At 45.6% G+C, this 144,179-nt stretch overlaps 1 protein-coding gene, 2 long non-coding RNA genes and 1 pseudogene across 5 annotated transcripts; 2 read left to right on the forward strand and 2 right to left on the reverse strand.

The window, feature by feature from the left end:
• Positions 1–5,231: 5,231 nt before the first annotated feature.
• Positions 5,232–35,011, reverse strand: IRS2 (insulin receptor substrate 2). Its single transcript, XM_030856763.2, has 2 exons — positions 30,839–35,011; positions 5,232–7,660 (listed from the first exon to the last, which is right to left on the reverse strand). The coding sequence occupies exons 1-2, from the start codon at positions 34,887–34,889 to the stop codon at positions 7,656–7,658; spliced, it is 4,056 nt and encodes a 1,351-aa protein (XP_030712623.1). The 5' UTR covers positions 34,890–35,011; the 3' UTR covers positions 5,232–7,655.
• Positions 34,427–75,709, forward strand: LOC132593842 (uncharacterized). Of its 3 annotated transcripts, none has more exons than XR_009559761.1 (3): positions 34,427–34,535; positions 68,296–68,447; positions 75,548–75,709. It is a non-coding gene; the product is annotated as an uncharacterized lncRNA (long non-coding RNA). The 3 variants fall into 3 exon arrangements; XR_011376894.1 differs by lacking the exon at positions 34,427–34,535 and adding an exon at positions 65,327–67,543; XR_011376895.1 differs by lacking the exons at positions 34,427–34,535; positions 75,548–75,709 and adding exons at positions 65,327–67,543; positions 70,447–70,698.
• Positions 68,530–69,396, reverse strand: LOC115853294 (proteasome activator complex subunit 1 pseudogene; annotated as a pseudogene).
• Positions 75,710–129,223: 53,514 nt separating the features above from the next.
• LOC138842415 (uncharacterized) lies at positions 129,224–129,568 on the forward strand. Its single transcript, XR_011376913.1, has 3 exons — positions 129,224–129,236; positions 129,327–129,446; positions 129,551–129,568. It is a non-coding gene; the product is annotated as an uncharacterized lncRNA (long non-coding RNA).
• The last annotated feature ends 14,611 nt before the right edge of the window (positions 129,569–144,179 follow it).

A 144,179-nucleotide genomic window follows, 5' to 3' on the forward strand; every position in this document is an offset into this window, starting at 1 on the left:
AATATAAGGAACCAGTTTCTCTGCCGACTACCTAACACCACGCCTTGGGACATCAAACCCAAGAACGTTGTTCAATTATTTTATCAAACGGTACTTATTTTAGCCTCAGATTTTTCCAGGACAGCTGATTCCATATTCACTCCAGATCCTCTCTTTAGGTCTGGAGAAGTCGTTTCTTGAATAACTCAGCAAAGACTTCAGTACAAGAGGATCTTCTGCTTTTTATACTCAATCTGCTGGTCAGCGTTTCCCTTTGTCAAAAGCAAGTGGGGATTCCATCCTCAAACTGCAGGAGGGCCCTTGGCTAAGAGCAGCTCTGGACCACAGAGCAATGATACTACGGAAGAAAGCCCAGGGGACGTAGTCACAGACGAGGTTCCAGAAGAAGCACGTGCCACGGGCAGTAACTGGTGGACACGTGGCTTGGCTGGGAAACATCTGTAGCAGCAAAAAAGACGCGATCAGCAAAGGATAGCTGTGTGTCCTGGGAGTGGATTCATGGGCAGCACGTTATGAAGGAAATCATGGGATCCTGTTTTTCCTATAAAGGATTCTATCCTTATCCGCTGATTATATCAATCAAAACAAAGTGGGATTAGTTAAAATAGATAATCAACAAGGACCTATTGTATAACACAGGGAACTCTGCTCAATCCTCTGTAATAACCTAAATGGGAAAAGAATTTGAAAAAAGGATAGATACGTGTATGTGTATAACTGAATCACTTTGCTGTACACCTGAAACGAACACAGCATTGTTAATCAACTATACTCCAGTATAAAAGAAAAATTAAAAAAATACAAAACCACAGCAAAGCAGGGCAGGTGGCTGGTGTCACAGGAGTGGCCCATGTGGCTCTAACACTTCCTGACACGAGGCTTCACTCGCTCTCTGGAGATCCTTCATGCTTGTTCACCATGTTGAGGGCACAGCAGGGCTGGGAGGTCTCCCCTCTACCCGTGGCTGCCGAAGGGCTCCAAGCCATCCGTCCAATGCCAAGCGAGACTCGGACCCAGGCTTTGGTCTCTATCCTGGGCCCCGAGACAGCTCCCTGCAATGTCCAAGTGCCAGAGACTGAGAAAAGCAAAAGCATCCTTCTTCGCCGTCTCCTGGCTTTGACTTTGAATTGTGTATCATCCTTTTAGCCATTTTCACATCCTAGGTGGGTGGGTACTTTACAAAAGTCTCAGTCTGTTTGGGCTACGGTAACAAAAGTACCGTAAACTGAGCAGCTTAAACACGGGAGAAACCTATCGCGCATAGCTTTGGAAGCTGGAATTCCGAGGTCCATGTGCCAGCCTGGGCAGGGTCTGGTGAGGGCCTCTTCTGGGTTGCAGACTCCTCATTGTACCCACGTGGTAGAAGGGGGCCATCTCAGGCCTCTTTCATAAGGGCCCTAATCCCACCCATGACCCCCTCACCTCCCAAAGGCCCTGCTTCCCAACACCATCACCCAGGGACGTAGGTTTCAACAAAGGAATCTGGAAGAGACACACAAATCCCGTCTATAGCAACAAACAAAGATGAGAAGTTATTTTCTAGAAAATGACACAGAAACCATTTCAACCTATGTTTTCAACTTCCTGACATGTTCATTTTGGTGCCTTTCAATCACTACAAGTCTCACCTTTCTACCAGACCTTGAATGCCAAGGCATGTCATGAAAAGTCTTATTTTCTTCCCCAAGATACGGGCTCAGCGAGCAGGGTAATGAACCCGTGACGTCCAGAAAGAATGAGGACGTGTGAAACCCTCTTTCCAGAGAACTTAGGGAATCAGCACCCCGGCATCCTTTGCAACAAGCCAGCCACCTGGCCCCTGCATCTCTCCTGAGTCACCAGGTAAACAGCTCAGGTTACTGTGAGCATCGGTGCCCTGCCCAGCTGTCTTGCACGGCTGTTCACTGCCCTCAGGTGTGGCATTTACTCCGGGATGGAGCGTATTTTCAGCCACACCTGGATGCCCCCAGGTAGTCGGGAGAAAACGTTCAGTGGAAGGGAAACAACATCCCTATGACTGATGGGAGTCTGTGCAGAGGAAGGCTAAGTGGAGGGAGGGGTTTACTCACTATCCTTGCAGTGGAACAACTTCGCTTCCTGCTGGAAAAGTATGTGATGAAAAGCTTCCTGCCGTGTTCAGTTACCCTTTGGAGGAGGCCAGAAAGGGGCCATTAGCAGCGCGACTCCAGAATTCAGGCAAGCCCTGGAGGACCACCCCGGGGGCTGCCATCTGGCAAAAATCAAGGTGGCTGAGGGCACGGCTGAGCCGGAGACAGATGTATTATCGACTTTACATCCCGTGACCCAAGTGGGATACACTCCCCTTCACGTGAGTCTTCAAAGGTCAGCCTGGTAAGTAACTCGGAGGGGAGTGAGAAGAAGAGGATTCCCTGGGCCTCTGTGTTTCTGCAAGACCAGTGGTCCTGACCTTGGAGGGCTGCTCTGGCCACTGGCCGGACGTCCTTGGTCCAGGCCAAGCAGATGAAAGCAGGAAGCGATGTCTGTGAGCCAAGAGCTGAGTGTTTTCAAAAAATAGACCGGACGGGAGGAAGCAGCACGGGTTTGCTTTGAGAGCAGTAAACAAAACTTTGGCTGCCTGCCAGGGAGGAGCTGACGTCTCCAGCAGATCCTGGAAAGCCTGGCGGCTGCTGGGGCCTCGTTAGGGCTGGGAATGGGCAGCAGGAGGGCTGCTGGGCAGGGGCGGTGGTGGTGGGGGAGGTGGGGGGGGGGGTCGTCCCTTCTCCTCCCTCCCTTCCCAGGGAGGGCCATGGTCCAGAGGAAGAGGAAGAGCCCAGGCTGGCTTTGGTGGTTGGGATAAACGCCACCAGGGCTCAGCTCCCTGATGGGAAAAGAGGATGGAGGGAAACGGCCAGGCAGCATCTCCCGAACTCTGCCAGCAGGTGCTTCTCGCGGGACAGGAGCTCGTTCACGAGAGGGTCCTGTTACCACGGGGTCCTGCAGGGAGGGCCCGTCTGGGTCTTAGCCCAGGGCTTCCCTTCCTCCCTCACAAGGAGTCTGAGAGGGGCATGACCACATCCACACAGATGAAAGAACTTTGCAAAGACAGACCCTTCCCTGGGGTTTGTCGTCCGGTGCCCTCGCAAATTAACTGGCCTCCCTCGCTCTTTTAGGGGAAAACCTCCACACCCCGCAGGACAGTTATGAACCGAATCTCTAATCTTGCAAAGTCGCCGTGGGCGTGACCACTTCTGGGCATCCTCTGGCCTCGCTGGGTGGTGAAGGTAGGTGGCCCGTGAAAACACTGCCAGAGAGACGGCAACTTCATTAAAACCTTATCTTTGATTATTGTAACAGGAGGTGCCCATCTCCCCTCAGCACACCCGGAAGCGTTCATTCCGTGTGAGGACAAAAGGACCGTGACTCTTGTATGTTTCGCTTTTCTTGGACACAGCATGGCCGTGTATAGCAGACATCACTGATGGTCATACTAACCAAGACCACAATAGTGCTAACAGCAGTTATATCAGTGGATGAAGAAAATACACAGCCCGGCAATTCTGAATCACCCTGACTCATCACATGCCCTATCTTAAAGGTAGGGCAATGGACACAGCGTCATCAAGATCGAAAGAAGCAACGGCTCCCTTTGTCTTTCAACTGGCGGCACTGAAGAGCGGAAATGACAAAGAAGTCGAACACTGCTATAGCTCAGGGATTGGACACACAAAGGAATGAACCGCCTGCCCAAGGAGCCTGCAAACTTGCCAAGTGATCTTTAACCTGGGACTCAGGGGCTTCAAGACGGACTAGCTATGATCCTGCCGGACCCTTGAAGATGGTAACAGCATCACTAGATCACCAGGAGTCAATGTGCATCTTCCAAGCTGACCACTAATGGGTCAGAGTCAAACTCTCCCAAAACAGTGCAGGGGGGCCCTTGAGCCCTCAGCGCGGGGTGCCCTGGAACCTAGCATTCTCCTCCAAGTTTATAAGTTGGTTTCTGGTGAATAGTTCCAGCATCTACGGGACTTTGAAACAACTCCTCGCTTCTTTATTTACAATCAACTTTTCTGGGTAAATACACTCGCCAATTCCTGCCTTGTACGACTCCCTTAGAATGACAGCCCTCTCGTCACTAAAATACCAGATTTCAGGGATTTTAAACCCTGCAGATCATGCCTTCTTCCCGGTGCCGAACAGGAGCCCCCAGGAACAATCAGTCAGGGCACCAACGGGCCGCGCGTCACCGACAAGTTCCCAGATGCCACACAATGCAGGCCAGTCTTGTGGCTTAAACGCCATCATTTAAAAAATCACCTTCCCGGGGCTTCCCTGGTGGCGCAGTGGTTGGGAGTCCGCCTGCCGATGCAGGGGACGCGGGTTCATGCCCCGGTCTGGGAGGATCCCACATGCCGCGGAGCGGCTGGGCCCGCGAGCCACGGCCGCTGAGCCTGCGTGTCCGGAGCCTGTGCTCCGCAGTGGGAGAGGCCACAGCAGTGAGAGGCCCGCGTACCGCAAAAAAAAAAAAAAAAAAAAAAAAAAAAAAAAAATCACCTTCCCCATCGCTCTGATTTTATTTGTTCAAAAGAGACGACACCCATGTTATTGCATTACTATAACGCCCAGGTAAAGCGGAGGTACAGAAAAACGACTTCTAACAAGGAGGTGAAACCATCCTTGATGAAAACCAACAGACACCATTTTCGTATCTTCCACCTCCCGAACTGCACCTCTTGGCTCTGCTGACCTGACTGCCACGTGCTCTGGATGCCATGTGTCCCGTGCCCGTGTCTCGGAAGCAGGATGGCAGCAAGCACACGGGCACAGGTTCCGGGGCTGTGCTTCTGCGTCTGAGTCCTGGTTCCGCGGCTAGTGAGCTCTGTGCCCTCCGGCGAGTCCTTTCACCATTGTGAGCCTCAGTCTCCTCATCTACGAAATGGGAGGGCGAATGCCACCACCGAAGGGTGTGAGGGACGATGAAGGAGTGAGTGTCTGTACAGGACTGAGAACAGCACCCAGCACACAGGCAATGATTCTACGTTGGGTGAAGTGAGTAAAATATTTTTTTAATGAACACATCGACTTTTCATAAATGTTGTGATGTGTGGGGTATTTTCTGGTTTCCAGAATACAAATAATAAGTGAAGAGGTCACACAGTCACCAAGTGTTTTTAAAGAACCAAATATTTACTGAACGACCCCAAACACCAGAAGAGTGGCTTGATGTCAACTTCATTATCCACACAGGAAAAAGCGTTCTCCAGGCTTCCTTCATTTCATAAATAATGTATTTTATTGTATTGCATATGGCTATTAAGGAGAGCATCCATGATCATTACAGACTAAATACAATGCACTAGTCTAGTTCCATTGAGTCTGGTTTCCAGCAGTGCCATATAGGCCCTTATGTACAGCAAGGACAGTGGAAGACAGCAAGAGAAGGTCAGTCTTTTGTCATATCACAATAGCAAGAAATATATTTAACATCTTGATCTCCAGAAACAATACGTACCCCAAAAGAAAACACTGTTTAATAACTGTTAAAGTTTATATAGCAAAAAATATTTTAAATTTAAGGTAAGTCAGGCAAAATGTACAAAGACCCAATATACATTGTGAAGTTTTAACAAACATAACATTTATACATTTTGGTTCCATTCTGTAAACTAAATTAAAAATGTAAATATTGCATATGCCTTTTTTTTTGAAATGTACAGGATAGAAGAAAATTTAGTATATTATCAACTTTTTACTTCGCTTGTTTAAAGTTGCAGGAGGAACATGAACCATGGGAAGGGTGGCAGGACCACGTGAAGGATGGGGAGAGCTACTTAAATACGAGTCAGACACTGCGATCAGCAGCGCCCACGTTCAGTCCTATCTATGGGGGGGTGTGGGGGGGTGGTTTCCATAGCAACTCCATCCATCCCGAGTCCCAAAACTAAACCAAAACTTTAGGACATTTTATACATTTTAATAAAGTCTCTCTATATTACACACTGAAAATGACCATCAAACTAACGTGGTATAGTTTACGCACTGTTGTGCTGTGTGATTCTCTAGAAAAGTGAAACTTGGAAAATGCTCAGGGCGATCACTTTACATTCAACTTTGTCTTGCGGTACAATCCTCTGTTCTAAAAGGTCAGCATGGCAGGAGAAAGACTTTTGCATTGCGATTAAATACATGTTTAAGACATTGAATTTTTTGGTCTTCCTCTAGAAAAGCCTCATTTTATGAATGCATTATTCTATAGTGATATCTATCTATATATTTATATATATTTTTCTCCCACCCCCCCCCCAAAAAAAACAACTCGTATCTCCAATGAATTCGTGTAACCTCTACAGGACTCTCAGAGAAGAGGCACTGGGGACCCAGACACGGGAGGGGGGCTCTAGAGCTCCCCCGACATGTCAAGGCAGCAGAGAGATGCCGTGACATCCTGCAGGTCAAGGGCAGTGGTCTTCCGCGACACCCGCGGTAACTGCCACCACACTGAAAACATGTGCAATAGGGGTAGCCTTGTCGGGAATTGTTTTCACAAGTGACATGTACTGTAAGATTGTTTTTCTTCTTCCTTGTCTATTAATAACATAGGGGTCAGAATGCCTCTTTTATCAGTTCCTTTGTGTGTGTGTGTGTGTGTGTGTGTGTGTCTGTGTGTGTTGTTGTTGTTGAGGGCAGCCTCGTTGCCAGACACAATAGCATCATAGTAAAGATAATACATTTTAAAAGAAATCTGCCAAACCCTTGACCAGCCTTGAACCGCTAGCATGCCTACGTGAATTTTTGGTTAGAGAAATGCAAGCTCAGGATTAAGGATAGCAGAGACGTTTGAGCTTGTAAATAGCATCAAAGGCGTTTGCAATTTGCAGTACCTACATAAACATCTACAGAGAGAAGATTAAACAAGTCTGTTAAAGGTAAAAAGAGATACTCACCCCCTTCCCAGACCCCGCCCCTCCCACCCCCCATCCCCCAATACAGCTGATGGTTTTCCAAAGTAGGTTGCTTCAGTTACATATAATAATTATTATTTATCCATCCATCTTCAAAGTCCAATCTCAAATTTCATCTCCGTTGGGAAACGTCAGTCCCACGCTGGGCTCTGTCTGTGAGTAAACACGCAGGTACCTGGGTTGGAGTCTGACAAGCAGCTGTGTACCGGGCCTGTTCGATGAGGCAGATGACCGCGCTGGGACTCGAGGTACCCAGACGTCCTGCCGGCCCCTGACCACGCCGATCTGGCTTCACCTGGAACTGAGGTAGGACGGTGGTAGTTTTGAGAGGATGCCAGTAAATACCAGACTTTACCACTTTAATGCGAATTGGTGGAATCTCCTAGCATGCTGAGGGATATATCTGCTTTGCCAAAATGAAAGTTAAGGAGAAATTAAGACACTGGCCACAACGGAAAAGGCCGAGGAAAACGTCCAATTTTCTCGTGAATCACTCCTTCCGCTAATTTCGTCGAAAAACAAAACACAACACGACCAGCACAAGGATGAATGCCCCCTGTGGGAACGAGGGACAGAGATGGTTCCACGTCTAATCCAGAGGCGACCACGTGTGGTAATCGCTCAGATTCAAAAGGAAGCTGAGCAGCTTCAGATTTTAAAAAAATGCTGAGCATCTTCTGTTCATGTTTTTCTCTGATGTGTGTCGTCACGGGGATAAAGCCAGGCAGATCTTCACTCTGAAAGAGGAAGGAAAGAAGTCAGCGGGGCCGCTGTGCACACAGAGCCATCCTACTGCGGGAGACGAGGTCCCTCTCAACCCTCCTTTACCATCTGTGTCACTTCCAGGAAATGATCCACTTTGGGAAGCAAACGTTTACTCATTCCGTTTTCCAGAGACGAGTTCAATGGGTAAACTCCCCTTCGGTTTCCCCAGGAGCAGGGCGACTGGGTTTACAGTGAGTTGTGAGATCCATAAAGTGAGGTTCACATTTTCAATGCAAGAAAACCATTCATGATTCTACCCTTGAGAGAGGGGCTGAGCGACCTGGCAACGGCCCCTTAAATGCCCAGGTCTCAGTTCTTCGTGTGGACAGAGCGGGAGAAACCACTGCTTTCCTCACAGGGCTGCGGAGAGAATGAAGACCACGCCACGTGTCACCGCGTGTTCGCAGCTACACGGATAATGCCAATGTGGGTCGCGGTAAGAAAGTGGGAGAAGTAATACATTCACACTTCTGCCCTCGGAAAACCCTTCCCACTGGGTACTCTATCCTGTTGCTAAAACGACCCAAGATTCAAAAATAAGCCCCCGTTACACACCCGCTTCCTCTGCCCTTGGGCGGAGCCAGCAGGACCCTCACCAGCTTCAAGTGCTCCCCTCTTTCTGGGCTGAAAGATCCAACTTCCTTAACTTTTTCCCAGTCCCCAATGTTTTCAGCATATTTTTACTGGATGTGTTTGTCCCTTTAGAGGAGAGACTGGAGAGACTGACTGACATTTCACAGCATACCGCCTTTTTTCTCTTTTTAAGCCACTTGGCTTTTAAACAAAAATGCCAAGTTGTTCATCACTCCCCATGCTGGTAACTACTTGGTCACATGCGTGCCCGGCGGGTCACGCCCCACCGTAAACAGAACAGTGTCTTCCTTTGCAGCTGTAGTTACTTAACCTGCACCTCTGAATATTCCTCTAAAATCACTCAGAATTCTGCGCTCGGCGCTCACCACACTCCTGGATTTGCTTTTTGTGTGTGTCTACTTCTTTTCTGTTCATCTTGAGTTCAGAGGACTAATCCCAGCAAGAGAGAAACTTCCAGTATCCCACAGCCAAGAGTAAGCACCTGCTCTGTAGCCCGGCAGAACCCAAACAAGAGCCTGTGTAGACACGTGCTGTCTACATGCCACACAGATACTGTATCTTTTCATGACGTTTTCAGAAGTTCCCTACAATGTGACATTTTGAGGCAGTGTCACTTCATTGTTTTTAAAAAAGCTTACGTCCTTTAAGAAATGTAACAAGTAAACTGTTCAGCACATGAAACTTAATGGAGAACAGGGTCCCAAAGTTCCTCCGAAGGGAAGATGTGTCTCCGGCTATTTTATTCATTATTGTGATTTCTGGTTCTAAGAGGCTCTGGTGAGAACCTGAAGGTTAGTGTCCCTTAATAAATACAGGCATTTGCTAAAATCCACCTGGACTCACCCTAAATGAGTTTGCATTTTGTCACTCAGGCCCTGACGGTGAAAAGAATCTGACGGCCACCCTGGAGGGAGTACTACCCTGTGGGTCCACTTTCAGAAGGTTTCTATTCAGAGTTTATTTTATTTTTACACTAACGATTAGCTAAATGTACCTAATTGTCTCCTGTTAACGCTAAAACCCCATTACCTTGAAAACAGCTAAGCAAGTAAATTCTTTAATCCCTCAAACTCAAACACACAGAGTTAATTATTGCTGAAAAACTTACATTCCTTTACTGCAAACTCATAGGGCCATGGACATTTTTGCTCTGTTTTTAAGGATGCTTTCTTGCTATGAAATAACTATCATTAGACCGTCATGAGCTCTAATCCAGTTGAATGTGTAACTTCATTTTTTTGAAGTACAAACAACACGATTGTCAAAACCTTAATTTCTAAGCACTAGCATTATGAAAGAAAAGAGCTGCTAAGGAGCAAGGAAATAATTCATGCATTTATTCACACAATGACCTTTCAACATTACTTCCAATTCTGCTCCGGTGCAGGGCCTCTGTGAGGCACGTGGGAGAATGATGAGGTAGAGAATGGGAGTCACATGACAGCTGTTTTCTGGGCAGGGAAGGAAGCAACTCTTTCAAAGGTGCGATGCCCTCTGCAAACACCTGCATTCTGAAGGATGCTCGGCTGCCGTTACCAGCAAAGGGAGAAGAAAGCTCTCCCAAGGGCACAAGAGAGATTCGGGCTGTCGGCCACCCAGTGAGTCAACTTGATGTGGGGACAGTAAGGAACATGGTCCCCTAAGACGCTGAGCCGTGGGCCGAGCAGCCCCAGGCTTCCACGGAAGGGAAGGGCCAGGGATGTGGTCCCACACGTGGCCAGGGAGAGCCACGGATGACTGGGGAGGGAGGCTGAGCATGCGCGCACGTGCACGCACACACAGGTACCATCACAGGGAGGGGGGTTCGTTCACGGCACGTGGGAAGGACGTGAGCAGCCTCAGGCCAAGGAGAGCAGAAAGAGGACGGCCACCAGCTCAGAGACAGATGTCTGGGCGAGAGCTGTGCCGTGCTTCAAACACATATCTCAGCGTATAGATGTGCCCTGGAGCCAACACATCGACCCAACGTGGATGCAATCTGTCTCCTACTGGGTCAGATAACAGTGGCCTTGCACAGACACCTCGAGGCAGAGAGCTTCCGAACTTCAGTCCACGCCACCCAAGTCACCTGCCACTGAACCCTCTTGGGTTCACCCCCAACTCACGGGGAGATCCTCCTGCACGCACCCCAGCAAGAATCCCCACCTAGGATCACCGGGAGGGGGCCACTCGTGGAAGATGCCTGGGATTCGGGGCTCAAGTGCGCCAAGCAAGCAGGCTCTCTGCGGCCAGGCCAGCAGCCAGCCAGCAAAGCCAGACCCGCCTGCCACGAGCCGCCTCTCACTGCTGTCGCTCCGTCCCGCATCCCAGGAAGAAGGGGACGGAGGCAGGAGCGGGGCCCTGGGAATGTGAGTCCACTTTTGCCTTTTATTTAGTTCCTTCTGAAGTAGGTTAAATTACCCCTCCCGCTGAAAATGAGTCTGGTTCAGCCAACTAGAAACAAAAATCTTCCAACACTGCCAGCCCATCACCCTCAACTGTTGCATATGTATGCTTCGTAACGATGAGACTCCAGCAAAATTTTATTTATTTTATGACCTATGTTAATTCTACTAGAGGCAAAGAGCCAGTGATTAATTTCACAATTCCTCCACGGTGAATATCATTAAGATGGGAGACATTCTCTGAACTGTGAGGGTACAGGGGCGACACAGAGAAGAAATAAAGGCCGGAACCATGTGTTGCTGGTGAAGATTACAGAGTAACGTGCACCGGTTCTGAATCTGCTCCTAGATGTAATGCTTCTAAAATAATTTAAATTTATTGATACACATTGCATTTGCGGTATAATTACACACTGTACTGTTCTGTAGCCTAGACATTGCTTCGTAAAGAAACTCATTCATGGAAAGCATCAATCTAGAGTTATTTGATTGAAAAAAAAAAAAACTTTCAGCACAAAGACTGACGTTGTCCCATATGGCATGTCACGCAGCCCAGCTATCCTTTTCCTTTTCACTCGGTGACATATGACAAATGACGTTCATATGAGGGATACAGTCCCTCATGCAGTTATCCTAACTCCCTAGGGACCAGCGCTAATTCTGCCCTTTCTCTTCCATTTAAAAGACCAATCAGAATGCAAATGAGGACGGGTGTTGTCAACAAAGGTCCCACCTCCAATTTGCTCTATTTAAAAAAAAAAAAAAGGAAAGAAAAAGAAAACAATCACTGAAAAACTCTGTCCTTGAGCCCAGTGGGGGAGCTCCCTAGCCACGGAAGGCTCGGATGTCAGAACACGGCCACATCACACCACCGCCGAGCTGGCCTCCGAGATCGCAAACACTTCAGTGGAAAATGCAGTGAGCGTCGGGTCGAGAAGGTTTCAGAAATAAATCGGGTACATGTGCTCTGGCAAACAAACTCAAGCAGCGTTCTGGGAGCGTGTTCTCACTCACGGCTCTTTTTTAAATGATTTCTTACGATTACTTGGGTTTGGATGCAGACAGAGTCCCGTGTGGGGCTCCACGGCACAGCAGGAGGGAACGGGGCCTGGTCTCATGGGCCCTGGGTGAGCAGCAGTGGACAAAACAGACAGCAAACCCACGTAGCAGGTACCAGTGACTTACTATTTTCAGGCAGATCTGAATGAGGACCAGTGCAGACACTTATGTGCGTGACAAGAATGAAACATTAGACTTCTTAAGATTAAAATTTATATTTCTAGTAGTAACTATGATTGAAAAAAAATATATAAACCCTATGGTGAGCCCAAACATGTCCTTCAGGCCCATTGAGACTTTTTATGTTAAACACAGAATGACGGGAGAAAATAAACTTTTCTGTTACATGAGAAATTCCTAGAAAAGTCAACCTGATAATTCAGTATCTCCTCACTTTACTAGAAGCAAAAACACTCTTAGAATATACAAAAAAAAAAGTAAGGTCGGGTGTGATAAGCCAGGGATTCTAAGAAAAACGGTTACTTGAACTTTGCAAGTGGAAAAAAAAAATAACTTAAAAGGAAAATATGGAAGCACAGGGTCCCCGGGACAAACGGGCTCAGTAACTGACTTCACCAACCCGACTCGTGAAAGATTTAGAAGCTTCTTGGAGTTGAGCTCATCATTTCCACTGACAATTAAAATCATTTCATCCGGAATGCTTGTTATTGAAGACATTTCCCAGCATCAAGTTGCTACTTGATGCTAATGACACAACGTGAAACAGGATGAGACAACCAAGTTCTCCCGTGAGGCTGGGGTTAATGAAAGGCATCTCTCCTTCTTTAGCTCTTGCTTAATCCTTCCCATAAGACCTTGTCTTAATCACCAAAGACTAGAGCAATCAGGTGTCCTAGACTGTTATCGCACTTCAAATTTCCCCCCACTGTCCAAGTTTCACCCACAGCAACCAGCATAAACTTTATAGTGAATAGCCTACACCAACTTTATGTTGTAATACGTAAGTATCCATTCCTTTTCTGTTTGTTATTGAAAAGCCTGGTGTGTGGATCCTGGAAGCTACCCTTTTATGGCAAGAGTTTTCTAGCATCATCGGAGAACTATTATCATGCCCTAACGCAAACACCCGAGAAGCAAAAATGTCCTTAAATTGCTGGTGGACCCTTCTCTTAAATTATGAAACGTTAGACCTTTTCTAGGTAAAAACCAGATGAGGGAGCCTTGGTGACTTGCCCGCTGCCTTGGAGCTGATCAGCAGGAAAGGACGATCCTTAACTTCTCCCAGAACTTTCCTCACTGCTGCACTGGGAGCCGACAATGCAGCCCCCATTTTTGCAGATAAAAGACGGGAGGACTCGGGAAGGAGTGAGGGGAGGTCTGGAACTTCCATTTGGGTCCTGGAGTTTAAACCTTTACACGGTACCATCAGCTGTTTATCAACTCCCCAAAGACACCGAACCCTGCAAACTGTGCGTTTCTGCTTCGTGCACCTATCTCTCCTGCTTGGTCAAGGGCCTGGACCACCTCGGTCCCCAGCATACAGCACATGCCTGTTAGGTCCTTCACGAAGCTCTGACGAGCTAAACAGAAAGAAAAACCCATGTGGTTCACGCCATTTCTCATAGGCAGAAAAGCAGAATAAAATCTTCTAAAGGAGCACAGAACTTTAGGACTGTCTGAGGCCCAAGAGAAAAGAAAACCTTTGTCGTCTCATGCGAGAGTGGCCTTCTAAGAGAGAGGTCAGCAGAGTACGGCCAAATCGGGTCCTTGCCTGTTTCTGGAAATAAAGTTTTATTGGAACACAGCCACATTCACTCACTTGGACACGGCTGTTTCTCACTTTAACAGTGGAGCTGAGTGATGGTGACAGAGACATTGTGTCCCAGGACACGAGGAAGACAAGGAGGAGAAAGAAGGGTAAATTTGTGAAAGTTACAACATACATTTCCATCTGCGGGTTACACCTGGAGACTAATTGATACCCCCTCTGAAAATTATCGGCAGGCTTACGTGCTTCAGAGATGCAATCCCATTGACTTAAAAGCCTGCTATCCTGTTACAGACCCTACGGAGGAGGAAGCAAGTCATAAAATCATTTATGAAGCTAGCACACACTTTAGGAATTAGTTTTCCTTACTCTTCCACTTGATATTCCATGCATAACACCATAGTACTGAAGAAATCTCATTATTACTAAATATATCCTACAGTACTACTCTTTCAACTTGAACATGATAAGTAAAGTTAATATATGATAGATCTGCAATTCAGAAAGGGCCCAAATCTCTTCTCTTGCTTGAGTCATTTGAGAACGTGACTAGAAGCATTACGTTCCTACCCTCTGAAACAATATTTGGGCCAAGTGATGGAACCTGCGTTAAAATTGCAAATATCCTATGAACGGTGTAATTCTCCCTCAGGGGTGTATTTTTGTACACTATAAAAATGTTTATATTGTGTCTATCTGAGGTTCTCAAACCTAAATATTATAGTTTTGCTATGAACTTAAGGGAGTGTAGAATAACAGTTTGTTCAAAATATATCCATCCCCAAATATCCTGTTACGTATCATTTCAAATGAGCCGTTCTTTCCTTCGAATATTTAAATATTTAAGAGTTGCTACTGGGTTTTCTTCATTTTATAATTTGATACCTTTTTTGTTTTTATTATTGAAACTGAAATAAGCATTTTCTGGAAGTCTGAAATTATGCCAAATGTAACTCAAATTACCTCTAGGATATCACTAACAGGAAACGTACTTATGAGTACAGTTAAAAAGGTACACCTTCAGGAATCTGAAATTTACTCTGGTTTATACATAATGATAATGCAATAATTTGGAAATGTTCTGAAAACGGGATTTGTGAAGTGCTTGTCTGTCGTCACAGAAAAAGAAAAAAAAAGAAAGGATTAGAAAAAATGGGGGGAAACATATTGTGACCCACCACCAGCCCAGCCAGCGCCCCGAGCTGTCTTGCTGGGCACAGACCCACAGGGCCTGAGCAGCCTCCACCTCCAGACTGCGAGTACATTCCCTCCCGTGGACGACACCTCACTGATACGGACGCCAGCGTCCTGGCTCGGGGGGAAGAACACACCTTGTGCAGACGTACACCTGGCCTTTACATTGAGATGCAGGATCTCCCAGCAATGAGGAGGCTGAGGGCCGTGTCCTTTGCCCTGGCACAGGTGGACACCCATTCCTACCACCGGCCACCTCAGGAGCCTTGCTGGGAGCTCAGGAAGGACTCAGGGCAACCGTCCCCACGGCTCAAGGACACGCGAGTGTGGAGAGCCACTGGCCTCACCAGAGTCGGGGCCCCAGGCCCAGCAGGCAGCGCCCACCAGGGTGCTCCCTGTTAGGAAAAGGGGGACATTATTCTTCTGCCCTAGACTTCTCACTGGGCATGGGGAAACCACCAAAAGAGGCTTTATGCACACACTATATAACTAAGTAGTACAAGCAGAAAAAGTATATATGCACACACAAAAATTGTTTTTTCCACACACAGCAAGCACGTGCTGCTGGCAGGATGTGCACCTTGGGGCCGGGTCCTTCTGCCTTCTTCCCGCACCTTTCAATGATGTACACGGGTAACCACACGCTGTGCTGTGAATGACAAAGCCCTAGGCCTGGCAGCCCTGTGCACTGGGAATCTCTGAGCACATCGATCTGCCGTCACGGCGTCTCCTCCATTCAAAACTACACCCATGAATGACATCACCAGCAAATGCAACTTCAAGCAGTAAGTAAACAAGCCATGAATGCACAAACACGAGGGCGAAGAGCTCTCGGGAGGGAAAAAAAAATGAATAAACTTGTTTTCATTGGCTAGAAGCGGAACAGAAGCAGAATTGTGGTTTTCTTTGGGGGGGGCGGGTAACTCAGGGCCATTTAAAGCTAACAGTTCTCAGACCCTGCCCAGAGCATCCTGCCTGGGTGCTTTCTGCACTCCTCGTGCACAGGCCGCGCGTGTCTCTGCATCACCGGAGAACGCACACATCCCTCTCCGCATCTCAGGGCCCGCGAGCAAGATGCCAGCAGCCGGCGGGGCCCCAACTAGGCGGGGCCACGGGGCACAGGACCTCTATTCTCTCGGGGGTCACACACAGCGGTGCCCCATAACGCAGACAGACATTTAAATTCCTCTGTAAATTCCTCTGTGGCCGAAGAGAGCGATTTACATCCAAATGGAGTACCCCTGATTGAAATTTCAGGAATGGAGAGTGGAACGTGCGAAGTTACAGACCATCTTTATCAAGTGCATTTGCTAAACAGTAAAGTAAGACAGCAGCCACTGACAGCCACGCCTTCCCGTGGTTCCAGGGGGACCCAGGCCCCGGTGCCCCAGGCTGCAGACCACCCCCAGCTTCCCCGGCAGGCAGTGCCTGGACCAGCCAGGTGAAGCCGCCCTGCACGCTCCTTCCGCCCAAATGCTGAAATGTTTTTAATGTCCTTCACAGCTTGAGCCTCAGCTGGGTACACCTGCTGAAGAGAACTTGTGCAGACTTGTCAGAGCCCAGCCTAGACATTCTACCTGCTCGTTTGCTGGGAGGGACCCTGCACACCAGGGGCCTCACACCCGGGACTTTCAACGTGCCATCGGGAGATCCGCAGAAGCCTGTGGTTGGAAACTTTGGCCCCCAGTCCCTCCTGGAGTGCCCAGGGCCACCAGCTGTCAGACACGGAGCAGGGAGGTGTCTGCCGCTGCCCCCAGGTGGGAAGCCTTCATGCCCGGGGCTGGAGGGCACCCAGTCCTGTCCAGACGGTGACACACAGGGGGACACTGCTGGGACACCCCTGATCACAAACCCGTCTCATCCTTCCCTCTTCTCCAGGGAGAAGGCAGAGGGCAGGACCAAAATACCCAGCGACATAAAGTCAGCTTCCCAAACTGCTGAAGGCTTGGAAAGGTGGGAAACGATCCATCATCCGGTGTTAAGACGGCATTTCTTACTGATTGACACGAAAACCTTCCCGGGCTCCAAAGCTGGGCAGGGTTTGTCTATGACTTTTTTTTTTTTTTTTTCCCTGAGGTACGCGGGCCTCTCACTGTTGTGGCCTCTCCCGCTGCGGAGCACAGGCTCCGGACGCGCAGGCTCAGCGGCCATGGCTCACGGGCCCAGCCGCTCCGCGGCACGTGGGATCCTCCCGGACCGGGGCACGAACCCGTGTCCCCTGCATTGTCAGGCGGACTCTCAACCACTGCGCCACCAGGGAAGCCCTCTCTATGACTTTTAAGAATGGATTTAAAGAAGACATGCCTTCCCAACCACCTCTTTAGGAATCAAAAACACAAACTCCAGACTGAGCAGACGACCACTTGATAGACCACAATGACGCCCAATACATCACACACACACAGGCCCCTCCCCTCCAGAAAAGCATCACGCAGACAGGGAAGTCCTGTCCGGAGAGATCACTTCCACCTTTTCACATTTAGCAGCGTTATGATTCTGTGACACTCGGTCTATATGAATTAACATAAAATAACTTATTTTCTCCATTCTCCTTAGAGGGCAGCCGGCCATTCTGCAAAATCTACTCGTTGTATCGAACTGAACACGAATGGGGCGTAGGCTTCAAAGTGACCGAAACAGAAGAAGCAGAATAAACTTGCCCATTCACTGTAACTTTTACTATATTTACAAATCAGTTGTTTCAATATGCTCACATAAAGAAATATTAATATTTAGCCATTGTCATTCTTTGGAGATAAGCTTGAATTGGAGCCTTATTTGACTTGCCCATACTTCACACATTTTGTACAGATCTGACAAGACTATGCGTGAATCAAGTTATTTACAAGTCTATGCTAGCAATCTGCTTGTAGGGCGAGAGTGGCAGACACAGAGGGGGAAGCACAGCCCCCCCGGCCGTGCGTCCCCGCTGAGACCCTGGGTGTGGGTCACAAACCTCCCCCCAACGCGAACACGCAGCCTCCCGCCATCCACCCCTTCCTGCTCTGATTCCTTACACATCAGATTCTGAAAAATGACTTGAAGAGACCCAGGAGCATAAGCGTGTTTCCTAAAATATACACTGGACAGAGAAGATGCAAATTTCACACTTCCGGTCTGGACAAAGTAATAGCAACCCCTACGAGAAGGAACAACTACTAACACAGTAGAAATAAACAATTAGGATGGGATCGTCATTTTTCTCTTGTTCGAATGAATGAGCTGCTTTAAGACACTTCATGCAGGCCATCCCTTTTTTACGTATCTCAGAAAAATTAAGTAAAACCGAGCTTATGTTCTGAAGGTAGACCTAAACCCATGTCAAGTCCTTAAAGTGACATAAGCTACAAATAGCCACAAAGTCCACATACGAAGGGTGCGGTTTCTTCACAGAAAGGCTAGAAGAAGGGGAGGGTCTTTATCCACACGCGGTACTAGCTGTTCTGGACGCCTTACTCCCCTTAACTCCAAGCTCACCCCCACCGGTGCTTCCACGTTGAGGCCCAATCTCCATGAAATACAAGGAATAATGACTTTTCTATCATTTTAGTTTCCCAATCAGCTGATGAAGAAAATCAGTTTGTTGCAGAGCCCGAATTTCACGCGCCTTACCGGAAAGCACACTGTGCGGATGGATGCCCTGGGGAGGGGGAGTTGGGAGTAACTGACCCAGTTTTTCAAAGGAAGCCACTGGGGGTTCTGAGAAGACACAGAACCAGGAAGCAGCGAGCGGACCAGAGCATCGTTCCCTACAGCCCGGCAGAGGCTCCCCTGAGGTCCACTGCTAGACCCCTTCACCCTCGGGTGGTTCCTTTAAAAAATAAGGGTAAGGGCAAGAACGTTCCCTCCTTGGAGGTTCTGAGGATGAGACACCATCTAGACATGTTATAAGGTGCTTTACAAATAACGTCTGTGTAACCGAGCATGTAATTCCACGACCAGACACTTGTGCTTTGATGGCATTGTTTATCTTGTGACAATTTCCCTCTGCCTTCCCCAGTGCAATGACATCTCAGCATATTCCCTCCCCCAGAAACTTTTAGGTCTTTTCACCTTTTACGTCATATTTTTGAGAAAGAAAGTCAGGAGCTGACATATACCACACTAAGTGGAAAAAGACGCTATGGCGAAATGATATGAAAAATTTTTAAACACTTCACATACTGTTCCAAAGAAACTATATTTTCCGTCTTCGCTGTTGAACGTGAACAAAGTCTTTACACTGGTTGCCCAGGCTCTACACGTCACGGTTCATTGTTAGTTCCTTCTCATCACCTACTGCTCTCTCCCTGCTCCCTCTTGGTCAGCTACACGGGTCTCCTTCTGATCCTGGGACACACCAGCAACTTTCTGCCCCAGGGCCTTTGCACAGTTAGTCATTCCCTTTGCTCATATGGACTCTCCCCCTAAATACCTACAGGACTTGCTTCCTCTCCACCTTCTCCCTCTCTCTTCCCTGCCTTGTTTTCTGGAGCACTTGTTACTACCTACACTACTTCATGCTCCGAACACATGTCAACATTACGTTTATTTCCTTGGTTTCAAAGGTAGGTTTGAAGATTCGGTACTTCTGGTTTTGGGTTGTTTTTTGTTTGTTTGTTTTAGCTTGGAAGCCAAACCTCTTTCTTTCTAGCCTGCACTGTAATATTTTTCAAATGGGTGAAATAGTTTTAAAGTATGCAACATGTCACAATTAGCATCTCTGTAATGAAAAAATAAGAAAACGTAACCATTTGGTTAAATCTGAAAGCTGAAGGAAGATCTAACCTTTCCCGCCTCTGTCTCTCCCGCCCCACAGGCCACCTTTCTATCCTCCCAAGGGGCCCTTAAGGGAAGTGCCTGTCATTTCTTTGTTGGCTTTTTTCGGGGAAAAACAGATAAAACACACACTTTTTAAAAAGGCTCAGAGCTGCCTGCACGTGGTTTCAGGTGTGTCTTAAGAAAACAGAACTCTACTTGGAAATTAATAGGACGTCTGAAAATTAAGCAATTTTGAAGCCTACACTATAAATACAACTGTGATCACATGAAATGTCTGTGGATCATTTATGAGGAAAAAAACGAACTAAAATCGAAATGTTGACTTCTCACGGACAGGCAGCAGCACTGAGCACATCTTACGTGTGAGTTTTCTCAGCTTTGCAGCTACGGATGCTTCCCATCACACAGACTACAGGTGAGCATCCTTCTTCGGCAAGAGCTGAGGGTGAGCAGGGAAGCCTCAGAAGGAACGGGAGAGGGAGTCCACTAACCTCGTGAAGTTTCTGGAATCCAAAGGCTAACAGCAAAGACAGAGCACACAGAGAAATACTGGGAGTTCTGAGGCGAGGCTACCCAGAGCTCAGAGAGGCTGACAGCTCGGAGCCGGGGCCCAGCAAGATCAAACCTGTGGTTTCTCGGAGGAGAAAACTGATGTGGAAATTCCACTTCATTGGATGGACCCCAAGTGTGTGTGGGGGACTGGGGGCGCTACACGTTGGAGTGGTTCCACCAGACTTTTCCAGCAAGGACACCTGCAGTCCCAGCAGGGACAGCCCATCCTGTGTCTTTGGCCAAGAACGGCTCAAGAGTAAATTCAGAGATGAATTCTGAACATTCCAGCTGAACGGCACGGACTCCAGACTCGTGAAGATGCGTGCTTGTCGCCCAGAGTTATTCTAGGAACCGAGTTAAACGCTCCACGCGTTTAACTTGCGTTAAACTTGGGTATTTTACTGCGGTGCTTATTTCATTGAGAACTAAATCTACTCATAAACCAGCACTACCCACAAGCTAAACCACAAATAACAGTAAGAAGGAAAACGGAATTAAGATCTGTCCGTGCTACTGCGTCTTTAGTTTTGATTCTCACCCTCCGCACCGAAATGTCATTCTATCAGTGTTTGGAAGCTACTGCAAACTTTCAACTTGAAAAGAAAATGTTCATTTCAAAAACTTGTCAAAATAAATAAAATCGAAAGACTGTTTCAAAATTCATGAATGTTTGTATTTATAGAAGTGGGTCAATATTTCATATCAAGCATTTCCACACGGTTCATTATTAAAAGTTGAAATTTTTTTTGTTTATTCAACCAGTTAAAGTGAGTTTTCTGAAACTGACTGAGATAAATGTCCACTCTGGTTTTATAATATTCTAAAGAAAGAAGAAATACAGATTTTGCAGTTTCGCAACTAAGATATTTTGCGAAAACGCATCTAAATATTTTCAGCTGAACTGTACGTTTCTTATGAGTCTAATTGGTGAAGTAAGAAGAGTTCTCTGTATTAGTTTCACCAAACTTATTTGATATAAATATTTGATCAAGTATTTGTTTAAAAAATTTGATATAAATATAACTGGAAGAGCTTATGAGTAGCTCATGGATTTGTTTTGTTTCATTTGCATAATACCAAAAGTATTAGTTTAGGTCCCTTTCATGCTGGAAAACATTTTTTAAATTACCTGCATCATATAAGAATAAAACAGAAGCATAACACCACCACAAATCACGGTAGCAAATTATCTTTTAAAAAAATGCATCCAGGCTGTGGTATAAGAAACTGACCACTTTCCCTTTCTAGGAATTCTTGTTGCCTTAGCACTTCAGGAGCTCTGGCTGTACGTCCATCTCTGAATTTCAAACAAAATCAATGTGCACAGCACCCTCTAGTCCATGCCCTGTTTAATCCTGCTTACTGCCTGGAGTTTCTAAAATACTATATGCACAGTTTTTAAATTTAGTAAGAACGTCCTGGCCTGTTTCCAAAACTTCTCCCCCAGCTAACAATTCCCTCCATCCATCCGTCCCTCCGTCTATCCATCTATCCATTCATCCACCCACGTTGGGCTCCGGAAGCCCTCCAGGAAGAAAGCAGCAGGGGACCACAGGGGGCCTGAGCCGGGCCTGGCAGGGCAGAAAACGGCTGCGTCACTCACATGACAGGTTGGGGAGGCTTCTACGACCTGGGCATCCACGGGCATCAGACGGTCACTGAGCTCAGCCTCTATTTTCAGTTGCTTTCCATCACTAGCACGGGGCCGGGAAGCCAGAGCTCCGTCCCAGGTCCTCCGAGGAAGACACGTTTTCACAGAAGGGATCCAGACCTCACCCAGGGAAAGACGACCGGGTTTACTTACAAACACTCCCCACATAGCACGTCAGCGTCTTTATTCTCGTCCGCTTTCCACCTAACTGGGAAAGTGCTCCACAGAGCCAGTGCCCCCTGACAGGGTCCTCTGAGCTTTGCTTTCTTCTTATCCTGAGAAGCAGTTCCATCGCTCCATTCATTCCTGACAGGGGGACAAGCATTCCCGTTTTGTTATCCTGCGCCGCTGGCCGCCAGCGATGCTGGGTGGATTACTGGTGCGCGTGGCTTCTAATGGCAGGCGTGTGGCCGTCTGCTAGGAAGGAAGTGCTCTCTCTGCGGATGCTGGAGAGACTGGCAGCTCGTGTAAACACAGCCCTGAACCACTCCCCAGAGCACAAGGCTATAGATTCCCGACCACGGTTTTTCAAACATGGATAGCTGTTGTGTGAGCTGTTATGTTTGTTTATGTCTTCTTTTATGCCTTTCAAAGGGGGGTTAGAATCACATCTTAGGAAGGCAGTGCCTTCTGAAAAACCATTTCTCATCCCATAACAATGAAGTTAAGTAAGTTTTTTCTCGGAAAAAAATAAAAGATCTTAAAAACAAGAAGGGCACCGGTGAGATAATCCACTCCCCAGAAGATCACCACCTAGCAACCACTGATTATTCATGGGTCCTTAGGCAAATTCTAAAATTGTTCGTTTTCAAATAGACTCATCATCAAATAGAGTGATGACTCATCATGAAACAGTTTCTTAGGAGACTGCTAATGGCCTTATTCATAATGACGAGTATAGGATATTTCACTTAGAGAAGAAATGCATCTTAAGGACCCCTCAAGGAATGAATGAAAACACAGCCCCATCAGATGTCAGATCAGGGCCCCAGGATGACCCACTGATAAAGAAAAAGGACTTACATTTTCCCAGATCACAGAGGCCTTTCGATTTGAATTATCCCAAGAATTTTCTTTCTTCCTCTTCTCTTTTTTTTATTTTTAAACACAAGTAAGCACATGATCTTGAATGTCTGCCAGGCCTTCACCCTTCTGCCACATTAGAAAACACTGCCCACATGGGCATCAGCAGCCTATTTCTCTAACTTACAGCATTCTTCCTTATTCAAGTGTCTGCTTTCCTCTAGTTCTGTCCACCAGCATACCTTGTAGTATATGCATGAAGCCATTTCCTGCAAGGCTCCCAAATCAAAAAACAAATAGCACTTCTACAAACAATAAATCATTCTAGAGGGAACAGGCCATATCCTAGGAGAAAGGTATTCATCTCCACACAAAGGCCCACAGAGACAGAGCAAACCTATTCTTTCCTGATAATATTTACTAACATCTCTACCCACTAATTAAATCAGTGACCTTGGAAAAGACGCACGACCTCCCTCGGACTCTGTTTTCACAACCTTAAAATGAGTTACATTAGACGGATGGTTCTCAACTCCTCTCCCTCAAAATGACCTTGTATTTTTTTTCCTGTCACCACTCTGTGTGGAGAGAGTTTTCAAGCATTTAGTGTTGTGGGGGGTGGCGGGGTATCTTATCAAGTACAATCTACAGTTTGCTTTACTAAAACAAAGACAGCTGGAGGAATATAAGTTTTCCAACTCTGCAGACCACTGGAAGTCCAGGAAGAGAGCCTGAGAGGCCCCAGAAGAGACGACCAACCAACATTTTGATTCAGCTCTAAAATTCACCAACATCACAAGAGCTTTGAAAACAATGTCGAATCCTGAGCTCTTCCAACTGGCAGGTGTGGAAAACAGTTTTAAAAATGAGGGGGACTTCCCTGGTGGTCCAGTGGTTGAGATTTTGCCTTCCAATGCAGGGGGTGCGGGTACGAGTCCTGGTCAGGGAGCTAAGATCCCACATGCCTCGCGGCCAAAAAACCCAAACATAAAACAGAAGCAATATTGCAACAAAGTCAATAAAGACTTTAAAAGTGGTCCCCATCCAAAAAAACCAAAACCAAAAAAAAAGGAGAGCTTTCTGAAACTAACATGACCTTGTAAATCAACTGTACTACAATAAAAATTAGAAAATAAAATAAAAAATACATTTTTAAAAAATGACAGAGATTTCCTTTATTGTTCAGTCTTCCTGCTTTTAGCTGTCCCCATCTCACTCTGAATGAATAACGTGTGGAAGAAAAGAGAGAGAAATTAAGTTACTGCCACCAAGTGAAATAAAAACCCAGCTGTTAACTTGAAAGCTGCCTAAGGCCGATCTACAGTAAAATCCCAAGGTCACTATTGTATATGAGCTTCCAAAGTAGACAGTGTGTAGGACTTGGATAAGATGGGATATAAAATAAAGAGTACTGGTACAACAGCGTCTTCGTGTGGTTCAACCCATCACTACCCTTTTCTGTCTCAGGGATTCCCAGGCAAGTCACTGGGACTCTCTAAGTTGCAGGTTCCTCGTTCCAAAAATGGAGATCCAGGCGGCCCTCCTATGACACAGGGCTTTTGGAGTATTACGTGAGACTTTATGTATGAAAATGTCTTAACGCTATAAAGTGAAAAAAAAAATACTTTTTGGATTTTAAACACTTCTTTTGATTGAAAGGGGAGAGGGGGATGCAATTATCTTTCCATATTGATCAGAACAAGGGTTACGTTTTCATCATCTCATCGACTTCAGCAGCATTCTTTCAAAATCATTCACTGCCCACGGAGTTTTGGGGATCGTTAGTTACACTTATAATTTGGAGGCAAAAGATGGGTGGATTTAAGTAAGTACTTTTGAATTTGCATAGAGAAAGCACTGTGTTGCATTCATAAATAGTAAAGATTATGCACTGATTCTATGCAAAAGTGTAAGTCATTCCTGAGCTATACATATGGATTTTAAGGTAATCATTAAAATCACTAATATAATGAACTCTATCAGAATACCTATTTTTTTTCACATTGGAAAGATTGAAATTTAGTACTCTACCATAGTAACTCACTCAAGCAGCTGTACTAACAGTACCATATGGATAGATTAAAGTAACAGTAAAACTATAGTTATACTTAAGGTTATAAAGTTTTAACGCGATTAGAGAACACATTATCATTCAGTATTGGAGCTTCAATTATGAAAATAATATCCAGAGCCAGCCTCTGGGAGCACAACTGGATGCGATATTATGAAGCTACACACATGTACACACACACACACACATCACCCCAAAAGAGTAATTATTTATTTCCCCCAAATTTGGTACTCTTTAAAACTGATACTAAAAAGCCCAGTGTTTACAAAATGCCGTACACGTAATCATTCATCTTTAAGGTCTATCATGGATCACAATATTTGACCAAATATTCCAAATTCAGTAAAAGCACCAGAAGCAAATCGCATCTCTGGGCATAAACATCACCTATGGCATAAGAAAACTGGGCCAAGTCTGAAGACACGTTTGCCTGATGAACTTTCACAAAGTCTCTGGACAGGTAAAAGCGACCTGATACAAAGTTAACATTTCCTAGTCCAATAGAAAAGACATCGAGAGCCGCTAACTTAACCACTGTATCATTTGTAAAAATGCAGCCTGTAAGTCTTAACCCAATTCCATTTCAGCAGAATGCAATGAATTCAGTTCTGATGCAATGAATTCAATTAAATGAGACGGCCAAGCACAGAAGTATCTTGTATTATTCGCACCCACAGAGCAAAATGCTAGTGCCCAACATAGACTCCAGCTCTGTTCACACTTTCTTCTGTGCCCGTTATTTCAGTGCACAGTTCATGGAAGTTTCTGCAGCCACATCTAGAAAGAAATGGAATCATCAGGAGCAATTATCAGCCTCAGCATTTCCTCCATCTTGAGTGATGACTTCACCAGTTCTCTTCAGAAAAAATCTACCGCTGAACTCTGTCTACGATAATCGACCTGGAGTGATTCAGAATAATCACTGCCACCTTGAAGAATACGTTCAAATTAATGAAACGAACACAGAAAGAATCTTCCCATTGAAATGTGGCTATTCTCATAAAACCTACCACCTGATCGATAACATGTTTATACCCGCTGATCTTGGAGGTTCGGAAAATTCCGTTTGGTGGAGAAGAATGCCAGCATTCAAAGGCCTTGCCCAACTTGTACGGAAACGTGCATTCTGCTCATGTCTGCAGCAGATAAAGTCTGCAGAGGATTCACCTATCACAGGAGCCCCAGTGAAGACCGGGCTGTGGGGAAGGGCACGTTGGTCCCCTTCCCTCCGAGCTTCCCCAACTTGGTGTACTTGGCAAAGCAGATAAAGGAGTCAAGGTACATTTTCCCTTAAGTTTCTGAGGTGAAATGGGAACACCTGATTCCGTGCTACCCAAAAAAACAAAACAAAAAACCCTCTCTACTTGCCAAATCTGATACCAAAAGTTAACCGGCTCTTGGGACTCTGCTGCTACAGAAAACGCATTAGTGGGAATTTTAACAGAAAACCCATTATCCCCGTGCTGGTCCTGAAACTTTCGCAAGTTCTTTTCAGAAAGAGATTCATTTTAATACTAAGAGTTCTAAAGAAAATAAAGCATTAATTACCTATGAAAATTCCTCTTCTGGGGGTTAGTGGGCCTGTGGAAGAACAAAAGAAACGCTGGAGGTTTTCCTACCCAGTTTGACAACCAGTCAAATCAAAACAGGGCAGGAGTGATCACCCTCATTAAATCAACCCTGAAGACTGAAGCCCCAGGCCAAACAATGGCCGATTCAGCAACTCACAGTTTAAGGGTTCTGCTTTTCTCATAAGGCACCCCATATTAGGAGCAATACTCTCAATTTTAAAAAACCTATATTCCAGTTACACGTTTTTCATCTTGACACTATCTCTTACAAGCACCTCGCAAAAGGTCATCAGAAAGTACGGTCCTGATGTAGTTTCAGGATCGGAATGCTCTTTTCCTTAATTGTTATTTTACTCTGTAATTTAAAACACTACTTCATGACAATTGATAATTATCTAGGAAAAGAAAAATCTCAAGTGAAACAAAGAGGGGGGAAAAAACAATGGTTCTCGGAGACTGGAGTAAAACCAGCCACCAAAACAGAGACGGCCTGAATTTCTTAGGAAGGTACCGGCCCCACGTTCAGACAACTTTGAGCATCCCGGTTTTTAATTTAAGAACACCCGTTTACAAAAGTGCCTTTCCTGTACATAAACATCGGTAGCATCGCTGGATTTATTAACACGCTTCTTTAGAGGAGCTGAACCGCTCCGGATGTTGACAACCTCCTGGGCCTCCCAGGGGCCCTGAGCACAGGAGGAGAGGGTTATAAGGACCCCATTCTACAGACAGAGAAAGTGAGAAAGAGGGATTAAATGGCTTTCCTCTCTTGCACGTGACTCACGCAGCACGGCAACTAGACACCTGGCTTCCTGATTCCTGGGCTAGTGTTCCACACACCCTGCTTCCTGCTCCGAAGTACTATTTTGGTAAAGGTTTCTCTTTCAATAAAGGAACTAGAACAAGTCATGTGACTTTCATTCAGGAAAGCCTGTGTGTGTTTTCATTAGCACCTTAGTTGTCTGTTCCTGGGAACAGGGTGGGAACAGGGCACGGATTACCTTATTATGACAAGAGCTAGCCAACCAAAGCAGAAAAGCTTGCACGACAGGAAAAATAAAGCGTGTGTGGTTTGTCAAGTCATCTCCTTGGAGTTCTAAAAATATTCAAGCCCCTTGCTTTAAGACTTCAACAGACAATACTTTTAAACGTGCCTTGTGACTCTGCTGCCCCTTCAGAAACAATTGTGTTGCTCTCTCATCCCTGGATTCTTTCACTGTGGGAGGTGAATAAACAGTCCTTTTATGGAACAAATTTAAATACAGATGCTTTCGGGGTAATTCTTATCTGATCTGCCTTGTACCTACAGATAAACCAATTCTAGAACAAAAACCCCACTAAAGAGAAATAGCAAAATAGCACAGTTTATGGTATACACCGATCTATAACCCTAACGACCAAATATATAAAGTTCATTTTAAAAAGTGGCTTTAAAGCACAGTGACTCCAGTAGCATAGTTTCAGTTCCCAAACAACAATACTCTAAAGATTGGTTGTATTTGTTCCCATACACACCCACAAAACAAAGGATAGGTAACCTTCTCCCGGCTCCCAAGTAAGGTGCATAGTTTCGAGGTAAATTTGTACCTGCTCTGCAGGACCTACAGATACATACACACCCATCTGTGTCAATTTAAGGCGTGCTAACTTTTGAATTGGCTCCACCATTGAAACCCCACCGCCATCCCCAATTCTATTGGAAACAACCATCAGACACTGCTGGGACCTTACCTCTTTGTCACCACCTCTCCAAATACCAAACGCTAGCCCCCCAAGGGACCCCGAATGGTTCCACTTCAGCATAACTCGTGAAGTTTTTCCACGCGGAACCCAAGGAGCTGGATGTGGAAACACGGCCACTTCCGAGAGTCAGGGCAGCACACCCAATGACTCAGGAAGTTCATTTTCCATTTTCTCTTCAAAGAAATGCTTTGCAAGTCTTCCTTCCATAAACCGTGCTCTCAAACAACACTTATCTCCTGTGCACTTTTTATCTATCAGCATCACAGACAAATGTCTACGCGTAAACGTGAGTTCAGTAAAAGTGGATGTTCGTTCTGGGTTTCTCCACAGTCCCTTTCTGGCTCCACAAAATGCAATTTAGTTTCCCCGTTAATTAAGATGAGATGCCCGTCTTCCCTACCCTACTGTTCTCTGTGCTCAAATTAGTTTACTAGAAATCCATTTAGCATGTAGTCCTTTTTTCCAAAAAAAAAAAAAAATGTGGTTTGGGCACAATGGACCAATTGTAGTTATCCATTTTGCTTAAAAATAGTCTTTTTTCCTTCTTAAGAGAGTGTTTACATTAACGCCCACAGAGACTCTGGACAACCAGCAAAGCGATCTCTCATCTTTGTTCAGCCACCACCGAACATACAAACTGCTGTTTTGATTTCGGAATCCTGAATCCTATAGGTTGTAAGGAATTTTATACTGGTGGGAAATCTGAAACAAAACAGGCCAAATCAGGCCTCTCATAAACTTATCTCTTGCGGTTTAACATTTTCCCTCATCTGAAAAGGGTATCATATTAGACGTGAATCACGTTTCTGAAAGTATCTACTTTATCGGAAAGGCCTTGAATCCTTTCAGGCCTGGAGGTGCGCGCTCCAGCTCGTTCGCCCTGTGACCGCAAGAAACGCCTCCCAGGGCCCTCCTCAATCCAGTCCAGGTTTTTCCCGCCTACTCCACCAGAAGCAGTGAGAGGTGTTGTGTTCTCAGGCTGTTTTTCTGATTAGAATCAGATTTCAGCAAAATGTACTTTCGCGCTCACGATGGCCTACACCCATTCCTGTGTGCAGAGATTTCTCCTCCACTCAAGCCTAGCTACGCTGGTGTGCATCTTGGACGGCAGCTAATCACCCTGCAAGTCCCAGACACACGCGCAATTTTTCAGATGCACCTGTAGGGCTTCAGTTAACTCCAAGCAAAGTGACCTTCCGCTGAGCATCGTTTATGGGACACATCCTGCCAACTCCCAGGGGGCTTCGTTAGATGCTGAACCACCACACTCTGATAGCTCTCCGTGACTCTTTTTATCTCGTGTTCCACAATTTTAATAAAAAAGCAGGTAGCGTTTCCTCCGTTATATTGGATTTCCAGGGTATCCACTCTACAGCTATAACTTTAAATCCCGTGGATACTAGAAAACACATGCTGGATTCAGATGGCATTAGAGGGCTCTGTTCACGTTTAGAAAAAAAGGTGTACGGATCCCCAAGCTACCTCAGTCGTCACCCTGTAACCCTTGCAGACTGCTGACCTCGGGCCAGCATCTAAGACGTGTTCGCTGCTCTGTGTTCTGCGGTTCCCATAAAGCCTCTATCTTCCTGACAACGCTGCACAGAAGCGGCTACAAAATTAAAGAAGAAACTCTCTTGAGCCCCCCCCCGCCCCCCCCCACCTCTCCTCCACCGCATCATTCAAAGTTTGAGACAGTCAGAACCTCTGAGACAGTCAGGACGCACCTGCAGGTGCAAGGCAAGCACACCTCTCTCCTTTTGGATCTGTGATGAGACTGCAAAGAACAATACTGGACACCATCCCATCCAATGGTTCCTGAGAAGACCAGCATGGTCGTCTTTCACTGTCTCCTCTGAAGCCCAGATTCACATCACCTGGGCGGCCGAAAAATGCTGGGGGCCTGGGCCCCGCCCACTGGCCGCTTCACATGACTGCGCCTGGGCTGCCCCCATAGGCCATTTCTCAAGCCTACTCAGGCGGTCTAACTGGGTCAGGTGCTCCCAGCCATGGTCCCCAAACTGGCAGCACCAGTACAACCTGGGGGCTTCTTAGAAGAAGCACACTGGGAGCCGCATCCCAGACCCACTGCACCGGAATCTCGGGGATTCACCTAGCCCGGCCGTCCGGGGCTCAGCAAACTCTCCAGGTGACTCCCAGGTGGGCTCGAGTTGGACAACCACTGCTTTTGAGCTGTGTTTAAGCAGCGTCACCATTTCAGCTTGCTCGGAGCAAAGGAACGTCTCTGGTGGAAAAGCTCCCACAGGCTGCGTGTAAACTTGAAATGGTTCGCTGTTCCCTGCAGCAGTCACCAAAATGGATGTGCGTTTCCTAAACAACTTTTGGGCCCGTGTTTTATAAACTCTGAGGCTCGGCGAGAGTCAGCCGGGCCTGGCTCCAGGAAAACAAAGAGAAAGGTGAAGGCTGCGGCCTGGGAGCTACCGGAACTTCAAGTCCCCTCCCGGCACCAGTTTCCCGCCTCTCAGATGGAGAAGACCCCCTCTGCCGCCTGCCTCCCCCCGGGGGGCTGACCTGGGGGCACCCGCCAGGTGTGCTCATGGGAAGACAGGGAGTCTGGGCCCAAGAAAACAAATCAAAAGTCTCCCGAGTCCAAAGATTCCCACTCAACTCAAAGATGACCCGAGTGCTCCTGGCAAGGTCTCTGGGGTTCGAGAGCTGACATCGGCCCCACAGTGAAACAGAACAGGAAACCTGCGCCCGCACTCTGGCATTTAGGTCGAGGTACCAAAGAAGGGAAGAGGCTTGAGCCACGGACGCCCTCGCGTGCCCACCCTTCTTCCACCAGCCGCAGGGGTCTCACCTTTCACGACCGTGGCCTCTTTCAGGTGATGCGTCAAGAAGTCGAGGCTGGCGTAGGTGCTGGCGGAGGGCAGGGCGCCAGGGCCGGGCCCCACACACACCCCGCCGGTGCTGCCGGCCCCTACCGCGCCGATGAGGCCCCCGAGGCTCCGGGTCCGGCCCCAGGCGCTCTTGTCTCCCGTCTGAGGATGCTGCTGAGGCTGCTGCGGGGACGGCGACAGCCCCGGCTCGTCCCTCACGTCGATGGCGATGTAGTTGAGGCCGTTCTGGAAGCCAGCAGAAGTCTCCCGGCGCATCGGCGAGCCACTGCCCCCGGGGCAGCCGACCAAGCCCCCGGGCTGGCTCGGCGTCCAGGGCCGCGCCTGCGGGTGTTGCGGCGGTGGCAACTGGCGGGGGGACGTGGGGGGCTCGTCACCGCCACCCAGGACGCTGCCGCCGCCCCCTTCGCCGCTTTTCCTGAGAGACACGTTCTCCACCGAGGCCGAGTTGTGGCGCTTGGGGTTGTGGGCGAAGGACGGGGACACGGGGGTCACAGTGGTGGTCGAGGAGAAGGTCTCCGAGCTGTGGCGGCGGCGGCCCCCTTGCGGGTCCGCACGGATGACCTTGGCCCCGCGGTGCGGGTCTGGGGGCTGGCTGGCTTGCAGGAAGGCCTCGACCCCCGACACCTGGTCCATGAGGCTTAACCTCTTCAGGCCGGACACGGGGCTGCTCACGCGGGCCCCGTCGGGCTTCGGGGGCGCGGCGATCGGTTGCGGCGGCGTGGCAGCCACGCCGAAGGCCATCTCGGTGTAGTCGCCGCTGTCGCCCGCCCCCGAGGATGGAGAGGAGGCCGCGCCAGGGCCCTGGGAGGGTGGTGCCGGAGGCAGGCGGTACAGCTCTCCGGGCGGGGGCGGCGGGGGCGCCGGCTGCAGGGCCGAGGAGGGGGCGGCGGGGCGCGGGGGCAGCGGCGGGTACGCGGAGGCCTCGGGGGACAGGAGGGCGTCCAGAGAGCCCACGGGGTCCCCGGCCTGGCCGCCCGGCTGGGGTGACTTGGGCGAGCTGAAGTCGAGGTTCATGTAGTCGGAGAGCGGGGAGCGCTGCCGGCTGTCGCCGCTCGTGCCCGGGGTGCCCGAGCCCAGCGATGAGGCCGGGCTGCCGGCGGACAGCAGCGACGACGACGAGGCGGCCGAGGCCAGCAGCGGGGGAGCGGGCGGCGACAGGCGCGCGCCCGCCTCGCCGAAGTCGATGTTGATGTACTCGCCCGGGCTCTTGGGCTCGGGCGGCAGGGGGTACTCGTGCATGCGGGGCAGGGTCTGCAGCCCCTCCAGGGACAGGCGCGTGGGCCGCGTGGCACGGCAGCGCTGGCCCAGGAAGCCCTCCAGGCGGCCGCTGCCGCTGCCACCGGGCCTCCCGGGCGAAGGCACCGCCTGGTGGGGTGGCTGCGGGTGGCCGCCGCCGCCCCCTGCCCCGGCCGCGAAGGAGCCGGCTGGCTGCGTGGACCCCGGGCCGGCCGTCGACTCCAGCCGCTCCTCCTCCAGGATGCGCCCCACGGGGGAGCTCATGAGCACGTACTGGTCGTTGTCCCCGTTGCAGGTGTAGGCGGCCTTGTAAGAGCGCGGCAGGGAGCTGTAGCAGTAGCCGGGGACGCCCCGGAGCATCTCCCCGCCGCCGCCGGCGTGCAGGGCGGCCGAGAAGAAGTCGGGCGGGGTGCCCGAGGCTCCCGCGTCGCCGGGGGACATGTTGAGGTAGTCCCCGTTTGGAAGCAGCCTGCCGTCGGCGGCGCTCTCCACGGACAGCTTGGAGCCTCCGCACCACATCCGCATGTACCCGCTGTCCTCCGGGGAGCTCTCGGCCGGGGAGCTGGTCTTGTAGCCGCCCCCGCTCCCCGGGAAGGCCCTGCTGGCGGCAGACGCGGGCGTGGGCCCCGCGGCTCCCGTGGGGGGCAAGGCCGCGACGGCCGCGCGCGGCTGCAGGATCTGCTTCGGGGCGGACACGCTGGTGGGACTCATGGGCATGTAGTCGTCGCTCTTGCAGCTCCCGCCGCCGCCCGCGAGGGCCACGCCGGGGGTCATGGGCATGTAGCCGTCGTCCGTGCCCAGGTTACTGCTGGAGCTCCTGTGCGACCCGATCTCGATGTCGCCGTAGTCCTCGGGGTAGGGGTGGTAGGCCACTTTGGGGGAGGACGCGGGGCACGACGGGCAGAGGCGGCCTGAGCTGCCGGAGAAGGTGGCCCGCATCAGGGTGTATTCATCCAGGGACGCGGAGGAGGGCTGGGGCACTGGCCGCTGCCGGGCAGGCGTGGTCAGGGAGTAGGTCCTCTTCCTCAGCCCCCTGTCCAAGTCCTGGGCCCCGTCCCCGGAGACTCTGCGGTAGGGTCGGCCGCAGTGGCTCAGGGGCCGGTCCATGGTCATGTACCCGTACAGCTCGCCCCCGCTGCCGTCCCTGGCCGGGGGCGTCTCGGCGATGGACTCGGGCGTGTTGCTCCTGAGACTGCAGAAGGCTCTCAGGTCCCCAGGGCTCGAGCCGTACTCGTCCAGGGACATGAAGCCAGGATCGCTGGGGGAGCCCGAGGCCGAGGCGCTGCCGCTGGAGGGTCGCTGGGGGTGCAGGGGGTGCTGCATGTGCGGGTGCGGGCCCGGGGGCGGCGGGTAGGAGCCCGAGCCGTGCCCGCTGCTGGACGACAGGCTGCCGGGGCTGGTGGCGGCCGCCGGGGGCGAGTGCGCCACGGGCATGGACATGGAGCGGCTGTGCTGCAGGGCGCCCCCTGCCGGCGCCAGCGTCACCTTGCTCGCGCGGCCGCCGCAGCCGCCGCTCAGGGTGTGCGAGCGGCTCAGGGGCGCGCGCACCGGCCCCGGGCTCAGGGGGCTCCCCGCCACCGACACCGGCCTGCCGCCCGCCGCCCCGGCCCCCGCCGCCACGCCGCCGTCGCCCTCGCTGGCCGTGCGCACCCGGCACGAGCTGCACTTGGCGGCCGGCGGTGTGGCGGCCAAGCTGTCGGTGCGCGAGCGGCGCACCAGGCCCGTCTGGCTGGGGGGCAGGTTGACCAGGTGGTGGTGGCGACGCGCGCCGGGGACGCTGATGGGGTGCGTGGCCGACGAGCCGGACGACTGGCTCTTGCTGCGCGGCCGGAACTCGAAGAGCTCCTTGAGCGCCTTCATGGCCTCCAGGATGGTCTCGTGGATGTTCTGCGCCACCACCGAGTCGTCTGCCTGCATCCACAGCTCACCGGGGCCCGTCACGGCCGAGCGGCCCACCTCGATGAAGAAGAAGCTGTCCGAGTGGCCGCAGCGGCGAATGTTCATCAGCTGCAGCGTCACCGACGGCTGCTCGCAGTTGAGCTTCACGAAGCCGATGGTGCGCGCCGACAGGCACAGGCGGTACACGCCCGTCAGGTTCTTGCTCTGGCCCAGGCCTTTGGGCTTCAGGTTCACCTGCCACACCTCACGGTAGGCGGCCGTGGCGGGCGCCACCAGCCCGTAGCTGTCATCGGCCGCGGCGGCGGCGGCGACGGCGGCGCCGGCCGAGCCGCCCAGGGCGCCGGGCAGGGAGGCGCTGCAGGACGCGGAGGGGGCGGCGGCGGCGGCGGCGGGGGGCGCGTCGCCGGCGCTCGCTCGGCCCTCGCTGACCAGGTCGGTGAGCGCGCGGTACCAGCCCTCCTGCTCCTGCTCGTTCTCGGCCGCCACTGCGAAGTACTCGTCCTTGGTGTAGAGGGCAATCAGGTACTTGTGCTTGGCGTCGGCGCGCTTGTTGATGTTCAGGCAGCAGTCGAGCGCGATGACCCGCTTCGGGGCGCCCGCTTTGCTCCGCCACTTCTTCTCGCTTTCGTAGTACTCGAGCCGCGGCGGCTGCGGCGCCGGCCCCCCGCCCGCTGTCGCCGCCGCCGCCGCCGCCTCGTCGCCGCCCGCTCCGGGTCCGCGCAGCACGAAGAAGCGCTTGTGGCCGTGCTTCTGCTTGCGCAGGTAGCCGCACTTGCGCACGCCGCTGTTGTTGTTGTTGTTGTTGTGGTTGAGGTTGAGGTTGGGGCCGTCGCCACCCGCCGGCCCGGGGCGCCCGTTCATCGGCGGGCTCGCCATCACCGGCGCTTCAGGCCGCGCCGCCCGGCCCGGCGTGGAGGGGCCGGGGGGAGCGGAGGGGGCGCGGGCGGCTCCCTCCCCCCCTGCTCGCCCGCCGGAGCCCGCGTCCCTCGGGCCCAGGAGGTGGGGAAGGTTCGGGGAGGCCCGCCGGGTGGAGGGCGGGGGGCCGGCACCGCGCGGTGGCGCAGCGCCCTCCGCGCTCCGGGGCCCCAGAGGATGCCCGGCGCGGGCGGCGGCGGCGGCAGCGGCCGCTGCCTCCCGGGCTCTCGGGCGGCGCCTGGGGCTCGCGGGCTGGGCCGAGAGTCGGGGGTCCCCGAGCCTCGGGGCCGAGCCTAAGGCGCGCCCGGCCGCACGGGTCCCGCCGCCGCGCCGCGCTCCGGGGTGCCGGGGTGTGCCCCGGTACTCGGGGTCCGCGCCGCCGCCGCCGGGGCTGCTGCTGCTGGTGCTGCCAACGGCGACCCGGGCTCGTCGCGGTCCCCGCCGCACAGTGAGTAACACATCGCGCACCGAGTGACTGAACTAAGAAGAGCAAAACAACATGTGACTCGGCGTTACGCAGGCACACACGGCGCGGCCCGCCCCGCCCCGCCGCCCGCATTGGCGCCGCGCTCCGCGACGGACGGCTCGCACGGCCAATAGGCGCGGGGCGCGGGGGGGGCGGGGCGGGCCGCGCACCCCGCCCCGCCCCCCTTTCTCCCGGGGCCGCGTTTCCCGCCGTCCCCTCCCCCTCCCGCGGAGGCCAGGGCCCGGGTCGGGTGGGGGCCGGCTCGGGCCTCATTAATCAGAGGCTCGTTGTGGATGCCGGCGGAGGAGATGCCACCCAGGGCGGGAAAAGGGGCGCGCGGGAGGGGCGGGGGCCGGCGGCCGACGCGCGGAGGGCCCTGCCCTCCCGCCTTTGACTCAATTAATTGGGCTGGGAGCTTCCGCCAGGGAGGGGACTGGGGTGGGCGGTGGGGGGGGAGGAATTGGGACTGCAGGGGGCGGGGGCCGGCGGAGATCAAGGGCCGACACCGCCCGCCAGGGTTCGGTGCGTGGGAGGGGACGGTGGCACCGCACTCGGGCCCCGCATCGCCTTGCCGCCGCCCCACTAGCGGGGCCCAAGATAGGGGCAGTGAACTTGGCCGCCCTCTCGGAATCCCCCTCCCCCCAGCACACACTTTGGCTTGCGGATCCGGCGCCCCGGCTTGGGGTGGACGCGCGCCCGCCCGGCTGGGCGGTTTTGCTCCTGGGTGGTTCCCGGGTGCCCGGCCCGCGGCTTGTTTACGAGCATCACGTTAGCACCAGTGAGCTCTGGATCCATAGCAGTTTCGTGCCCCTTCCTGGAAGGAGAGCCGGGGTGCTCCCGGGGTCCCACCCGCTCAGGGGCGCCCTTCCCTCGCACCGGGTCGTGGGCTCTTTCCGGGGCGTCATCAGCGCCATTCACTTGTCAGGGTCTCGGGAAGTTGAAATCGTCTGTTGGATGTAATAGGAGAAAGAGGAGGACGAGCAGGCGTAGAAAACTGCAGTTTCCTTAGTGCTGGGAAGGGGGCGCGCTCCAGCGAGCACACAGCCCTGTGAGCCGGGTCCCCGCGGCGGGTGCCCTCCTCCTGCTAGACCCTCCGCCCCACGCGCGGAGGCGCGGGAGTGGGCGGTTCCAGACCCGCGCGCCCTTAGCCGGCAGCGGCCGCTGCGTGGAAGGCGCCCATGGATGCTTCGAATTTTTACATCTGTGTGCCTTCTGTGACTTTCAAAGTCGATCACAAATAAGGACCCACCATACAATCGCGTCTCCTAAATGACAGTGAGGGCTACTGGTGAGGGTGGGAGTCCCCGAGTTCAGATCAGAGCAGGCTCCGGATCCTGCAGAAACCACGAAGGCTAAAAGCAAGCTTGTGTCTTTGTTTTTTCGTTTTTTGTTTTTTTCAATTGTGTGTCTTCACGAAATGATTTGGAACAATAATGTTGGTTATTTTTTTATTAAGTCCTGGAAGTTTGCCTTTGAATGTCCTCTGTACTTTATAAAAGTCTTTATTTTAAATATAATAAAGTCTTAAATTTAAGAAAAGTAAAAAGATTATAATATTAGGAAGGGTGATATATATTTTAACCTGTTTGTAAAACTGTGACCTAAAAATTCTGCTAATTTTATGGGCCAAGAGATCCTTACTTACAGAAAGATCATAGTAGTTTTGTTTGTTGTGTATACACGTTATGATTATTGATGAGTAACAAACATAAGAATAATCAATGTCACAAAAATCATCATAGAATTTGCCTCAAAGAGGTGTATGTAGGGTTTTCCTGGTGACGCAGTGGTTGAGAGTCCGCCTGCCGATGCAGGGGACACGGGTTCGTGCCCCGGTCCGGGAGGATCCCACATGCCGCGGAGCGGCTGGGCCCGTGAGCCATGGCCGCTGGGCCTGCGCGTCCGGAGCCTGTGCCCCGCAGCGGGAGAGACCACAACAGTGAGAGGCCCGCGTACCGCAAAAAAAAAAAAAGAGGTGTATGTAAAGTTGATCCTTCATTTTAAACCATGCTTTAAAAAGTAATACCTCTGGGAGTGCCCTTTTAAGTGTGCATGTGTATTTCTATGTGTGGGCCTGGGTGTGTATATACATTTGTGTGTGTGTGTGTGTATGATTGTGTATGTGTTGGGGGCACCACCATTATGGACACTGTGCTTCGGTTTTTTATTCTTTTTAGATCTTGCTGCCCCTTTTATGGTAACATGTTGCCTAGCAATCTGCTAAGTAGCTAATATCCATTCATGTTTTCTTCTTCCTTGACCCTTTGAAAAATAAAATTCTTAGGAACTCAAAAAAAAAAAAAGAGAGAGAGAGAGAGATGAAGGGGTTCTTATCTGGGAGCTTGAAGAAAATGTGGCCCAATTTTACTGGCTTTGTGACGAGTTACAGTAAAGCAGTGCTGCCTGTATGTTCAGTAACCCTAATGGGCATAGTGTGATCATGGGGCAACCTGCTTTCAGCATCACGCCATAATAATTTCTTCTGAGAAAGTACCTTTTCTTTTTGATTTTGGCTTTTCATACAAAATTAAGTTTTCAAATATTCATTGAATACTTCTTTGCTGTGCCCTTCAGATGTTAACAAGTCCATCTTGGATTTGTTTGTTTTTTCCCCCTTAGAGGGATTACAATGTTCAATGCCAGTTTCAAGTAAAGGTGTCAGAAGCTCTCCTTTGGCAGTTGACACTTTCCCCATGTAGTACTGCCTCAGTCACTGATTAGGGGCAGACAAGGCAGGGTGAAGAATGATCTCCTCTCTCAGTGGCGTTCTCGTACTATAAGATCACAAAGCTACAGCAAAACTACTTGTCATTCTGAAGTCCTAGAACCTCTCACTACAAGTGTGGGAGCACAGTTTCCATTCTCATTAAGAAGTCAGTCCATGAAACCAGCAGAAAGGAGCTCTGTAATTAGAAGCATCCCAGTCTTCTTCCTCAGCGAAGGAACTGGTTGCCTTTCTCCCTTTCCATTGCCAAATAAGCTATTTATTTATTTAAAGCTTGTGTGACACCTTGTGATTTTCCAACTGCTCTCCCATACTTTTCCAGCAAAAGTCAGCTAAATAACATCTGGCAACCTGCTCTCTGCGCAGGGCTGGGTGCTGCTGTGTGGCCTGTTGCCAGCAAGAGCCTGGATGAAATTTTTTCTCATGGTCCGAAAGCTTTCATCAGAAATTCTCTTTCCTTTCATGGATAGCAAAATGGCCATATCTTTAAACAAGGAGGGATTTTTGTTTGTTTGGTTTTGTTGTTTTGTTTTGTTTTTTAACGTAGAATCTTACACAAGGATTCTTTTACTAAAACCAAAAGTCCTTTCTGGAATAATTTAATTACCTTTCATAAAGTAGTCAATTTCACAAAAGTGTAGACATTAAATACGTACCATAAATCCATAACACAAATAACAGTAACAATAATAGTGACCATCATTCATTTTCTTCTCTGTTTCATATAAGGAAGCATCTGTAACAGGAGAAAAGTAGATAACATGAGAGGGGTTTTTTTTGTATTTTTGGTTTTTTTAATTCTTAACCCTGTAGCTGTTTGACAGTATTTTTGGTCTGGATGAACTCTTATCTGACTGAGTAAGCAGATCACTAAGTGGAATATTACATGACCGGTTTTAAAATGTATTTTAGCCACATAGCACAGGGAGATCAGCTCGGTGCTTTGTGACCACCTAGAGGGGTGGGATAGGGAGGGTGGGAGGGAGACACAAGAGGGAAGAGATATGGGAACATATGTATAGGTACAGCTGATTCACTTTGTTATAAAGCAGAAACTAACACACCATTGTAAAGCAATCATACTCCAATAAAGATGTTAAAAAAATAAAATTAAATTAAGATATACCGTGTAAAAATAAATAAATAAATAAAATGTATTTTAGGAATAGAAATTTTAACATCAGAGGTTTACATTGTAGTCTTTAAAAAGAGTGGCAACATTTCATCAATTTTGCTGTGTTAAATAATGTATAACAGTTGCTCATTTAACACATTTCCCTTTCTGTGATGAATGAACCCTGAGGACAGACTTTTCCTCATCTAGGATTCATATGGGGACTTCCTACACTTTCGCAGCTAGTTTTTTTCTCTCACGAATATATTTGCTAATATGTTTCAACTGAAATTTCACAAGGATTTTGTAACATTCCAGTGCTGTGCAACAGAATGATTTACATGAAGGAATGTAACTGCTGTTTGGATCATTCACTGTCAACGGGTGGCTTTGCAAATGTTTGAAAAAGCAGGATTTGTTCATAGATTGTATCGGTTTCTCGGAAGTTGTAAAGGCTTTCCACTTCACTATTTCTTTCGCTCATTAAAAATCCTGATATATTTTAAATAGTCCTTTCCTTAAATATTCATTTGGGGAAGAGGGATTTTCTAAAATAAATGATTTCTCATGCACATATATGCTAGAGCAAACTAACACTTAAGAATTATTCTGAAAAGTGTATGAATTGAATTAATACTGTTTAGAAAAATGCTCATTTAAGTAGTAGGCACCAGGATAGGCTAATCCAATATTAAAAACATTTTTATTTTAAATAGAATTGTGTTGAAGAAATATTAACACATAAACAACCAATTACATAGTGACTGCTGTCAGTGACTTAAAATTCTTATTCATTAACCCCTGAATTTTGTTGTGTTTAAATTTCGAGAATATATTTCTAGATTAAAAACCAAACAGAACTTTTTTTTTCCCTAAAGACTTCCCATGATTGAAATAAAAATTTCACATTAATGGCTATATAAAATTACTGAATCATTAAAAAAACAATCAAACAAAAAACCTGTTCCTTCTTAAAACATCCCTCTTCCTTGGAATTCTTGGCCCTGAAATACAATATACTAACATTTTGCTTGACTAAACTGATGCTTTGCAATGTTCTGGCTGCAGAGTTAAAGCGTTGTTTATTGTGTTTGTTTGGTTTTTCCTGTCAGAGCAGAACAAAAGTGTCTGCTTCTCAATGTGTCGTTCATGAGCAGATGACATTAAAAAAAAAGGGGGGGGGGCTTTAAAGTGACACGGCTATATTTTCTGGGAAGGGAGGGGGGATGAGCAGTGAGGCCCGCTGGGAGTGCCCTTGAACAGAGCGCAAATGTTAAGGAAGGGGAAAGATCAACCCAAGTTCATTGATCCCACTGTCAGTTCTGGGAACAAGCTTTCGCCCTGTTTTTGCAAACTGCTCAGGACACAAATAGGACACGGCTGCCCCGCTTTTCGCCAAATGCTCTGGTGTTTTGGGCTGTAGTCAGAAACCTTCCACTTTTCTGCAGTCGTTCACGTGCTGTTTCTAGGCTTGCCTTTCAGTCTGTTTTCTAGAGTTGTTTTGAAATCCAACCTAAAGATAAGAGAGGAAATGTGACCCGCTCTTGTGAATGCTGCCACCAACTGGCAACGCTTCTTCCCAAGGCAGGACCAGCTCCCAAGCGAGTTGTCACAGCCAGAGTGGTCCCTGCTTTTGTAGAAAGCTGGTTGCAACCTCACCTACACTTGCTCTGCACAAATCTTTAAATAAATCAATAGAAACTGTTGGAGATAAAACAAAGAAATATCAACAAGTGAACTAAGGGCAAAGTCAGATGACAAATGAGGGATGAGTATATTAGTAAGTTTAAGAATTGTTTTTTTTTTTTGGATTGGGTATCAAGTTAACATGGTCACATTTTCTAATATTCTTTAAATCTCAATTTGCATCTTTAGTTACCAAGAACAGCTGTTGTATAAAAAATGTATACCAATGTCCATTTAAGATTTTAGAAAACTACTTAGCCAACAATTTAAAAACAAGAATCTAAACAAGATTATTCTCGACCATTTCCTGGAGCAAACCTAAGGGTTACAATAGGGATACAAACTTTTGGTTGTTTTCTCCACTGAACCGACCTATCAGTCTCAATTTTTTTTTTTTTTTTTTTTTAGAATAAGCCAAAGTCATCTTGAGAGATAGTGAAAAGCAAAATTTGAAAAGTATGGAGGAAAGAAAATATATTTTAAAAACTATAAATAAGAACATTTTAAAAGCTATAAATGACAAATAGCAGTGAAGTGTCAACCGTGGCCATCTTTCTGATTAATTTGAACTTATGAACTCATGGCTTATTTATCAAAGCTAAATGTATAAATTATACCATCTTTCATAATTGCTCTAGTCTCAGTTTTTAGGCAATGCCAATGACAGAGATAGTCAAGTTAGTGATGGTATTTGAGCTAAGTTACCCAAATAAGGTGAAGGGATCAGAAGATGGGATTTATTTGCTACCAAATTTGTTCTTTTTTTTTTTTTTGGCTACGTTGGGTCTTCATTGCTGCACGCGGGCTTTCTCTAGTTGCGGTGAGCGGGGGCTGCTCTTCATTGCAGCGCCCAGGTGTCTCATTGCGGTGGCTTCTCTTGTTGTGGAGCGCGGGCTCTAGGTGCGCGGGCTTCAGTAGTTGTGGCACGTGGGCTCTAGAGCACAGGCTCATTAGTTGTGGTGCACGGGCTTAGTTGCTCGGCGACGTGTGGGATCTTCCTGGACCGGGAGTCGAACCCGTGTCCCCTGCAGTGGCAAGCAGATTCTTAACCACTGCGCCACCAAGGAAGTCCCCAAATTTGTTCTTCAGTTACCTTTATCCTGGATGAAAGAGGAAAAAAAAAAACCCAATAGCAATAATGATAATAACAACTAACTAGAGTGGTTTATCAGTGTATTTACATGTTACAGCATTTGATTCCCACCAATCTGTGAGTATCAAATCAAATAATGTAATATATATTATTATGTTATTAATTAATATATTATAATTATTATAGTTATAACTATATTATAATAATTAATAACATATTGATATATTATTATAATAGGTATCAATGTAATATAATAAAATACATCATTCTCCCATAATGCCAACATTATAAACATATGATTCTGACACAAGTGAGCGTCCAGCTAGATCTTTAATTCCCATTCTGGGTTATCTTTAGTAACTTGAACTATGAACCCACATACAATGTTTAAGAATGATGAGCTATTTATATGTGTATGCTACTTTTTGCCTTGTTTAACACACTTAGAACACAAATGATATTAACTAAACTGAAGTAACTTGAGGCAAGAGGGATTCCTGAGGTTCACAAGAAAATAATTAGAGCAACAACTTGTGAAATTAAAGCAGATGCCACTATCGCCATTCCCCACTGACTGTTAAATGTTAAACGGAGATTTCAGTTCAGATAAACACATTCTAAGAATCCCTGCTGGGAGCGCACACATCAGCCTGCATTTTCACGTTTGTTAGTTCTTCATTAAAATGTCAGCCTATCGTCTTGCTAGAAGAGAGAAAAAAAATTAGAATTACATATTGAAAATTTCTTGAAATGACATTTGATCCTATAAGAATGTCTTTTTAGGTAGTTAGTAGTAAGGATTAAAAAGCCATACTTTTCTCTGCTGTTAAACAGCACACAGAAAATGAAATATATTTGGTATTTTGAGACTTTATTATTCTGTTTTTATTTTGGCAAGTGTGTCCCTGATTTTAAAACTTCTGCACACTAAAAGTGGATTCCAGTTTCAAAATGGTAACCGTATCCCTCATGGTATCAGTTTAAAAGGAAATTAATATGCAGATTGTCAATGAGCAACATTGTTTAAAGTTACATTATTTTTCAGTTATAGAATGATAGAAAAGTAGGCTTATCCTTTATTATGCAGGTGAATTTTTATCTTTCTCAATTTAAAATATGAAAATCAGGAAATATCAAATTATTAAACATATGTTAAGTATTCATTTAAGCATCAAACATTTTAGGAATTATCTAGAACATAGGTTTTTGCCCCTTTGGTTTTCTATCTAAATAATAAATGATTTACGTTTGAGAAATTTCTTTCATTACAATATTGTCACATATAATTCGGAAACAAAAATTGTTATATGTTATTACAACCGTCATCTGGCATTTTTCTTAATTTTCTTAATGCTGTATTTTGGTTCCTAATGTTGCTATTTTAACCTCTTCTAATTAATAATATATGGTAGAGAAAGTGATTTTCATCTTTAAGCCCAGGAACTTTCACAAAGTATCCCATATCACATTAGATAACATTTAGGAAAATTCCAGGAAAAGGTGATATGAAGATATAATAAGAAAACAAAAGCTGAACTTCATCTTGGTTACATGGAACTATCTTCTGGTTAAAATTCTGTTTGCAATTAGAAGAAAGAAAGAGGATACATGAGAACAAGTAAAAGGTAAATTGAGGCAACTTTAACATTAATCTTGTTTTAAATGGCTTTTTATTTTATTTCATTTTCTTGATGGGAGGTGTTGAGCAGTTAATATTTAAATCAATTTGCAGGTGATCCTGAGCCATGAAAGACCTTCCACCTGGTCTCACAGGAGCATGTGCATGGCTCATCTGCCCTCATTCCATGTTCAGTTAGAGTAACAACCCCATTTTTAATGCTATTGAAGTTCCTGTCATTCATTTCAAAATGTTTCCTAACTGTAATTAAGCTGTTTGTTTTCCACTGGTTCTCTTTTTTTTTTTTCCTCTCTTTAAATTCTTAAGCAAGTTCACTTTACTCTCTTCTCAGTGCTCTTTGCAATCTCCAGCTGATGCCATAGGAGGGAAAACCCGTGTTGTCTTCCCAAGTTTGCTTTCTGGATGCTGTTCCCAATCGTGATTGGACTACAATTTCAAACACAGCCATGCATAATGAAAACATTTTAGTGATAATAACAAAGTGCCCATTTTACAAGCAAGACACATCCATTTCAACGAGATTAAGTGTGCTTAAACCCCGTGCTGCTTCCCAAGCCGAAAACTCCGCAGGGAATGAAAAGTGTTTAAGAAAAAAAAAAAAGTCTCTAACTTTCATTTCATGGAAATTAGTTTTAACTAGTCAAACATTAGTAATTCTGTTTAGACTATTTTTAGGTTAAAGTTTTTAAAGCTAATATTTTAGACAACCGGTCCTGAAGGTCTACAGTAGGGAATACTAGTAGATGGTCCGCAGTTAACGTTATCTGGTGATAAACTCATACTAACCCAATAAAATATTTGATTCTATCAAATTGATCAACATCTTAAGCATCTACTTTGAGCTAAAGTCTGTGTGGTCCTGTTGGCACCAAAATGCAAACCCACAGCAGCCCCTGAGCTGTGCCTGTCGGGAGGGACGGCCTCCCACAGGTGTCTCTGGTCCCCATACCTCTTGCTGGGTAAGTGAGATGTGCAGGTCCCTGGCTCCCCCTTACTCAAGCCATTTCCAGGGACTGCATTTGCAGCAGTCACCCTAAGAGATAGGGTGATGGATGGCTCCCTCCAGGATAAAGAGCAGGCTTGCTTATTTCCTGCTACAAAAGAGGTGGATTTCCCAAGCCCGGTGAACCGCAGCTGTGACAGCCTATCCCCTGCTGCAGGGACATCCTTTGGGACTCCCCATATCACCCCCATGATGCTTGGGGGCATGTGAGGAACAGAAGCAGGTCTTGCTCTTTTCTGTGGCACAAGTCTCTGACCCGAGAAGCCCATGTCCTCTGCCAGTGAGCATGTCACAGTGACAGGCTAAGTGCTCAGCTCATAAGGAAAAAGCACAATGAAATCTCAGCCTGAGATACTGCCTTTCAGGAGGCTCCGTCTGAGGGGACAGAGAGCCTGTACGTACATAGCCAAAGCCAGGGGCCAGAGGCATTCAGTACAGAAACACATCCAGCTTCACAGGGGAAGTTGGTGTACTCTAAAGTTGGCATTTTATTTCGTTTCTGGAGAAGATAGACTCTTTGATAAATGATGTTGGCACAACCGGAAAATATATCTGAAGACACGTTACAGTTGCATCCCTGTCTCCTCCCACTAAAATGTCAGATGAATCAAAGTTCTGCATCTTAAAACATGAAACCATCAAACTTAGGAGAAAAGGAAAGAAATATTGATAAATTTAACTCTCTGAAACAGAATTCTGAGGAGAAAAATACAAAATCAAAGTACAGACAGCAAACTGGGAAGAAATCACAGCCAATATCACAGATGAAGTGCTAATTTTGTGTTTATTTCATACTTTCAAGTCTCCTGTAAGGCAATCATAAAGAGACCACAAACACAACATAAACATGGATGAAAGATCTGAACACAAAGCTCACAATGATGAAAATAAACGCAAGAAAGTCTTAATCCAATTAAACCTTGCTTAACCTTTCTCATAATAAGATAAATGCCAATTAAACCCACAGAGTGGTACAATCGTTCACCTATCAGATTGGCACCAATGAGAAGTTTGATAACACAGTGTGTTTGCCAGAATGTCAGGAAAGGTTCCCATGCAAGGATGCTGGCGGTATAGACTGAAGCAGCATCCATGCAGGGCAATTGGACTCAATCTATCAAAGTGACAAATGCCCACGCTCCTTGACTGACAGTCTAACTTCTGAGAATCACTTGTGCATTCTGGAAATGATTGCTTTGCAAGAGTATTTATTGCATTATTGCTGAGAATGAACCTGATATACATGTGTGAAATAATACGTATTGGAAGACCTTCATTCCAGTCTTGTCTGGAATAGCAAACATTTGGAAGCTAGTTGAGTGCCAACAATTTGGAACTGGTCAAATCATATATGGATGCAATACTCTGCAACTGAGGCATAAACGAGGCAGCTTTATTCGTACGGACCATAATATCTGAAGATGCAGTATAAGGAAAGAAAATATAACACAAGAATCTGTTAAATATTCAGAGGTGTAAAAGTAATGTATGTTAATGGTTAGTGGCTCAGTAGACCTTGCTGATGGTATGTCTGTGAGGGAGGAAGGGAAGAAGCAAGAATAGCTCCTGAGAGAAGGGACCCTCCTGCACTGCTGGCGAGAATGCAAACTGGTGCAGCCACTATGGAGAATAGCATGGAAGGTCCTCAAAAAGCTAACGGTAGAGCTACCATATAATCCGGCAATCCCACTCCTGGGCATATATTCAGAGAAGACTCTAATTCGAAAGGATACATGCACCCCAATGTTCACTGCAGCACTATTTACAATAGCCAGGACATGGCAGCAACCTAAGTGTCCATCGACAGAGGAGTGGATAAAGAAGATGTGGCACATATATACAGTGGAATATTACACAGCCATAAAAAAGAAACGATATTGAGTTATTTGTAGTGAGGTGGATGGACCTGGAGATGATCATACAAAGTGAAGTAAGACAGACAAAGTCAGACAAATATCATATGATATCACCTATATGTAGAATCTAAAAAAAAAAAAAAGATACAAATGAACTTACTTACAAAACAGAAACAGGGGCTTCCCTGGTGGCACAGTGGTTGAGAGTCCGCCTGCCGATGCAGGGGACGCGGGTTCGTGCCCCGGTCTGGGGGGATCCCACGTGCCGCGGAGCGGCTGGGCCGGGCCCGTGAGCCATGGCCGCTGAGCCTGCGCGTCGGGAGCCTGTGCTCCGCAACGGGAGAGGCCACAACAGTGCGAGGCCTGCGTACCGCAAAAAAAAAAAAAAAAAAAAAAAACAAACAGAAACAGACTCACAGACTTCGAAAACAAACTTAATGTTTACCAAATGGGAAAGGTGCGGGGTGGGATATATCAGGGGTTTGGGATTAACAGATACACTCTACTCTATATAAAATAGATAATCAACAAGGACCTACTGTACAGCACAGAGAACTCTACTCAATATTCTGTAATAACCTATATGGGAAAAGAATCTGAAGAAGAATGGATATACGTACCTGTATAACTGAATCACTTTGCTGTACACCTGAAACTAACACAACTTTGTAAATCAACTGTACTGCAATATAAAATAAAAATCAAATTAAAACAACAACAAAGAATGGCTCCTGAAATGTCTTGCATCGGAACTGGGTGGTTGGCAGCATCCTTTCCTGAGGTGGGGAGACTGGCCGTGGAGAGAGGGCTGGGGAGGGAGGTTGACTTGAGATGCCGGAGGGTTTGGACATACCGTCAGGATCCAAGGGAAGATGATGGGTAGACTGTCACAGAAGTTTGGACCGGAGGTATCAGTTTGGTAGTCACAGGCATATAGTGGCATTTAAATCTGTGGGATGGGCTAAAATCGTAGCGAGAGAGACGAGAGCAGGGAGAGCACCCAGGACACTCTCACATTTCAACGTCAGTGACAGGAAGAGGAGCCCTCAGAGCACACTCAGAAGAAGCAGCCTTTGAAGCAGGAGAAAACAGCAGGGCGAGGCATCACAAGAGTGAGCGGAGGACAGCCCTGCAGGGTAAGGATACTGAGTGACTCAGGGAGGTGGATCTGGTGACATGGAAGCCGCTGTGGATCTGGACAGGAGTGGTTTCCTCATGGAGGGTGTTTGTGGAGACAAGGAGGTTGGAAGGAAGCCCAGAGAAGGCATGAAAGATGAGCAGGGTCCGTGAGGATGAAATTGAACAAGGGAAGTACTTCCATTATGGGTTGAAAGTACTGTCCTGGCAGGAGCGGTGGGGACCAAGCAGGACACAGAATTCCGAGGGTAGCTGAGGTGGAGAAATAGCAGTATCCTTGGGGAGCACAGGGCAGCGGGCGTCCTCAGGATGGAAGGAGGGTTCACCTAAGACAGACTCAGGTTTAGAGTCAAATGGAAACTTGAAAGAACCTACGGAGGAGTTTGGGAGATGAGGGAGGAAAACTGCGCTGGTTGGAAGGTGGTTTGGCGATGTCTTACAAAACTAACCATAATCTCACCACGCAATCCAGGAATCATGCTTCCTGGTATTTTTTCAAAGCAGTTGAAAACTCATGTCCATATAAAATGTGAACACAAACGGCTACAGCAGCTTCGGTCCTAACTGCCAAACCTGCAAATAACCAAGATTCACAGTCATAGGTAAATGGATAAACAAACCAGTATACTCACCGGTTCTTTTAAAAACTGAGCTGTCGAGTCATGAAAGATATAAAAGCACATTAGATGCATGTTACCGAGTGAAGGAAGGCAATCTGAGAAAGCTATTCACTGTATGATTCCAACTCTATGACATCCTGGAAAAGGCAAAACTATGGAGACAATAAAAATAAATAAATCAGTGGTTTCTGGGGGAAGGCGAGAGATGAGTGAAAATAAACACTCTGTATGAGGTAATGATGGTTCTGTGTCATTACATCTTTATCCAAGCCCATAGAATAGAGAGCACCCAGAGTTAACCTAAGGTAATCTATGGGCTCTGGGTGATTGTGAGCTGTCAATATATGTTCATCGGTGGTGAAAAATGCACCATTCTGGTGAATGATGTGATAATGAGGGAGGCTGTGAATGGGTGGAGGGGGGCAGGAGGAAATCTCTAAACCTTCCTCTCAATTTTGTCGTAAACCTAAAACTGCTCTAAATAATAAAGTCTTAAATTTTGTTTCAAAAAACATCTCCCGTGAGAAAGTACTAAATGTCACTGAATTATGTATTTTAACATAGTTATTTTATGTTATGTGAATTTCACCTAAAAGAATCCTCCGTGATTAAAGAAAAGCGTTTCACCTCTACGGAGAGGGTTCAAGTCACGCCATGGTTATCCTACTGCAACAGACAAAAAAACCAAAGCATAATCTTTCTTCCAAAAGATGTGCTTATTTCAAAAACAGGAAACAGAAGGAGAGCAGAAATGGATAGAGAAAATTAAGAAAAAAGGGAAGGCAAGGCTAAAACGCAAATGCTGACATTCCCAAATTAAGGAGAAGAGAACCAGGTAGTGCCCTAATCCCACCAGATCAGAAGACAAAAAGTTTCTGATAAACTGACAAGTTTCTCTTAGGGGTTTGTGCTGGAGGTGCTGGGTCCTGACCTTGAATCACCTGGGATGCACTCGAACAGAAGGCATTACGATCCACGATCCTGCATTAACAGTGTCTGAGGGAATGCTCTAATTTGATTGCCCAAAGAGGCTTTTAACCTTCAGCCACATAATTATCGCATAACAAACATACATCCCTCTTCCCCGTTGATTTCCCACAGCACACGCACGGTTTCACAAGCCACCCATCTACCCTCAGTGTCGTAACATGGGTTTGAAGAGGTTGGCAACGATTTCAGTTGCCTTGTAAAATGCCACATCTATAGTCTGATTATTGAAGGAATAATTGCTTAGCGTAGACAAATTTTTGACTATAGAAAAGTGAATAGAGGAGAATTAAAATGAGCCATAAGTGTGCACCCGGAGACAGCCATTGTTACCGCTTTAAGGACATCCTGGCTGTCTTTTCATATGCATATATGTTGTTGTGCAAAATGGAAACCACGCTGCTTTAAAATGTTTCAATGCCACCAATTTCTTAAAACATGATTTTTCTTATGGCTATGTACCATTCCATTTCCTCACTGCAATTACCTGGTCCCTTCGGCCACTTGCACTCATTGCCCACGGGCTGCCAGGCTCAGAACGTTTGGAAGAGCCAGACACGGCCTGTGAGCATCGCCGCCACTGTCTGATGGTCACTGTTCCCGAGGGGCTGCAGACGCAGCAGATGCTGACAGCAGACGTGGATGGCGGTCCGTTCAGTTCACTGAGCATTTGTTGTATTTCTGCATGCAGGAGCCCTGGCTACTGAGGACCCAAAGAGAAAGGACACAAAACGGAGTCAGGGAAATAGAAGATATAGCAAGGATGGTCCTAAATACTGCAGGTGTCATTCTTCCCATTTTATAGATGATGAAACTGAGGCACAGAGTGGTGCTTAAGCTCAAATCACATGGCTGGTGAGGAGCAGAGCCGAGATTCAGGGCTGGCAGCCGAGCTCTGCGGGCCATGCCACCCCCCACCCCGAAGCTGCGTGGTGCCCGAGGCCACAGGTGGGCTCAGCGCCCACACAGCCAGCTGGTGAGGAGGGTTACCAGTAACTTACTTTCTCACATTCCCACCATTAGCTAAGCAAAAAGGTCAGTGGGGACCTGCTGTGCGCAGTGCACTGAGCTGTGTGTCAGGAGGGACGATGAAGCAGCCCCATGGGTCCTGCCCTCAGGATAGGAAACAGACGTAATAGTAACGGTACAGCGATTATGCGATTAAGCTTTGCTTATGTACCACGAGCCCAGGTTAGGGTCCCAGGTTCCCTCCCTCCTTCCTGGTGGAAGGTTGGGTAAGGAAGATCAGGAAGGAGACGGTACGGAAAGGAACAGTGACCGGCCAGCCCGAGACGACCTCTAGCCCTCAGATTCTTTAAGGAACTGAGTTTGGTTTGAAGAATGCTCCGAGTTGCAGAGACTGACCTGTACACCCTTCAGCCAGCAGAGTGACACGCAGAAGCCCCAGGGGACCCCAGAACTTAGCCGGCCTCTCAGAACCTCCGATCCACACGCCGTTTGCTGTTTGGAGGCTTCCAAGCGGCCCCTGGCGAGAGGCGCTCCAGGGAAGCCTGGCTGGTGTCGAGTCCAAATGCAAACCTGGACATAAACAATCCCACGACACATCCCCGAATATGCCCTGGCCCCGAGCCCTGGGCTCAGCGTGGTGTTTCCAGCGTGATGCTTGCTAGGAGGGTTCCTGGAAGTACCTGGCTGAAAATTTATGAAAACTTGGCCCAGGTATAAATGTTTGTAAGCTATTGTTCTTTGTCTGTAAATCTTTGGAACTGTTGTTACGTGTTTTTCCTCCGACAATTTGGCAGAATTGGAAAAAGTTACCATGAGATCCAGGTAGAGCCCCAGAGGAGTTCTGGCCAAGAGGGGAGGAGGGCACTCAACCAGGCAGGAAGTTGGGCTGAAGGAGAAAAGCAAGGACACCAACTCCTTTGCACTGAAACCACCTCAGCTAAAGAAAAGAAAGGGAGCCCAGCAGCGCTGACACCTTGGCACTCCCGTGGGTGGTCCCTGCCTTAGCATGACTGTCCCAGCTGCCCTTCCCAAGCCCTCCGCGAGGCGTCTCTGCCGTCCGATGGGCTGCTCCTGCTTGCTGCCGTTGTTCCCTCCCAGACTTCCTTCCGGAGTAGGTCCTGACGTCTGCGTCGGGATGTGCGTTCTCCCATTCTGCTTCCCTTCGTGGAGATCTTGGGGAAGCACAGGACCACCAGCTGGGCATGCTAAGAGCTTCCCCCTCTCCTCTGGAGCCCGACGTGCATGACTCACGTAGCTCCAGCTGCCAGGACGAGATGGGTGATACATTCTGGACGCGTCCTCCCAGGGAGTGGGCATGTGCTCCTTAGCTTCTGCACCTGTGGAACCACTTTGGACCCAGAGGTAACTAAGACGTGTGTTGACGACAGCAGAGCTGCCTTACCAGTTCTGCACCACCTGCTTCTGGATCGATGCTGAGCCCAGGCCAGGCCCCTGTTTTGGGTGCATCTGTGCAAAGCCTCCCATCCTTCCAGGCTCCTCTCTGATTCTGGCCACGGCGATGGCTGGCGGTTCAGTGAGGCTGCAGCTGGCCTCGTGCTGAAGGCACCTCAACTCAAACGCATGCCGCTCCTCTCTTGCTCTTTCCTTGGGCTTCTGTGATACTAAAGACACAAGGGAATGTCTCCTCAGCACTCAGGCTTACGCTACATGAAAGTCCCACGGCAACCCAATACCACGCGGCAACCCTCAGACAATGGAGGGTGAGAGCAATTGGACATGGGTATCTCCCTTTGATAACACAGCCTAGGTGATGGTGGACTAGGTGGGCTAATCCAATAGGCCTTGTGTCCTTATAGAAGAGAAGAGACACAGAGGCAGACACATGCAGAGGGAGGATGGTGTGAAGACACACAGGGAGAAGCCACCTGATGACAGAGGCAGAGATTGGAGTGTCAGGTCTGCTACGTGCCAAAGAGCAAGGATCGCCAGCAACAGAAACCAAGAGGAAGGTGTGGAACAGATGTCCCCTAGTGCATTCATTAAGAGCACGTCCCTACTAATACCTCGAGTTCAGACTTCTGGTCTCCAGAACTGGAAGAATACCTTTCTGTTGCTTTAAACAATCAGTTTATGGTACTTTGCTACGGAGCCCTAAGAAACTACTACAATTAGCCTAAAACACGTTGTAATTCCAGATAATTATTAAGCGATAGAAGACTACTAGGCTTATTTCAAAAGAACTAGGGAGCCAGCTTGACAAATTTCCCCCTGGTCAAAAGGGCGCAATTTGAGTTTTAAAAAGGGTAGAAATGGCAAAGATTGACCTATATCACATTGGCTTAAATCCTTGTGATTATAATGATATTTTACAAAACCAAATTGGTCACTTCTTGAGAGGCATGAATAATGAGCCCATTATTTTGAAACCCCAGTAAATAAAAGGAAAGGATCAAGCACTTTTTATGCTTATCCTCCATCAACTATAGACATTTAACTCAAGATCAGATGAGGGAAAAGCTCTACTTATAAACTTATTCTAGCTAATAAATGAAAACAAAATGATAAAATTTGAATGCAACTATTTACCAATCTCCAGTGAATCTATGGATCGAGGTGTCGAAAAGGACAAAGAAACAGACATAAAGTACGTTCTGAGGATACATCCCAGTGTGGTCTTGCCAAAGGAATTGAACCCAGATCTGAATGAACCTCTGAATCCAACCACACACAGCGGGTACAGGATAACTGGCTCTAGGGAGTAGGGGACCTTTCTTTTGTCAAAAGGATGAAAGAGTCTTCTAAGCAAAGAAGCAAGCTCTAAGCTAAGGAAACATGGAAGTGTCCTTTGTCCCGAAATGCCTTAACATCTCAACACTGCACTTCTGTACTTTACAGGTAAGTATGGAAAACGCATATTCTGATTTTTAATGTTATCAATTACATCTTTGCAAAAGCTATTCCTGAAATAAATGCATTTTTAACCTCTTTATTGGAGTGTAATTGCTTTACAATGGTGTGTTAGTTTCTGCTTTATAACAAAGTGAATCAGCTATACATATACATATATCCCCATATCCCCTCCCTCTTGTGTATCATGATCTCCCAAAAGGATTTAATATTTAATTGTAAAAAGTAGGCAGCAAATCTGAATTGTGGCATCATTATGATTTTTAGAACAAAAATATACAAAGAATCATTTTTGGTGGCAAACATAATACTTTGGATCAGTAAAACTTTATGTAATTATTGCTGTGTGGTTTGTTCATGATATATGGCAATCAGCAAGATCTAGTCCTTGGGAAACACAACAGGACAAATGGCCCACCTTCTTCAACAGATGAACAGTAAGAAAAAGAATTGGTTGGTGGGAGATGATGTGTGGACTTAAAACTTAATCAAGTTTAAGTACAGCAATAAGGAAGTGTAAAGGAGCGATTAGTGTCAAAACCAGGAGAGGGGTGATTTTGGAAGGGATGAGAGCCCGTGACGGGAAGGGGGACACAGCCAGGGCTTCTGGGGAGGCTGGCATCGTTCAGTGTATGGACCTGGTTGCTGGAACAAATTCACTGGCTTTTAGCAGTTGACTAAGCCCCGCCTTCGTTTCGTGCACCGTGGTACCTGTGTTCCACGGGCTTGCCCAGGGGGTGCGCCTGTTGCCTTCTCATTGTTCGCAAGCTGATGGCAACTCACTGCCCTTTCTTTGAGAGTCTTCATTGTCTTTTATAGCATTTGGTAGGGTTTACCTCTCTAGGTTGGACATGTCTCTACAGAGACAGATGCACACTGTTCGGCGTAGGGGTGGAAAACGGTCTGACTGTTGGCAGTAGCGAACATTGGTCATGCACTTTCACATGGCAAGTTACCGACCTGACACATCAGGACGATGGCAGCGCATCGATCTCTGTACTGACTTGTCTATTTATGCCTTCATCCAGCACTTGTTGCCAAGGAGTGGGAGAGAGAATATTTGGGACCTCTATATCAGCAGAGGGGATTTCCTAGGGGATGCCAACTGGATGACAGGGAATTGAAACAGCAGTAATAAACCTGACATGTATAGGGGCCTTCCAGGGGAGAAGCGAGTTTCTATAAACAGGAGACCCCAAGGCCTCAGGAATGAATAAGAAATAGGAGGTGTGCAGGTCAGGACTCCTTTGCTTGCAATAAAGTCAACCTAAGTTGAAATCACTGTCATGGGATACTACATTAAACTTTCCTCGTGCCTCAGAGGTTCAGGACAGTGGGACAGGATTGTCCTCATTATTGATGGGAAAAGGCACAGCACCTGCAGAAGGTCCTTCTGAGATCCTTTGCCCATCACCCACCGCCAGCCAAGGTGAAAGAAGAGGAGAGAGTCAAGGAGACTGATGGCCGAGCTTGCTCTCCTTGCCGGGACTAGTTTGGATTTTATGGCATTTGTGCTCCCGAGTCAACTGAGGGAAGTCCAGGAGAATCTTTGAGCAACAAGGATGTACTTTCAAGAAGAGGAGACGCCCTCTAGGGCCTCATAAGACCTGCACTGGCTCAAGAAGTGATCGAGAAGTGCACCTCCAGGAGCCCCCGGGGGGCTTACAGGCACCCCTGGAATTGGTGGGCATATTTGAAGGAAGAGACTGTTGACCTGATCTTACTTGCAGAAGCAGGAAGGCTGAAGCAGCCCCCAGTGACAAGACAAAAAGACAGGCAGCAGGGGGAGAAACAAGCTCTTCCCGGATTGGGGAGGCGGGAGGGGCAAGGGTGCCAGGTTTTCCCAGGGACCAGCTGGGTACCAGGAAATGTCACCAGCTCAAAGACTTCTCCCAAGAAGGCGGCGGGGAAAAGGCAGGGTCAGGATGGGGCTCCTGCCTCCAGAAATAGAAACGCCCAACGTCTAGGCATCTGCAAACGAGGATTAAACACTCAGACCATGACACCGTTCAAGCAGGACGCTCTCCCTTCCCTTCTGCGGAAGTCATCGTACCAAGGGGAAAGTCACGACACCAAGAATTGAAGGACAAATGCCAGCTTTCCTCTCTCATGGCTGGTCCCCACATTTCAGGGAATCCCTGAGCTGGAAGGAAGAGCTCTTTGACCAGGAAGAAAGAGTACGGTTTTGATGTGTATGGGAGTGGCATTTGTAATGTCTGAGGAAATGAGGGTGCCGATAACTGAGGGTGACAGAAAAGTCATGGGACCGGTTTGAGTGTCTTTAGGAGGCAGAAAGAGGAAAAGATGTAGAAGGTGTTTGAAGTTCCTGGTGCCCACTGGTTGCACTGACTTAATTAGAAAAGGCTTACTGACCTACAGCACGCAATCTGGATGGAAGGCACATTTGGACCTGAAGCTTAAAGCTTAGATGGTATAATATAACCTGACCTCTCTCTCTCTCTCTGTCTCTCCCTCCCCTCTCCCTTCTCGACTTATTTCTAATATTTAATTTTCCTTGTTGACTCCGTTGTCCCCACCAGCAGGCAGACTCTCTCCCCACGGTTGGAAAGGTGACCATTTCTTTACAGCTAGTGCTCTGAAGCCAGAAAGAACCCCTCTCTCCCGGCATCTAGTATCAGTTGTCACAGAACGACTCAGACTTGTCCTACCTGGGGGTTTCCTATATGCCTTGATGAACCATCACTGCGAAGGGCAAATGGGACGCCAGGGTCACCAGGCTCAGCCAGGTGCCCATTTCGTGGTTGGAGACGGGGGTCTCAGAGTTAACCCTCTAGCTGGAGTCACGTGAGATGGGCGAGGGTACGTTCTCAGTGGTAAGAGAAGTGTTGGGGCCGAGAGAATAAGGAACTGGAGAGTTCAGGAACAGCAGAGGTAGCCCAGGAGCAACCGTGGGAGAACAGACCACAGAGGGCTCTTGACTCTCCTTCAGAAGTGATGGAAGGACTTCTACGTTTCAGCGTCCACTTGGCTGGCATCCTCAGTGGAGCAGAAATGAGGTTCCACCTCCTCTCTAGTCTTTGTTCCTCAGTGTCTGTAGCTTTGAGATGCTGAGTGGAAGGAAGAGAAAGTACTGAGGTTGCACGAACATTTTCAAAACACATAAATTGCTGAGAAAGCAGTGGACTGGAGGCCAGTAACAGACACAGTCAGTCATGCTGGAAATTACACCCCACTCCATCCAAGGAGCTTTACTGAAACACAAAAGCGTGCATGCGAGTGGCCAGTAGCGCCGATTTTCCCACTTATGACTAATATTTTCTTTCAACGTATGACAACCAAGGGAATACGAGGCAATGCATCGTCTGTAAATCCTCACCCAGCATCTAGCATACATTTTCATGCAAATTGCTACACAGACTACAGTTCCTTTTCCCAACACCCGTCGCCCCTCTGAGTAATCGCCAGGTGACTGCATTTGCTTAGGTTGCTAAAAGACACAAAAATAATGGTAGGTTTTTTTTTTTTTTAAAAAAGGTGTAATTTAGTGGGAAAAGCAAGTAAGTTAAAATAGAACAGATATAATAATACAGTTACTTTTTATTCTAATCTTGTTTGATTCTTAAAATGTGTTCCGTAAAGCAAACTGTTCTAAATAACCATTAATAGACACATTAACAGACGCATTAAAAAAATGTATTTCAAAGTCGTTTCCAGCCTGCCAGAGTTGATGGACATTTACGTCAAGTAAGTTGTAGTTGTGGTAGCAGCGCTACACCAACCGACCACCTCAATTCTGCTCCTGCTTCTATGACTTAATAGCCATGAAATTACGGGCAGCGCACTTACCCTAAGTGTTTCCCACCTAAAAACATGTGGGTGTCTGGTTAGATGCCGGCTGAGGCTCCTTTCTGTTCTAAAAAATTACGTTCCTCAACCATGTTTAAACCCAGAGCCCTGATTTTGTAAGCAATACAACCTTAGGGCTGCATTATTTCAGTTTGTCAATTCATTGGACAGGAATTATATAGGAATTAACTACTCCAGCAATTGGAAAATGAAAAACAACTTTAGTGGGAGCCAGAGTTCGGTGCTTTCCCCACTTCTGCATGATTTCTCAGCCGGCCCTCCAGCCCTCGCTTCCCTCGATAGATACCCAACTTCAACTCCAAGGTCAACTTAGTTATGTCACTCCCTGGCAAATACCCTATGCTGCCATGCCTCTCACCCGCTGTAATGAGCCCACCTGTACCTCATGCAATTCTCCACCATCGGGCTGTGAGAGAAAACGAAACTCACTGATGGGTCTCCCGGGAAACTCACAAACACAAGCATCCAATGAACCCAGGACGCTGAACAGCCTCCTGCACCTCCAGATCCAGCACCCCTTCCACTCTCCCTGCCCCGGGCCCTCCTTCCTCAGGCTCCGCCCCCTCCCACCCCATCCTCACTCTCAGCTGATGTGTGAGTTTCCCAGAGCTGCTGTGACAACGTACTATGCACTGGGGGACTTAAAACAACAGAAATGTATTCTCTCGCGCGCTTCGAAGGCTGGAAGTCTGAAATCAAGGTGTTGGCAGGGCCAAGCCCCCTCGAAGGCTCAAGGGGAGGACCTTCCTTGCCTCTTCCAGCTGCTGGGGGTGGCCTTTGATCCTGGGGTGAAGACGCAGTGGTCCAATCTCTGCCTCTGCTTCCCATGGCCTTCTCCCGGCAGGTGTGTCTCTTCTCGCAAGGTCACTGATCACACCCTGATAACTTCATCTTCACCTGATCACATCTGCAAAGATTCTATTTCCAACTAAGATCCCATTCATAGGTACCGGGGGTTAGGGCTTTGACATCTCTTTGGGGAACGCAATTTAACCCACCATGTAAAGGCTGTGCCTGTCTGCTCCCTCTGCACAGAGGGCTTTCTCTCAATCGATACTTGGCTCCCTGTTTCATTCTGGGAGGAAAAAGTCAAGTTCTTTCCAACGGAAGGCGAGGACCTCCAGCACGTGGTGCCTTGAGCTAGCCCTGGATGTCCTCCCATCCCCCGTCTCCTTCAAGGCTTTGCCCACGTGTCACCTTAAGTCTCTCTCCCCTCTTCTACTTTATTTTTCATAACAAAGGTCCATTTGTAACATGCAGAGACTATGTTTATTTATTACTTCTACGGACTGTACTGCATTTCCCACTATTAGCGTATAAAGTCCACATCTGGGGTGCTCATGATGTATAAAGTCCACATCTGGGGTGCTCACTGATGTGCTGTCTGGAACCTGGTGAGTCTTCCTTAACTGTGTAATTTATCAGTGTGCACGACGATTCCTCCCAAACACTTTTTTAGAGTCTGTCAGATATTTTGGAGCATACACCCCCTTGGAAAAAAAAAAATGACTGGTTTCGATTTTTGTTCAAAATGATGTAATGAGCCACAAATTAGGCATAGCAACTAAATATGCCAGTAAAAAAATTAATATAAAACAAATGTGGAGAGGCCAAGCTGGAATACATTATTTTGGTCAAAAGCAAAAGAGTTGATAGATTTTGTTAAGCAGATTTGTACGAAAACTGTGGGGATATTGACAAGTTTCCAAAGTACTCTTTTCGTAGGGAAAGGCGAGGGGCACACAGGGGTAGGCAAGTAAGAGGTACAAACTATTATGTATAAAGTAAGCCACAAGGACATGTTGTACAACTCACGGACTGTAGTCAATATTTTATAATAACTATAAGTGGAGTAGAACCTTTAAAAATTGTGGATCACTATATTATATACCTGTACCTTATATAATATTGTACAGCAACTGTAAGTCAATAAAAACATTTTTTTTAAAGTACGCTTTTTTGTGACTAGAAACAACACGTAAGGTGGAGGGTTTACTGTTGTAGTTGTCACTTCAGTTAGTGAGGTCAACACAGCATGTCCTGGTGTCGGTACTTACTGAAAATGCGTCAAATATTCCTGCATCTCAAAATACTTTCTTGAAGCATTTACTTATTTTTCGGTCTAAGTATCATTGGGACAATATTCCTATTTATTCAAAACATTGCTGAGAAAATTTCTGCAGCTCAGTTAATAATACAAATTAATATAAATACTTGTGGGTCAAACTTCAAATAGCGAATAGAATTTGGAAAAAGGAGAACAGTTGGCATCTGCAAAACGGTTTCACATGAAAATAGCTCCAGCATCAGTGGATTCCTGTTGGGAATGTTGTCTCTTGTGGACTATTTGAAGTAAAGATTCAAGTTAATAAATAAAGGATGTGGTTAAAAAATAATTAGGAATGACAATTTCTTTTAAATAACGTTCCATATGCAAATAACTTTCATAACGAGATTTATATAAATACATTGAGATATTCTAATTTGGAACGATTTAGCATTATTCAACGTGATGATAATGTGTGTGAATGTACATTTCAATCTAGAACACCCTATGAATACACCCTATGGAGTACAGCCTTAGAAAGATGCCGCTTGATTAGAAAAAATGCCAACCTAACATAACAACGAAATCAAATATGTGTACTTGATTCACTTGTGTGTGAAGTTGTGGGGTTGCCCTCACCCTGAGCCCCAAGTGAGTCTTATAGTTAAAACAGTCTTCCTGAACCACACGTGGGATTAATGGAGCACAAAGTTGCCTAAGAGGTTTGATTTGGATGGAGGGAACAGAGCTGGATCTATGACACAAACATTATCAGAGGTCAGTTGGTGTCCCTTTGGTATAAGTTCAAAATCAGGGTCTTATATCTGCCCAATGTTAACAGTGGAAAGTAAGGTTCTTCTAGCAGAGACATTCAAAATGATTTCAGAGGTGCTGAATTATGTAACAGTGAGTATCCTCACAGACAATAGGGCCATACCTGAAAATCTAGGCAGGGAATTTCTTGTTAAATATTAGGGCACTTGTGCTTCCCTGGTGGCGCAGTGGTTGAGAGTCCGCCTGCCGATGCAGGGGACGCGGGTTCGTGCCCCTGTCCGGGAGGATCCCACATGCCGCGAAGCGGCTGGGCCCGTGAGCCATGGCCGCTGAGTCTGCGCGTCTGGAGTCAGTGCTCCGCAACGGGAGAGGCCGCAACAGTGAGAGGCCCGCGTACTGCAAAAAAAAAAAAAAAAAATTTTAGGGCACTTAACAAGACTCGCACGTTGTTTGCCTTGGAAACCTCCTTAAAGGTAGGCATTCACACCATTTGATAAATAATACAGTAGCGTCCATGAAAAGACATTTCAAGTCATTATTTTGTTTATTCACCTGAAGTCAGCTTCTCCAAAAAAAATACATTGCTTCCTACATTTCTTACCTGGGATATCCTACAGTCATAGGGAATCAAGTACGAGCCCATTATTAGCCAATGACGGGGTCGCCAACACAGCTAATGATTTATTCACTGCTTTGTGTGTAGATCCAGACCCGTCACTTCTTCTAACAGAGTAAATCAACGCTGTGCAATAAACAAACAGGTGTGGTCTTCTCAACTGATGCTCTGGGGGCTGGTGAGGAAGAATTTCCTTAGACTCAAGCATCATGATAGAACGACGAAACCTATCGTCATCCCCCCCCCCCCCGCCCCGCCCTGCCCCGCCCCACTGCAGTACCCAACACGAGGTCTGGAACGTGGGCGTTTAGGGTCTGGAGTAATTTGAGAGGGTTCGATAGTCCACATCTTTCCAGCTCTGTGACCTTGAGCAAGTTAATTAACCTCTCAAGGCCTCAGGGCCTCACTTGTAAAATCAGTATACTAATAATGTTCACTTATAATGTCAAGTACATAATTAGCACAATGCTTACTAGCTAAGAGTAATAGCTCTTATGATTTTATAGACTGAGTAAATTAAATAAATATATATACATATTTTTTTTCTTTTCATCGGTGGAGAATGAAGGTAAACCTACTATTTTTATGGTGGTCTGTATAGTTGTTAATGTTACACAAATGGTCCTCATGTGCTCAAAGCTTGAAAATCACAATTCTACAGGACAGTCTAGAACCATGGACTGGGACCCGTAGTCCAGACAGGCTGAATGCTATACTCAAGGCCATGGAGCTCATCAAAAGAAAAGTCAGAATCCCTCTTTTCTGGTATCTTGTTCAACCTCTCGAAACAGAGAAGCTGGTGGGCATCTATCCAGTGTCCTTACCATGGAAAGCCCACCAGTGGGACCAGGGTTATGTCCGTTTTCAGATCAAAACTTGAAAAAATGGTTTTGATCCTATTTCTTGGTTATAAGCACATCATAGGGCTAATGTGACAGTAATATTTTTTCAAGCCTGACAATTAATTGTTAAATTGATATTTTGACAGTTGGGTCCCTATGGATCCAATGAGATTTGTCAGAATAGCAACGCAACTTTACAAATGGATGTTGTTTGGATATAAGGCGGTATTATTGTTTTCGTCTGGTTAAACACTGGAGATGTTTATGTGTATCAGCATTATTTATTTTTTTCAAAACATTTCCCCCCATGACTTCATTCATTGCAGCCTGAGCTTCTAAGGCAGGAGACGAGGTACAATCATGGCCCAAGTCAAACAAATCTCACACACACTTGTCAACAAACAGTTTCATTATTGTCAGAACTCAATTGCTGTAACACTGCTAAAAAGCTCATAAATTACTTAAAACTGTGTGCTCTGCACTTTCCCCGAGAAATCTCCACGGAAAGCGATGTAAATGGTGTGTAACTTCTGATGAATTGCTCTGCTCTCATCCCTAATGTAAGGTTGAGTCTCTCTTTATTGAATGGTGGTCTGCCAAGGTAGTTGGTGTCCTAATGGTCAATTAAGTTCCAAACGGACTTCGAAGACCGGGATTAGCTATTTCCCTTTGCTTTCACTTCTTTAATAATAATTCACTCAAAGCCCGGAGATAATGTTACATATGCTTCATCTGCAGTCAGTGTTTGCGAATTATTAAATACTGTTTTCCAAAAAAATGTTTAACAGCAACCTTTTTAAGAGCAGATCTGATGATCATTACAACGATGGCACAGTGAGAAATGAGCAGTGGCACACTATGGCCCAGGTGAACTTATCTACAGAACAGAAACAGACTCACAGACATAGAGAATAGATTTGAGGTGGCCAAGGGGTTGCCCCACCTGGGTAGGGGAAGAATGGATTGGGAGTTTGGGATTAGTAGATGCAAACTATTATGTATGGAATGGATAAACAGCAAGGTCCTACTGTAGAGCACAGGGAACTATATTCAATACCCTGTGATAAACCATAATGGAAAAGAATATGAAAAAAGGTATATATATATATATATACACACACACTATATATATGTATAACATCAAGTTGCTGTACAGTAGAAATTAACACATTGTATATCAACTATACTTTAATAAAATAAACTTTTTTAAAAAAGAAATTAATGGTGGCTATGACACCATGTCAAGAATACAGCATCTGGGCTTCCCTGGTGGCACAGTGTTTGAGAGTCCGCCTGCCGATGCAGGGGACACGGGTTTGTGCCCCGGTCCGGGAAGATCCCACATGCTGCGGAGCGGCTGGGCCCGTGAGCCAAGGCCGCTGAGCCTGCGTGTCCGGAGCCTGTGCTCCGCAACGGGAGAGGCCACAACAGTGAGAGGCCCGCGTACCGCAAAAAAAAAAAAAAAAAAAAAAAAAAGAACGCAGCATCTTCACTGCACAATTGAAGATGCTTTAATCCTGCTCCGTTGTTCAGATTTACTGTTTGTGTATCTCAGAGGGAAAAGCTCCGTGTACACATTTTATGCCACAGGCGTCATGTCTTATAATAAATGTGACAATGGTGCATAAAAGGTTTTCAAAGGAACATTTGGGAAAATACTTGAAAATTTCTTGTTGGGTTTTCCCAGTATCCTGTGATATTACTCGTTTTACACAGGACTTCAGTGCCAGTGGGGAAAAGTACCTAGATTTCCTACACCTCCAATCAAAGGGACAGAGGAGGAGTCCCAGACTCCCACCCTCAGCCCCGCAGGAGCCCAGAGAGCATCCTCTCATTAGCTCTGTTATCACAACAGGGATTTGTATGAGACACTGAAAAGTACCTAGAAAGCCACATACTTTAATAGAAGTCGAAAAACTGTGAGTTTGTTCTCTAAAGTAATCTTGGTTAAAAAAGAAAAACGTCCATCTCAAGAGGTCTGTCACACAGACCTGTGGATGCCGCTACTGAATGCAAAACAGCAAAAGATGCCTTAAAATTATAGGCATCCTGGTCCTAGGGCTGATGTGCATGGATCTGGGACCCAGCAGAGGGGGAGAAGGAGTGGGGACCTCTCAGCTTTTCCAGGCTCCGTGCTCTTCCCTCATCTCGTTCCCCCAGAGCTTGGGTGACTGCTGCCATCCGGCTGAGATCGTGGAGGTGGGATACCCAGAAAGATGGGGAGAAGGGGCAAGTACCAACTAGGAAAGAGATTCTGGGGTTCCTTCTCTGTACAGGAAGTCCCCTACATATGAACGGGTTCCGTTCCAAGAGCACGTTCATAAGTCCAGCAAAGTTAGCCTAGGTACCTAACTAACACAATCAGCTATGTAGTACTGTACTGTAATAGGCTTATAATACTTTTCACACAAGTAATATCTAAAAACAAACGCTAAAAATAAAGAAACCTTTTTTTTTTTTTTTTTTTGATACGCGGGCCTCTCACTGTTGTGGCCTCTCCCGTTGCGGAGCACAGGCTCTGGACGCACAGGCCCGCGGCCATGGCTCACAGGCCCAGCAGCTCCGTGGCACGTGGGATCCTCCCGGACCGGGGCACGAACCCACGTCCCCTGCATCGGCAGGCGGACTCTCAACCACTGCACCACCAGGGAAGCCCAAGAAACCATTTTTAATCTTACAGAACAGTACCTTGAAAAGTACAGTAGTACAGGACAACAGCTGGCATCCAGGGGCTGGTAGCAGTACCAGCTATATCACCGGTACCTTTACGCTTGTTTCTGGACATCCTCGGCTGGAAATAAAGATATTGTACTACTGTACTCTCTACAGTACTGTAAAGTACACAAAAGCACAACCCCTTGCAGAGGATGCACGGACGTGACAACGTACGCCATACACGTGAACTAGCTTACGTGATGGGACATGAGAACGCAAGTCCGCATCTTTGAAAGTTCACGACTTGAAGGTTTGTATGTAGGGGACTTACTGTACTTTAATTGTAGGTTAACAAGTGGTTACAAAAATTATGTAGAGAGGCCTCTGATACCCACAGGCCAGTTTCCTCTATGGTTAGATATCACATAACCACACTGCAATATCCAAACCAGGAAATGTCCATTGCTGCAGTGTGCAAGGTGCCACGTCATCGTCTGTGTAGATTTCTATATAGGGCTATTCCCTCACTAGACAGATCTCTCACTGCTGTTCCCTTCTGTCACACAAAGGGCTGTGGCAGGAACAGAGATGGAGGGTAGAGGCAAGAAGGGGGCCCAGAAACTTCTCGTCTTCGTGGATACAATAGTTTTCATACAGCATGGTACCTGCTTCTGTAAGCCACAGCCCCGTGACTAAACACGTCCTGCATACTTACCCTATAAGAGAAGGAGAAGAGCCTACAACAGGCTCTTTCTGATCGCCACAGTCAGACAGTGTTACCCTGAGAGAAATGGTGGGAAGAGTGTTGACGTGGATAATGTACCTTGATCAAGAGAAGATTCCAGGGTACCACCAGGAGAGGCAGGTGACGGTGCTGGAGGGGAGGAGATTGGTTAATGAGGCACGTAGTTGTTTTGGGTCCCCAGGCCCTGAAAGGTGTGCATACTAACATAAAACGCAAGACCAAATGACTTGTATTGTTATCTACATGTGCACCAAACCACCCGTTTGTCCAGCACCACTAAGTGAAGTTTCCCCTCGTGAGAATAAGTTGTCTAGACAAGTAAAGGTGAATACACCTTTAACACCTGGTGTATTCATTAAACCGCTTAATGGAAATTTTTCTAAACTGAAATGTGAATCTCTCTGCTTCTTAAACAATACACCTCTTACTGAAATACACGTTTCTTGTCGGCATGCTGTGTGCTGGAAAGAACATCACCCCACTGTGTTTTTCAAAGGAACTAAGTTCTGGTAGCACTTCTGCGTCCATTGAGCTAAGTTGCTAACAGCCACATAGGCTCATCAGTTCCCTTGCTCTTGAGGGTTGCTCTTTTGATCTAGAACCACCTAGAACCATCTAGAACGAACCGCTCTGGGCTCCCCACCCGACCCCTGCCCTCACTAGAGCAGCTCCCCCCTTATCTTACTATTTATTTTGTGGTATTAGAGACCTGCCTGAGATTTTGTTTGAGAATAGGACATGTTGATGAGAAATATTTTGAAAACCAACAGATCAGACAATCTCTTTATGATCCTGAGAATCTCCTTTGCCCTCAGCTAGGGCTCACAGCTGGAATATCGAGGTTCTCTAGGATTTTAAAGATTTTCCCAGTAGACATTGCAGCTGCTCATCACTCTGTCTCTCCCACGTGCTGTTTGTGATTTCTGGAGGGAACAGGATTCCAGCCAAAGACGATGGCCTGGCCCTGCCCCCTCCCCCCAGACCACAGACTTTGCTCTGAGCAGCATTCCAGTTCCCTCTCTCAAGGAAGGTGAAGATCCATCCATAAACATTGAGCTTCAAATCACTGGAGATAAAGTATGAACTGCTTGAACAAACCATCAGGAAGTACCCAAGACTTGATTGTTTTGAAAAATCCCCCCCATTGGCCCAGAGTGGAATGAGGAAACACCATGGTTGATGGATAAGGAAACATAGCTGTCTCTCTGTAAAATTAACAGATTCTCAGGGGACATAGCGCGCCCTCCATGGCTCCCCTCCTCCAGGACGGAGCTCTCGCTCTCTTCCATCTGTGCCTGTTCACCCAACAGCACTGTACACATCGTCGTCTGTCTCTTTATTTAAAAAAAAGATCTCAGGTGAAGCAACTAGCACCTCCTCTGGCAGCTTCATTTCCTCATTTGTTGATGCAACAGAAACAAGGCTCTGAAAGTTATAGTTTAACAGAATCCCAGGCATACATAATATTAAAAATTATATCTTCGATGTTATGAGATTAAAACTCTGGCCCACTCCCTGGATAATGGATCATATAATTATATTTCCTTTGAAACTGTTGTGTAATATTTCAGGTTCTAAATAACACCCTCACCCATGGCCTAAATCAATGGGGAAGTATTAATAGCCAGGAATATCAGTGATGGAACCATCCGTAAAATCATATATAGGCAAGCTTTATTTTTGCTGGGTAAGCCTTTAATTCAGACATAGTCTTTCACTGAAAGTAAAATTATGGTACAAATGGTCAGGAAAACAAATTGTCCATGTGTGCTTTTGCTGGTCCACAGAAGAAATAGGTTAAGGGTGACAGCTTTGGATGCTCTAAGATAATTAACTTTTTAAACTCATAAATTCTTATTTTACGGCTGCCTACAGATTAATCAACATCTGTTTAAAAGCGGAATTTTGCAAACGGGCCTCATTAACATTGTAAGATTGTATATCTTTACCAAAATTCTTTCCATCCACTTTCTAAGCCGATGACAAAACTGTTCTACGGATGGTGGGCCTTGCACTCTGTTCCACTCTTAGGCTATTAAAGGATATTTTTAAAAGTTATGTTTATCTTTTTCCTCCTCCAAAAGAGCACCTTTGGTATTATATGGTGTTATTTCGTATTTATAAATTACAAGATTATTCAGAGTTGCTTGCTGTCTATCAAAGATTAACCATCCAATCAGGGAAGACTGTGACCAAATTGGGGAGAAAAGCGATGACATTGCAATTTGGAGACAGTGGCCGTGAGACTCACCAGGCCCCCTCGCTTGTCATCAGAGCGCACTGCTCCCCGAGGTCTACCCTCTGCCCTGTTCTCCTGCGTGGCCTCCTGGTCAACCAGCTTCTCAGCCGCCTCAGGTCCCAAGGCCTGTGCTAAACCGCAGCGCCAGGCCACTCTCGCTCTCAAGCTTTGCCGGCCCACACGTGACCCCTGTGCAGACCAAGGCAGAGATGGCACCTTGGACCAGCGGTAGATGGAGATACACGTCTATGAATCTGGGGTTCCTGCAAACGCAAGAACCAAGAACAGCCCCCGAGAGAAAATGCAAGTGAGAGTTACTTTCGAGGTTAGAATGAGCTGTTGGCAAGAGCCGTCCAATGACGGACGCTCGAGAAAAAGAGAGAAAAGGCCATGTTGCGAGCCAATCCCAGGAGGGAAGAAGCACCACGGTGGCTGATGCCCGCCCCGGGTCTCCCTCTGAGCGGCGAGGCCTTCCGCGTAAGGCGCCCGTCCCCAGCCCCTCCTCCACGCCCCGGGAGAGGGAGCCCCACCCACACTCCTCTCCCTCTTCGTGGATGCCAACTTTCAGTGGATACCCGGCCTGTACCCGGCCCTGAGCTGGCCTGTCACCTGGGCTGCCACCTGCACAGTCTCCTGCCAGCCTCACCACCATCTCACAGAGAAGCGGAGCCCCTCATCCGCCTTCACAGAGGCAGAGACTCAGAATGTAAGTAACGCGTCTGTGCTCACATGACTCCAAATCCGTGTCAGAACCAGTGAAAACCCAATGGCTGCCTGACAGCAGAACAGCCTGCCCCCTTCTGAGCTCAGAAACTGAGGCTTCCTTGGTCCTCAGGCCGAATCTTCTGGTCGCCAGCTGCCATCAGAGACTTCAGCCACCCCGTGCCCGCCTTTGAACGCAGAGGAAGTCTAAATACCCTTCTTCATAGTGTTTATTCAGATAACCTCTGCGTCTCAACAATTCTCAGCCATTAGTTAAGTTGTATGCCTTCACAGGCATCAAAACATTCATAAAAAATTATGGACTTAATTTCCCACTTTGACCATTGGATAAAAAACATGTGAAATTCTAACATTTTTTGCATTCAAATATACTCTTCTTAGGGGCAGGACAGGAATAAAGACGCAGACGTAGAGAATGGACTTGAGGACACAGGGAGGGGCAAGGGTAAGCTGGGACGAAGTGAGAGAGTGGCATGGACATATATACACTACCAAATGTAAAATAGATAGCTAGTGGGAAGCAGCCGCATAGCACAGGGAGATCAGCTTGGTGCTTTGTGTCCACCTAGAGGGGTGGGATAGGGAGGGTGGGAGGGAGATGTGAGAGGGAGGGGATATGGGGATATATGTATACATATAGCTGATTCACTTTGTTATACAGCAGAAGCTAACACAGCATTGTAAAGCAATTATACTCCAATACAGATGTTATAAAACATGTACTCTTCTTTCTAGATGTTAATGATTACGAGCAGACGAACCTGGGTCCAAGTGTAACCTGAACAACAAAAGACCCGCCGCAGCTCCCTGTGGCTCGTTGTCTGAAGCGCTGAGTCCGTTAACCGGCTTTGATTTGCAGTCACCTTACACACTCAGACCCTTACAAGGTACTGAAAATATTTGTTCTTATGTGCTTGGACAAGTTTCTTCCTTTTTTTTTTTTTTTGTTGCGCAATGGTATGACTATATTTATTGTGCCTGGGAGGCAAGGTGAGGGAGAAATCTCAACAGACAGAAGGTGGGAAAAGTCTGGAGTCCCCTGTAAACGTCAGGAAGGTCCCTGCTGGACCCGTCACAGAATATGAGAGGAGGCCAATAGATCATTCCCTTTGTTTCTCCCCTGGGCTTCCTGAGCTTCTCGAAGTTCTTCAGGATGCTGTCGTAGAACACAGTATAAGCCTCGCAGATCTCCATGACCGTCAGCCGGATATCCCAGGACTCTGCCTCATCCAGCTGGTGCCCCCGTCGCCGATAATCACCCACGTGGGGCTGCTCAGCTGCTGTGGTCACGGCGTCAGAGCGCTCAGAGCAATATTCGGAGGTCTGAGTGTGGAAGCCTTCCGGCTTGCTGTGGAGGGTGGTCATTGCTCAAACACCTCCTCCTGGACAGCCATGCCTAATTTTTCCCATCCTCAATCCGAGGGATCTGCAGCTGCAACCAGGTGGTGACCAGGTTGAGCTTCTCGGTGACATCCTTGCTGTCAGGCTTCAGGCGCTGCAGGAGGACCTTCTTGTTGCAGTTCGCGGGGCCACAAAGAGCACCTCTGTCGTCATCTTCCTCTTTCTTCTTTTCCTCCTCGTATTCCTTCTCCTGCTGTTTCTTCCGCTGCTCCTTTTCTTTCTCCTTGAGTGGATCAGGCCCTGGGATGTCCAGGGGGCCTTCAGATGGTTCAGGTTGGCTTCATTGACAGCTGGTTCCTTTAAAAATGCATCCAACTCAGAAATCTTCTTGGAGAAATAGCTCCCGAGCGGGTCTCTGTCTTACCACATACATGGGTCTTCACGGAACACAGCCACCTTGGCTTGGGCTTCGGGCAAGACCCTGAGCGTGGCCATGGCCGGGGCGGGGGTCTAGCGCCGCCCGCGGAGTCAGGACTGGGCACGGGGAAGGGAAAGCGAAAGCAGCACTCGCTCTCCTTCCCGCGTGGCCCTCCTGGGGAGTCGGGGTTCTGGAGGAGGCCGGGGGGGCGCAGACGGGAGAGAGGCTAGGAGTCGAGAGACCCGTGTCCGGCGCCTTGGCGCCCCGCCTCCCCGGCGCCGCCCGTCTTTCGACTCGGACACGTTTATTTCAATCACAGTGTAGTATTGAAGTAAAGATGGAAGGAATTCCATTTGCCATTTTGGAATCTTGTTTCAAAGACTTGGAGGAAATTAGAATTCCAACATGATGAAAAGTTAACGTGTGTATCCCAAACGGTACATATCGTGTGAAACTTGGAACGGGAGAGAGAGCGCGCTATAACTGCATAATTAAATGTACTCCTCAGAAACTCACTTTCAAACTACAGGCAATGTTTCAATTTCACCAACATTTTGGTCTTGTTCAGGGAGGGGAGCACAGGCCTCTGGAAATGCAATTCTAATCCTAGGCTTTCTGGAATCCTCTATCATCTGAACCTATAACCGGTCTTTACTTTGCTGTGCTTTGCTCATGGGACCACGTGAAGTTAATGCCAAAAGGAATGTAGCGTTTCATTAAAAACTGTGTTAAGCTGTCACTCTAGTATATGAGTAAAATCCTTCAAGAAGCATAAAATGCAAAGGCTAAAGAGACCTCAAAGTCCACTTCACTCACTCACCTCATGTTATAGGCAGAAACTGAAGCTGGGAGACATGGGCTCGTTCAAGGGGGTGCGGCCGACTTATCTCGTTGCTGATGGGGTGCCAGATGGTGGGGAAGCGTGGGATTGGATGGGATCTGGAGACCCAGGTGTAGGTTATAACTCTTGCCACTTCCTGGCTCTTGGGCTATTACCTCCCTGGGTCTCAGCGTTCTCATCTGTGTAATGAAGATGTGATTTATTCTACAGACATTAAACAGAAAGCTGTATGTAAAATGCCTGGTTTATGGAGTAGACACATGGAAGGGTTCTTTTTTCCTTTTAGGAAACGTTATTTCTAAAAGCATCTCGAGCTGGCAGATGTGATGGGACGGTCTACCTCACGTCAGTCTTGCGTCATCCTATTCCACTGATCAGCTGTATCGTTTGGTGCGGCCCTTCCTTGGGCAACCCTAGGTGCTGTTACATAGGGTCACCGCGGAAGGCATGATATTCCACGATAAGACCCAGTGATTGTTCCTGGAGGGCTGATCTCCTAGATGTACCCGAACGTATGAGCTCCCCAAATGACACTCCTTCTGGGCCCATGGGTTGAAGATGTATATGGCTTCTGCTGCTTGTTGAAGACTTATTAGTTTAGAATGCTCTCGTCCTTCCCAGATCCAGCTTCGCAACCTTTAATACCGATGACCTCCCACCTGCCATAAACCTAGAGTTTCAGTGGAGGTTTCCAGTACCCCTGGAGAGTAGCAGAATCTTCTGGTCTTTCTGTGAATTAAGGGCTCCTCATTCTCTAGATATTCAAGGAAATGAAGAGCTTAAGTTTCCAAAATGCCAAAGATTTTTAAAACTTTTCTCCCCCTTGTTACAAGGAAATTTCTGTTCATCACAGAAAACTCCCCAATGCAGAGAAACATACAGAAGAAAATGAAAATCATCCCTATGTACCAACCAGAGATGATTTTCCCAAATTTTTTCACATTTGGGATCATAATGTAATAGAGGTTCTAACACACTTTCTTATTTTATATACGACGTAAGGCCAGCTTTTTCTATTGTCATTAAATATTCTTCTACGATACCTTCCCTTAGTGGCTGTAGCATAACATATCCGTGTTTGGCAGGGCAGACACTAAAATAAAAGACATTTTCATGAGCAATCAAAGGAAAAATGAGTGCCCTGGTCTTGAATGGATTAACTATACTGTGGATCAATTAACCTGAGCAACCAGTTTTTGATATATCATGAAATTTGGGGCAGGGATGACGTGCAATATTTCCGTTAAGTTTCAAATAATATCTGTTACGTAACTTGATAGTACAATAGGCTAATATATAACTCAATCTAAAAAAGGCAGCCTCTTTTTATAATTAAGCAAACCAATAGAACAAAGGCACAGGAAGTACTTTAAAAATATATAATTATGGAAGACAAGAGCCATTTCAGAGAAAACAGGAAGAGTGTGCAGGCATGATTAGCCTAAGCGTGGAGACAAGAAAGCCACCATGATGTGTGAGGTCTACTTCCTGTGGTCCAGGAATTGGTGCTTAGCTGGGGGCGATGGGGTGGTGAGAGCAGGGATGGGGGCCACAAGCTGGAAGTCAGCATCCCCATCCTGCTGAATGACTCCCGGGCTCTTGTTCATCTCAAATACTTTTTTTTTTTAATTGAAGTATAGTTGATTTACAATGTTGTGTTCACAGAGCACCGGGCTGAGCTCCCTGCGCTATACAGCAGGTCCCCACTAGCTTTCTATTTTACACATGGTGGTGTATTTATGTCAAACCTAATCTCCCAGTTCGTCCCACCCTCCCCTTCCCCCCCCCGTGTCCACACGTCCATTCTCTACATCTACGTCTCTATTCCTGCCCTACACATAGGTTCATCTGTACCATTTTTCTAGACCTAGATGGGGGGAGGGTGGTGGAGAGGTCCAAGAGGGAGGGGATATAGGTATACATACAGCTGATTCACTTCATTGTACAGCAGAAACTAACACAACATTGTAAAGCAATTTTACTCCAATAAAAAAAAATAGAAAAAAACAATGTTGTGTTAATTTCTGCTGTACAGCAAAGGGATTCGTCATACATATATATGCATTATTTTTTTAATATTCTTTTCCATTATCACAGGATACTGAATATAGTTTTCTGTGCTACACAGCAGGATCTTGTTGTTTATCCATGTTTGATGAATAGCTGGCATGTGGCAGGCACCTTGCCAGGCTTGGGGACACAGAGTTGCAGGGCTGACCTCTGCTCTCCAGGACTCAGCTGTGGCGGGACAGGCAGGAAACAGACCCCACGTGACATCGCCATCCTGGATGAAGGGTTTGGGACTCGCAGGGGGCTTTCGGGGTAGGGATGTTCTCCCAGAGGTATGATCTGAACTGACACACAGAATGAGCTGCACAGCTGGACGAGCAGGAGGATGGCCAGCACCCATCTGAGTGCCAGAGGAGGATGGAGGACGGCACCAACCCCGAGTCTGGTCGTCAGGATCCCCTTGCCACCCTCCCTGCGGCTCAGCCGTCCTCTTAGCCCCCGTCCTCCCCCAAAACGTTCACAGTCACCATTCAGGAAGGGCTCGCGGAGGCGGAGAATGGGACTCAGCTGACACCTGAGGGCCGATCTGGGTTGCACACACACCTGTTTGCAAATCTGGTCTAAACCCTCTCACTTAGAACAATTGCATGTTCCATTCGCTTCACTCTTTACTCTGAGAAAAGTCCCTGCTGATCTGGGTGGTGACGTCAGTGCTACAGCCACCCTGCAGCTGTAACTTGAGAGGCGCGACTGGCTGGGGCCCCTGCGGCCCCGGAGTCACAGGCGTGTGAGACGCCAGCCCTGCGGCTCCCCACGCTGTGGGATTTCTTTCTGAATGTTGCTATAGAACCAGCACAGATAAAACACCTTCAGCAACAAGAGCCCGCGCAGTTTACAGACAAAATAGTACCTTAGTGACACCAAGACTGGCGCACGAAGACACACAGCAAAATAGAGCTTCTCTTCTTCACAACTTTGAAACCGATTGAAAAGTTTGAAATTGGAAAGCTTGTATTTTAAAATAACAGGGTATTTTTTTGGTTGGTGTTGGTGGTGGCTTTTTTGTCTTGGAGACACTGTTTAGACCTGCCCTCTACTGACACTTTTGCTTGGAGTTGCTGCCAACCATCAACTCACCCCCAGCATCAATGACACATATTCTTTCTCAGCTGTGTTCGCACTCCGGCCACGTGGCAAAGCCACTGACTACCTATCTAGGGCTGCACTGGGAACCACTGATCTGCAGGCTCATTTCTGGGAAATGGGGGGATGTCACGCGCCCCGCAAAGTCTCCGCACCTGTGCTCTTTGCCAGATAACTCAGGAATGGGGGTGGATTCTGAGAACAGTCGGGGTCGTGTATGTACATGGCAATCTACTGGTTTATCTCAGAACAGAGGATTTGTGCCCTTGATGTGATAAATACAATGTTGCTTAGGTCGGAGGCACCCAAATGAGGTGATAGCTCGCCAAGATTCCTCTGCTCTTCTCGCCTTGCTTCCAAGAAATAGCTCTGTGGAGGAGGGAAAGCCCTAACCAGACTTAGCCCTCGGGGCTTCCGTTCCTCAGCTTTAGAAAGGATGAAGGCTTCCAGAGATCCCTCCTGGCTGTGATACTATGTGATGAGATGAGTTAGAGCTGTTAGATGCTATTATGAATGGGTATACTGGTCCACAGGCCTACTCTGCAACGTAACTGCCCCAAAGGGCTTTGGAAATGGTCCCTTGAAGAATAATCCATGGAAGATCCCTGGAGTGACATAAGTACTACCGGCGTGTGAAGCAGGGTCCTCGCCCGCTGTGCCCCCGGGTGCTGCTGAGATGTCCAAGCTTAGCTGGGGACCGGGTGCACTGAGAGAGCGCCACCTGGCGTCCTGAGGGCTGCAGGGGGGCGTCTGCGGGCCGGCCTGGCAGTGTCTGCGGCGGGGAGAGCTTCCCCTCTTCCCCCGCCCCTGGGTCTGGCTACTTCCTGCTGAGCCTTCAGGCGTGGCCGTAGACATCCCTCTTGCAAAACACTTTTTCTGCATAGCACTTACCACGTTGCTGGACTCATCCTTTCTGCCGAGTCTCTTGGGGGTAGATCTGTTCCCCACTACGTCCGTCCCCTGCCTGGTACAGAGTTCGGCCCCTAGAGGACGGCCCGTGGCCTAGGGACCGGTCAGTGTCAGCCCTAGGTTCCGCCCGCTGGGGCGCTGGCTGAGGGGCACAGTCCAGGCACCCCCCCGGCAGGACCCCACGGCCACGGAGGACGCGGGACACACTGTTACCAAACGCCTGTGATTCGCTCTCATCCTGGGACGAGTCATCTCGAGGGAAAGAGAAACAGCCCCTGCTCCACTCGGCCCTGGGAACTGGGCAGAAACTGTTGGTTTTTCACTCCAGTCCCTGAACTCCTGGTGGAGTCGGGGCTGGAAGCTTCCGAAGTGTGCTTGGGTGCCAGCCTGGCGCTCAGATTCCTTGTGGACAGAGGGCCAAGAGAGGAGTCATGGGAACAGAACTGGCATCCACTTCTCGACACTCCTGTCTCCCTGGAGAGGTTTTTCAGGGCTGCGAGGCAGGGACACGCCGAGAAAGTGAAGGGCCCAAGCATGTGGCCTCAAGCTTCCCCGTAGAACACAGTGCAGAGACGCTAAGAAATTCCAGGGCATGTCTTCACTTTAAGGAAAAACATAAATAGACTGTATTTTTAGTACAGTTTTAGAGTTATAGAAAAATTGACTGGAAAATACAGAGTTCCCATAACTGACCACCCACACCCCGGGCAGTGTCCCCTGTTAATAACATCTCGCATTGATGTGGTCCATTTGTGACAATGGACAAGCCAATGTTGAAACCTTATTATTAACTAAAGTCTATAGTTTACCTTAGGGTTCACTCATTGTGTTGTACATCCTATGGGTTTAGACAAATGTATAGTGACATGTATGCGCCATATAGTATCATATGCAGGACAGTCTCACCGCCCTAAACGTCTTCTGTGCCCCTCACATCCATCCCTCCTCCTCCCAAACCCCTGGGGGCCACTGATCTTTCACTGTCTCCATCGTTTTGCCTCTTCCAGGATGTCACGTAGTTGGAATCACACAGTGTGTAGCCTTTTCAGACTGGCTTCTTTCACTTAGTACCATGCATTTAAGATCCCTCCACGGAATTAACATATACACACTACTATGGATGAAATAGATAACCAACAAGGACCTGCTGTATAGCACAGGGAACTCTACTCAATATTATGTAATAACCTGTAAGAGAAAAGAATCTGAAAAAGAATATATATGTATACATATATATATGAAACTGAATTGCTGTGCTGTACACCTGAAACTTACATGATGTTGTAAATCAACTCTACTTCAATAATTTTTTTCTTTTTTTAAAGAAGTAGGGCTTCCCTGGTGGCGCAGTGGTTGAGAGTCCGCCTGCCGATGCGGGGGACGCGGGTTCGTGCCCCGGTCCGGGAAGATCCCACATGCCGCGGAGCGGCTGGGCCCGTGAGCCATGGCCGCTGAGCCTGCGTGTCCGGAGCCTGCGCTCTGCAACAGGAGAGGCCACAGCGGTGAGAAGACCGTGTACCGCAAAAAAAAAAAAAAAAAAAAAAAAAGAAGAAGAAGTAAACATGAGAACTCTGGGAAAAAAAAAAAAAAATCTCTCCATGCCAGCATGCCAGTTTGTGGATTGATAGCTCATTTCTCTTAATCACCGAATAATACTCCATTGACTGAATGGACAGTCTGTTGATCTGTCTTCTCTTTTGAAAGGAAGAAAATGACAGTTTTGGAGGGAGGTAGAAAGAAAATGCGTTCTTCATCCATCAGGTTGTTTTTCTTTTGTTTTTCTTCTCTACTGCCTTGTACCAAAGTAATAAAATGCTTAAATGTAATGAAACTGGAAGTTGGTGAACAGCGGGTCACTAAAGTGTAAGCTTGTACGTCCCTGTTTTGGTGGTAGGGCTGCCCCAAGGGTACATATAAATACTCCGTGACCTCACTTATTAAAAATAGAGCCGTAGGCCAGGTCCCCACTGCCCTCTCACAGGATGGCCTGGAACGCTGCCTCCACTGCTGCATTGCATTCTGCAAAAATGCTCCAGGGTACAAGTTATTCGCTGTGTTTCATTCACCACTCATCTCCCCAACTCTGCTAGACCTAAAGTTAGGCAGACACACTGAGTCCTTGACGGAATCCCCAGCACCAAGGTGTCCGGCCCGAGTCCCGGACCAGGCACACCGGCCAGACGCCTGCTAACTGATACCAAGCTTCCCTGCCTGACCTGCCAACACTGAGCCACTGGCCTTCTCCTGTCAGGTTTTCATTTCAAAATATGCAATTCTTGGTTCTGTAAAAGCCGTTTGAATGCAATGCTTTTAGTGAGTGTTACTCAGATGACTCACAGGAAAACAAAACAGATCTCAAAACACGTGCAAATTCTAGCCTGAGTGTGGTCCCCCGTCCCGTGCTTCGGAAAGAATACAGCCTTTCCCATATTTGGGAAGGATGTGAATTATGTGTGGCGCGCGAGAGAAAACACTGGTGGCTGAGTGCCCGCCCCGGGTGACTGATGGCCGTAAAACCCAAGACAGGACAAGGGAAGCCCAGGGTGGAGAGCAGGCTGGCAGGTGGGGCTCACGACCCCCCGTGGGAACCGTAGGAAGGGGCAGCCCCTCCGATCACCTTGGATCCGCTGGGCAAGCTCACCTGCCCTGTCCCTGCCTCCGGTCCATCCTCTGTCCACCCATCTTCCCTGGGCAGCTGCACTTTCCTGAGCAGGGAGATCCTGGGTCAGCTGATATTTGACCAAAAGTTTATGCACATATGTGAGTCTAGTGCAGCACATTTTATTATTTCTGAAGAAACCACTATGTTCTGGGGCGTTCCAAGGCATGGCAGTGCTTTACACACCATCTGCCCCAAATATTTGCTCATTTGGTTTCCTTGTAACACCCTCTCTGGAAATCCTCTTACTATTATAATACCCTTTCTGGAAAATCGCCCACAGGACTTTAAACTTTGCTTACTTACTAGGTAATAAAATAAATATAACTCTTGATTATTTCTTCTCCATTTTATTTCCAGGATAAGAAAACATTTATTTCCTTAGTTAAGTCCCTTTCTTGGGGAATTCCATACTTAAAACCTTCATCGGATAGTTCAAACTTGTCTCTTTTCTGATCTAAAAGATGGAAAACTATTTTTTCTATCAATTTTCATTGCTTTTAAGAGAATCTATCAAGTTATCCTTACCAATACCTTTATTGTTTACTTTTACACAGAAAGAGCTGACTAAGTGACCAGCTTTGGCGCCAGAGCATTTAGCTGTTTTTAGAAATGCCTAGAATGAACTTTTCGACATCCTCTTTCTTTGTTTTTCACGCCTGAAGAAAATTTGCAATTCTTCATCCAATTGGGTGGGTCCCATGGTCCTATTAGCTTCTTATTTTAAAAGGTTAAAGGAACATCACAAGTGCCAGAGTGAAGGTGGCCGTGACCATGCAATGATAAGAGTTCATTACGAGAATATCAAAATAGCTGTCCCAGGAAAGGAAGGCAGGTCTGAACGTTATTGATTCCCTGAATCCAATGACATTTCCAAACAGGAAGTACATGTCCATTGTATAAGTCAAGGCTTCGGCCCACACAATTTTGTTTTCTTTTAATTAAGGGGGAAAATGACCTTACCCCTCCGCAGGGGTTGCCCTCCGAGCGTCTTAATTTACTACCGTGAGAGCGAAGCTCATCTTTCTTTGCTGGTGCATTTCCTCCCCTGATGGGTCTTTGGATAACAATTTTGGAGCGACCATATGCTCAGTGGACAATATCCACTTACTGCCGTGATTCCTTTTCTGCATGGAGTGTCTGGATAAATTCATTACGTACAGAAAGTGAGTTTTCCCAAGTATAGGAACCACAGTAATGCTATACCTCCACATTTCGAGACTAACTAAAGAGTTTTGAAATTTTCTTTCTCTTCACTGGTTTCTTCTCCACACTGGTGTTTCCGAATCCTAACATTGTTCTCATAAACAGAAACCAAACACGTGTAGAGTCAGGCTCCCTTTCACATAACCCACCTGCCCTGCCCAGGGCGGTTCACCCCGCCCAGGAATGCAGGGTCCCATTTCAGTATGTAGTTTAGGCTTTCCTTTTTATTTCAGGGAAGAGTGATTAAGGTTTAGTTTTTACCCTTTATGTCATTGCTTTCTTCTTTAGGAAATTCTGTTGTACTTATTCTGAAACTTCTTTGCCTATGGTCTAAATTTTTCCACTTTTTCTTGAATGCCTTCTTTTTGATTTTGAAGCGTTCCCTTCTTTTCACCTTCTCTGAAGGCACTGTGTATTTCTCCTGATTTACATCTCATTTTTCTAAGACGATTTTTTCTCTTCATCCCCTACTACTGGCACCGCCTCCCCAAGATGCACTAATTCTGAGTTATGTCATTCTTTACTATCTTCTGTTATTTCCTTCACCTCGTTCGGTTCATGCTGAAGTATCATGGGTTCTGTTTCTCGTAGGTTTTGTGGATGGCTGTGTCTTGCAGGCATTGGCTGTAGGAATGTCATTCTCTTCCTTACTCTGCTTTGTCTGAGGATAACATTGGGTGGAATTATCCTGCGATCCTTTTCTGTGGCTCATTTTCTCCGGAGGTGAGCTCTTCTGTTTTCAGGAGGGAGGAGAGAGGTTCGAAGAGCTTTTCTAGCTTCCTGGCTCTCGAGCGCCCTCTTCAGTGGTTTTCACGACTGATCAGGGGATCAGGTTGTGGCTGGTCCCTGCAGAGACTTCCTGGCTGTGCTCACCAGCCCTATCGTCCCCTCCCCGACTGGCTCTGTCCTGCTCACTTCTGACTGTATCCCCAGCAGCTTCTGTACGTTGGAGTCTGTCCTGGAAGGGAGCCTGGCTGGTGAGTTCGAGGAGGGACCCTTGCACTCATCCACAAGTCAGAGTTTGCAAAGCTTCTCCTGTTTCCACAGCTGGAAACTGACTCCCATGCTTTCCAGTGAGTCGCAGGCTGTTTGCTCTGCTGTCCCCACATCCGTGGGCTGCCTGCTGCCTCGCCCCGCCTCCTGCCAAGCCAGTTATGACTCCCTTCAGGTCTTGTGGCTGTCATGGGTCCCTCTCTGGCATTCTGAAGGCCATGGGGGGTCTTATCACCTAGTTTTTAGCAGATGCTCTTCCTGTAATTTCTGTTGTGCTGTCCTAGTCGTACTGTGTTTACTGGGCAGTAGGTGGAAATTCAAGATGACTCAGAAACGCCACCGCCTCTTCCAAAAGAATCATTTTTAAAAGTTTTGAAATAGCATACCATTGGAATAAAAGGCTGAGAAATATTTTTCAGCCAGCTTCTAGTGTACTGGGGGAAATGGTAATCTATCAAAACAATAATACTCAATATATTTTATTATTTGAAAGAATCAAATCCTAAAACTATGTAGAGAATAGGCTGGAAAATTCAATATGGCATCTTGGCAAATTAAAGAGCTGCTTAAATATGGTGCAAAAGGGCTTCCCTGGTGGCTCAGGGGTTGAGAGTCCGCCTGCCGATGCAGGGGACACGGGTTCGTGCCCCGGTCCGGGAAGATCCCACATGCCGTAGAGCGGCTGGGCCCGTGAGCCATGGCCGCTGAGCCTGTGTGTCCGGAGCCTGTGCTCCGCAAAGGGAGAGACTGCAACAGTGAGAGGCCCGTGTACCGCAAAAAAAAAAAAAAATTTGGTGCAAAACATTTTCTTCCTCTTAACTTGTTTGGGATTTTTTAAATGGTTTTCATCACTATTCAGAATATCAGTAAAGTCTCACTCGCACTGAGGATTTGTAAAGTGCTTAGTTGAAAAATCAGTGAAATCAGGCTTCAGAGGCAAAGTAAGTCTGCAAAAGAGCATTGCAGACCACACAGCCGTACCACTGCACCCATACATACACACACACGAGTATGCTCATGCTTGCACGCACATGCACACACACGAATACACACGCATCACTTTATGAGTTTCTCTTAAATCTAGACAACAAATATCCTTTTATGATACATATGGAGACCACTCTGTTACTTGCCTTCATTCTATCAATAGAGGCCAATTAAGTTAATGCATCCCCTGGCAAGTCTTAATTCCTAGAAGATTATATTTTACTGAACTTCTTACACGCACTTTCATCTTTGCTAAGTTGGAATGAAAGTGAAATCCATTACGGATATTACAAGAGGGGCTGCTTCTGCAAAGGAAAGAATGTTCTCTCATTTTCAGTTTCCCCACAAATAGAGATGGTTCTTTGCTAGGGTAGGGACTTAAGATGCCACCTGCTAGAGACCATGGCGAGTGGTGTGCCCTTGAAGTTCAAGGACTCTTGTCTGCTCCTATTCTAATTTTCACACCACCAGGGTGGGGACCTCATTCCCTGAGTCTTTGATGTATGGCAGGTCTTGGGCATTGATGCTTTGGTGTCTTAAATCTCCGCAGGTGATTCTAATTACAGCCAGGGTTAAGAGTCACTGATATAGAACATAGACCAGGAGGATGAGGCTAAGAAAAATATGATAGGCTTTAAACAGATTAGGAAGGAATGTGAAAGTCTTTCATAGAAATTTGGACCTTGGTCTATAAGGAATAGGGAAACGTTGCATTTTTTTAATTAAGGGAATTATAGGACTACATATTTTTTGAAAGAAAACAGGTCGCAGTGGACTGAGGCTAGGGATAAGAATCCAGTTAAGGCCACTGCAGAGGTGACAGCAGATGAGGACCTGCACTGCATTGGTACCAAAGAGGGAGAGAGAGTGGGTCACGGGGGGAACCCTCCGAAATGATGCAATGTGGCTCTCAGAGAGGGAGGAGGTATGGGAGCTCACTGGGTAGTTCTGACACCATCTGGCTATTAAATAGAATTAATAGGCTTTGGTTACTAAGAGGAATGAGGAAACGAGTAGGAATCAGAGTTGACCTGAGGGTGACTGCGGAGATGGTGATGCCTCCTTCAAAAGCAGAGCGGATCCTGGGGCTGAGCTGGATTCTGCTGTGCTGGGGGCCGTGTGCCCGGCGAGGATGGGAGGCCAAGCTCCACTTGGCAGATAAAATTACAACCTGGAGTTCGAGGGAGAGCTCTAGCTAGACGCAGTCCAGGTTCAAGGATGTGTAAGTGACCACGTCAGGCATGTGGATGAATGAGGACATGCTAGAAGAATGGGTTGAGTTTCAAAAGAAGGGGTCTAAGAAGAGAGCCCTGGGGGATCAAAGTACAAGAAGGGGCGAGGAAGTAAACAAGCAAATACATGAGAACCAACATCCAGGGAGGCAGATGTGGGTCCAGAGGGCCAGCGCTGGAGACGCCCGGAGAAGAGGATGGGTGTCGGTGGGAGCCGTCTGCTCAGACTCGGATGCGCACAGAACACGACCTGGGATCTGCACCAATGCAGGTCTGATCCTACACGTCTGGGGGCTGATCTACATTTCTCACGGGCTCCCCGTGTTGCTTCTGCCACCAGCCCCTGAGCAGCAGGGACCCAGAGACTTGCACTGGCTGGGGGTTGAGAAAGGGAGCCAGAAGGACGTGCCACTAGAGCAGAGGGTTTGAGAAGCATGTTCGGTTGGATTAAACAACAAACTAAAGGCCAATGACTTGAGAATGTGAGGTTGAAAGCAGGGAACGGGGTGCATGGACGTGAAGTCTTGTCCAGGGAAGGTTTGCTCTAAGACCAAGTGCAAGCCCGCATGTTTGCCACCAGAAGGAAAGTAGCCAGGGAAGAGGAAGTGATTGAAGACCCAGAGACCAGGCTGAGTACAATCAAGAAAACGGAACATACAGGTATTGACGGTGATGCAGAGAAATTGGAGCCTTCAGACATTTCTCGTGGGAATGTAAATGGTCCAGCCACTGCGGCAAACAGTCTGGCCGCTCCTCAAAAAGTGAAACAGAGAATTACCACACTATCCAGTTACCGCATCAGAGGGAAGTCCCAAAGGAGGTGAAAGCAGGGACTCAAAGAGATCCTGTCCATCCACGTTTGTAGCAGCATCACTCACACTGAGCATAAGACGGAAGCAGCCCAAGTGTCCATCAATAGATGAACAGATAAACAAAATGTGATCCAACCGTATAGTGAAATAGTATTCAGTCGTAAAAAGGAATGACGTTCTGAGATGCTACAACATAGATGGACCTTGAAAACCTTATGCTAAATCAAGTAAGGCAGACACAAAAGAACAAACACTGTATGATTCCACTTAGGTGAGGTCCCTAGAGTCCTCAAATTCATAGAGACAGAAAGTAGAATGGTGGTTGCCAGGGGCTGGGGCAGGGGTGAGTAGGGAGTTACAGTTTAAAGGGACAGAGGTTTGGTTTTACAAGATAAAAAGGGTCCTGGAAATGGATGTTTGCACAGCAATGTGAGTGTACGTCATGTCACTGAGCTGTATAGTCAAAATGGTTACAATTTCATGTTATATATATTTTACCACAATAAAAAATAGTTTAATAAAAAGAAAAAAATTACCCTCTTTAAAATGAAAAATCAAGAGACCCAGCAAAGTCCCAGAGGACGTGACTGGTAGAGGCGGAGTGAGGGTAAGGAAATCCAGAGCTCAGTTGTGACAGGGTCTTCGGGGGAGAGAGGGAGGGATGGGTGTGTGGAGATCAGCTAGGAGGTGACCTTTCTGGCAGTGAAAGAGGTCAGAGTGTGAGGGTCACGCTTTCTAGCAGAGAAAAAGCCATTTGGATCTTGAGGTGGTAGGTTTGGAGTTAGGCTTTTGGGGTGAGGGAGAGCTGGGAGTCTGAACGGATGAGCCTGGGAGGCACTGGGCTGGACCACATGTCCTGGCCCTAAAGTTAGCGGGCGGTGCGGGGCAGGATGCACAGCCAGAACTGGCCGACCCAGGGTTCCCCGGTTGGGTGTTTGGTATCAGGTGGGATCTTCAGAAGCACGGAAGGCTGGCCCCAGGCTCGCATCCTGAGATGGGCTGTGGGAACAGGGAGGCTCAGAGAAATGGACCGAGCTACCTAAGAGGTTCCCAGCAGGAGCAGCGGCCAACTTACAGCCCAGTTGGCTTACTGGTGAAAGGCAGAGGTGAGCCCACAAAAACAGGTGGGCAGCCTCCTAGCTACAGCAGGGAGGGGCTTCCAAGCAGGATCAGGAGTTGGGGGCTTCGGGGATCACCTGAGTCTAGACTGAAGCTGGTTCCTCCCCACCTCCCAGACTGACGCTGGGAACCGGGGCCAGAGCCCATGGGGAGGGATCCCTGGATCACCCGTGAGTCGGTGGAGAGGGTAAGTAGGGCTAAAGACCTAGATCAAGCCCTGTGTCTGCCTTATGGACCAAGGTAGTTTTTTTCTCCCTCTAACTAGCCTGAACCAACCCTAGCTTTCAGGAGAACGGCTTTCTTCAACTTCCCTTCCCACAAGCCACCGGGGGTCATGTTAGTTTCTGACTGCACACCTGGTGGTAAATTTACATTCCTTATCTTAGTGCTCTGCAGGTGAGAAGTCCAAGATGGGTCTCACTGGGCTAAAACCAAGATGCTGGCAGGGCTGCACTCGTTGGCTTGTGGCCCCTGTCATCCCCAAGGCCAGCAACGGCCAGTGGAGCCTGGCTCACAGGGCATCTCTCCGACCCTGAATCCCTCACGATAACACTGGGCCCACCTGGGTGATCCCGGACTCTCCCCATCTCAAGGTCAGCTGATCAGCAACTTTATCCCATCTGCAACGTAACTTATGACCATGTTCTGGACACAGACGGAGACATCTTTGGGACCCATTACTCTGTCTACCACAAAAGGATGTATTATTTCCTAAGGAAAAAAATTGGTCTTTCCAAATGTCCACACGTCTGAAAAGCCATTTTAGTATACTAATTTATGGTAAAAGCCTATACATTCTTTTGATTGGCTAAAAACGAAGGAATGGACACTTTACTTACCATGAGAATTCAAAGTGAAATAAAAGCAGCACTAAAACAGGGGAATAATGGATAATTTGGGTTGGATATTAACTATTCAAATTCAGTTATAGCCAAATCAGATAGGCTCCTAACATCTTCAGGAAAAGACGGATAATAAAAAAGCTAAACTTGAATATTATAGAAATGTGTCTTAACATGCGATTGTGGTTTTTAACTTCTATAAGCTAGGTAATAAGTAAACAGAATATTAGGAATTTAGATAATAAGCTTAATCAATAATTAACTTTCATATATACATACATACATTTACACAAATAGTATAATTGCCATGGCAGCGTAGTGATTTATTTAATATTTGATCTTTTCAGATCTATTGTGGGTACATTCAATTCCACAAAATCACATGATAACTCCTTGTTGGGAGATAGAATTTTAGTTGTAATAACTCCTAGCACTGCATTTCTTAGGAAAAATCATGGAGAACCACGTAAGTGTGAAAATGCTAAATTAAACAAAATTAATCATTTCTTTACTGAAGACTTGCTTAGAGCCTTTGATGTACCCATTTTCATTGTAAATCTTACAGAGGGGCTTCCGTTCTGCATCATTTCCAAAGCTTCTTTGAAGACAAACCCCTTCTTGTAGAGTGAAAACTCTAAGGTATTAAGCAATCAACATTTTTCACAGGTAAGAATATGTGGGGTAGCCTGAAATATATGCAATATAGATATATAGAGAGAGAAAGATATATGCAATTCATACATGAATGGAATTTATATATGAGTGGAATTTTTCTAGAAGTATATTACATATACTTATTACTTATGTAATATATATATATATAAAGAAATACCTACAGGAAATTTTACCAAAAGTGAAAAAATGCAGACATTTCCAGGATGTAATTAAATGTAAGCACTGATGACATAATCCTAAAATGATAAGTCTCCTCTAGACTGTGAGCTTATTATCATGTTATAAAGGTAGAGATCACAGGTAAACCAGGGATGCGTTTATTGAACAGAAGGTTGTAAAGCTAGTAACATGGTCTCAATAAATATTTGTTGAGAAAATGGATTAATAAATGAATAAATTAAAATTTAGCTAGGGAAGATCAACATAAACTACTTAAAGCCTTATTAGTCAGGGTTCTCCAGAGGAACCAGCAGGATGGGTGGATGGATAGATAGATGATAGAGAGATAGATAGATAAATAGAGATTTATTGTGAGGAATTGGCCAAGTAATTGTGGCGGTTGAGAAGTCCCACCATCTGCCATCTGCAAGCTAGAAACCCCAGGAGACCCCAGGTGTAATTCAGTCCAGGTCAAAAAGCTTGAGAACCAGGGGAGCAGGAATCCCAGTCTGAGGGCTGGAGATGGATATCCCCCAGCACACCCAGGCGGGCAGACAGGAAAGGGAGCAAAGTCCTCCTCCGTCCTGTCCTGCACCTTTTGTTCTGTTGAGGCCCTCAATGGATTGGATGATGCCCCCTCCCCTCCAACTAGGGGAGGTCAAGCTGCTTTACTGAGTCACCAGTTCAAATGCTAATCTCATCCAGAAATGCGCTCCTCAGACCCACCCAGAAAGAACCATAATCCAGACACCCCACCTCCAGTCGAGTTGACACATAAAATGACCCTTCACAAAAGAACCTGGCAGCATGTTGGTCTGTGAAGAACTGATCTAGCAAGATGGAAGAGTGTAGCAAAGAGGACAACTTAATCATTGTGAGTGATCTGGGATGTGGTCACAGTCTTGAAAGGCTACAGAGTTCAGATAATTCTGTAGAAACAGAGAGAAAAGAGCAAACACAGGGCTGATAAAAGTAAGTAGATCCACTTCATTGCAGTAAGCATCATCTACTTCATATTTATAGCTTTGACTAGGTGTGTTACCATTTGATGCACTTTATATATCCAATCACTTAATTTTCACCATAAGTTTGTAAGGTGATACAGTTACACCCCCTTTACCTGTGAGGAAACTGGGGCACATAGAGGTTAGTTCAGTGTCACAACCTGTAAGTGATGGAGCCAAATTCATACTTTTAACCATCGTATCATACGACCTCTGAACTAGATTTTACATTTTGGAAAGAAGAAGAAGATGGGATTGGATAATAAAGTGAGCCCAAGTAATGGATGGACTTGACAGTTAGGCAGAGGAAATGAAATATGGTTGTCCAGGTGGTATGGATCCATTATGATCTCTTCGGAACAGAGTGCCCTGATTACACCTTGATTAAGGAAGATAACTGTGGACACATGCAAGGTGATTGCAAGAGGAGAAAGGGCCTGAGAATCATCAGGAAACAATGGAGGCAAGAGCTGGTCAGAGGGGATGTGATGGAAAGGAAATGTCTAACCTGTGGTCAATTTGGGGGGAAGAAATAATAGCAGTTATTGGCAGAGAAAGAAGCAAATGAAAGAAGCGTAGATCAGACACTTGCGTCAAGGTTTCCAGCCTGGGTGTTGCGTTGATGAGAAGCCCACTGCATTATGGTATGTCATAAAATAGTTCTCTCCCCTTCTTTCCCAAGAGGGATAAGGACGTGAAAGATAATCGGGAGAACCATCTAAACTCCTTCTTGGTTATATTTCTCAGCCAATTCAACAAGTCCCATCTCAAGCATCTCAAACTGCAGCTGATATATTTGAACTCGGGATTATAGAGGCAAACTCTGAAACACTGACCGTCAAGAGGCAAAGCTCTCCAAGGGGTGGGGGGAGGGAACACTCACTGACCACATCCTTTGATTTCAGATAGTAGATTTATTTTTAATATGCAGAAAGTGGAAATTCTAATCTTCTAAGTTGGAAGGCGACCCATACTTCCCTTTCTACTTAATCTTGTTTATCCCCAACTCTGAGCTACTGCTTTCTTAATGCTTCCTGCTTTAGACTTCCTTACAGAATATCACACTGATATAGCCTGACCTTCAGATGACTCATTTCACTTGAAAAACTGGTTCTAAGAAGCACACATACTTTACAAGTTACTATGGGCAATAACAGGCTCTAGGGGATTCCATTCCACATTCATTTATTGAGCGTGTCTGCAGAGATCCATGTAAAATACTGACGAGGTGACCAAAAAATGCTTTCAACAAGGGCTGCATATTTCAGGAGCTGGCATTCCAGTGAGTCAGGCAGGGAAGGACACAGGACACTATGCACAGAAGAGAAATGGAGAAATGGGATAGGATCTCAGAGAAGGGACAAACTCTGGGACCATGAAGGGCTTTAGGAAAGTTTTCAGAGAAGATGCTAAGAGGGAGCTGAAACAAAAAGAATAAATAGTGTTTGGTGAGGAGGGGCAAGTGTTCCATGCTGATGGCCCAGCCTAAAATCATGACAGTGAGGGGCTATGCTAAACATTTGGTGACTGTGCACACAGTGTATGGGGTTATGAGGCAGGATACAAGGCTAGGGCTTGGTCACGGGGCCTCAGATGTCATGGTAACATGTTTGGACTTTATTACGTAGGTCCTATGAAGCCACTTGAAGGAGTGACGTGGGTGATTGGACTTTACAAACAATCTTATTTGCAGAGGTGAGATTAGAGGCAACAAGACCAGTTAAGAGTCTGTTGACATTGAGCTTGGCAGTCCTTTCTGTGAAGAACCAATGAGAGCCTGACTGAAGAGAGTGAAGGCACTGGGAGAGAGAGAAAGGATGAATGGGAGGACTTAGGACCACAGAAAGGAGAGTACACCTTTACAGTACCTAAAACACTTTGCATTCCTCTACAAAGAAGAGCAGGTCTACCTCCATTCTAGACCCCCCAAGGATTTGAGGGCATCAGATGAACAGTGAATTTACTGTTCACAGATTGGCTGCCACTTGGCTTGACTGATAACATGTCCCACTAATAGAGCTTGTCTTTTTGCTGATGGCTACATAAGTGTTCAGAACTTTAAAGTTCTTTTACTTCTTCTCCAGGAAGCCAATGGAGTGAATCAAGGACCACAAGTGTTCTTAATTGCACCTAAAATTAAATTAGTAGTCACCAACCAACAAAAGAGGGATATGATTTTTTTGTAAGAGTCCATAAACACCTACTGAAACTGAAAATATGCTTGGCCATAAAACATGTCTCAAAAAATTTCAAAACGTTGAAATGGTACAGATTGTGTTATGCGGCCACATTAGAAACAACCTAGAAATTAATAAAAATATATAGCCAGGAACTGCCAAATACTGGGAATTAACTAATACACTGTAAGAAAACCTATGAGTTAAACAAGCAGTCTCAAAGGGAATTAGAAAATATTTTTTACTAAATCATAATGAAAATAAAAATACAACATAATAAAACTTGTGAGGTGAAGTGAAAACTGTACTTAGAAGGAAATTTATAGCCTCAAAGTTATATATTACGAAAGAAGAAAGGCTAAATATTAAATAATCCCTGTAAATGATCAAGGAGTTTGAAAACCCAAACCCATTAAACACAAAGGGAATAGAAATAATAGAGATAAGAGTAGAAATTAATGAATAAAACCCAGATATACAATAGAGATGACAGATAAGTCAAAAATGGTTTTCTTGTAGGAGTAGTAAAATTGTTACGTTCCTGACAAGATTTATAGAATGAGAGAGAGAAAGAGAGAAGACAAATACTACCAAAATTAAGAATATCACTAAAAAAGGAAAATCATGATAGACTTTACAGACATTGAAAAGATGGTAAGGAATATTATATATAACCCTTATACCAGTAAATTTGAAAATTTATATAAAAAGGGTAAATTCCTAAAAGAACGCAGCTTACCAAAATGAAGACAAAAATAAATAGAAAATTTGAGGAGCCCTATATCTTACAAGTAAATTTATTAATTAAAAACCCTTATTCCCCACCCCCATACAGATATCCAGGCCACATGGCTTCACTGGTAAAAATTTCCAAACTTTTAAGGAAGAAAATACACTAATATTATACAGACTATTTCAGGTCATAGAGATATAGGGAGTACTTCTCAACTTTTTATGAAATCAGCATAATGATAATGACAAATTTGATGAGGGCATTACAAAAAGAGAAAATTATAAGCTATCACTTTCATATAGATGCAAAAACCCTGTACAAAATACTAGAAAATTGAGTCAATGTATGACATATGTAATCCATCAAACCAAGCTGAGGTTTATTCTTGGAATACAAGGTTGATTTAAGATTCAAGAATTGATCATTGTAATTCCCTATATTAAAAAGTGCAGATCATCCTAACAGATACAAATAAATTGTTTGATAAAATTCAACATGCATGTATGATTTTAAAATCACTAGGAATAAAAAGAAATTTCTTTCATCTGATAAAGGTGATCTACAGCATAACCTATATAAAACATCTTTTTTCATTGCAATGTACTGAAATATTTCTCCCCAAGGTTAGTAATGAGAAAGCATGGCTGCCATCACCACTTCTACTGAATAGTTCTTTTTGAGCTCCTGGCCAACGTTTTAAGGAAAGAAAATGTATGAGGCTTTGAAAAGAAGAAATAAAAATGTATTGATTCACAGACAACATGATAATACGTACAGAAAATCCAAAAGGGTCCACAGACTAGCTACTAAAATGAATTTGCCAATTTAGCAATTTCACTGATGAGTTCATATACAAAAATCTATTTTATTTCTATATACCAGCAATAAACAAATAGGATATCATATAAAATATAATAGCATCAAAAATATAGCAATGAGGAATTAATCTAACAAAAGTAATTAAGCTGAAAATTTTATAGAAATAAATCAAAGAATACCTAAATAAGTAAAAGGATATACTATGTTCATGGAAGGAGAGACTGAAAGTCATCAGTGATTTGATTGATAGACTCAACACAATCTCAATCAAAATACCATCAACTGTTTCAAAAATGTGAATATCCAAGATAATCTCAAAAAAGAATAACAAAACTGGAAAACTTGTCCTAGAAGATATCAAGGCTTTTATTACACAGCTTTTGAAATAGTGTATTACGGTCACGAGGATAAACAGGTAAACTAAAAGAAAACCTGGAAAAAGGTCCATTCATATGCATTCACTTGATATAAGTTTAAGGTGAAACAGTAATATAGTGGGGAAAGGATGATCTTTTCAATAAATGCTACAGAATTAATGGAGTGTCCATGTTTTACAAATACATTGTGACTCCTACCTCATAATATACACAACATAAATTCCAGGTGGGTTGTAGATGTAAATATGAAATGTAAACTATCTGTATGACCTTGGAGTAGGCAAGATTTTAAAAAATAGAATGCAAAATGTGCTACCCAGAAAGGGGGGAAAACATAAAAGTCTCCTTCATTAAAATTAAGAACTTCTGTTCATGAAAATATACTATTAAGAACTTGGAAATGCAAACTCCAAAGTCGCCACCGAAGATTTTACAATACATATATCTAACAAGAGAGTTGTCAGAATAAATGAAGAATTCCTGCTTATCTATAAGAAAAAAAAAAAGAATACTATAAAAAAGAAAAGAAGGCTGGACTTGAAATGGTACTTCACAGAAGAGTCTATCCAAGTAACCAATAAGCATATGAGAATATGAGAAGATGCTCAAACTCAGCAGGGAAATGAAAATAAAATTAAGTAACAGTACATATTCACCAGAATTGCAACAGTTATGAAAAATAGAAAAGAAGAAAGACAAGGAAAGAAGTAGAGATGGAGAGTGAGAGAACAGAAGAAAGCAAGCAAGAAGAAGGAAAAAGAGAGAGAAAGAAAGAAGACATTTGGAATGAGTGTTGGTGAGCCCACAGAACTGAAACTCTCGTAGAAAATGGTAGTATTTTCTACAACTTGACATATGCACACTTTACAATTCAGCAATTCTACTCCTCAGCAGATGTTCACCCAAAATGCATACAAATGTAGACCGAAGTCTTAAATGAAAATATTTCCAGCAATATTATTTGTGGTAGTCCCAAACTGCAAACAAATATTGTGACCTTCAGTAGTAAAATGACAAATAAGTTGTGATGTATTCGTACAAGGGACTACTGTCTAGCAATGAAAACAAATGAAATGTCACTACACCCAACAGGATGGACGAATTGCATAACATAATACTAAGGAAACATGTCAGATAAACAATAGTACGTATTATATAATCCTACGTTTATAAATGTCAAGATCAGCAAACTAATCTGTGTTGATAGAAATAAGGGTAGCAGTACCTTTGGGAAGGTGGTGAGTTGTGGCTGGGAGAGGGGCCTCTTGGGGTGCCAGCCCTGTTCTGTTTCTTATTCTGGATGGTGGTTCACAGGTGTGTCCACTTTGAGAAAGTTACCAGTTTGTACACTTACTATATGTGCACTGGTCTGAATGTATATTTCACTTCAATAAAAATGTATATAGATATATATAAACAGACAAGAAAAGGATTGTGGATACAAAGCAGGTTGCTAAATCTATCATCTAATTATCATCTATCTGTCAATCGTCTATCTGTCAATCATCTATCTATCCATCCATCCGTCCATCATCTATAAATTTATATTGGTTTTCTGGAGCTGCCATAACAAAATACACAGACTGAGGTGCCTAAACAATAGAAACTTATTGTCCCACAGTCTGGAGGCCAGAATCTGAGATCAAGGTGTGGGCAGGGTTGGTTCCCTCTGAGGCTGTGAGAGCAAGTCTGTTCCTCTCCCCAAGTTTCTGGTGGCTGGCGGGTGATCTCTGACAGTCCTTGTCTTGTAGACACATCACCCTGGTTCCCGCCTTCTTCACATGACATGCTCAGTGTATGTGCTTCTGTGTCCAAATTTCCCCTTTTTATAAGTCATAGTCAGATTGAACTAAAGCACACCCTAATGACCTCATCTTAATTTGACTACATCTGCAAAGACCCTATTTACAAAGAAGTCACATTTTGAGGTACTGGGGTTTGGGATTTCAAAATATGAATTTGGGGGGAACATAATTCAACCAATAACACTATTTGTGTCTACACACACACACACACACACACACACACACACACACTCCAGCAAGCACATAAGAAAGGCCATAAAATATCTGCAGTCCTTTAATAAAATCCTGCCTTTTGATCAAAGCTTGTTCTTGGAAAAATAAAAATTTTATTCCAATACCTAGTGGCAAACTTTTATAGTTCAGTTCGAAGTACATATATATTTTGTATTTAACACATAACCTGGGACAATAGAAAAGATGAAGTCACGATAATTGAGCTCCAGATGTATGACTAAAACGTGGAAAGTGGTCCAACATCCTTTTTAAGCAGAATTGTTGGTCCTTAGCCAAAAATTACACAGTGGAGGAAACGGTGTCACTGGGAGTAACTACAACTAGATTCGTTTTCTGTTTCAGACTTACTTATACAGAGAAATGTCAGCTTTTATTAAACATTAAGCAAACATCGTTAGAATGAACGCTACGAGAGTTGTAGGCAATGGAATTTCTGATTAGAGTCTGGGCTCAGCTGGGTGCGGGGGTCATGTGTGTTAAGAACTAAGTTCTCACCCCTGGCTGGCTGCCACGCTCACGGTCACAGGGGCTGCTGGTACCCCTGCTAAGGAGCGTGTGCTGAGATGACTCTACCTTGCTCTGGACAAAACACCCCTGCGAGCCTGTGCTATGAACCTTGAGTCAGGACTGTCTTCAGACAGAAGCCAGGGCAGCAGCGTTGCACGTCTGTGTGCTGCTTTGCAGGGTTGCAGGGAACAAAGTCCTCCCACGAGGCCACTTGTTTTGATGCCCAGGACCATCTCTGGGTTTAGTAAGGCAACTTAATTATCCTCCACCGAAACCACATTGGGCGGGTAAGGTGAGTGACTTACCTGCCCAGGGTGTCCGTGAGATGCAAACGTGACAATTCCTGCTCCGTGCTTAGCACGATTCTTGGCACGGAGCAAGGGCTCGACACACGCAGCCTAGTTATTAGAAGGAGTTTACTGTTATTACTTCCCCAAGATCACATGGCTCATAAAATTCTGAGAGAGAAATTGACCTTAGGTCATCCAGCTTCAAAGTACCTTGATTGCCTCGAAACGTTAACAAAACAAAGCAAAACAAAACAAAATAATAAGATGGGAGCAACGGGGTAATGACTTCATGCTGATTCATGTCAACCAGCTGCATTGGCTGTCATGTGACTGTCTGTCTAAGACGGATGAGGAAAAGAACTAGCTGTCATCATCATTTCTAAGAAAATCCCAGCCTGGAGTAGCTGCACTGGAGACGCAGAACGCGGGCCGGGCTAACAGCGTTCCCATCTGTCAGGCAGGTTCACGGCAGGACACGGAGCAGACACCTGGCCTGGCCGCCTGGTTACCTAGAGGCCGAGAAAAACACCATTCCTTCCAAAACTCCCTCTCCTCCTTCCCGGAGGCAGACACAGACACAGCAGCCTCCTTCCCAACAGAGAGAGAAAGGCTGCGTTACTGGGAACTACACAGAACAGTCCCTCGAAACATAATCAGGCATCAGCTGTGAGGAAACCATCTGCAGTACCCGGTCCAGGAGGCGAGGACCAGCCGGGAGGAGAGGACGTGGCCTCCGGAGTCGCCCTGTCATCTTTCTGGCTGAGCACACCCACGACGGGAAGAGAAGAGAGAGTGGTTTCTCGAGTTGCAGGCACCTGCTTGTTGCCAGGCAACGAGGGCAGCCCGCGGCCCAGACAAAAGGCAGCCGGGCATCCTCGGGTGCGGCTCGCATACAAAGGAGAGCAGATGCTGGGGCCCGGCCCGGGAGGAGGGGCTGCGCTCATAAAGGCGCCGCCCTTCTCCCCCAGCCCCAGCAGGCCCTTCCTGGGCTCCCAGAGGATAAACGGGAAGCTCTGAGAAACTGCAGAAACCAGACTAGAAACAGACCCGGATCCGAAAGGAATTGACCAGAGTGTCAAAGGAAGGGGGGAGACTGAGTATAAAGGCATGGACTCTGTTTACCGAGGAAGCCCTCACGCGAAGGATGGAATAATGACTGTCAGTCGTGTAGCTACGATTATTAATAAAAATGATACAGCAACAGCACCCATCTGTCACGGAGACAGTACCGGCATCTCTCGGGGGATGCACTGGTCTTCTCATCTGTGTCCCTCGCCCCAGGGTGCAGCCACCCCAGAAGATGGTTGTCTGGGAGGAAGGGACAGGAAGCCCTTTCTCTCTCCAAACCCGGCTACTGGTCAGCACGACCTCAAGATGCCCCCAGGGCTGGTGCCAGAGCTGTCACTTCACCTCTGGGCCGCATCTCCTCAGTCCTACACCAGATCCCATGGAACACCCTCGCGGGGTTATTACGACGGTTACACACCTTAATATCGGCACAGATTCTTCCTTTTACATTTATTTTATTGAGGTAGAGTTGATTTACACTGTTGTGTTAATTTCTGCTGTGCAGCAATCAGTTATACATATTCATGTATTCTTTTTCATATTCTTTTCCATGATGGTTTATCCCAGGATACTGAATACAGTTCCCTGTGCTCTACAGTAGGACCTGGTTGTTTATCCATCCTATTTATAAGAGTTTGCATCTGCTAATCCCACACTCCCAACCCACTCCCCTACCCCACTCAGCACAAATTCTCACAACAGCGCCTGTGTGCTCTAACTGCCCTGTTGGCCTTTGTTGAAAAGACAGGAGTCTTTTCACCCAAACCTGCAGGACAGAACTTTGGGGCCCGGACCTAGGAAAGTTGGTTTAGAGAGTTTCTCCAGGAGAGTCTGGGTGGGGCTACCTCGTGACACTCACGTTAGAACCGTTGGGTCATGTAATTTGACAGTCTCTCCGCCCATCAGTGATGGCCTTAGAACTAGGACTCCTCCCGTCGCCCCCAGTTCCTACCCATCTGCCCTCTGGCCTCACCTTCCCCTCTCTCCCAGGGGCCATCTAGCACACTGTGGGGACCTGTTCTCGAGTCCCAGGGACACTGTTTCACAGCTGGGGCCTCTGCCTGCCTTGGTTCTCTGCCTGTGAGGCTGTTCCCTGCTCTTTGTTGGACAAACTCTTATTCATCCACAAAACCCTCTGTGATGCTTTGGCCCTGGACCCCTCTGCTGCACGCACACCCCACCACAGCTTTTCACCGTGGACTGTATGCACTGATTTCCTCCATTCTGTCGTAAAGTACATCTGGGTTTTCTGCTCTGTGGCCAGGCCTGGGACAGAACAGCTCCCACTTGTGAAGGTGGGAGAGGAGTTCAGACATATCAAGGGCAAGTGCAAGAACACAACTTGAGATGTGTGTGTCCTGAGAACAGTGAGGAGATGGACCAGCCGCCACTCAGGGGAGCCAGGAAGGAAGGGCTTCCAAGAAGAAAGGAAGCCTCGAATGGGTCCTACGAGTGAAGCAGGGCCTGACCAGGCAAGGCTGGAGGAGGGGGTCCCGGGAAGCCACTGGTCCCCTCTGGTGGACCCCAGGCCTCTGGAGCGCCAACTGCATTCCCCTGTCCTGTCTTTTCAGCACCTGTGAGCCCTGGATAAAGGCTAGAATGAAGCCCGGGCACCACAGCTGCGGCACGTGTGTGACACAGCTGTGAGGGCGGCAGGGGAGAGGGCTCTTTTCAAATTTTGTAGCTCATCCATTCATTTGTCGATGGACATTTAGGTTGCTACCATGTCCTGGCTATTGTAAATAGTGCTGCTATGAACATTGGGGTACATGTGTCTTTTTGAATTATGGTTTTCTCCTGGTATATGCCCAGCAGTGGGATTGCTGGGTCGTATGGGTAGCTCTATTTTTAGTTTTCTAAGGAACCTCCATACTGTTCTCCATAGTGGCTGTATCAATTTACATTCCCACCAACAGTGCAGGAGGGTTCCCTTTTCTCCACACCCTTTCCAGCATTTACTATTTTGGAATTTTTTGATAATGGCCATACTGACTGGTGTGAGGTGATACCTCATTGTAGTTTTGATTTGCATTTCTCTAATAATTAGTGATGTTGAGCATCTTTTCATGTGCCTCTTGGCCATCTGTACATCTTCTTTGGTGACATGTCTATTTAGGTCTTCTGCCCATTTTTTCATTGGGTTGTTTTTTTGATATTGAGCTGCATGAGCTGTTTGTATATTTTGGAGATTAATTCTTTGTCCATTGCTTCGTTTGCAAATATTTTCTCCCATTCTGAGGGTTGTCTTTTCATCTTGTTTATGGTTTCCTTTGCTGTGCAAAAGCTGCAGGTCAGGAATAGAAACGCAGACGTAGAGAACAGACGTGTGGACACAGCGGGGGAAGGGGAAGGTGGGATGAATTGGGAAATTAGGTTTGACATAAATACACTACCATGTGTAAAATAGATAGCTAGTGGGAACCTGCCGTATAGCACAGGGAGTGCAGCTCGGTGCTCTGTGACGACCTAGAGGGGTGGGATGGTGGGGAGGGAGCTTCAAGAGGGAGGGGGATATATGTACACATACAGCTGATTCACTTCATTGTACAGCAGAAACTAACACAACATTGTAAAGCAATTATACTCCAATAAAAAAAAAATTTGTAACTCAAATTCAAAGGTTCTTTCTGCACAAAACAGAGACTGTTGATCGCCATGCCATGATGACACATGTGCCCTCGGCCTCAGGCATCAGGAAGAAGAGGCGAATCCACATTCTTCCTATTTCCATAGAGGTGGGAAGAAGTGAAAACAACCTACCAGATGTTTTTGCTGGTTAGTACTGTGAAACATGAGGGCAGCAGTCCTGTAGGTGACATACATTTTTACTTATTGAAGTCTAGTTGACATCCATGATTATATTAGTTTTGGGTGTACAGCACAGTAATTCGATATTTTTATAAATTACACTCCATACAAAGTTATTATAAAATATTGACTATGTTCCCTGCGCTGTACATTACATTCCCGTAACGTTTATTTTATACCTGGGAGTCTGTGCTTCTTACTCCCCTTCATTCTGCCCCTCTCCTCAGCCTACTCCCTACTGGTAACCACTAGTTTGTTCTGTGAATTTGCCTGTTTCTGTTTTGTTATATTTATTTGGTTATTTTTAGATCCCACGTATAAGTGAAAACATACATTTGCCTTCCTCAGTCTGACTCCTTTTGCTAAGTATAATACCCTCCAGTTCCATCCATCTTGTCGCAAACGGCAATATTTCATTCTCTGATATACATTTCAAATGATAAAACACTTTGCAGTTTTATTCCTTGCAGTTATATTTAGAACTGGCTAAATACAGGACATCAGAAACATGTATGCATATTTTCTCTTCCTTTTTATTCTGAGCTCAGCAATGTAAATTTGTTCCCTCTTAGCTGAATATGTCCATTAGAAGCCTTCCTAGGTGAACGCTGTCGTCCCCGACACACGCATCTGCCTAAGTGGTAACCAGAGAGAATGGCAGCTCATCCCACGACCCCTTCATCCTCTTTTGTCTCCGCTTCTGTTCCACATAAAAGTCTTTTCTCACCGGAAGATTCAAGCAGCACTTGTGACCTCCGCAGAGGTGAGTGGACATCTGGTGACTTGATTTCCTAGTGACCAGCTGACTTGTCTCTAAATGTGACGTGCTCTGCCCAGCCCCTCTGGGAGCACAAGGCAAGAGGGGATTCGAAGTGAGGGAGGGGTGCTCAACGGATCAGGGAGGGCACTGCTGAAGGGAGGTTCTTTTTGAGGTCTTATGGGAAAAGCTGGTCATGCTTGTTCTTTCAAATCATCCCATGAAGACCCTGCTAAGGTTTCTGTTGCAACAGCCCGAAGGAGGTTAATTTCCAGTCAATGAAAGGTGAGCAGGCTGGAAAGTACAAGACACCTGATCCTGCGGTGTCTGGGGTTCTCTGTCCGTTTTAATTGAATCCTCTAATTGAATCGCCCGCATCCTTCTAAAGGGGCCACAGAAACGGGGGAAGCAGGTCTCTGTTTAGGCACACCCTCCATTTCTCATGGTTTGGCAACATCCATCCTTGTATGTTACCAGAAATCATCGAGTTTCTTCCCAGTGGAGAGAGCAGGCGGAGGTCAAAGGTAACCTTCCCTGGAAGTAATAAGTTGTTACAGTTCCCAAGAAAGTGGTACTCAAAGACAGTTTTCCAGTAATTTCCTCCAATTCTTTCCCTAACCTTCTTCTCCGAGTGTCTTTTGGTATAAGTCTGCTCTTGTTGTCCTCGTGGGGAGCATTGTAAAGTCCTAACAGGGCAGCCCTGCCCCTCCCCCTGCACCCTGCCCCAACTCAGACACCCCCAGGTGGAGGGGTGGCAGCACCCAGGGAGGGGCCCACCTCCAACCCCTGACCTCAGGCTCAGATAATCCGTGGTGCCCGAAGGTGGCAATAGGTCAGAGACCCCAGGGATCCAAGGTCACTCAAAAATAAGTCCAGGGCTTCCCTGGTGGCGCAGTGGTTGAGAGCCCGCCTGCCGATGCAGGGGACACGGGTTCGTGCCCCGGTCCGGGAGGATCCCACGTGCCGCGGAGCGGCTGGGCCCGTGAGCCGTGGCCGCTGAGCCTGCGCGTTCGGAGCCTGGGCTCCGCAACAGTGAGAGGAAAAAAAAAAAAGAAAAGAAATGGTGATTTGACTTTGCTTTGTTTTGTTTTCACTGGGGGGAAAGTTCGGCCCACACCTTCTTCATTCATCACACGCCAGACTCCGGGCTAGTGTGAAGCCTTCCCACTAGAACACCTGCTACCAGCATCCACGTCCCAAAGGCCTCACGCCCTGGGGGAGCCTGACCACAGAGGAGTCAGGATCACGCCACCCGGCCTGCCTGGGGTCAGCATCCCTGTGCCTCTGACCCACGCCTCACGGTGGCCACGTGGGGAGGCGCCTCCGTGTCCTTGGATGGTTCATTCTTTGTTGGCTGACCCCCCCCTTCTGTCGTGTTTCCACATAAATTATTGGCACACAAATCCCTGTCTCCTGATCTGCTGTGTGTGAGGGGCAGTGAAGACACTGCCCTCCAGGCCTCTATGGAATAGGACAGGAAGGGGACGTGTCCCGGCTCCAACCCTCGTGAGCTGGCATACGAGAGAGCCGCCAGGGCAGCTGTCCTGCAGGGCACACACACCTGATGGCTGTGTGGCGCTCTCGGGACCTCAGTGTTGCTCCGAACCCCTTTTCGGGCTCTGCGTGGGCTGCAGACCCAACCTAGCCTCCCACTGCTTCCTCTGCATCCTAGCTCTGCCCTGCTCAGTGCCATTTCCCATCTTCAAAGATGTGCCCTTCCCCTACTTGTCTGGGGCTCACCTCCTTCCAGGGCCAGCTAACTGCTGTCACCCTGTCCACCCATATCCGACAACGGGAACTTGATCTTTTCCATCAGCCTGTCACTGTGGTCCTTTGAGGGGACCCGATGATGCATGGTCTAGTTACCATCTTCATCCACATGTCACTTTGCTCCCAAGTGAATTTGTAAGCTTTGCATAGGTCGCAGCCCCATTTTATATTTTCTTGTAGCCTCTAGCGGACCTTGACACAGAGCTCTGAATTTATTTTGTTTTCATTCGGGAAGAAAGTTCTTCTGACAATAGCTTCACACTTATTCTTCATCAGACAGTCACCTGATTTCACAGTAAATGATGACCAGATTAGCGGGTCTTTTTCTTATCTTCTCATTTCCCTACCACCACGTAAGTAGGCTGTAAGTTAAGACAGACTTATAGACGCGCTGTTTTCTGTACCGGGAGGAGTAAAGCGCTTGAAGATGAGGTTTGTGTTTAAACAACAATATGATCCAAAAGGATCTATCCATCATCCTTCCTTTCAAATCTCTCCCCTACGTAGGTAAAGCCCCGCAGCCATACCTCCGGCAGTTAGGGATTCTCCTAGCGTGTAAAAGCCTTGACTCTTCACCTATTAAAACTGTTCCAGGCAGCAAGGACACTGAAGAAATATGAGGGATGGGCCCAGAGCTGACATTACACCCTGTTACTTAATCAGCAGAAAGGGTAGACCCAACTAACTCCAAATAAATCCTTCTGTGTCTTGGGGCCAAAGGATTGAGGAGCAAAGAAGGCAGAGGAGACGGATGGAAAGACTGTAACAGGAGAGGGATGGAGAGCGTGTTGGTGGAGAACTCTGCTACCGAACTGCTTTCCATTTCTAAGAATTTGCTCCATCTGCTGCCCGTCTAAGACTGTCTAGACAATTGCAAAGTATTACATAATTCACAGTGGCTGAATATTTTCCTGTTTACTACAGAGTGAGTCTACAAAGGTCACTGATAAAATAGTCTTTTTAACTGGTATGAAAAACATCTCAAAAATCCAAGAAACTTAAGAGCTGACCATACCGGTCCTTTCGGATACTAATTCCCCGATAAAAGAAAACCACAACAGGCCCGACTGTCCCTGGGTTCTGGCAAGGTTTGGACAGGTGTCCAAGCACGAGAGATGGGTCTGTGTTCACACGAGTAAAAGACATAGGACTGTCTGCCCTAGTTAGAACCCGGGGCCGAGTTAATGCATAGGACTCTTCAGAATAACACTTTGGGAATGGATTTAATGGAGACAGAGTACTTTGCCTAAAAAGAGAAGAAAAAAGAGAAACGGAAGCAAAGGAGAAGGAAACGGGGAGGGAGAGGAAGGAGGGGAGGAAGGAAGGAGGGGAGGAAGGCCGTGCAGGTCGGGACGGCTGTTTCCACTTTGGGCCACGCCCCAGGATCTGCCAGCAGAAAGTCAACAATTGGGTCTCCAGTCACAGTGTCACTATTTAAGAGCTGTTTTGTCATTTTTGAGCTCACAGACTCTCACGGCTCCAGCCACAGTGCCTGCCCCACTGTTCCCCAGGGCAAGGGGGCTCTGGGGTCCCTGCCTCAGGAGATGGGGTGCAGAGTGGATGTGCCCATATGGGAGCTGGGACTTGAGGACAGGCTGGGCCCTCTGTGAGTTTCTGGTCCCCTCTCCACCCCAAGTGTTCAAGGACTGGCAGAGCGTCAACAGGTCTTTTTCTAGTTAGGAATACATTTTCTCATTAATGCCATTGCTTTTGATTTTCCAGGTGTAAAAGGAATGTCTGTGAGATCCAGGGGGCCGGGCGCAAGTTGCCCAGCTGGCTGATGACAAGCGAGTCGTCTTCTTTGGGCGCCGGGTGACCCATCGCCTGACCTCAGGGAAGCCCGTCTCTGTGTCGCTGAGTGGGGTTGGTCAGCCTGGGACAGCAGGAACAGCGTCCTGCCCTCTGACGCTGGTCGAGCAGAAGCCATGGCTACTTTGCTATTTTCATTCCAGGATAAGAAAGGATATATTGAAATGTTCCAAACAGAATTTTTAAGAGCAACCAGGGCATGCGTTCTAATTTTTAGAAGTCTAAACCAAAGTGTGGCTAGAGGTTGTTATCCACGTGTAGCTGAATAAACCCTGGAGTCATGTAGGCGAGGTAAGCAGGGTGGGAGATTCTGATGCAAGAAATCAGCAGCGCAGTCATACTTGGGTCTTGAAATGTATTCTTATTGATGCTTCCACGTTTCATCCATGGGATCATTTTAGAAGAAGCAGAAATACTCTGCCTACAAAACTAAATAAAATTTAATTTTGAGAATTAGATTTCCTGAAAAAAATAATTGTGAATACAAGAACTATGTGAGACCTCAGATCCACAGAATCTCAGGATGATTCCTCAATAAATGGCCCTGCATTTTGGTCGATTTTTTGCAAAGTTAATCTGAACTGGCCATGTTAGAAATCAATTATTGACTATAATCTGTGGCTTAAATTTACAAGTATGTTAGAAATCTCTATGAGTCCAATTTTACAATGAATGTAACATTATGTTATTATTTATAACACATGTATATTATTATATTAGATCATTATCCGGTTGGCAATAACCTGGTTAACACCTATATTTTACATGGATATATATTCACTTTTATTTTACATGTAACAAAATTATCAATGATACAAATGCTCCTCAAAATTATGTTAAATTTTGATAATTGTTTAAATATATATATATATTTTTTAGAACTCGTATTAGTTAAATAACAAAACCGGTGTGCAAATAAGCATTCCATAGTTTTTCCTAATCTCTGTGACCATAATTAAGGCCATGTCATTTACTCAGTAGTAATTTGTATGTATTCCACATTTAATTACACACCAATTATATTTTCTTGTAATTTGCGTACTGCAGGAAGGGATTTTTAAAACCTGTTTTAGTCATCTATCACTGCATAAGAAGTTACTCCAAATACAGCAATAATCATTTATTATCCCCAGAATTCAGGCAGGACACACTGGGGCAGGCACACCATGAACCCGTGTCCCCTGCATCGGCAGGCGGACCCTCAACCACTGCGCCACCAGGGAAGCCCTGGTCTTGTTCTTAATTAAACAAGGATCTCCTCTTCACCTGCACTCACCTTTGAAGTCAAGGCTCAAAATATTATTTTACGTAAAAAATGTTTATGCACTTGTAGCTCAATGTCAATCAAGCAATTAGGTATGCCAGGCATAAGGTTAAAATGCCACCTCCCCCAATAAAATATTTCAGAGAATTTTAATCCCAGAAGACATGCATTCGACACTTCCTACAGTGGAGATGCTGTGCAGACTGCAGCAAAGGCTGAGGGGAGGCCGGGGTACGGTCTCCGGAGGCCAAACTGGCCCATCCAGGACCTCACACCTGTTGCTGTTTCAAAAGCACTGCAGCTCTTTCTCTTGCTGTTGCTTCCATGGACAATGGACCAGAGTGTCATCAGCTGCTCCACACGTCGCCCCAGCAAGGTCCTCCTTGGCCGGATGTAGCAGGAGGGCTCAGGGAGCCATGCCTGGAGGGCAGCAGACCGATTCCTCGTGGGTCCACTTGCTGGACACAGCTTGTGTTTTAGAACGATCCAGAACCACAGGGCTGAGGAGTTGGGTCCATAGTTCAACCCGAGTGACCTCTCCTCTCTAAGCGAAGGGCTGGGGGAGAGGAAAGCTGAGTCCGGATGGTCCAGGTGTGGCATTGAGACACAGCAAGGGAGCACACAGAATTCCACTCCAGGAGGCCAGCAAGACCTGCCTGGTCCCAGGATGGGAGTCCCTCCAGGGAGAACAGATCACAGACACGCAGCTCAGGTCCCTCGGAGGTTAACTTTAAACCCAGCTCAAATTTAAAAAACAGATGCAGCAGAATTACTGAATAATTCTAAAGTGACACCGTCTAAAGGGAGATCACCCATGGTCAAGCTCAGCTCAAAGTGGCATAAGCCTTAATTTTTATTTTAATGTGTGTGCGTGTGTGTGTGTGTGTGTGTGTGTGTGTGTAAGGCAACCCAGTTCCAGGGTGGGATGATGCAGAATACAAACAACTCAGCAGATCACAGATCAGAAAATGGGTTAAGTTTCAGGTAAAATTCGTTTGGAAGCTGAGATAAGAGTGTTATTTTATTTTGCTTTATCTTCAGAGGAAGGAATAGGCTGTATTATATGACACTCAGTTTTTGTCTTTCATTCTCGGAGTGCAATATTCCCCTGAAAATGGGACAAACATGCAAGTGGTATTCAGACTGTAGTGTTCTTTTTTTGAAACAAAAAAGTTCAGTGATGTTCTCCAAATAGCTACCTGAACATCAGGGGTGCTGATGTCTGAACTCACGGTTAGGTGGCCTCAAATGTAGGAATCAGAGTGGCATGAGTTCCCCACTTCTCTCCAGGACTCTCATTATGTAAAATTTGTTTAGGAAGCAAAGACTGTCCTGAAACTGGTAGAACCCCGTCCCCTCTCCATGGCTTTAGGAGGAGCACATCTCAGACCTGAGCATGGACACACGTCCCTGGGGATCTGGTTGGATGCGGACTGATTCTGCAGGTCCAGGTGGGGCTTGAGGTTCTACCTCTGTGTTTCCTGGTGATGCCAATGCATCGTGGGTCACATGCTGAGAAGCAGCGCGTGGAAAGCGACACAGGTTACTCACTCCTCGTGCACCAGGTACCACGGTCAGATCCAGCAGCATCGGGAGAAGCAAGGCCAAGTTCCCACCCTCAAAGGATGCAGATAAAGGGACAATTTTAATACTGTGAGTTTGATGTTGTAAGGAAGGCGCACAGAGGTTACCGTGGGAACACGGGAGAGACTGAGCTGAGGATTGTGTCTGCACCGTGAGAGGAGTTTATGGGGAGAAAGTTCGGAAAGGGAAGGGTGGCCTTACTCCATGATGCTGGTATTTATGGAAGCACCACTGGGCTGCCCCAGACACTCCCGTCAGCCCTGCTTGTGGATAAGAACCCATCCAAGGCGGCCAAGGCAGCGCTCTGTCCCTTAAGAGGCTCTCAAATGTCACAGATAGGATGTGATGGGAGCCAGAATAGAGGTGCTATTTATAGAGTGTGCTCTCCCAACAGTATTTCCGGTTCATGTTGTTCCAAATAGATATTTCGTTTTTTTTTTTTTTTTAAGGATCTCAGCCTACACATCCTCCTACTTATCAGGGTCTTGGGAAGCAGGAGGTGGGGACCTCTCCACGTGCACAGGAGGACTTATGGTCCCTCCTGCGGGCCATGCTTTGTGGAGCAGGGACTTGTCTGGACCTGTCCTTGCCCACCTGTGTGTCTCATTAGACAAAACACGTGAAAATGTGACTTCCCCTCCCGATACTACCAGAAGTTTAGCTGCGGATTTGATGATGCCACCATCTCACTTTTTTACGTATCTATTTTTCAACACAAACATTTTATCAACGCGTGGTTGAATGCTCAACAGTTTCTCTGTGACTTTACAATTACCATGGTTAGAATTTCAAAAGAGCGACAGCTTCTTTGCCAACCTACGTAATGTAGTTGACAAATGTGTAACAAATATATCAAATACAGACAATGCGAAAACTGTAGCTAAGTCATTCAATTGATTCTATACATGACGATGTTTGCTGTCTGGAAAATACAGTTGTGTAAACAAAACAAGTGCTCCTTCTTACCATTATAATGATTCATATCCTCCACTATTAAAGAAGAGTACATAGTGTGAGCTCTTTTCTCATGAAAGTGACTCAACTCAAAAACCTAGCTTGATGACCAAAAAGAATGTGGAAAACTTTCTGTTCATAAAAAGACAAACAGTGCATCCTAAGGGGGTGATAGGAAAGAAAGGGAAGTCCCATTATCCAGGACGTGAAGCTAAGCCTGGCCACAGCTCAGCTGGGAGGAGCTACATCGGCCCTGCTCACCCTTTGGTATAAACCACGTGTTTTAGTCACGTGAGCAAAGAGTTTCAGGTGTTGCTTGATGAAGATATGACATCAACACTGGTGCCACCTCGTTTTACAGGACTGAGGGGTAAGTAAGATGGAAGGGACATCCTGGGGTCCCATGTTCCCCCTCAGTTCAGTCAGTTCCCCTGTTCCCAGACCCGGAGGACCACTGAGCCCTAGGAGATGAGTCCAACACTGCCCCAAGGTTACGGCCATCCAGAGGTCCCCAGTCTCTCCCGTGTTCCCACGGTAACCTCTGTGTGCCTTCATTACAATATCAAACTCACAGTATTAAAATTGTCCCTTTATCTGCATCCTTTGAGGGTGGGAACTTGGCCTTGCTTCTCCCGATGCTGCTGGATCTGACCGTGGTACCTGGTGCACGAGGAGTGAGTAACCTGTGTCTCTTTCCACGCCCTGCTTCTCAGCGTGTGACCCACGATGCACTGGCATCACCAGGAAACACAAGAGGTAGAACCTCAAGCCCCACCTGGACCTGCAGAATCAGTCCGCATCCAACCAGATCCCCAGGGATGTGTGTCCATGCTCAGGTTTGAGATGTGCTCCTCCTAAAGCCACGGAGAGGAGATGGGGTTCTACCAGTTTCAGGACAGTCTTTGCTTCCTAAACACATTTTACATAAGGGCCATCAGCTCTCTGACCCTTTCCTTCCCTCAGTGTGGTTTACTCAGCCTCGATCCTGCTCTCAGAGAGAATAGAGATAATCTGATCATTAATCCAGACTCATAAAAATCACATAATTACCTTCATAAATTTATATTCCCAAGAAAAATCTGAGTTAAACTCTTCCTAGCTCTCTAGACATGGCCAAATTATGTCATGTATATTAAATGCATTTTATGATATTAAAATATATTATTATATATCATAATGCATGTCATCACGATGATTACATTACATCAACAATAGCTACCTAACAAATACCGGCAGCTCCTAAACCAGAGTATGTCGGAACAACCTGGGCATCTTTTCCGAACGCCAGGCCTTGGCGAACCCAGCAGGGACAAGGCCTTCCCTGAGCTCTCCGAGAGCCAGAGCACCTGGGCAGGTGCACGTGTATCACATCAACTGCACGACTGGATGTAGGGTTGAGAGGGAGAGGAGTCAAAGACGCCTCCAAAGCCTTTGTCCTGTGTGACCCTATGGGTGGCCAGGGCGTTCAAGGAACCACAAGAGACACCACTTGAATTTTGCTAATTTAGGCTTGGGGTGACCCCCACGACCTCTATGATTAGTTAATATTAGTCAGGTAATTATGTGCATTACCTTCAAATCTGAGATCCCTCCGTGCAACGGTGGCTGTGGGTACCCGACAGTATTTATTGGGAGGATGGCCCTTCTGGTCCATCAGAGAACGTGGATATGACAACAGCGCCACTGCTGGTGTCAGCTGGGCAGGAGGGATAAATTAGGAGTTTAGGTTCAACAGATACACAGTATTATATTAAAATAACCAACACGACCTACTGTATACACGGGGAGTTATATTCAATATCTTATAATGAACTACAATGGAAAAGAATTTGAAAAAGAATAGGTATGTTTAAGTACGTGTAACTGGATCACTTTGCTGTACCCCTGAAACGTAAATCAACTATACTTCAATAAAAAAAATATATATATATATACACATATTAAAAAAAAAGAAGTGAGTGATGCAGATCAACACAGAGCAAGTCGAAATAACTCATGCTTCTGTAGCATTTCATCTAACCTCCCAACAATCCTATAAGGCAGGTACTATTATTTTTAGCATCCCTAGTTTACACAGACACAGCACCGCTGGTAAAGGCCTCACAGCTAGTAAGAGGCAGTGGGATGGGCATGTACAGTCTGGTTCCAGAGTTTGTGCCCTTAACCTTTACACCCTGTTCCCTTCGTCTGGAATGTGTTGCTTAAGCAGACAGCACTATCGGGATTTTAATGGTCTTTGGGGGGGAAAAAGAAAGATTTCCCCTCTCCTTTTTCAGTTCTTTCTCTAATTGTTCCAAAATACATAGGCTCCAGGATTTCTGCTCAAGAAGAGCTAGTGAGAATTAAATTTTCCTACAGAGTAAATATGACATCAATTCTGAGGGTTTGACATCTATAGATTACACACAATTGCTAGAAAAAGTTGAATTTATATCTCACTTAGCTCCTCTCAGTGACGAAGGATTTCCGTGTCATTTCCCAGAAATACAGGATGAAATTTCATGGAAACCTCAAGGGCTTGTTTGTTTGTGTTTTATAAATCCAGACTCAACAACAATGATCTAAGGGCACATTGGGAATTAAGTAGTAATTTCTTTCTGATGAGAAGATAGTGTGTTCCTACTGACGTATTCAAAGTAAGATAGATTTTTTAAAAATTTTTATTTTGTATTGGAGTAGAGCTGGTTAACAATGTTGTGTTACTTTTGTATGTACAGCAAAGTAATTCAGTTATACATATACATGTATCTATACTTTTTCAAATTCTTTTCCCGTTTAGGTTATTACAGAGGATTGAGCGAGTTCCCTGTGCTGTACGGTAGGTCCTTGTTGGTTATTTATCTTATACATAGTAGTGTGTGTATGTTAGTCCCAAGCTCCTGATTTATTCCTCCCACCACCCTTCCCCCTTGGTAACCATAAGTTCATTTTCTGTCTCTGTGTCTGTTTCTGTTTTGTAAATAAGTTTGTTTATATCATTTTTTTAGATTCCACATATAAGTGATATCATATGATGTTTGTCTTTCTCTGTCTGACTTACTCCACTTAGTATGATAATCTCTAGGTCCATCCATGTTGCTGCAAATGGCATTATTTCATTCTTTTTAATGGCTGAGTAATATTCCATTGTAGATAAGTACCACATCTTCTTTATCCAATCATCTGTTGATGGACACTTAGGTTCCTTCCCTGTCTTGGCTATTGTAAACATTGGGGTGCATGTATCCTTTTGAACCATGTTTTAATTCCCACCTTCAAGAATTTTTAAAGAACCAACTCCTTAGTAAACATAAATTTTTTTTTCTTGTACAGTTTGTCTCTTGGCTGGAAGTGGGAACTTCAAGTTCTCACACCTAATCCTCCCTTAACTAGCTGTGTAACTGGGTAACTCCTCCAACCTCCCAGGCTTCTGCTTTGCTCCTCTCTAAGTCAGAATGGACGATTCCTCAGACCTCCAACACGCTGAGGACATCATTCTATGCACAGACGAGACCTTGGTACCAACAAAAATGAAGGAACACTCAAAGACAGGGTTGCTTTCTTTCTAACTTTAGTCCATCATGCTGGGCTGAGGATAAATTGCACAGTATCAGTAGGTAACACAGTCAGTGATGAGACATAACAAGATAGAAGGTATCAGAGAAAACAATCCATTTAGAAGTAGGTGGTCACCGCTGTCTTGTAGTTGGAAAGCACCAGGAAGATATCCTTTAGAAAAAAATAGCCTTCCCAGACTGGAACCACCATGTGTAATAGCAGTTCTTCGTGGCAGGATGATATAGTAAGTTAATTCACACATCTGTGTTAGTGCCTTACCAAACACATCATTTCTAATGTGAGGGAAATGAAGTACAAGAGACTCTTGTCTAATAAAAGGTACCAGAAGAAGGGAGGTAGGGCTGATGGTACAGAGCTCTCTTGGGTTTTCTTAGGACTGTGCCTCCCTGGCAAGAAAAACCAAAATCTGGACGTATTTCATCTTATTGAATAAGCATCTACCGAGGATCAACTGTAAGCCATGCCCTGGTGGCCAAGTTCTAGGTGCTCTGGGTCGAAAGAGTAGAAAGGCAGTGGTGCGCAGGTCCGCTGCCCCCTTCCCATCATTGCCCCTGCTTCTCAGGCCCACACAGCCTCAGAGTTGGGTGTGGCCGTGCGGCGTTGTGCAAGTAGAGTATGGACACAAGTAGCTGGTGTCAGTTCTGGGGAAGTATTTAAGATCTAGTGCGTAATTCTCCACTGGATTCCCTGTAGTGCCTTTCCCCTGTGTCCGAGATGATGTAGCCAGGAGACGGTAGGGCACCTCTCAGCCTGAGAGGCCTCCAAGCACACAGCCTGTGGCTCTGAAACCACCCAGGCCCACAATGGACTCACCGTGAGGCCCAAACAAAAGTTCACGTTATCCGACACTGATTCTCCGGTGATTTGTAAAGGCAGCATCCCCTAGACCATCTGACAGAGGAAGTCCCCAGCCCTGCACGTCTATGTCCTAGTGAGAGATGGACCAGTCAGCTACACATGGGTCCTTTCATGTGGACAGAGTGCCTTGAAGGACAGAGAAGTGAGGAGAGATAGAGCGAGACTGCGTCGTCATGGAGATAAGATGTTTAGAGAAGTTTCTATTGAAGAGATCAGATATTGGAGAGAACAAAGACGGTGCTTCATGAGATGCTTGAATAAAGAGCATTCCAGGAAGGGAGATGGCTAGGTGCAAATTTCCAGAAGCCGGACAAGCTTGGCTTATTCCAGAAGCAGAAATAGAGCCAGCGTGGAGCAAGGTGGGTCTCGGGCACAGATGAGATGGGAGGTCCAGGGGGCAGCCTGGCCCAGGTCTCGTGGGACCCTGTTACTCAGTTAGAGTTCAGAGTCCATGTGGTTCCACATTCATGGAAAGCCATGGCAGGTTGCTGAGGAGGGGAGCGATGTGACCCAATTTATACTGTAAAGCATCCATCTGACTGCAAGAAATTTTTAAACAGGGTATTGGGGATAAAAATCTTATGGGGTGAGTTCGAGAGAGATTGAGTGTTGTTTCGTGGAAAGCATTTCAGTTGACTTCAATTCAATCCAACACTTTGGAAAACTCTTTAACACTTTCTTCAAACGTGAAAATATATATCTATCATATAACCCAGCTATTCCGCTCCTAGATGTTTACCCAACAGAAATAAAAACATACGCCCCACAAATACTTGTACACAAATGTTCACAGTAATTTTATTTGTATTACACCTGAACAGGAAGCATCCCAAATGCCCATCAGCAAGATGAACAGATTTTGATATATCCATACAATGAGTTACTCACCAATAAAAAGGAATAAACTAGGGATGCATGCAATAATGCAGATGGACCTCAAAATCATTTTGCTGAGTAAAAGAAACCAGACATGAAGGATTAAGTAGTGTACATTTGTACAAAATTCTATCAAAGGTAAGCTATTCTCTAGTGACAGAAACAAGATTATTGGTGGTTATCTGGGATAAATGGAGGAAAAGATTGCAAACAGAGGTGAGGAAACTAGGATTTCAGACATCCTAATGGGTGTGTGTGTTGGCATCTCATGGTGGTTTTAATTTGCATTTCCCTGATAACTAGCAATGTTGAGCATATTTTCATGTGCCTGTTGGCCATCTGTACATCTTCTTTTGTAAGTTGTCTCTGCTTATCTTCTTAATATTGAGATGGAAACATTGTGTTGTACATTAATATGAAATAAGTGGACACAAAAATAATTTTTTTGTGACTGCCTTCTTTCACTAAGCATACAAAAATACATTAAAAAAAACAGATTTCAAGAGCTAAACTTGTAACGTTACCTCCATCTTCAGGGTCCTTGCTGAGTAATTAAATGCTCAAGCCTTGGAGAGGATTCCCCTAATAATAAACTCTTCTTTATCCCCCCCCATATATATTATATATATTTTAATTGAAAGCTTTCTTTGTATCCCTGGCTTATCACACTTGGAGATAAGTCATGGAGAATCATAGTTTACATGCTCCTTAATTCTATTTGCTATGGTTTTAAGTAGGGATTTTTGTATCCACATAAATGTATGCACTTAGATTAGTCTGAGTTGTGTGTGTGTGTGTGTGTACCAGGCGGTATTTTCATCACATTTTGATACTGTAGTTTTGTTGAACTTATAAAAAAGAAGTCTTTTTAAAGCTCTGTAATGGTTCAAATAGCACTGATTCTATCCTTGAAGTTTGGAAGGGACTCAGCAGTGAAACTGGACCTGGCACTTTTTTCAAGGGGTAGCACTTTTCATAGAGAAAATAATGGGACTTGTCTGTTGCTGGAAGGTTTAAATGATGAAATAATGCCAGTAAAGTTTAGGACACTTCAGAACATCAAGCTGATGTTCAAGATGAACCTCAGTTTCAATGTGTCACCATTTCAGGAGATTTCCCCATCCAAGGAAGTATATTTTGCCTTGCAAATAATTTGGAAAGAAGGGAAGTTTACAAGAATGTCATGTCACCAGCCATTACACCATTCTGAAAGTTTTCACGTTCCTTAATAATTCTGAAGAATGGGAAAGGCTTTATAGGGGAATCCCAGCATTGACAATTCCCCTTTGTTACATTTTTCCATCTCCAGGCAGAGGGGCTATCCATCCTTAGGCTCAAATAGAACTTAACATTAAATTAGAGCTGACTTACTTTTTGTGACATTCCACGATAGCGCCGTATTTTTCTGAATTTAGTAATCCCCTATGGCTTTTCTCTCACAGCACCCTTCCTTTGCCTCTTTCTAGGTTATTGGTGCCTAATATTTGGGTTCCTTTCTCTTACCTTTTGTCATTATGCATTTCTCATTTCTAAAGCCAAACTTCTTTGCTTGGTATAGAAAACCCCAAGTGGCCACTCACGTGCAGGCATCATGGGCGATGCTGTGTGCCTGTTCTATCAACTTCATTGATATCATTTGCTCAAAATAGACCCAGAAGTAGTGAACAGAGGAACTGAATTAGCAACTGACATAATTAACACACACATTCACACACGGTTCATTCCTTCTAGAAAAAAACGTTCGGTCATTAACCTGTGATCCAGCCGGCAACAATGTGAGCGACTGACCCTGACTCTCTTATTTATAGTACAAAGGACAAGAGTGTGTCATGCATAATTGAAAACGCTTTCCCATTGGTCTTGTTCATCAACATGGTATTAAAATCTTTCTTAAAATATTATTAGCTTGTTTAGGCTTTGTCAAGTTTTACAAACTCCAGAATTAGCATTTCATCTAAGTGTGGTGGAATGTGGTTTTCTTCTTTATAATGAACAATCATGTTCCAGGTGCCCTGGGAATCCGTGGTAAACTAATTCATCTTTGTCTAACGATGTTCATTAGGATGGTATTTAGACCTATGTCTTCCGAACACTCTTGGGGCCATGACTTATCCTCAGGTTGACATAAGAAGCTATCAGCTCACATCCTTTTGTGAGCAGAAATTCTGACAAAAAATTTACACATTGTTAAGTTTAAAGGTAATTATTATTATTATTTTTGCAGACAGAGAATACTGATTTTCGGCGTGTACCTTGTGAAAAGTCACAGGATTTCCTACCGAGACATCGTCTTTGGTAGTTCTCCACGTTGATGGGAATTTGAGGACACGGCAGGCTTATGGTAAAACTGAGCCGCTTTCACAAAATCAAATGTGACTGAGTCACAGGTAACCGTGCTCCAGACTGTCTGATTCACTGGCACAAAGGCATGATTTACCTGGGGAAACAATTTTCCTGAAGGGAAAATCACAAATAAATTTCAATGTCAGGAAGACTTCTAAATGACCTATCGGAGGAAAGTTCTGTATGGACAGGACGACTCTCCAAAGAGACACTATTCAGAGAACATCTATTAACAGTAAGTAGGTGAAGGTTCCAATGCATTCTTTCTTGTGTCAGTTAATAAGTCTGGAATCAAAGACTACAGAAACAAGTAGATAAACTATAAGTAAAGCAGAAACATGCAAAAGTACTTGGCAAGGCTAACTGCATCCTTTTAAGGCTATGGATGAAGTAACTCAGAGAAAGGCTGAAGCTAATGAGAAATAAATGAATTGTTTGGTAGAGGCACTTGGCAAGAGAAGGAAATACACGAGAGAACAGCCTGGGAATTATTACTGAAATACAGAAGAGCTATGGATTTTTGCCAGCTTTGCAGTGACTTAAAAGCTGTGACGTTTATAAAAAGCCTAGTATATCCTATGCTTCTATATTTATAACAAAAATATCAACAAAACTGTCCAGATAGAAGTTGTATTCTGGCTATGGCTCTTAACTCTAAAATATTAGCATATATGCACATAAAACAAATTGTACTTTGCTTATTTGAATGTTGCCTTTTCCCTTTAATTAGGACTTTTACTTCCATTGATCTGCAGGTAGAAAATGCTCTATTTCATTTCATGCATGTTTCTAATTATCTCGCAGATTTTGGAATCAGGAACTCAGACCTTCCTCCCCGGCTCCCCTCCCCACCTCCTTCCTTCATCTCTCCCTCCTTCTCTCCCCCCCTTCCTTCCTTCCTTCCTTAAATTCAGCCAGCCCACCCACATAATTGAGAACCAGCCACGAGTTAGTGATTCCCTGATGAGTTCACTGTTCAATGGAATTGATGCTATTTGATAAGTATTCGACACCCAACAATGTTTAAGTATAGCTAATGAAAATCATTTATAATAGAGAAATGGGATTCCCAGAAAATCTACTAGGATGCATGTTATCGAGCATGAATTCTAGCCAGTAGCCTCCGAAACAGTCCTCCAAGACAAAGCAAAAGATGGCAAAGCATAACCACACTTATTACACATATTTCAGGAAGAAAAGTGTATCCACAGGGCACTAATCCGAGACACTGAAATAAGTATCTTACACATGTCCTCTTTGCTGCCCCAAACAGAGCAGACTGCCAGACAGGCAGTAATAAGCAGACCTTTCTCCCCCTCAACTCCCCGCTCCCCACTCGGGGACCAAGCCTCTGCTATAAATGGGGGCTGTTTTGACCTTGACTGTCCAGTACAGCTCCCTTGACACCAAAACAACACAGAAATCAACATTTCTCATACTCTTAACATGTCCACATAAAAATAAGAAAAATGAAGGAACATAGAGGTCAGGGAGACACAGGAAATTCTGGACAGAGCATTTCCGATGAGATGGTATTTCTGAAGGAGGAAAAGAGCCTTGGTGGTCAAGCCTGGAGAGACCTGTGTGTGTTCTGTCAGTTCAGGGTATCCAAGGACTAACTGCGGTGCTGAGTAGATGCTCTATGCAGACCCCATGGAAGCTCGGCCGACAACGGTAGAGAGCTCCAGGCTGTCTGCATCAACTCCCATCTCTCACTACACGGGGCACCGGGACGCTGGGTGCTGGCACAAGGTCCACCTGCCGTTTGGCCAGTGTTGGGTGTGACAGATCTCTCTTCAGAATGAATAGACACACATATGCACACACATGGAAAGCGTGGGGATAACCCCACAGGTGAGGGATGTGAAGTCATCCCCTAAACTGTCAGGGTCAGGAAACACCTCTGAAAATTGACTTAACACCCAGAACAATGCTTTCTAGATTGTTTAACAACCTTAATGGGATTCAACTAAGGTCCCCAGGAAGCCAAAGGAAAAGTCCATGAAACTGGCAACAAAGGGGACGTGGGTGAGAAAATTTAAAAATTAAATAATTCGAGAAGTGCAATAAAGCAAGTAAATTGGCGTGGGGAAGAGTAAAGAGTGGGAATTGATATTGCAGGAAAAATCCGAAATGTGGAGCCAGCTTGAAGATCTCCTGCAGAAAATAGAAGAAAAGGGTGACACAAGGAAGAATAACAGACACCGCTTTCATGCAGAGTAGAGAGTGGAAACGTGATGGACGAAAATACAGGAAATACAGATTGAAGCACACAAAGAAAAATTAAGAGAAATAAACATCTGGAAATATTGAATTTTTACTGCAATCATAAGGAAAATTGCCACGAGCCTGCAGGCCATAAACAAGTTATCTCAAGAGAACCAAATATCAAATTACTCTTTGATTTCTTAAAAGCCGAGTGACATGACATATTAGAAGACAAGAGAGTGTATAATATACCATGTAATATTGAAGATGGGAGAAATAAAACAACAGGCCAAAAATTAAGCAAAGACAAACAAAAAAGCCAAGCAATGGTATAATTTAACACAATTTTAGTGCATACAAGAAAAAAGTCCAATGCGACTGACATTATGAAATGTTGTTAAAGGGGACAATCCAAATGGAAAATAAAAAGAGCTGTGAACCTTTATGTATCAAAAATAGGGTATCAAAAACTTAAAAAAAGATCTGGGAGGAGGGATAAGTTAGGAGGTTGGAATTAACATACACACACTACTGTATATAGAGTAGATAAACAACAAGAACCTACTGTATAGCACAGGGAACTATACCTGATGTCCTGTAATAATCTATAAGGGAAAACAATCTGAAAAAGAATATATATATATATATATATATATATATATATATATATAACTGAATCACTTTGCTGTACAACTAACACAACATTGTAAATCAGCTATACTTCAATTAAAAAAACAGAAAAAAAAACTTGAAGATCTGTTAGATTCAAGTAAAAGGTAATACAATAATATATTTTTTTTCTGTAGGATTCCTCAACATAAGCCATATACTGTGAACATTTGCAAACCAGATACGATTAATAAAAGATTACGGTTAAAACTCCAACCTCTGAGTGTGAATTGCTACCTTGAGGGCAACTGGGCAACATTTGTTGAAGTTAGAAATGTGCATTTCCAATAGTTTCTCTATGTCACATCTACATGCCCTCCTTGAAGAAACTCCCCAACGTGACCCCCATGAGAGATACATGCAAGAGTGATGCTTGTAGTAGGAAAAATGGGGGAAATAACAGAAACAAGCCTCAGAAGAGTTATTAAAATACTGAGTAGCATTCCATTGTGTACATGTACCACATCTTCTCTATCCATTCATCTGTCGATGGACACTTAGGTTGCTTCCATGTCCTGGTTATTGTGAAAAGTGCTGTTATGAGCGTCGGGGTGCATGTATCTTTTCAAATTAGAGTTTTCCTGTTTTCTGGATACATGCCCAGGAGTGGGATTGCTGGATCATCTGGTAACTATTGTTTTATAATAAAACATTGAGACCACTAAGTAGCTATCCTGAGAGGCAAACATCTCACCCTAAAGTATTTTCATTATAAAGAATTAAAGACATAGAAGTAAACTTAGCCTTTAATTCAAGAAGACAGAGAAACAAGCCCCAAGGAAGCAATGGATGTGTTTTTATCTAAACATCGATTCTAACTGCGGCAGGAACACACTACATGTCACAGAGGCTGTGACGGTGGACCGGCCAGTAGCATCTGTCACAGCAGCACGTGTGTGCATCCCTCTCTGGGGCTGTGTGGGGCCTGGGTTCTGACAGGGGATGGGGCGGCGGAGGACACGTCGGGGAGACCATTCTCAACCGAACCAATAAGGACGACCAGGTCACCCTTCTGCATGTAGGTTGAGGTGGGTTCGGGTCAGTGGGGAGAGGACATTCCTGAGCCATCAGAGGGCTAACTGTCCTGGAAGGAGGTGAACTTTCTGGAAGCAGGTTTCTAGCAGCCACCACAGACAATCAGCAGGAGAATATGAACAGCCATTCTCACCCCATGTGAACTGAGAGAGCAGGGATGAGAGGATGAAAGCCTGTCACGAACAGCTTGGAAAAGCTATAACCCTGCTTCGTTGATGATGAAAAGCATACCTGGAATTTCCCGTGGTGTCAAGATGGTGAGAGTGAGAGCCAAGGCTCTCTGAGGCCTGGGAAGAATTTGAATTATTGTTGGTTAATGCTAGCCTCACAATCTCAAGACAGAAAAGGCTTGTCTTCAGTTTCTACAGATAATATGCCCTGTATCTTCTCTCCCTGAGATGAAAACACTCTGTACTGATTTTTACATGAGGATTTGTGCAATCTTCTTTGAAACAAAAAGCTATTTGCAGTGGTTTGCTTTGAGCACAGACACTGAATTTTTGCATGTACGCCAGGACTTTCCTTTTGCTTTGGCTTTCTCTTACTTTCAAAACCTTTTTTGTAAGTCTCACCAGGGTCTGGTATGATTTATTCTGGGTCCCATAGAACAGAAACTTTGAATTAGTATTCTTGTATGTCACAGGATGAATTTTTAAATAGATTTTTTTTTCCTATGGAAAAATTGAATCAAGAAAGAATAGGGAATACACCAAAGGAATTCAAATAAAAAGGAAAAACAGAGAGAAAGAAAGAGACAAAGAGAGAGACAGAAACGGGAAGGAAGGAAGGACAGACGGAAGGAAGGGAGGAAGGAAGGGAGGAAGGGAAAAAGAAAGAAAGAAACAAAGAAATCCCAAAAGGCAGGCCATATGAGATTACCTCACAACCAACCAGCCCTAACTCTGTGTGGAGGAGAACTGTTTGTGGTCGAATGTACTCCCCCCAAATGCCCCCTCAATAACTCCTGTTCCACCTGTCTTTCCACAATATGACTCTGCCACTCCCCCATCAACAAGTATAATTGAATTCCTCTTCCCATGAACCTGGTAGCCTGCAATGGTTTTATGCCAGGACTATGAGGAAGTAATGTTCTGTAACTTCCAGTGCTGGAACATGAAAGGCAACATACCTTCTGCGTTACTCACTGGAGTTCTCTCCTGGGGAGCCTGGAGCTGGCAGGTGGGAGTTTGATGACCTGGAGGCAGCCATGTTGGGTGGGAGCCCAACCGCATGGGAGGGCTCAGGGAGGTGCTTAGGTCTGCAGTCCTAGTCTTTGAGGCAACCCAGCCCAGGCACCAGACGTGTGAGCCATCAAGCCTTTAGATGATTTCCAGCCAGGGCGTCAGCAGGAGTCTTCCCAGGTGAGACCCCGGACATCATGGAGCAGAGACAAACCATTCCCACTGGGCTCTGTGTGACCTCCAGACCTACGCGATCTGTGAGCACAATAAATCTTGTGTGATTTAAGCCCCCAAGTTTTGCTATAAACCACTGAATTTTGTCATGGGTTGAACTGTGTGCTCTCAAATATCATATATTGAAATCCTCACCTTCAGGACCTCAGAATGTGACCTTATTTGGTTGTAACAGATGTAGGTAGTTGAGATGACATCATGGTGGAGTAGAATGGGCATCTAATCCAATGTGACTGGTATCCTTATAAAAAGGGAAAACCTGGACACAGACACCACACAGGGGAGATGGAAGCAGAGATGGGGTGATGCTTCCACACACCAACAAATGCCAAAGCCTGCCAGCAAACCACCAGGAGCTGGGAGAGGAAGGGACAGATTCTGCCTCGGGGCTCTCTTGTGGAACCAGCCCAGCTGATCTCAGCCCTCTGTCTTTGAGGACTGGGGGACAATACATTTCTGCCCTTGAAGCCACCGAGCTTGCGTTACTTTGTTACGGGAGCCACAGAAAACTAAAACACTCATGAAAAATTGGATATTGGTCTGTAAGTTTACATGACTCTTTCTAGTTAGTTTGGCCTAAAAAACTTCTGTAGTCAAGATCATTTTGATGCGTTATGACTTTCACCTAAGGGGTTAGACAGGTAGATCTGGAAAATCTGCCAGATTTGGGTCATGCCCTCCTTTTCTTACCCACCTTTTGCGTTTTTACAAGTTGTGGCTACTAGTGTACTTCAGAATGGAAACCCCTGCAAAGCCCTCCTAGAGAACCCCACGGGTCATCCCAGGTCATTAACCAACACTCGGGGATGGTCACTCCACCAGAAGCAAAGTCGCCTCATTCCGCTCTGATGGTCTGTGTCCCTCTGTTTTGTCCATAGTACGTGAGACACCTTGCTACATGCCTGGCTGAAATCCTGACAAACTCTATCAACAGAGTTTTCACCATGTACTGATTCAGTAACTCAGATATGTGACTTCACGTGTGTTAACGCATGTACGCCAACCCAACGCCGTGTACATACGATCTCATGGGCACAACCCAATTACACGCTGCAAAGACAGGAGAATGTCCCAGATAGGTAAATTTGATACCTATCCCAGTAAAAAACAAAACAAAACAACTTCAGGATGGACCATTAAAAGGAAAACTGCAATAGCCAGACACTAGTAAGGAAATATCATATCAAACCCTCCTCATTCATAAAATAGGGTTTCAGCTGATAGAGATGCTTGTCCTTACCCACGCGTACCTAGCTTTATTGGCAACTCAGATGATGACACGGAAAAAAGGCTCAACCATTATCTGCAAATAACACAAAGCCAGAAAAAGCTAAATGAATTGCATGTCTTAAAAAGGATATTTTAAACCCCCAAACGCTGGTCTGATCATGCAAGAAACATAGTGCCACCACAGATTCGGGAAATTCTACAGGACACCTGGCCAGTACCCCCCAAACTGTGAAGGTCATGACAATCAAGGAAAGATGAGGACTCTGTCACAGGTCAGACAAGACAGAGGAAACATGAGAACTGAATGAAGTGGGATCCCCTTGATGGGATCTTGGGACAGAAAGAACATGAATGGAAAAACAGGTGCTGTCCAAATAAAACTTAGAGTTTAGTTAATACTAAATGCACCAGTGTCAGTTTCTTAGCTTGACTAACAGACCAGGGCAACGTAGGATGTTTACGATGAGGGGAACGGGGTCAGGGATATAGGGGAACTCTATATTGTCTGTGCAACTTTTCTGTGAATCTAAAATTCTTCCAAAGTACAAAGTTTTTTTAAAGGAAAGTTAAAGGTGGAGGGGTGCGCCAAACCACAGAAAGAAATTACTGGGGAATACAGCGAACTCATTGATTGATTGCTCAACATTGATTGAACACATCTGAAGCGTCAGATAGTAGCAGGCGATGTACTCTGGTGACAAAAAACGATACAGCATCTTCCCTTAAGGACGGCCACAGATTCCTACCTGGAAGTGAAAAGTTCTGACCCCCTGAATACCTATGAGCTGTAACCACACAGGGATTTGCAGCTAAGAATCTTAGTTAACCACAAACTCAATATTGACCATCAGTGTGTTGCTGATGAAAGGAAGTTAGTCTAAAGTCCCCATAAAAGACCCCATCTTCTGTATTCCAGGATGCTCGGCCAGACTCTAGATCGTCAACCAATTCTAGCCCATCTTTCTGGACCACACTTGTTATACTTAAAATTAACAGCTCTTTCTGTGAAAATCCCTGCTTACCTAGACTGAAAACTGGCTAAAATTGAGTCCCCTTAGGAAGACTGATAGCTGCTAGAGAACACGTAATAAAAATTATGTACGTATTTGAGCATGAGGTAGAGCTGAAAGGCAGGCAGAGGAGACAGAGGAAGCCAGGCTGGAGAAGGTGCCGAACGACAGATTAAGGGGTTTCAAAGCCCCCCTGTGAGTTAGAAGAAGCCCCATGTCCCCCCATCCAGGGCACTGTAGGTAATCAAGGTGGGCTTGATAAAAAGGATTTTCATGACTGCCCCAAAAGCTCTTCTCCAAGAAGGAGCACGTACCCATTTTGAAAACGAGCTGCAGACCCACCCACTGACACCTGTCTCGTTTCCCTTCCGGATCCTGTGCTTTCAGCAGCGTCGCAGGTCACAGGTTGCTTCGCGGCAGAGGCCGCTGTGGACGCTCTTTGATTTTTGTCTGGTTTCCTTCCACCTTATCTTCTTCCCTGGCTACAGTTTTCAAAACCTCAGGCATTTTCCGTTCTGCTTCAGCTAAAATCTTCAGTCTGGTCCCTGGGAATAATTGGCCTGCACTTCATCTGTAATGCACACTCATATCACCAGCAGAACAGAACTCAACTCCCCTACAGCTCAGATGATCACCAGATTAGTCCATCACTTCCTACACTGAGATTATAAGCAAAAAATGGTTTCTATTTCTTAATGCACTTTTGGATGTATGTTTTCCTCCCAATTCGGAAGGTAACTAATTTGCTTTGGACCTCCTCCAGCACCGAATCCTTGGAGTCACTCTTACATTTGACTAGCAAATTACAGAAGTTTTTAGAGAATCATGTGAGCCTACTAAAAAGCAAGGCAGCCTAACCTAGTGATTAAAAGCTTAGACTGTGGAGCTAAATTGTCTTGGGTTTGAATCTGCATTGTATGAGCCTAAGCAAAATAAGTAAGTTTGGGATTTGTTTGTTTATGTCCGGTTACCTCTGTCTGTCTACAGATCAGCCCAAGTGCCTGGGATGGCAGCTCCACTTTGAAAGGGCACTACTGCTTTGGGGATATTCTCTTTTCTTCTCATGAGATAAGATGTTGAGCTTTTAGGTAAATCTGTACGTGAGAAAATACGTTGATAAATAACGCGCAAAGGAAAGTACGGTATTTGCAGATACGCCCACAAATGTGAATGTCGCTTCATCGTAAAACTTTCCCCTTCATCTCCTTGAGATGCAATTCAACGTTAATAAGACCTTTGAGGATATCAAATTTCTAAACAGAGTCCACCACTCTGCTACCCTTTGCTGTCTACATCATGCGGCCAGACCACGACCAGGGAGTGATGAAGAAGATCTGCCACTGAGTACTTTTCCATATTTTCATATTCCTGGTCTTGGCCACCATTGAGAAATACTTAGGGAATATTTATGGACGACTTGCCTGACGTCCAGCGACTCACATAAGAGAGTTAGGATGATTTCGTTCTCTATTGGGACAGCTTTCGTCAGGCATATTTGGTACCTAAATGTGATTGCTTTGCTTTACCAAGACATAGAGTAATAAATTTCACATGACAATTCTTAAGGATGGCATAAAGATGGCATTTCTATCCATGTGCTTAATTTGAAAGGGATAACTATTATGAATACATCTTCTATTTGCATTCTAATTTCTACAACATCTTTCAAAATGGAGCTTTTGTGCGTGTGTATGTGTGTGTGTATGAGGGGTGTATATATTATATATATATATATTTGACTACTCACCAAATAAAAATCCCATTGTGGAAATTATGGCCTCTTATTTATGAAATTCTAGGATGTGTGTATGCATTATCCCAGCTAATGAAGGCAATTAGATAACAAAAGGTTAAAGAATGAGAAAGCTGTTAAATCAACCCTTTAGATTAATGATCTCCAGGAGGATGCTTCCCAAGGGCCACATCAAAACAGAAAGAGAGTTGGATAGATGTGAGATAGATTTGCATATGATTTGTGTGTGATTTGCATGTCATTAGCATATGTGTGCTTGCTCTGAAGTCTTTTAACTTTCGAGTTAAGAATTTCCCTTAAAATGTCTTTTCCTCTTTTCTATGCAGCCTCATCCACTCATGGACGCAACAGTCCCTGATGACTATTGATAGAAAAAGGGAAATCTTGACAAGCCCGCTGAAGAGGTAATAGGGACAGTGGATGTCATCCCAAAATCTTTGCTGGGCCATTAATAACCTAGTGTTTAGAGAACATGACTGAATGAACGAATCAGGAAAAAGAAAATGGTGCTTCTAACCTTGCCTTGACCAAGGGAGTCTAACCTGGTTACCAAATCACTTCCCACCTACAATACAAGGTCAGATTTTATTTTATTTTATTTTATTTTATTTTTTGTAATAAGATTAAGATTTTAAATTCTTAAAAGTCCCAAATGCAGGGCGGGGCCTCAGGAAAAAGAGAAAAACAGCATTTCTTGTCCTGGGACCCCCTTTCTGTCCTGGTCTCTGCTGCCGTCAATTGCTTCCCTTCCCCCTTTGTCAGAAGCGCACAGGCCTTGCTCTCCCCTGAGTACCAGCTCCTAACACAAACAAAACCCACTTTCAGAAAGGGTTTCATATCAGTCATTGGCACCTTAGCATAAATTTGCTAACAGCTCATTCATTCAGCAACAGTCTTCAGAGCACCTACTTTTCATTGATTCATTCACTTGAACATGTTTTAAAGTGCGTTAAAGATTCCAACCACAGTGCTGAAGACACAGAGACGAGATCCCGGGCTCTGCCTTTGAGCTCATGGTCTACTGAGGGGAAAGGAGCAAAGAACGGTATATAAGATATAAGGTGTTCAGACTGGAGAGTTACTGAATTGTGTTCCTTCCAAGTTCATTTGAAGCCCTAACCTCCAGCACTGGAATGTGACCTTATTTGGAGACAGGGTCTTTACAGAGAAAATCAAGCTGAAAAGAGGTTATTAGGGTGGGTTCTAGCCCAATGTAATTGGTGTCCTTAGAAAAGGGAAATTTGGACATGGAGACACACACAGAGGAAGACGGTGTGAAAAGACAGGGAGATGGCCCAGGGGAGAGGCCTGGAGTGGCTCCTTCCCTCACAGCCTAAGAACCAGCCCAGCAGACACCTCAGTCTCCAGCCTCCCAGCCTCCATGGCTAATAAGTTCTGTTGTCTAAGCCCCCCAGTCTGTGGTGCTTTGCTAGAGCAGCCCTAGGGAACCGCTCTGTGCAGTGAACAGGATTCTAGACACACGTGAAGAAAGAGAGTCCCATCAGCCTTGGGGATCAAAGAATGTCTCACCAAGAAAGTCTTGGTGAAAATCCCTCACCCAGGGCTGAGGCAGTAAGTCCAAACATGCCTTTCCGGGCCCTGAGATCGAAGCAGTCTTCCTCAGGCTCAGAGGAAAACATGGAACCCGGAGAAGCAGACGCCCTGGAATGTCCTCTGGAGTTTCCACGAGGCAGGTCTGTGGGTACCACCGCGCACTACTTGCTTTTGACTTTTATACCTCCTTATATAAAACTGGTAGATATGCAGATTTTCTTACAGTCAGCCAATAGCATATTGATACCTACAAATAATAGCAGGGATAAACATGATAACTGATGATGTCTTTCTCAAAAGAACAGGAAGACTTGTGTTCTCTGACCATCTGAGCCCCGTTCTTTCTTGCTTGGGGTGACCTCAGGAGTCCTGATTCTAGGGTCAGATGTTCTGCTTTTATCACCAGCTCCAGAAACAGTAGCTGCAATTTGCAGTATAAATACTGGTTCCCACATCTGCAGCGGGCTTCACTCTCGCAAAGACAAGACAACCTTGGGTCCCAAGCTTCAGCCATATCCCAGGTCCCACGATCAGGACGAGCAGTGCGCTTACCCCGGAAGGGTATCAGTACACAACAGCATCACGCACAGAAACCAAGAAACTGGACTAGGAGAGCCCTTCAGTGTTCATCACGTTTCTGCCGTGTGCAGGGTGGAGCTTAGAAGAAGCTCTGGGGATCCCAGAGAAAGTAGGACAGAGCGCCCACCCTTAAGGAATTCATGCCCTCATGAGGAAGTTATAAGGGCTTTCCTTCCGTGAAATTTGAGGCCATTCCAAAATATTTTGCAGACTGTGGAAGGAGAGGGTCTGACTCTCAATGATTTAAAAAACATGGATACCATTAAAATATTTGACTTCATGTTTTTGTCAACTTGTGGTTTTTTGTTTTTGTTTTTTTGGTTCCTTGCTCAGAGGGGATAAACAAGCACAGAAGGGAGCTTGCATTCAAGTGGATTTTAGTTACTTGGCATGTGGGGGTGGGGAGAAATTCTGGAAAGTTGAGGAGTTACATGCAAAAGTTGGTTTCCTTGGTAAGACGGGGCTATGGGATATGGTCAATTTTTTTTATGGAGTTGCGTGCAGCAAACCCATACGGTACTTTCCCCAAAGCAGAGGAGACACCCCCTCTGGGTCAACAGCTCTGGGCACCTGCCCCTCCGCTTGGCACCCTGGTTCAGATGCAACCTTCCAGCTGGACCTGGGTGCGTCATTTCTGAAATTGAGCACAAGCAATGAGACCTCGAACTTGATCAGGTGAGGCAGGCTTTCCAAATGCCAAATGTCCTCTGGTCAAATTCATCTCAAGTTGCCCTTGCAAAACCCACCCCTTCTCATCTCACTTGGAAATGCATTCTGTGGGCTCCCCGATCATTTTTGTTGTTTTTGTTTTGTTTTTCCATCTACTTTTTTTTTTAATGGAAGTATAGTTGGAATAGACCCTTGACCTTTTCTGTCTTCAAAACTCACCTCCTCGGGGCAGCTTCCTGTGGAGACCCCAGCACGCTCACTCTCCCTGCTCACGGAGCCCTCTCTTGTCCTGTTGTGCTGGACCCACCAGCAAATGCGCCAGCCCTCTCTGTGGACATCACTGCAGCCACCACCCCTGCGGAACCAAGGAATGAGCCCGTGGCTGAGCAAGGCTGATCAGACACCTATGAAGGTGTCTGGCCTGGGAAGGTGGACTGGGCCAGTCAGAACCCCTCCCTTGGGAGGTTGGACATGAAAGTAACATGAGAATAAAGCCGTCAGTAGCTGGCTCTGAAGCCACATCAGGTCACAGCAAGTTGGGAAGGAGACCAAAGAGGGAGATGGAAAGGGAGCCACTAGCAGCTGGGAAGCTGCCGTGCCGTGAGGGGGAGGAGGGACAGACATCGCAGACTCAAATGCTGAGAAACAAATCAGGAACCTGTGAAAGGGCTGCCCGGCGTGAGGGCGGTGGGACCTTGCTAGCAATGCAGGTCCCTGATGGCCTTGTGGCTCAAGTTCCGCCAGGGCAGGTGGGATAAAAGCAACTGGAGAATGCCGTCTCCACCCAGTTCTGTGAGCATCCCACGTCCGCCCCGAGGCACCCCAACGTGTGCCTTTCTGTGTCTGAGACAGCTAACCAGCCGTGCTACAGAGCCACGTGGTAAACTGGTGCTCTGTGAACGTAGGCAGAGTCGATTTTCTGGACCTGATTTCGTCTTAAGGGCTTGAGGTCTTTTGGGTTTCGTCTCTTTAATTTCTGTTTCTTACACCAATTTTCAGGGAAATCATTCTATGTAAAAACATTGCACAAACAAATGGCTGTAACACTGTAGATCTATCGTTTAACCTATGTTCTGTCCACTGATTACAGTTAGTAACCTTTGTGGCTTTCGACATCTCTGTTCAGTGGTCGTTCCTCTGTTCAGAGGCCCTTCTTTAAAAGATATTTTATTTTGTAATGGAAAATGCAAATATAATAAAAAGTCACAGGGAAAATGTGTCTCCACTCCCCAAAGCAGTGCCTATGGAGGAGAAATCGGGCATAGCCAACCGCTCAGAGCTGCCTCCTCTGAGGGCCCGGCCCCTTCAGAGGAGTCCGCTGGGACGTCCAAAGTCCAGGCTTGGCCCTGCCGAGCAGCTCCCCAAGGCTTGCCAAGAAGGAATCCGCCCCCTGGGCCACCAGGAGCTGAGCTAACCTCATCTTCCCCTGGAGTCACCCCACACAGCATCCCCAAAGCCACTGCTTTCACCACCCTGCAGCTGACCCGGCATCCCAGCTGGCAGGGACACCTTCCCAGTGGTGCCAACGCCTGCGTCTGCATTTTCCCAAAGTGCACCCTTGCCACTCAGGCTCAGATTCACAAATCAGGATCTTCAGCGCCTCTGACCCCTCAGCCGCCTTGGACACCGTGTGCTGACCTCAGTTTTAACACGTTCTGCTAGTGTTGATGGTGCCGATAATTTCATTTTTATATGCCCGTATATCTTTCTCAGATACGTGTTCTGTGGTCACTTGATGTTCACAGTTAGCATATTTATGATCTGAAGCTCTCAGAAGCCCACATCTCCATGTATTTTAGAGCTGGTGACACCCAGGAAGCTGGGCTGAGTCCCAGCTGAGGGACGATTCTCCGTGAACATCATATCATTACATTGGCCGTGATGGCCGCGTCGTGGCTTCAATGTTCATAAATGGATTCTAAACCAACCCAATTATTCCAAAGGCACTGGTGCAGGTTCCTCTATGATTTAGAAGTGTGATCTTTAAAACACCCCAGAAGGAACAGAATTTGCATTCCTGATATGGATTGGGAGTATCAATGTGGTCACGTCCAACTTCTCAGGGCCAGTGCCACCAACACCTGTGACACAAACCGGAGCGGTTCCCACCGACTCCACTGACCATGTGTGCAGGTCCCTCCAAAGAAGTGGTAAGCATAAGCTTCTCTACCACTCGAGATGCCTCCAGTTTTGCTCGTCACCTAGATCGTGGAAGAACTGGACCTCACTCGGGCAGTATTTGTATCACTGTGTTAGGGAACTTGGGAATCACCAAGCTAAGGTGCTGGTCTTTTTCCCAGCCAGGCTCCAGGGGCAAATTTGGGAGTTGTGTTAATCTGTTTCCTATCTCATCCCCCCAAATACCCCAAGTTTGGTCTTGTAATTAATATTATATTTGCATAATATGTAAGAAGAAAGAGCTGTCTGTCAGTTACACCCTGAAGTCACTGAATTAAATATATTAAACTTCTTATCACAAAACACATAAAACCAGAGAAAAGCAAATCTGAATTCCAAGGGCTTCCCCCATGATCCTCCTTTAAAATGTGAGTTCCTCACTTATACTTAACATATAAGTCAATTGTGTAAGAAATTATTTGCCTACACGTTCAGTAGTTTGTCTCCTACATAAGGACCGTGACACATGGAGGGGAAGAGAAACACAATTGTCCGTGGCCCTGCTTCGTTGTTCCGCCAGCTAGCCAGTGCCAAGGAGAGAAAAGTTCTCTATACGAAGCCCTGGATTAGATGCTGAAAGACAACTGTTGCTACATGTACACAGAAGCCTGGTTTACAGAGAGAGGGAACAGAGGGTGGAGAAAGAGGCTCCAAGCAGATGTCACTTAGGTTCAATTATTGAACCAACCAGCATCTCTCAACAAAGCTTCTCAAGAGAGCTGCCACACCAACAGCCCTTAGGGACAGGAGCTGTGCCTGAGAGGGGACCTGGCCCCCACTCTGATGGGATGAGACACCCATCTCTGTATGGGGCGGTGACATCACCCCACCCCCTCAGAGTCACATCAAAGGAACCCACCCTTTCTGAGACTATTGTCCTGACCTCCTTTCTAAAACCAGCCCTGAGTCAGCAGGAACGAAAGGATCTCTCACTTATTTTCTTTTGAGGGCAATAATTCATGCTTTATATATTTCAAATGGAAAGAATGCACATGTAATGAGGAGACACACTAGCCTACTTTTTAAGCATAAGTTACTTTGAGCTATTTTCCCCAAGTCGATCACATTCAGCTGCACCAAGATCATAGACCCATTATTTTCACATTTTGCCAGAATTTTCGTGTGACGTCATGTGATAAACATGAACGAGATGAATCGATTTAAGTTTGCTTTGTGCCCTCAGGTTGATTTAAAGAAGGAGAAAATAGAAACTCTTCCCCTTGGATTTGGTGTAGGGGCTGGTACACAGTGTGCCTAATGAGAGTAGTCAGTTAGCTAATTAGCATAATATTCAGTGTGGGAAAAGACGAGAAAGGTGAAGTCTCGCGTTCTCCTATCCCCTAGTGTGCTGGGCTCATCCTAAGGGCACCATGATGAAGGGGGCTTGGAGAAGAGAATCTGAGATGCTTCCAGATGTGCCGCGTGTGTCATACAACGCACCCTGCTGTGGACTTTGATAAAGACATACTTGTTTTCCCTGTGGGCTTCAGATATTAGATTTGTACACCTGCAGCATGTGACATTTCAGGCGACAGATGCCACCGATGTCAAATCCCTTTTCCTTTCAGTGTTCAGGTTGGTCTGCCTGACCCTGGCAGGGGCTCTCCCACCCACACGGCCCACCCCCAGCATGGCGAGCTGGTTTTCAGAGGACATCCAACTAACACCTGAAAAGCTGTTAACCACTACAGGTGACGGACCTACCCTTCTCATTAAATGTGCATTAAAAAAAATCAAGGTATAGTTGATTTACAATGTTTCAGGTGCACAGCAAAGTGATTCAGCTTTGTATATATATATACGTACACACACATATGTATATCTATTCCTTTTCAGATTCTTTTCCATTATAGGTTATTACACGATCGTGAATAAAAGCCTCTGTAACTCAAAGAAACACACCTCTGGGGAAGAGTCTTAGGTGAACAGAGGAGATACTTCTTGGAACAGGGACAGTCTTAACACCCTTAAGTCACTTTCCACAGTCAGGGGCCCATTGCTAGGAAGTGGAAACTTGATCTGTCCCATTAATGGAAAAAACATGGGGCATCGTTGGACCAAGATGTCAATGAATAATGCTCTCACTTTAATTCAAAACTGTTTCAATATCTAGGAAATTATCTGGAAGGATTAGAAAACCAGATAATGTGCTCTGGGTCCTAATCATAAGGTAATCAGGATCTGGGCAGCTGAATGGTTCTCTGGTGGCCTGGAAGGAAACAGGAAGCGTGAACGTTGTTGTGTTGTTACGAGGGGAAGGTTAACACAAACCTCAGTGCCGATCTCCTCTCACCGGCATATTTGTACCAGGAAACAAGTTCCCTGACTGTGCACTCAGGCCACTCATACTAGAAGCTAGTTTCTACTGACTCTTAACAACCCAAACAGCAATCTCAGATCTAGGCGTCAGAGAGTCTCAAAAGGACAACTGGAAAGTGAGTAATGTGTAACCTGTAATATTTCTATTTTTAAAGGAAACCGAAGGGAAATCCCAGGAATTAAAAAGGCTGATTGGTTTCATCCAGGTACCAGGAAAACGGACCGAGGAAAGAATTACAGGCTTCAGCCTGACATTTGCAGCAGTGTAATCTGAGAGCATCGATGCGTCCAACTTCTTAGGAGAGAGAAATAATTACCACTATGAGGTCAATGCGAATTCTCTCCATTGAAATGTCAAAAAGAGTGTGCCTTTTCAACTTGCCATGATCAAACATACCCAGTAAATTTCCCTCGTTTTCTTGTTTCCCAGGTCACCCGAGAAGGATTTCTGATCATCTTTCTGGTGACGGCAGTGACAGGACAACCTGGAGGAACAGTCCGCTGCCACTGCCACCTGGAGTGGAACTTCCAAGAAGGCTGCTAGGCCGTCACGTCCTTGTGCCCCGCTCTGGAACTCTTCCATTCTGACAAGGTCTTTTTCATATCTTCTAGCTCCTTGTTAAAATTTTCACTGTGAACATCTATTCTTTTCCCTAAAATTCACATAACATTTTATTACCAATGCCTTAACTTCTTTATCAGGTAATTGTTCTTTTCTGTTTCATTATTTATTTTTTAAGGGTTTTCTCTTCCTCTTTCAGTTGAGAGCAGTTCCTCTGCCTTCTCATTTTGTTTAACTTTCTCTGTCTCTTTGACTTTAGGTGAAACAGTTACCTGTTGCAGTCTTGAAGCAGTGTCCTTATGTGGAGATGTCCCTACACAGACCGCATGTGCCCAGAGCCTTTGGGGGGAGAGCTGGATCTGATGTGAGCATAAGTCATGTCCTTCCTCAGGGTGGGCTGGCAGCTCTCACTCTGGTAGGAGGTGGGGCTGGAGATAGAGGGGCTAGAACTGGAGCTAGGTGTGATCCACGGCTTCCCCTCTGCTTGGTGGCCATCACCGCCATATTGGGAGTGGCGTCTGATCTCAAGTTGCTGAAGCAGAATCCCTGAGGGCCAGGCTCACGCTGGCTCTGTTCCCTTTAAGTGTGTGTTTTCCCTTCTCCCCGCACTGGGACCCTTGCCCCAGAGGGGAGTGTGCCGGAGCAATGGGGTCCATGGGGCTCTTGGCTCATGTCAACTGCAGACAGAGGTCCAAGCTTCCTCCAATACGCTGTCTGTGCCGGCGTCTGTGACTCTGCTCAGATGCAGCCTTGGGTGCATGTCCCTTTCCCCCCAGCCTCCACCACCCCCACCCTGTTGCAGAGCCACAACACGGAGCTGGCGTGGCCCTCGCAGACTCTTGGAGTGTATGGGGGTGAGCCATGGTGTGCAGCTGTCAGACATCTGGGTGGCTTCTGAGGTGCTGCTTGAATAAGCACCAGCAATGGCCACCGCCCCACACCAGTTCCACTGCAGGACCTGGTCACCTCTGGCTCCCGCGGTGAAGTCTTCTCTCTGGTCATGGCTCTCCCAGGTCCAGTGGTGCTGTGCTGTGACGCAGAATGAGCAAGACTGGGGCAGCCACCTGGCTCAGGTTGGAAACTGAAGGCAAATGTGATTCAAGGGATATTGACCTCAAGTTTACCTGAAAGCCAAGGATTATTCAATATTCAATTTGACTTCAAGTTAAGAATTCATTAAAAAAATATTGATGAGGGACTTCCCTGGTGGCGCAGTGGTTAATAATCTGCTTGCCAATGCAGGGGACATGGGTTCGAGCCCTGGTCTGGGAAGATCCCACATGCCGCGGAGCAGCTAAGCCTGTGCGCCACAACTACTGAGCCCACATGCCACAACTACTGAAGCCCACATGCCCTAGAGCTCGTGTTCCACAACAAGAGAAACCACCGCAATGAGAAGCCTGTGCTCCACAACGAAGAGGAGCCCCCACTCACTGCAACTAGAGAAAGCCCACGCGCAGCAACGAAGACCCAACGCAGACAAAAATAAATAAATAATTTTTTAAAATATCGATGAATAGATAGATCAATAGACGTGAGATAAGGTACAGTAAAATGGTAATGGTTGCATCTTGGTATTGGGTACACACGTGTTCACTGTAAAATTCTTGCAGGGTTTCTGAATGCTTGAAAATTTTCATAATAAAATGTTCTGATGACATATTAAAATAACACATTAGAAAAATTTACTTTTCTCAAGTTGAGAAACAAATTTCAGGTTAGAATAAAAGTCATTAAAAGTAATTACTAAACTTCATCAAATTTGCATTGATGTTTATTTAAATCCTACTCCATATAGTCACCATCTCTTAAGCTAAATTAATAATGTCATCTGCATTCGGTTCTGTTTTTGTCTTAAAAGAGAAGGTTAAATTGAAAGGCAGGCTAATGTCTATTTCACTTAAACACATCTATGGATAACATCGGGATATTGAAGTTGTGAAACTGAGTGGAAATATATTCTAATTTCATGGAAAGCACCCATAAAACAAATGACACAAAGTTTTCAGTATTAAATACTTATGGGAGTGTTAAAAGCCCTTATTCTTGGATATTCAGTTAGTACCTTAAATTTAACAAGACCAGTAATAACTGGTAGATGACTCCAATAATGTAAGGCAGCCCCACTTCCATGTTAAATGGTGTAGCTCTAAAATTCCCTAAAATGCAGTAGCAAAATAATCTTCCTCCTGCAAAAAGAGATTGAAACTGTAAGGTTGTATATATTCTAGACTATTCAGAAGAGTACAAATTAGAAACCAAACTGGAACTTTCTAGCATCAGAGGAAGATGATGGCTCTCTAAAAACAAAATGGCTTCATGAATACTATGACCAAAGCTAGTTTTTAGGAGAAACAGTCCTCAAATGTCTTCAGATTCTCTTAAATACAAAGAAACAAACAAACAAAAGATTTCAAAAGAAATGGGATACAGAAATATCAAGTTCTGCCAGACCAGAGATGTAATTTCTAAGAATCCAAAGTTAAATGAGGACATACTTATAATAAGTTGATCATGCACAAGGAAATGAAGCAATTCCTACTCCTTCCCTCCCTCCCTTGCATACCTAGTAGGGAAGAACTTCTCCGTTACAAAGAACTTCTTTCTAAGGTGCCTAGGACAATTTTGATCCCTTCCCTCTCACTACATCTATATTTATTCAATTGCTTCCAGTTCTGCGAAATTGTCTTTGGATAGCACTTTCCATGTTGAACGTGAAGCTGGCAGAGACAGGTGCTGAGTTTGGAAGGGCCACTGGAGCAATGCCTCTGGAACTCGAGCCATGTTAGTTCATTATTTCTAGCAAAGGTCTATTTCATATTATCCAAAATAAATTCTTCTCCCAATTAGGAAGACTGGGCTGCAGTAATAAGAAAACACACCTTGGGCTTCCCTGGTGGTGCAGTGGTTGAGAGTCTGCCTGCCAATGCAGGGGACATGGGTTCGTGCCCCAGTCCGGGAGGATCCCACATTCTGTGGAGTGGCTAGGGCCGTGAGCCATAGCTGCTGAGCCTGCGTGTCCAGAGCCTGTGCTCCACAATGGGAGAGGCTGCAGCAGTGAGAGGCCCGTGTACCGCAAAAAGGGAGAAAAAAGGAAAAAAAAAAAAAGAAAGCACACCTCAATGGAGCAGATCCACAGTAGATGGATGACTGACAAACACGAGAGAATTGGCTATAAGCAGTGCTAATATATTAATATATATAATTAATTTAATAAATAATATATATTAATTAAAATGTGAGGGACTTTAAGATTGAGGCAAATAGAACAGTATAGAAATATACTCTAGTTAGTAAATTTGTTTTTCACAAGAGTGTGGGATAGAAATTCTGAAACTAGTTTTTGTGTGTTCCAAGACTGAAAAACTAAGTAAATATACTCAGGTAATGACAACCAGGACTCTCATTGTCAGAATAATAAGTTACAAATGAACTGGAGGCGATGCTAAAATGAACCCCAGCATGTTGAATTGGAATCAAAGGCATGAACTAATGAATAAAACACACACACACACACAGATAGATAGATATTGAAATAGGTATAGATGTATATAGGTACATTTGTATACATATACATATTTTTTTGATCTGTCCATGAAGAAGGCCTAGAAACAATGAATGAACTAAAGTAACAATGAGCATAGTCAGCACCCATATCTTGGTTCCTAAATATCATTTTCTGGTGATAACAAGAGTTTTTTAAATAAAGAGCTGTTCCGTGGTTGGGCAAGAAAAGTATAAGATAAGCCTGGAACATCTTGTGGTTCTGGCAGAAACTAAGGAAGTGCCCCCCAAATGATGGAGATGTGTCAGAAACACAGTAGCCTATTCGAAAATTCCCAAATGTCAAATCTGGAACAATATGAGCAATAAAACCGGACGCCTAAATCTAGCCATTTCAGTAATTACATTAAATATAAATGGCCTAAAATGGTGCCATTTAAAAGAAATTGACAGATTGAACTTTTTAAAAAAAGCTAATGATATGCTATTCACAAGAAAGCTGCCTCAAATATAATGATATAGATAAATTAGAAGTGAAAAGATAGTAAAATAATATACCAAGTAAACATTAATCAAAAAAACCGAAATGGCTATAGTAATATCAGAAAAAGTGGACTTCAGAACAAGGAAAATTACTGAGGATAAACATAGATATTTCAAAATTATGAAAGGTCAATAAATCAAAAAGAAATAATAACCCTAAATGGGTATGTGTCTAACAGCAAAGCTCTGGATGATATGATGCAAAACCTGAAAATAAATGGACAAATCCACTATTGTCCTTTGAGATGCCAACACTCCTCTTCATAGTGATTGATCAAAGAAGAAGATAGAAAATCAGCAAGGAGCTTAAAAACCCAAAGAGCATCACTGAACAACTTTACCTCACTGACTCTCCATTTAACAAGCAAAATGAAAATTCGTTTCAAGTGCACATAGGACGTTCATCAAAATAGGCCATATTCTGAGACATAAAACAAACCTTAACAAAATTAAAAGCATTTAATTTACACAAAGTAATTATCTGGCCATATGTAACTATAAATAAGTAGCAGAAAGATACTTTAAAAATGTCCAAATATTAGGAAATTTAGCATCATATTTTTAGACCCTTGGTAATGGAGGAAGTCTCAAGAGAAATTAGAAAACATTTTGGAAAAAATATAAAGGAAAATGCAATATATGAAAATTTGTGGGATGCAGCTAAATTATAGCTTAGAAAGAAATACATAGCATGAAATGTTTACATTAGAAAATATCCCAAAACAACTGTCTTTGCTGCTACCTTAAGAAATAAGAAAAAGAAGAGAAAATTAAACTCAAAGCTAGCAGAAGGAAAAAAATAATAAAGCAAGGAGCAGAAATTATTGAAATAAAACCCATAAAAATAGAGAAAAGTCATTGAAAACAAAAGATGGCGTTTTTGAAAAGATCAATTAAATTGAAAAGCCTCTGGACAGACTGATCAAGGTAACAGAGAGAAGACACATTGTCAATATCAGAAAAGAAAGAGATTATATTACTACAGACCCTACAGACTTTAAGTAGATAATAAGGGAGCACTATAAGCAACTCTGTCCATAAAGGTCACAAGTTATATGACGTAGACCAACTCCTTTAAAGATTACAAAAACTCACTCAAGGAGAAGTAGATAACATAGTGTGTCTTATGTCTATTACAGAAATTAGATGTATAGTCAAAACCTACCGGTAAAGAATATCCTGGGCCAAGATAGTTTCAACAATGAATTCTACCAAATATTTTAAAATGAAATAATGCAAATTCTACACAATCCCTCTGGAAAATAGAAAAGAACACTCCTTAGCTCATTTTATGAGGCAAGCTTTACTCTGACACCAAAAGGATCAAAGGCATAATAAAAAAAAGAAAATCACAGACCAATATCCCTCATGAACATCAGTATAAAAATCTTCAGCAAAATATTAACAAATTCAGTGCAGCAACATATAAAAGAAATGCTGCAACTCTGTAGGTAACTAAAAACCACTGACTTGTATACTTTAATCAGGTGAACCTTATGATCTGTAAGATAACTCAGAAAGCATTTTTTTAAAAAAATGTATGTGTATGTAAAATCTGGCACACAAATATATATAGCAGCTTTATTCACAAGTGGAAACAATGTAGATATTCTTCAAAGGATAAGTGGTTAAACAAACAGTAGTACATCCATACAAAGGAAGGCTGCTCAGCATAAAACAATGAACTCTCTGCTGCTTCTAACAATACGAACAAATCTTAAATTCACTTTGCTAAGTGAAAGAAGCCAGATGCAAGAGGCTACATATTATAAGTTTCCATTTGTATGACACTCTGGAGAAAGCAAAACTATAGGGATGGAAAACAAGTCAGTTACTGCCAGTCGGGGGTTGGGTAAGGGTGTGAGTGAGTGTGAAGAGCTGCACAAAGGGATTGGGGGATGGACCTGCCGTTGGGGGTACATGACTCCATGCGCTTGTCAGAACTCGTAGAACTGTATGTGAAAAACGAATTTTATTGCATGCAAAGAAAAATATACAACGGTATCTGACATGCCACCAAAGTAAGAAATGGTATCATCTCAAAAATTACATCAACAGAGATAAAACAGTAAAATAAACAAATTAAGCATCCGAGTCAAGGAGTTAACAAAAGATTAAAATATATTGAAGGAGCCCAGATAAAAGCATACAGTAGAATAAGGGTAGGACAAGTGAAAAAAGCAAAAGCAGTTCCCTGTAATTTCAGTGATGTTGATGCCCCTGAGTCTAACCCAGCCCAGGGAGGAAAAGGAAGAAGAGGTGATGAAAGCATAAATACAAAATTTAAAATGACTGAGAAGAAAATCCTTAAATGGAGAACTTTTTTTAATCAAAAGAAACTATTTGTCAATCTATGCAAATATTTTTTTTTTTAAGATTTTTTGATGGGGACTATTTTTTTTTTTAAGTCTTTATTGAATTTGTTACAATATTGCTTCTGTTTTCTGTTTTGGTTTTTTTGGCTGCGAGGCATGTGGGATCTTAGCTCCCTAACCAGGGATCGAACCTGCACCCCCTGCATTGGAAGGTGAAGTCTCAACCACTGGACCGCCAGGGAAGACCCCACTCTATGCAAACATATTTCAAAAAATTTTTTTAAGTTGGATAAAGTTTTTTAAACTTTCACATGCAGGCCATTCCAATACCGTTTAAACTGTTCACTGAAAGAGCCTAGAAGCACTGACTTCTAGGCACAGTGAACACCCCGGCCCAGAGGTCCTGGCGTCTAAGACATATTCCCAAATAAAAGCCACCAGGGCTGCTCCCAGGACTGGGGCACACAACCCGACCATCCTCTCACACTGTCACACCAGAGATCAAGAAAGAGCTCAAGGATTAAGGGAGGGATGCTGAGGATGCAGGAGCCGGGCCGAAGGATGACCGCTGGCCAGATGTGAAACAATGACAGCGTCCAGAATCATAGGCACTGAAACTATTTGGAAAACGCTGCTTTAATAGATATAAATGAAGTCATTGTAAAGAGGGAGAGAGACCATATTTGCCACTATTAGCTTTAGTTGTGTAAACATGTCCCCATTTCCCTGGGCCTTCCTGGTTTGTGTCTACAGTAACTGATAGCGTCTCTTTTCACTTTTCTGAATACTTGAAAAAATACTCTAAAACGCTGGAGAAACAAAAGACTTTCAAGACGAAATAACCGGAAGTAAAGCAAACATGCCGATGTGGACAGAACAAATTCGGAAAATTTGCTTATGTGCTCAGTACTAGAAGATATTAAAAATTATTACTGATTTTTAGTTGGGGTAATGCTATATTGACTATATAGGAAGAGTTCTTAATTTTTGAGATGGATTCTACAGTATTTTAGGGTGTTGTGTCATGATGTCTGTGGTTCGCTTTAAAAGATTTCAGCATAAATGTGAAACAAATAAGGATGTATATTTGCATTTCTTTGAGTTCCATAAATAAATTCTGAAAGGATATACAGAAAGTAAAAATGCTGACTCCTATGGTAGCTATTTTATTTTGTTTTATTTTATTTCTGGTGAAGGGATGGAGGGAATGGAGAAAGAAAAGATAGAGGGAACTTTTCAAAAGTTTGCCTGTGTATAACTTTTTTTAAATGTATTTTTACTCAATAAAGTAAATATTTTTACTATCAGAAAACTTCTTCAGTCTTGAACAGATCAAGAATGAGAAGATAAAATCAATCTTTAGCGTGCCTGAGTGATGTCATCGTAAATGTAAGTGAAATAATACATTCCTAATTTTGTTCCCTATAGAAAAACATATTCTTTTTAGGGGTTGTACAGAATATTTACAAAACCTGAGTATGCATGAGACCACATATAAAACCTCACTGAATTTCAAAGGGCAGAAATTGTGCATGCCAAATGCTCTGACCACAGGGATATAAAATTAAGTTGTGTTCAAAGACAGATTTATATCCATGAAAGCTTTTATTATTAAACAAGGAGAAATGAAAATAAAAGAAAGCATTCAGTCCAGGAAGTTAATATAAGAAAAACAAAGTAGGAGGAAGGAAGTAATTTTTAAAAAAGAAAATTGTGGCGAAGATAGAATAAAACCAGATTTGATATACACATACAAAGAGCTTATACTCTGAGGGGAAAAAAAGCTAATTAAAATGCCAAACATCTGGCAATCTCTTCCAGAAAAATGAGAAAATACACATACACAAAATAAAGAATGAGAAACTAGCTAGATAGAAGACTAAATGAATAATATGGTCAACCCTGTTGTAATTAAGATGGTTACTTCTATGATAACATATTTGGAAATCTTGCAGAAATAGACGGCTTTTTTAGGGGACTGTAATTTTCCAAAACCTTCTGAAGATGAAACATACCATCTAAATGTATAATGATCACCGAAGAAAATTGAAGGATTATCAAAACATTACTCCCAGAAAAAGGTGCCAAGCCCAGATTTTGGGGGCTAAACTATTTCCAACTTTCAAGGAACAGATAATTATCATGCTATGTAAACTGCTCCAGAGCAGAGGAAATTACAGGAAACTTCCAGTTCAATTCACAAAGCCAGCACAATCCTGATCCCCAAACCTGACAAAAGTGGCACAGAAAAGAAAATGACAGGCCAGGAATAGGCTTACTAAAATTATAAAGAAACTACTAGCAATTTCAGACCAAGTTTATATTAAAATGATAATAGTTCATGATCAAGTAAAATTATTCGAGAAGCACAAAGATATTTTAATAGAATATATCCCATTAACAGATTTTTTTAAGAAAACCATGTGATCATCTACAAAATGCCCCAAAAAAGGCATCAGAAAAAATTACAATATCCATTCTTGGTTTAAAGAAAAGGAAAAAAGAAAAACATCTTTAGGAACGTGGGATCAGAAGGCTACTATGCTCATAGCAGCACTTAGACTTAATCAGATTTTAGCCAACAAACCACTCACATTAGGATTGTCCGGGGGCTCATTTAAAACGTGGATATACAGCCTTTTCTCTTGAAACAGTCACCTTTTGCCACAATAATGCTGTGTAACAAGCCTCCCCGAAACTCAGTGGCTTAAACCGAAGCCTTTATTTAATTTGTGGTCCATGCTGGGATGTTTAGGGGAGATGCTTCCTTTGACCTTGGCAGGGCTCCCTGGGTCTGGGGCTCAGCCAGCTGTGGGGTTCAGAGCTGTATAGTCACCTGGAGTTCTGCCCACACCCCTCCTCTTCCTCCTCCTGGGCCAGTAGGCTGCCTGGTGGCTTCTGATGGTGATGGCTGAGAAGAGAAAGACCAGGCACCAGGCCAAAGGCCCTCTCAGGCCGCTGCTGGCGTTGCATCTTCTAACTCGCCATAGGCTGAAGCAAGTCACACGGTTAAAGCCAGTGCTAAGGGGTGGACAGAGCCTCCCCCCACATAGAGCACCCTTCAAATTCCAACAGCAGCAGGTGCGGATAAAGGGGCAAGAATCAGGGCCAGGTCTGTATTTTTCAAATTTTCTACAACTATGTCACTTTTGAAATCTTATTTATTAAAAAAAAAAAAAAAAAAGAATGATTTTGGATTTAACAATCCTTGGGTATGTGCCACTTCGTGGGAGACCCTGACACAGACCAGTCTTAGGCAGTGAGGTCTAATGGACAGGGGTGGACACGGGATAGGAATCTGGGAATGAATGTGCGTGTCCCTGTTCATCAGAAGGGGAAAAGGACGAGACAGGAGGCCATGCTTAGGGTCAGAGATGCCGGCACAATGCAGCCGGGGCTGGGGGTAAACACTGCACTGGGGCAAGCCTTTGAAACTGCCCTCTGCAGTGCGTTACTGCATCACGATATCAATTTAGTGGGCCAGCAAGCCTTTTCTCAATGGAGTAGGATAGACTAGGAAATCTCAGAGTTCGTAGCAGAGTGGATGGAGGTGCGATCGTGGAGTGTGTACAGGATGCGATGTAAAATGTCTTAACAGCCTTAAGAGCAAAAGCTCTGGAAGAGGAACTACAAGGGCTCACGTAGGCTGTGCTGAGGAAGATGTGCAGGCAGGACCACACGGCCTCAACTAGTCCTGGTGGAATGGTCAAGAGCAGCCTTCCGATTCTCAGAGCATTCCAGTTTGGGCAGTAAGTTACGCGGTCCTCCTAGAGACAGTCAGCTGAATCCAGCGACCTAGTAAGGGCCGAAGTGGCCCTACACAAGGGGCAGACTCCTCCGAGTTTCCCCAGAAAGGAGCCCCAAGAGTGCCCGGTGGCCGGGATCCTAAGTCCGTGCTGGGATGTCAGTCTCCTGTGTCGCCTTGGCCGGGCTCCGGTTCTCAGCTATTTCATCAAACACTCTACCAGAAGTTGCTGCGGAGATGCTTTGCAGATGTGGTGAACATCTGCAATCAACTGACTTTGTCAACATCTACGTTATCAGCAGATAATGCCGGTGGGCCTCAGTCAGCTGAAGGCCCTAAGAGCAAACGCTGAGGTTGCCCCGAAAAGGAGGAATTCTGCTTCAAGATACAGCATAAATTCCTGCTCGAGTTTGAAGCCTGCTGTTTGCCCCATGGATTTCGAGCTCACTGGCCCTCTCAATCAAGCAAGCCAATTCCTTAAAATAAATCTCTAGCTATATCTATCTGTATCTATATATGTCTGTCTCTGTGTCTGTATCTATCTGCATGTCTATATCTATCTACCTATCTCTATCTACATCTATATATCATCTCTAGCTCTGGCGATAGCTACATCTATATCTCTATCTCTCCTATTAATTCTGTTTCTCTGGAGAATCCGTTTGAGACAATGGCTGAGAGTCAAGGCATCACCTAGAAGAATGTCCAATCACGCAAGGATCCAAGTGGAGAGACTCAGCCCAGGTCCAGCTGCGTTAAGAGGTGGGTTAATTAGGCTGGATGGTGGTCATGGGGCATAAACGGCAGTAAAAGGTCTTGCATGGGAGAGACACCCTGGTGTCTGGGGCTAGAGCTACTGTTTAACTCTTACAGGGTTCAGGGGACTGATGAGATACAGTGCTGTGTCATGAACCCCAGAATTTACTGCCTCACGATGTCATATAGTTTGCACTCTGCCACTTTCTCATATTACAGTCGCAATGTGGAAAAGCCTGGATGTACTACGTGTGGGACATAAGGAGGGGTGGATGCCCGTATTAGGGTCTCCAAAGAGACAAAACCAATGTATGCAATACACACACACACACATATATATATATATATACACACACACACACATATATATATACATACACACACACACACACACATATATATACACACATGTGCAAATATCTACTTATGTATCTATCTATGCTAGGAGCTATATTATTTACCAATTCCTTCTTCTTTGGGAAACCTCAGTGTTTACTCTTAAGGCCTTCAGCTGATTAGACATGGCCCACCTACATAGTGGAGAGTAACCTGTTTTACTCAAGTTAACTCATCAGAGATGTCAGCCACATCCACAAAGCATCCTCAGGGTAACATCTAGCTAGTGTTTGACCAAACAACTGGGTGCCACGGCCGAGCCAAGTTGACACCTACAACTGACCATCTGGACATCGCATAACTTTGGATCCAGGCCAACCTGGAAGGTGGTCATCCTCACTGTGTAAACTGGGCGAGAGGCCACCTCCTGAAGCCTCAGTTATCTTATCTTTCAAATGGGCCTGATAGAAATTCCTTAGAACAAGTGTTGAAAGAATTAAGTACGTGCCCAGTCAGAGGTGGATTTTGTTATTGCCTCGTCCACTGCTCTGGGGGACGGTGAGGCATCAGTGGAAGAAGAGAAATTAGGGGGAGGCTGTGTGCAGACTCTGGAGGAAAGCAATTTTTCTTGTAACCCGAGATGGTGGCAGCACAGACCCCAGTTTGGAGATGTGCCCCTGGGGCCTGTCCCACTTTGTCACAATTCCACAAGCTACCAAACAAGCGCCCGATTGCCATCCGAGGTTGCCGGCCTCTGCCTGCAAAGGAAGGCCTCTCTCAGTGGAGTTGGTTAAGGCCTAGGTTTTTTTTCTCTCTGTCTGTCCCCTCTCCCAGGACTCACACACAGCCTCGTTGTTAGTACCTCACACACCTGGCAGAAGACAGTCCTGTTTAAAGCTGGATTCCTTTCTAGGAACCAACAGCTGACTGCAGCACAGTGTTCTCCTAGGAAAGTAGGTCTACAGAGCAGATACGATTACAACCCATCCAGGTCAACGTGAAGGAAAACCAATAGCAAAACCAGAAGCAAATAAAAAATAAAATTCAGCTGCTTAAACCCCCTTGACTGGCATCAAAATATAGGTACAAATGAATTCCTGGGCTGACGCACAGCCTGAGACACCCAGAGTGTTATGATGTGTCACTTAGGTCATGGCTAACCGCGTGCCAGGGCTGCCTCCCTCAGAGCAAACAGGTCAGCATCACATTTCTTTGCTGTTATGTAACTGTTTTCACTTAAAGGATTACTTGTCCTCCTACAAGAAAGAGCCGTCCACCTTCTTCTCATGGTACGAAGGCTATTTCACCAACCCCACACGTACGTATATAGATTTCATATGTACACTTTCGCTACTTTAATTGATGACAGGAATGGAAAACTGACTTCCCTTTGTGACCACATTCAAAGGCTTCCCTTTGCTCTTAGCTTTCTGGATATTTCATTTGATTATAGAGTAATTCTGAGCCCTAATAATATCATCAATCAGTGAGATGAAAGGGAGAGCTATGAAATTCTACGGAGGACCAATTTCAGGGCCCTGACACTGATCTTTCCTCTTCTGGTTTCTTGAAAACAATTCCTGAAAAAACATTTCAAAAAGAAACTTTTTTTCCCGGAGATTTCAAACAGGATGTTATTACTGCTTGTTCTATTACATTAGAAAACCTTTATTAAAACCACCTTTCTCTGGCATTTCAAATAGAGAGGCATGTAGCAAATTTGGCAAACACAAGAATACTTCTGTAATGCTGAACAGAAATACATATGCGTTTGTAACATGAAGCATGCATGTTGTGTTTTGAAAATTCTATCCTCTTTCTATGCCTTATTCTCTTGGTTTCATGGAAAAATAAGCCTTTAATCAAATTGAGATTTATCTTCAAACCCTTGAAACTCCTGTAACAAAAGGGGGTATTGACTCACCATTAACCAGACAATTTCCACCTTCGATTCTGGGCAATTCAGTATCCAAAGTTGCTTTAGTAAATTCTACATTTGCTACTTTGGTGGTCAACGAGAACTAACTTAATTAACTAATTTATAAATCAGGATTTCAGACTGTGTAACACCGATCTGATTAGGCTGAATGGGGCTATAGAGCAAGGCGGTGTGTTCCCTGTGCTCTGAGATGTTACCTGAACATATTCATTTATTTTTCAACATTTGTCCTGTGTGTAGGGTACACAGCCCTGCCCTTGATGAGTTTCTACCATATCGAGTTAACCCACTAGTGTAGCAGTTATCAGTTATCTACCAACAATGTCCAGTAACAAACAACCGCAAAAACAGTGAACTATCAAAATAGATGTTTATTTTGCTCACGCTTCTGTGGTGTTCAACAGATCCAGGCTTGTCTGGGCTGGTCTGTGCTGGGCACACACATGGCTTACGTGGGGTCAGTCTAGAGCATTCTTCTGACCTTGGCTGTACTTACCGCACGTCTGGGGGTCAGCTGGACATTGGCTGACCTAGGGCAGCCTCAATCAGGAAGATGATGGTCACTCACGTCTGCTCCACATGCTTTGTCTTCCCTGGAGAGCCTGCTCGGACATGTTCTCGTGTCAGGGAATGGTAGCCAGGGCCAGGGCAGCTCCAGCCGTTCAAAGGCTTTTCGGGACTCAGCTGAATGTCAGTGTTTGCTGGCATCCTATTGGCCAAGGGAAGTCACATGGTCAACTGAGAGTAAGAGTGGGAGGGGTCTGCAAGGTGAATTGGCAAAAAGCTTGGAAATAGGGAGGGGTGGAGAATTGAGGGCCTTCCTGTAATCTAACACGCTTAGCGCACGAAGGTGTGCTTAAGAGGAGAACAAAGTGGTGACCAACTCAGAAGAGTGAGAGATGAGAGCTCTCTGACCCTTGTATCAGGGAAGGCTTCCTGGTGGAGGTGACAGAGTCAGACACACACTGTCACATCACAGACGTCATCCCCGGAAATGGCTCTCACTCTGAAATTGTACACTGCAGGACCCCGGAGTCATGTCCCACTCACATGGCACCTGCCCTTGGACTTATCTTCCAGTTTTCTTCCTACCTCCCAACAACGTCTGTACCCTCGACGCCCTCTGCAACATCTGACAAGCAAACCTTGAGCTCAGGTTAGAGACAAGCCTCTCTCTGGAGAAAACTCAGAAAATGAGCATGTTGGGGCCATTAATGATTGTTGGTCTCCAACCTCAGCTTGACCCTAACCATATTTAATAATCCCTTTACTCCTGGCTGCTCAGTTCCCTGTCTGCCTGAAATGATTGCTAAAAACGTTCACTCAGCCTGGCAAATTCCAACCAGACCCTGACTCGTC

The sequence above is a fragment of the Globicephala melas genome, chromosome 18 (genome assembly GCF_963455315.2).
Source record: "Globicephala melas chromosome 18, mGloMel1.2, whole genome shotgun sequence".
NCBI classification, from domain to species: Eukaryota; Metazoa; Chordata; class Mammalia; order Artiodactyla; family Delphinidae; genus Globicephala; species Globicephala melas.

Excerpts from the sequence above, each read along its gene's own strand:
- IRS2 (XM_030856763.2), bottom strand. The coding sequence starts at position 34,889 with ATGGCGAGCCCGCCGATGAACGGGCGCCCCGGGCCGGCGGGTGGCGAC.